This window comes from Dendrobates tinctorius, unplaced genomic scaffold, assembly GCF_039654945.1.
Source record: "Dendrobates tinctorius isolate UK_male_01 unplaced genomic scaffold, ASM3965494v1 ptg000139l, whole genome shotgun sequence".
NCBI lineage: Eukaryota > Metazoa > Chordata > Amphibia > Anura > Dendrobatidae > Dendrobates > Dendrobates tinctorius.
In genome coordinates this window covers 1,623,047-1,767,225 of record NW_027361807.1, presented here as the reverse complement: position 1 = coordinate 1,767,225, position 144,179 = coordinate 1,623,047, and the positions used below count along the sequence as shown (strand labels likewise).

The window sequence follows — 144,179 nt, the reverse complement described above, 5'->3', positions numbered from 1 at the left end:
AATCCGCCAGGTTTTGAAAAAAAACGGATCCTCAATTTTCTTTTGAGGATCCGTTTTTTTCCCCATTGACTTCCATTAATGGCGGATTGTGACGGATTGCCGTCCGTTGCATCCGTTTTTTTTGAGGATCCGCCAAAAGTTGCTGTCCGTCACCATCCTCAAAGATTTGAAAACGGAGCTTGCAACGTTTTTTTCTCTGGCGGATCCTCCAGACACTCATTTAACCCGCAATTCTTTCTGGGTGCCGGACAAAAAAAAAAATTCTCTCTCTCTCTCTCCTCTCCTCTTCTCTCTCTCTCCCCTTTTCCAGGCTGCGATTCCTTTAAAATTCTTCATTTTGCGGATCCGTCAAAAAAACGGACGGGTGACATCCGTTGTCATCAGTACTAAAACGGATCCGCCATCCGTCCTGTTGGCGGATTTTGACTGATGAAAAAAACTGAAGTGTGAAAGAGGCCTTAGATGGTGTAGTGTCAGGCGCGAGGGATGTAGCCGTGCTGGGCAGGTTCGTGGCGCAGGAATGAGTGGAGGACACCAGGGCATGTAGTTCCAAAGCTTTACTCACAGTCTGTTGTACAAACAGGTGCCTGCCTCCGTGCCGTGTCCTCCGGGTTGGGGACTCAGTCAACCTCCAGGCCAGATGGAGTACTCCTTTCCAACACTCCGCCAACATGTGCCGTTCTGAACGTCTCCTCTTATAGCGCCTTTAAATGAAGTACTTCTAGTACTGAGATACACTGGAATTCCTCCTGTCTGATGTTCTTATGAACTCTACTTGTACAGCAGGCAGCTGTAGCCTGCTTCGGGGACTCCTTGCTATTAAGTCCCGGCTCACTATCCAGTTGCTGTTGTGCCCCCAAGTCTTGTGTGGGAATAAAGCGGTCACTACTTCTATTCCTCCGGTGTCTGCTGCAGGACCATTAGTATCCATACAACTTCAGGGACCAGGCCCCGTCCTTGCGCTTAGAACTTCTAGGAAGGGTTTTCCTCTAACCCAAGTCCTCTGTTCTCTTTTACTCCTCACGTTCCGTACTAATCTTTCTTTCTATGGAAAATCAGGCTTTCAGTCTCTCTCTCTTTCTTTCCTGTGCCAGCAGACCCAGGTCACTGGGATCTGCTGCAGCACTTCCATCCATCTATCCCTCTCTCTGGGGATCTTCTCTCTCCAACGCAACAACTCTGACTCTCTACCTAAACTCTTCCCGCTCTCTTTAATGTAACTAAGCTCCACCCACCACCCAGCACATTTCGTGTTCCAAGCAGGGAGCCACCGAAGGTGCTTTGCTACACTACTTTGTGGTGTGGGTTGCAGGTGTTGGAGTGTGGTCAGGAGCCTCCACCTTCCTGGATAATGGGGCACCACACCACAGGAGGATGTGCAGTACCTCTGTGGTGACTGAGCCTCAGGGGCGCCACACTCTCACCTAGCCAAATCAGTTCTCATACTTTGCACTGACGAGAGCCAATAGCTCGAAACACCATGTCTGCAAATTGAGATTCTGATTTGGCTTTTATCCTAAGTCATATTACAAGACTCGTTAAAGGGTTGATGGTGACTTGTAGGATCGCTACTACCAACAGGTGGCGCTATACAGTTGAAGTCCTCTTTTTTTCTGAAGAGGCAATTTGCATACCATAAGGGTGTCATCCGTTTGCGTGTGCTTACCATCAGTGTATCCTCAGTGTTTTTCGCGGATGGATAAATGACAAAGCTTCTCCAATCCTTTGCCCTGTTAAATTCGGACAGCACATAGTCTGCACGCTGATGCTCTGCGTGTTCTTTACATGTTTTTCATGGTCCCATAGCCTTGTATTGACCCTTGAAATCTACAACACTGGTGTAAACCAGACGTGTGTGTGTGTATTTAGCATGGAGACAGGAACCATGAAACAACACATTCATGTGGATGAGGTCTACGTCTCGCACGTTTCCATCAGAGTTTGGTCAGCTTTCTCAAGCTATTCCAAGCAAAGAGTTTATGAAAAACAGGCAGCACATGGTCATGGATGCAGCTAGAATGTTGTCACAGTGCTGTCCAAGTTCTTCATGGACCCATAGTTCAGTGAGACACCCCACAGCACACTCAGAGGGAACTTAGGCTAGGTTCACATTAGCGTTTGACTCCGCAGTGTATCATCCGCATGCACAAACACATGCAAAACGCATGTTTACGCAGCGTTTTTTATCTGCATCATCTTACGCATGACGGCAAAAAAGCGCTGCATGTGTATGCAGTTGCATTGTTTCTGCGCATGTGGTCGATATTTCCAATGCTTTGCCAGTAGCTTTTCCTTGACATCAGACACCCAATGGGCATGTCTCATGGGATTTCTCTCTCTCTCTCTATATATATATATTAGACACACTGCACTGATGAAATTCTCGTCTTTTGCTGCTGTATCCAGCTTCAAGATGGATCTTAACGTGGAGAGCTTCCTTGGTCATCTTGATTTGTCATTGAAATTGGCTGTTGCCTTTGCTTTTGCTTGTGAAGAATAAAGAAGAGAAAGACGGAGATGTCGTCACTATTGGCAACACCCCATTGTTGAAATCCGATAGAGCCGTGGAGCCTACGGGTGTGTGCACACGTTGCAGATTCTGCTGCGGATCCGCAGCAGTTTCTGCTGCGTTGTACAGTACCCTTTCAGTCTATGTAAATTGAAAACCGCAGTGCAGACGGTGCGGGTTTTTCCGCACGGATTTGCTGCGGTTTGAAATCCACAGCATGTCTCTTTTTTGTGCGGATTCCGCAGCGGTTTGGCCCCTGCTCCATGACAGGTGTCAAACTGCAGAGGAAAACCGCAGGCTAATCGGCAGAAAATCCGCAGATAAACCGCAGGTCTTTTAACCTGCGGATTCAGACAAATCCGCGCAGAAAATTTCGCAGAAGAATCCGCAATGTGTGCACACACCATAAAAAATGGAGAACTTGAGGGCACTACAAATAATCTATAGGGGACTGCAGTCCACACACTTGGAAAAAGAGTACAATTGTGGGAAAAGAAGTGTGCAGAATGGACGCGATCAACCCAAAATAAACACAAGTTATTTACTATAATAGATTATCAATTTTTATTGTTAGCATGTGGAAGGAACACGCAAGTGACAAAAACACAATTAAAAACAATTAAAAAGGCCAAGAACAATTTGGCCATTAATGACACTCCAAGAAAACAGGTCTTTACGTAGGAACCTGATATATACCCCCTCCAATAAATTTGGGCAGAGACTTATGGAATTATTCTGCATACACGTGTGTGTACAAACATGAAATAGAAGCCTGAGTCAACCATATAATGATTATAATGAGAGACATGACTGGAAATGCAAATGAAAAACACCAATCGCATACAATATATGCCAAAGTGACCCTAATATCAGATAAGCAAAAAATCAAAAATGACCATAAATATAAGGGACCCTAATTGTTGAAAAGTAGCTAGAGATGTGAACCAAATAAATGGTTTGCAGTTCCCAAAAAAATTAGTCTAGAAAATGTTTGAGCCACATTTAAGACTCAGTTTGTGTAGCATGAGAATCAAATGGGTGACTTGGTAAATGAATAACCACAATTGACCATAAAATGTTATCGCTTAAAAGATGTACACACAATTCTTTGGTGGTCTATCTGCAAACATGTAGTGCAGGAAACACGATAAGTATATTGTAAGAAACAAACAAATAATAATCATGGATGACCATAAATCATGACCCCTGAAAAATGTAAACACAGTATATAAATAACACACCCTACCACTCCTTGTACACTGAGCTGCGTAAAAACCCAGAGAAGTTTTTTTGAGTACACGAGGATGTCAGAAGAGCTTCAATGACTTGCTGCTACGTATCTGAGGATCTATCACCAGGCAGGACACACAGCAAGGGCTGCTGGGCTGCCACTAGGAATTTCGGGGCCCCATACTGGCAAAGTTTTTGGGGCCCCCTTGAGACTCCACCCAGGCTCCACCCCAACCCCGCCTCCACCGCTCTCTTTTAGAAAAACTCTACTTCTCACCAATCACACATGAACAGTTCACATCTCCAGATCACACACATAGCCAGCAGCTCTTGTTTTGGCCAAAAGATTTTTTTAAATCTGTCACCACGACAAGGTAGACTCTTTTGGCCAGGCCCTCCTCTACTCTAACCTATTAAACATTTGTTAAAATAGCCAATACAATTTAGATATATATTTTATTTATTTTAAAATTTTTAAAATTACCAATAATATCACATACAAGGGACAAATACCATCGCACCATGACCAGACATCATATTACCACCACATGGTGACCAATAATACCACATACAAGGAATAAATACAGCCACACCATGACCAGACCACATATTACCACCACAGTGACAGAATAATATCACATACAAGGGACAAATATCACCATATCATGGCCAGACCACATATTACCACCACATGTTGACCAATAATACCACAGACAAGGAACAATTACAGCCACACCGTGCCCAGACCACATATTACGACCACAAGGTGACTGAATACAATACTGATTATTATAAAAGACATAATACTATCACCATAAGTGCCATTATACACAGGAGATCTGTATCTAGTATGCAGTGTCTGTGTACAGGTAATACAGTGATCACCAGTGACATTATACACAGGAGCTCTGTATATAATGTCAGTGTACAGGTAATACAGTGATCACTGACATTGTACACAGGAACTCTGTATATAGTGTAGAGTGTCAGTGTACAGGTAATACAGTGATCACCGTTGATATTATGTGCAGGACCTCTGTATATATTGCCAGTGTACAGGTAATATAGTGATCACTGGTGACATTATACAGAGTTCCTGTGTACATAGTGTATAGTGTCAGTGTACAGGTAATACAGTGATCACTGGTGACATTGTACACAGGCACTCTGTATATAGTGTATAGTGTCAGTGTACAGGTAAACCACTGACTCACCAGTGACGTCTCTATGTGAAGTCTTATAGCTTCGCTTTTCATTTTTCATCCAGCACAGACCTCCATCACTTGTTCCAGACAGGGCTCGTCTCTGCAGGAAATAACAGTTATCTAGAGCTCCACTTGCAGAACACATTAATTTTTTTCCCAACTTCTACACTACACCAGATGAAGAAAAAAAGGCGACAGTGTCGCTCTGCACAGTAACAGGACCTCCCCCATTTAAAACAGTATCCTCGAAAAATTAAAATAAATACGTAACGGCAGTAATATTCTCCCTTATTTAGCCCCTATGTGTCACGGTCCTGTCAGCGCCAGCGTGCAGCCACCGCGGAGCAAGGACTCACCCACACTGCAGAGGGGCCCGGGGTCAGACACGGCCGGATAGTTCAAGCAAACAGGACCTGGAGAACCTAAAGTCAGTGAGCAGTGAAGGACCTACGGTCACGTGACCGCAAGGGGATGGGACTTAGCGTCCTGCTGTCAGAGATAGGCAAAATACTATACAAGAATACTCAAAGTCAGACAAACCAGGTCATACACAGAGATAACAATAAAGTACCAGGGATGAGACAGAACAGATAGTCGGGGACAGGCAGTGGTCAAAGCCAAACAGACATAGAAGGTACCAAGCAGAATCCAACAAGCAGTATCCAGAGAACAGACCGAGTCGTACACAGAGTATCAGATAAACAAGAACACAGCACCAACACACTCAGGGGTCAGGACACAATGCCAATGGCGAAAGTTTAACTGACGGGGATGGGAGAGTCCACAATCATAAGCCTCAGGTGTGTAGGTAAACCTGCACTGGGATCATAACCTTTAACCCCAGAAATGCCAGTCATCAGCACTGGTTCCAGACATTAACCCCACATGTGCGAGTCAAACCCGCACTGAGATCATGACACTATGGTAATAATATCCCCCATCCTGGCCCACGGGTGTCTGATTCCTGGCTCCAGCCATGTTCTCTCATCCTGCCCCCATGAGTATCCATTCTGCCCCCATATTATCTCGCGATCCTGCCCCATCTGTCTACATCGCATCCATCTGACCCCATGATCCTGCGCCATGTGTCTCCCATCCTGCCCCATGTCTCGCATCCTGCCCCCTCCTGTCTCACATTCTGCCCCATGTCCATTCTGCCCCTCCTGTGTTACTGTTACATTCTGCCCCCTCCTGTCTCACTGTCACATTGTGCCCCGTGTCCATTCTGCCCTCTCCTGTGTCTCACATTCTGCCCAGTGTCCATTCTGCCGTGTCTCACATTCTGCCCCCGTGTTCACTCTGCCCCCTCCTGTGTCTCACTGTCACATTCTGCCGTGTCTCAAATTCTGCCCCGTGTCCATTTTGTACCCTCTTGTGTCTCACTGTCACATTCTGCCGTGTCTCACATTCTGCCATGTCCATTCTGCCCCCATGTCTCACATTCTGCCCTGTCCATTCTGCCCTGTGTCCATTCTGCCTCCGGCTTGCCGGCACCGCTTTCAATAAAGAAAAAAACACATTCTCCTTACCTTGCCGCGCTCCTGCGTTGAAGCTCCCTCCACGCAGCTGAAGCGCGCACTCGCTGGCGAATGACAGTGACGTCAGCGACATGTGCACTGCGGCTGACGTCAGCTGCCAGCCTCCGATTGGCTGGAGGCTGTTAACTATTGATGTGCGGGCCCGAGCCCGCACGTCAATAGATTTGAACTGCTGCTAGGGTACGGTTTAGCCTGCCAGTAGTGCCCGGTGAGCAGATGAGTCGGGGCCTGATACGGGCACCCTCTGCCCACCGGGCCCCATACACCAGTCAGGGCAGTAATGCCCCGTAGCGGCCCTGTATACAGCTACGTTGAGCAATTCCTGCTGAGGAACGTCTGTTGGTGACCCTGAGGCATGTAATTTTGAAAAACAAACAACTGTCATTAATATGATTGTTCTAAAAGCCATGTACAGTCATGGCCAAAAGTATTGACACCCCTGCAATTCTGTCAGATAATATTCAGTTTCTTCCTGAAAATGATTGCAAACACAAATTCTTTGGTATTATTATCTTCATTTAATTTGTCTTAAATGAAAAAACACAAAAGAGAATGAAGCAAAAAGCAAAACATTGATCATTTCACACAAAACTCCAAAAAATGGGCCGGACAAAAGTATTGGCACCCTTAGCCTAATACTTGGTTGCACAACCTTTAGCCAAAATAACTGCGACCAACCGCTTCCGGTAACCATCAATGAGTTTCTTACAATGCTCTGCTGGAATTTTAGACCATTCTTCTTTGGCAAACTGCTCCAGGTCCCTGATATTTGAAGGGTGCCTTCTCCAAACTGCCATTTTTAGATCTCTCCACAGGTGTTCTATGGGATTCAGGTCTGGACTCATTGCTGGCCACCTTAGAAGTCTCCAGTGCTTTCTCTCAAACCATTTTCTAGTGCTTTTTGAAGTGTGTTTTGGGTTATTGTCCTGCTGGAAGACCCATGACCTCTGAGGTAGACCCAGCTTTCTCACACTGGGCCCTAAATTATGCTGCAAAATTTGTTGGTTGTCCTCTGACTTCATAATGCCATGCACACGGTCAAGCAGTCCAGTGCCAGAGGCAGCAAAGCAACCCCAAAACATCAGGGAACCTCCGCCATGTTTGACTGTAGGGACCGTGTACTTTTCTTTGAATGCCTCTTTTTTCTCCTGTAAATTCTATGTTGATGCTTTTGCCCTAAAAGCTCTACTTTTGTCTCATCTGACCAGAGAACATTCTTCCAAAATGTTTTAGGCTTTTTCAGGTAAGTTTTGGCAAACTCCAGCCTGGCTTTTTTATGTCTCGGGGTAAGAAGTAGAGTCTTCCTGGGTCTCCTACCATACAGTCCCTTTTCATTCAGATGCCGACGGATAGTACGGATTGACACTGTTGTACCCTCGGACTGCAGGGCAGCTTGAACTTGTTTGGATGTTAGTGGAGGTTCTTTATCCAACATCCACACAATCTTGCGTTGATATCTCTTGTCAATTTTTCTTTTCCGGCCACATCTAGGGAGGCTAGCCACAGTGCCATGGGCTTTAAACTTCTCGATGACACTGCACACGGTAGACACAGGAACATTCAGATCTTTGGAGATGGACTTGTAGCCTTGAGATGGCTCATGCTTCCTCACAATTTGGTTTCTCAAGTCCTCAGACAGTTCTTTGGTCTTCTTTCTTTTCTCCGTGCTCAATCTGGTACACACAAGGACACAGGACAGAGGTTGAGTCAACTTTAATCCATGTCAACTGGCTGCAAGTGTGATTTAGTTATTGCCAACACCTGTTAGGTGCCACAGGTAAGTTATAGGTGCTGTTAATTACACAAATTAGAGAAGCATCAGATGATTTTTCGAACAGTGCCAATACTTTTGCCCACCCTCTTTGATATGTTTGGTGTGGAATTATATCCAATTTGGCTTTAGGGCAATTCTTTTTGTGTTTTTTCATTTAAGACAAATTAAATGAAGATAATAATACCAAAGAATTTATGTTTGCATTCATTTTCAGGAAGAAACTGAGTATTATCTGACAGAATTGCAGGGGTGTCAATACTTTTGGCCATGACTGTACTTAATTTTTTATTCCATTTTTTGCTCGACAAATTCCTGGCTACCGGAGAGACCTTATTATCTCAATTCCGGATTGGAGTGTGCACCCTTTCTGGGATTGTTGGAGACACCTGCCGTGCTTTATGTGACATTCTGCATGAAGAATTCCTCCCCCCAACCGACAACTGAACTCTGGCTGGAAAATGCTGCAAAATTCCAGGACATTTGTAATTTTCCTAACTGGGGGCTGTGGATGGCAAACACATTCAGATTAGGTAGCTTCTTTCCGCAGCACCTTGTTTGCAGGTTGCTGAGCAGGATTGTAGATGAATTGGATGGCTCATCAATCGCTAAAGCTTATGATACAGGGTGTTGGTAGTATGCTGTACGCAATCAGCATGGAGGTGACCAGGGTGAGTAATTCAACTGGTATGTGGTGTAGTAACCACTGTGTCTGCTAGGGGGCGCTGTGTGGATGTCCCAAGAGAGAGGAAGAGTGGCAGAATATGGAAGGACCGTTATGTATCTCGAGGTGGGTGGCCTTGAGATGGAGACTTAGGTGTGTGTTGATCAGCAATGATATTGCTGAGGTGTTGCTTCAATGTGTCAGGGAGAAGTCTCCAGGTAACTAGGGAGACGGGCAGACCTAGTTACCTACAAGCCCACCCAGGGGGTGTGTTTAAAGAACACTGTTGTAAAGAGTGTGAGTGGTTTAAGGACCTGTGATGAGGTCATAGTCATGTGACCCGGTGGGCATGGCTATGGACCATATAATGTGGCCAGGGTAGGTCACATGTGGTGAATGCTGGGCCTGGTTGGTCCAGTGTGGAAGGCCCTGTCTGAGAGAGAGATGGGGGCGTCTTCCTGACAGCAGGGAATGCTGTGTTGAATGGCTGCACGTGCCTGGGAATTTCCTGGAGGGAATGGACGTCTGCCGCATGGTGAAGGAACCGTGAGCTGACCTTGATGGGGTGAGATAACGCTGAGGCTGAAGAGCCTGTGTCATGGACATTTGCATAACCTGTGTGAGTACAGGATAACCAGAGTGAAGCTCGGTAATGGACGCTATGCTGTAATGTGAAGTTTATATTGCTGCTGTGGGTTTATGATGGAGGAATAAACCGCATGGACTGTTATGGTTTATGAAAACCCGGTGCCGGATGTGTTTTATTCGCTGCCTAGCGAGGATCCCCTAACTGAATGACAGCTCTACCTCACAGGTATTTAAACCTTCATGGGAGGGTTCTATACTCTTAATTCCCCCTGTGTAGAATTAGTAATATAATTTTGCCTTCATAAACTTAGAACTGAGGCCAATTGGTTTGTTTTTAACTGGAGAACTATAATTCCCAGCATGCCTTAACTGCCGTAAAAAAGACATGCTATTACTTGCAGTTATACAATACAAAGTAGAAAATTGTTAGCTACCCCCGACAGCCGAGACCCTGGAGAAATTCCAATTCGGGGTGCACTATACACTTATTCCTCATCACTGTTAAAAAGCAGCACTTTGGTTTAGGTACCCTTAACTGCCGCCATTAAAAGGCGCATCGGCGGATGTAAAAGGGTTAAGCCCACAAGGATTAAGATGAGGTCAAAGCACCACAAAGCCCCACCCACAGGCCTCCACAAAGCCCCACCTAAAGGCCGCCCCAGAGCACGAGAATGTCATTAATGGAAAATAAAGATTAAACAACAACCACAAGAAGGCGCCGACCTGACACTGTCTATAGATTACTGAGCACAATCCTGCTGACAGGTTTCCTTTAACTATATTCCATAGGTCAAACAATCGTAATGAATGATAGCAAATAACTTTTTTTATGGTGAAATATTTTTAACCCCTCTGTGCCATCCGACGTACTATTCCGTCCATGTGACCTGGGCCTGTCTGACCATGGACGGAATAGTGTTATGAATGAGTCACCGTAGGAGGCAAAAGCAGAAATACAAGCTAAGTCCAGAAAACCAGAGAAGTTGGCAACTATCAGATTGCAGACCCCTGAACCTATCAACGCAACTAGCAGTAGCCGTGGGGGGTTCCTACGAAGCCCTAGACCCCTCGATCACAGCCGGAGAGTTACATAGTCCTAAAGAAAGAAAGGGGAAATCTAAACTGCCCCAGAGCAGACCCCAAAGCAATAGGCAGCCCCCAACATATAATGACAGTGAAGCAAGATGAAAATACTAACACAGACAGAAAGATAGACTGAGCAAAGACGGGGCCCGCAACTATCTATATAGGAAAGGACAGGAAGGCTGCTGTCTGCAATCTGCCAAAACCCTATCAAAGACATAAGCCAACAAGCTGATATGAAAAAGGCCCTGAAGCAGCTAGGCTTCAAAAACTAAATCAGCACTCAGGTATTTTCAGAAGACAGAGCTAAATTAATTCAGCACACCCTAGCAGGGAATGGCAGAAATCCAGAAAAACAAAGCAAAACAAAGTCAGAGCACAAAAGCAAAAGGCCGAGCAGCAAACTTAGCTTTAGAGGAGCAGGAATTCAGACTGGTCTCCAAGGATCCCACAGAGAAATCACCCGCAGGGCAGAAGGGCGTCGGCAGCCTTATATCCAGTCCGTAACTCCACTCAGCCAGTCATCATCATCAGCCTCAGGTGTTTGATAATCAGGCTCACTACCTTTCTTTACCAGAAGCGGGAGTTCCTCTGGCCTCAGTAATGAATGGGAAAATGAACTCACAACAGTACCTCCCCCTTGAGGAGGGGTCACCGAACCCTCAACTACGCCACCAGGGTGATCAGGGTGAGCCCGATGAAAGGCACGCACCAATCTTTTGGCATGAATATCAGAGGCAGAGACCCAGGAATTATCCTCCTGACCATAACCCTTCCACTTAACCAAATACTGGAGTCTCCGTCTAGCCAGACGGGAATCCAGTACTTTCTCTACCTCATATTCCATGTTACCTTCAACCAATACAGGGTCTGGAGGTGCCACCCCCGGAACAACAGGTTCAACAAACCTCTTCAACAAAGATTTATGGAACACATTATGGATTTTAAATGTGACAGGAAGAGCCAAACGAAAAGAGACCGGATTAATAATCTCCACAATCTTGTAAGGTCCAATAAATCTAGGCTTAAACTTAGGAGAAGCCACCTTCATAGCAATATTTTTTGATGATAACCACACCATATCACCAACCTTAAACTGGGGACCAATGGTCCTATGTCGGTTGGAAAACCGCTGGGCCTTTTCCTGGGAGAGAGATAACTTATCCACCACTTGGTCCCAGATCTGGTGCATTCTCTCCACCACAGTGTCAATACCTGGGCAGGCAGAGGGCTCCACCTGCCCTGAAGAAAATCGAGGATGAAACCCAAAGTTGCAAAAAAAAGGTGACATCAAAGTGGCAGAACTAGCTCTATTATTTAAAGCAAATTCGGCCAAGGGCAAAAATGAAACCCAATCATCCTGATCAGCAGAAATAAAACATCTCAAATATGACTCCAAGGTCTGGTTTGTTCTCTCTGTCTGCCCATTGGTCTGAGGGTGAAAAGCAGAAGAGAAGGACAACTGAATTCCCAGCCTGGAACAGAAAGTTCTCCAAAATCTAGACACAAACTGGACTCCTCTGTCAGATACAATGTTCTCAGGAATCCCGTGCAAACGAACCACCTGTTGTAAAAACAGGGGCACCAACTCAGGAAGACGGCAACTTAGGGAGTGGTACAAGATGAACCATCTTAGAGAACCTATCACAAATCACCCAAATAACAGTCATCCTCTGAGAGACAGGCATATCAGAGATGAAATCCATTGAAATATGGGTCCATGGCCTCTTGGGGACAGGCAAAGGCATCAACAACCCACTAGAGCGAGAACACGATTTAGACCGGGAGCACGTCCCACAGGACTGCACAAAATTCCTGACATCACGAGACAAGGAGGGCCACCAAAAAAACCGACTCACCAGATCTCTAGTACCAAACATACCTGGATGACCAGCCAAAGCAGAGCAATGAACTTCAGACATCACTCTCTTCTTCCACTGGTCAGGAACATACAACTTTCCACTGGGACAACGCTCAGGTTTGTCCTCCTGGAACTCTTCCAGAGCACGTCTCAAATCGGGCGAGATGGCAGAAAGAACTACCCCTTCGCCTAAGATAGTAGCAGACTTGGTCACCACAGGAGAATCAGCAAAGAAGCTCCTAGAGAGGGCATCTGCCTTGACATTCTTTGTTCCAGGAAGAAAAGAAACCACAAAATCAAAACGTGTAAAAAACAAGGCCCACCTAGCCTGTCTAGGGTTCAAGCGCTTAGCCGACTCTAGGTAAATCAAATTCTTGTGGTCAGTGAGGACCACGACTTGATGCTTAGCTCCCTCCAACCAATGTCTCCACTCCTCAAATGCCCATTTCATGGCCAACAGTTCCCTATTCTCCACATCATAGTTACAGTACGTTCAGATGGAGAGAACTTTCGGGAAAAGAAAGCACAGGGATTCATTTTAGATGTTACAGGATCCTTTTGGGACAAAACAGCTCCTGCACCAATCTCAAAAGCATCCACCTCTACCTGGAATGGAAGTGAGACATCAGGTTGCCGCAAAACCGGGGCGGAGGTGAAACTTCGCTTCAGCTCCTGAAAGGAAGAAACAGCCTCCGGAGACCAATTTAACACATCAGCACCCTTTTTAGTCAAATCAGTCAATGGCTTGGCAATACAAGAAAATTTTGCTATAAATTTCCGATAAAAATTAGCAAAACCCAAAAACTTCAGGAGGGCCTTCAAAGAAGTGGGCTGAACCCAATCGTGAATGGCCTGTACCTTGGCCGGGTCCATTTCAATAGTTGACGGGGACAAAATAAATCCCAAAAAAGAAATCCTCTGTACTCCAAAAAGGCATTTAGATCCTTTGACATACAGGGAATTCTCCCTCAAGATCCGGAACACAGTCCGAATATGTTCCACATGAGAATCCCAATCCCTGGAGAAGATCAAAATATCATCCAGATAGATAATCAAAAATTTATCGACAAAATCTCGGAAAATATCATTCATGAAGCACTGGAAGACAGAAGGGGCATTAGTGAGCCCAAAAGGCATCACCAGGTACTCAAAATGTCCCTCCGGAGTATTAAACGCCGTCTTCCATTCATCCCCATGCTTAATGCGAATAAGATTATACGCCCCCCTGAGGTCAAACTTGGTAAACCAGCAAGCACCTTTAACTCTGGAGAATAGATCAGAAATCAGGGGTAACGGATACTGATATTTAACAGTAATTTTGTTGAGGGCACGATAATCAATACAAGGCCTTAATGATCCATCCTTTTTGGCTACAAAAAAAAACCCGGCACCTAAGGGTGACGAGGATGGTCTAATATGTCCCTTCTCCAACGCCTCCTTAATATAGGATCGCATAGCCTCGTGCTCGGGTACAGATAAATTGAAGAGCCGACCCTTGGGAAATTTACACCCCGGGCTCAGTTCAATTGCACAGTCATAACTCCTATGAGGAGGCAGAGACGCAGACTCATTCTCACTAAATACATCATAAAAGTCCGCCAAATAATCAGGAACATCATGCGACTGAGGAGAGGTGGAAAACACCGGAGCCTCACTAAAGGCACACCGACAACCCCAACTCACCAAAGACACAGATTTCCAATCCAAAACTGGATTATGAATCTGTAACCAGGGAAACCCCAGAACAATAGTATCATGCAGATTATGCAACACCAAAAATCTGCAATTTTCTTGATGGTCTGGGGCGACCCGCATTACCACCTGGGTCCAAAACTGGGGTTTATTTTTAGCCAAAGGAGTAGCATCAATCCCCCGCAAAGAGATAGGCGTCTGCAGAGGTGTCATCGGAAATCCACAACGTTTAGCAAAATCCAAGTCCATTAGGTTTAGGGCTGCTCCCGAATCCACAAAAGCCTTGGCGGAAAATGTGGACAGGGAGCAGATCAGAGTAATAGCCAGAAGAAACTTAGGTTGAACACCCCCAACAGAAAACGTGGGTGCAAAGCGTTTCTCTCGTTTAGGACAGACAGAAATAATATGCGAGGCATCTCCACAGAAAAAACACAACTTATTACGCCTTCTGAACTCCTGACGCTGCCCTCTGGAAAAAACTCTATCACATTGCATAGGTTCAGACATTTTTTCAACAGGTGGCAACACCTTTCGTGCAGCTTTGCGTTCGCGCAAACGCCGATCAACCTGAATGGCTAGTGACATAGAATCGTCAAGACCAGAGGGAACAGGAAATCCCACCATAGTATCTTTTACGGCTTCTGACATCCCCTTCCGAAAGAGAGCAGCCAAGGCATTATCATTCCAGGTAGTAAGTACTGCCCACTTTCGGAATTTTTGACAGTACAATTCAGCAGAATCACGACCCTGGCTCAATGCCAGCAGGGTCTTTTCAGCCTGATCAATGGCATTAGGTTTGTCATACAACAACCCCAAAGCTTGAAAGAATGCGTTCACATTAGTCAGAATAGGATCATCTGGTTTCAAAGAAAACGCCCAATCCTGGGGATCGCCACGCAGCAAAGAGATGACAATTTTAACCTGCTGCGCGGAGCTCCCTGACGAGTTAGGCTTCAAGGCAAAAAATAATTTACAATTATTTTTGAAATTCAAAAATTTAGACCGATCCCCAAAAAATACATCAGGTGTAGGAATCTTTGGTTCAGCAGCATGTGAATGAGCAAGGTAGGCGGAAATTCCCCGCACTTCCGCAGCGAGCTGCTCCACACGATCAGACAATTGCTTTATCTCCATTGAGAGAAAAAAAAATTCCCCCTACGGCCTCAGAGATATAGAGGAAAAAATATACACACTTTTTTTTTTTTCTTTCCTGCTATTGAGTACCCTAGAATCTGCGGTATGGCGGGTGATTCTGTTATGAATGAGTCACCGTAGGAGGCAAAAGCAGAAATACAAGCTAAGTCCAGAAAACCAGAGAAGTTGGCAACTATCAGATTGCAGACCCCTGAACCTATCAACACAACTAGCAGTAGCCGTGGGGGGTTCCTACGAAGCCCTAGACCCCTCGATCACAGCCGGAGAATTACATAGGCCTAAAGAAAGAAAGGGGAAATCTAAACTGCCCCAGAGCAGACCCCGAAGCAATAGGCAGCCCCCAACATATAATGACGGTGAAGCAAGATGAAAATACTAACACAGACAGAAAGATAGACTGAGCAAAGACGGGGCCCGCAACTATCTAGATAGGAAAGGACAGGAAGGCTGCTGTCTGCAATCTGCCAAAACCCTATCAAAGACATAAGCCAACAAGCTGATATGAAAAAGGCCCTGAAGCAGCTAGGCTTCAAAAACTAAATCAGCACTCAGGTATTTTCAGAAGACAGAGCTAAATTAATTCAGCACACCCCAGCAGGGAATGGCAGAAATCCAGAAAAACAAAGCAAAACAAAGTCAGAGCACAAAAGCAAAAGGCCGAGCAACAAACTTAGCTTTAGAGGAGCAGGAATTCAGACTGGTCTCCAAGGATCCCACAGAGAAATCACCCGCAGGGCAGAAGGGCGTCGGCAGCCTTATATCCAGTCCGTAACTCCACTCAGCCAGTCATCATCATCAGCCTCAGGTGTTTGATAATCAGGCTCACTACCTTTCTTTACCAGAAGAGGGAGTTCCTCGGGCCTCAGTAATGAAGGGGAAAATGAACTCACAACAGAATAGTATGTCATGTCCTTTAATGCGACACTGCGACTGAAGTCACTGTGATTGCATTAAAATTCCGGCGTCATCTTACCTCAGGGAAGATGGTGTCGGCATCCCAGGAGGTGTCCCCGCCCACCCACTATTACGATCGCTGTGATTGGCTGTTCAATTCTGAACAGCCAATTGCAGCCTCTCATCATTTCAGCCAATCAAATTTGCTGAAATAGTGATGTCCCAGCCTAGGATTGAGTACCAATGTAGTCGATCCTAGGCCGGTGCCTAGGGAAAGGCCTGCAGCTGCTGATTGGCGCGATCAATGTAATCGTCGATAGCGCCAATCACAGGGTACAGCTGCGGTGTGACCATGCTGTTCCCCGCTGGTGACCTCCCTAGGATCGGAGCTGTGAGCTCCGATCCTACGCCGGTGCCTAGCAACATCGGCGCCACCAGGGCCAGCTTCAATTGGTGGGATCGATGATCACATCGATCCCACCAGAACCGCACTGCAGGACCTCACACTAGCTGAGGAATCCTGCAGAGCGGTCACACAGCTAGATCTCCTGCTGTTGCTGGGACTTGTGGTGCCAGAGAAGTCTGTGACACCACAATCCCTGCTGAAGACAGAAGAAAGAAGAGAGACTACAACCGTAAGTGTTCTGATCCCTGATCGATCTCTCTTCATCCACCCCAATCCCTCCTCTTTTTACCCCCCTCCACCCCCCCTTTGCGCTGCCTCCGTGCACATTTAGCAGCCTCCGAGCGTTGATTGGTGACGCAGTTCACCTATCAGAGCTCGTTCCTGCCATTTAACATTTTTCTTTTTCACTCCCCCCTTGCGACACCCCCGTGCGCATATCCAGCAGCCACCGAAACAGTTCACTTATCAGAGCTCGTGCCTGCTGTTTTACACTTTTCTTTTCACAGACATTTTTTTCTCCCTGGTCCTTTTTCCTTTTAGCTTTTTCTTTTCAGACAAGCCTTCACCAAACACTATCCCCCCCTCCCACACACACACTCACAGTCAGTTAAAAATAAAGTACTTGACACAAGCACCATATTTCATTAAAAAAAAGTCCCGTCCATCATGCTCGTGCCAACAGCGCTATTCACTGGAGGAGGCATATACTTTCCTTGCCTCCGACACCGATAGCGAGGGAGAGGATCCCACATTTTTTTATTTCTCAGATTCTTCATCGTCATTCTCTTCTTAATCTTCCTCCTCGGGTCCACCGGAACCGCTACACAGACCTCACAGGACAGAAGATTAGGCAGCGCCCACCATTCTAGAAGATGAACCAACGCACCCCATTGCGGACCCCGTATGGACCTCACCCCCCCTGAAAATTACAAGCCACTGATCCCTGATTTTGTGGCAGAATCAGGAATCAAGTTTGACACCACCGGCCTCACAGAAATAGACTTTTTTAAACTCTTTTCCTCTGAGGATTTTGTTAACCTCATGTTGGGCAAAACTAATTTATATGCTCGTCAATTTTTGGAACAAAACCCTGGTTCATCATTTTATAACTGGTCTCCAGTAGACACAGTTGAAATGATGCAGTTTTGTGGCCTGATCCTTCACATGGGTATCCTGAAGAAGCCAGAAATTCAATATTGGAGTGTTGATTATTTTATACAACACTACTGTGTTCTGAAAGGTCATGGCCTGGACACGTTTTCAGGCTTTAACAGGATAATTTGCATATTCCAGGTGCCTTCTGAGAAGATCGTTGGGTACAGCTGAGACCAGCAGCTTGGAAAGCATCGCTACACCGTGCACCATAATTTTTGCCTTTAGGATATTATTGCAAGAAAGCTTGGCTGATTGATTACACAAGGAAAACACACACAGCAAATTACACAAGAAGGAAGACATACAGCAAATCAGCAGGATCTAGTCACAACATGGCTGATGTGACAACCTACATGGTGAGCTGCAACATGTGCTACATGTTCACAGATCGGCCAGAAGAAGAATCCAACGTCACCTGCTAGAAGTGCAGACGACTGGCCCTTTTAGAAGAAAAGGTGCGGGGTCTGGAAGAAAGAATTGCGAATTTGAAACTCAAAGAAAATGAAGACTTTCTAGACAGAACAGAAGCATCTCTACTGGTCACAGAAGGTGAAGAAAGTGTCAGAGAACCTCCAAAAAGCAGACGAGTGGAAGCATGTGACCAAAAGAAAGAAGACCATGGAAACATCACCAACCACACAACTGAGAAACCAATACCAAGACCATGTGGAGGACGAAGATGGCACACCTAAGGATGAGGCACTACCAGCAAGAAAAGAAGAAAAGGGCACATAGCAACACCCAGAAATGACAACAAAAAGTACAGCCAAGAAGCAAAGAAGAGTGTTAGTCTCACTACTGAGGCACAGAAGCAGCCATCTGCAGACCGGACATAACCGCAAGAGAAGTATGCTGCCTCCCAGGTGCAAAGATCAAGGATGTGACTGATAGGATACCAAAGCTCATCAGTTCCAAGGACATCCACCCATTTCTTCTGATACATGTTGGCACCAATGACAGGGCAAGGAAGGACCTACCGACAATCTGCAAGGACTTCGAAGCAGGGCTGTGGAGTCGGAGTCGGAGTCGTGGAGTCGGAGTCGGAGTCGGTGCTCATTTTGGTGGAGTCGGAGTCGGAGTTGGAGTCGGTATAAAATGGACCGACTCCGACTCCTAAAATATATAATAAATTGGGTACAGTAATTCAATGCAGAATATGCTGAATATTTTTTCATAGGAGTTTGGGAAAGTTATGAAATGTCCTATAAATGGCTGTTATATTCCTGATCTAAGGCTACATTCACACAGCATTTTTCCTGTGTTTTTTGAGGATACGTTTTTCAGCTGCAAAAGCTGATCATCTTTTTAAAAAACTGCATCACCTGAAAGGTTTTTGAGCTCATAGATAATGTTTTCAATAGCAAAAGCAGATTAGAAATCTGCTCTATCTATCCATTTATCCATATGTGTCTTTCCATATAGTATCTGTACCAAAAAGATTGAAAACCGGGTAGTACACCAATATATATTCTGTTCTATCTAAATATCTTGATTATTGGATCATAAAAATGATTAAATGTCTGAGGTTCACATTGTACTACAATAAATTTTTCACTTAAATATAAGCAATATGTGTGGGAGTCGGAGTCGGAGTCGTGGAGTCGGAGTCGGTGTAAGGGAAATTGAGGAGTCGGAGTCGGAGTTTGGCTTACCGACTCCACAGCCCTGCTTCGAAGAGTTGGGGAAGAAAGTAAAGGAACTGGATGCACAGGTATTTTTTTCTTCTATCCTTCCAGTAGACGGGCATGGCACTAGATGGAACAGGATCCTTGATGCGAACTGGCTAAGACGATGGTGCAGTCAACAAGGATTTGGATTCCTGGAATGTGAATTACCTGTACAACGGACTCCTGGCCAGAGATGGACTACACCTCAACAAACCTGGGAAACACATTCATCAGAAGACTCGCTACACTTATCAGGAGGGCGTTAAACTATAAGAAGAGGGGACGGGAAGAAAAATGTTAGACACGAACATGAAGCCAATAAACATACTGATGAAGGATATGAGGTGCAACAAAGAAGACCCAAGACAATATACTGGGAAGGGAGGGAAGAAAATGTCTAAAACAATCTACAGGGAGGAGATTGGAACAAAACAAAATTCTCTCAACTGTATGCTCGCAAACGTCAGAAGCCTGACAAACAAGATGGAAGAACTAGAAGCAGAAATATCTACAGGTAACTATGACATAGTGGGAATAACCGAGACATGGTTAGATGAAAGCTATGACTTGGCAGTTAACTTACAGGGTTACAGTTTATAAAGCATCGTGAAAATCGGAGAGAAGGAGGGGTTTGTCTATATGTAAAGTCTTGGCTAACGTCCATTTTAAAAGGGGGTATTAGCGAAAGCAATGAGGATGTCGAGATCATATGGGTCGAAATACATAGAGGGAAAAATAGTAACAAAATTCTCATTGGGGTCTGTTACAAACCCCCAAATATAACAGAAATCATGGAAAGTCTACTATTAAGGCAGATAGATGAAGCTGCAACCCATAATGAGGTCCTTGTTAGGCCTGTTTCACACATCAGTTTTTTTGGTCAGTCAAAATCTGCTAAAATGGCGGATAACGGATCCGTTCATGTACTGACCACAACGTTTGGCACCGGATCCGTCAAAGGAAGCATTTTAAAGGAACCGCTGCCGGGGGGGGGAGAGAGAGAGAGAAATTTTTCAGCCGCCAGAACAGAGTTTAGGGTTAAATTTGCGGCTGAGTGAAGTCTTTCGGGCATGCGCAGTGAGAAATGCGGATCCGGCCGCCCGAAAAACATTGCATGGTCCGTTCGGGCATGTCGGCGGACGTCAAAATTTTGGCGGATCCGCAAAAAAACGGATCCAACGGATGGCCATCCGTCAAGATCCGCCAGTAATGCAACTCAATGGGAAAAAAAACGGATCTGCCAAGAAAAATGGCGGATACGTTTTTTTTGCAAAACGGCGGATTTTGACTGATGGACACAAACGGATGTGTGAAACAGGCCTTATGGGGGACTTTAACTACCCGGATATTAAATGGGAAACAAGAGACCTGCGAAACCCATAAAAGGCAACAGGTTTCTGCTAATAACCAAGAAAAAAAAATTTCACAATGGGTGCAGAATCCAATCAGTGGAGCAACACTTTTGCACCCAATACTACAGTCATATGTTAAAGTTTGGGCACCCCTATTAATGTTAACCTTTTTTCTTCATAACAATTTTGGTTTTTGCAACAGCTATTTCAGTTTCATATATCTAATAACTGATGGACTCGGTTATATTTCTGCATTCAAATGAGGTTTACAGTACTAGCAGAAAATGTGCAATCTGCATTTAAACAAAATTTGACCGGTGCAAAAGTATGGGCTCCCTTATCATTTTCTTGATTTGAACACTCCTAACTACTTTTTACTGACTTCCTGAAGCACTAAATAGGTTTTGTAACCTCATTGAGCTTTGAACTTCATAGCCAGGTGTATCAAATCATGAGAAAAGGTATTTAAGGTGGCCACTTGCAAGTAGTTCTCCTATTTGATTCTCCTATGAAGAGTGGCATCATGGGCTCCTCAAAACAACTCTCAAATGATCTGAAAACAAAGATTGTTCAACATAGCTTTTCAGGGGAAGGATACAAAAAGTTGTCTCAGAGATTTAACCTGTCAGTTTCCACTGTGAGGAACATAGTAAGGAAATGGAAGAACACAGGTACAGTTCTTGTTAAGCCCAGAAGTGGCAGGCCAAGAAAAATATCAGAAAGGCAGAGAAGAAGAATGGTGAGAACAGTCAAGGACAATCCACAGACCACCTCCAAAGACCTGCAGCATCATCTTGCTGCAGATGGTGTCACTGTGCATCGGTCAACAATACAGCGCACTTTGCACAAGGAGAAGCTGTATGGGAGAGTGATGCGAAAGAAACCGTTTCTGCAAGCACGCCACAAAGAGTCGCCTGAGGTATGCAAAAGCACATTTGGACAAGCCAGTTACATTTTGGAAGAAGGTCCTGTGGACTGATGAAACAAAGATTGAGTTGTTTGGTCATACAAAAAGGCGTTATGCATGGAGGTTAAAAAAACACAGCATTCCAAGAAAAACACTTGCTACCCACAGTAAAATTTGGTGGAGGTTCCATCATGCTTTGGGGCTGTGTGGCCAATGCCGGCACCAGGAATCTTGTTAAAGTTGAGGGTCGCATGGTTCAACTAAGTATCAGCAGATTCTTGACAATAATGTGCAAGAATCAGTGACGAAGTTGAAGTTACGCAGGGGATGGATATTTCAGCAAGACAATGATCCGAAACACCGCTCTAAATCTACTCAGGCATTCATGCAGAGGAACAATTACAATGTTCTGGAATGGCCATCCCAATCCCCAGACCTGAACATCATTGAACATCTGTGGGATGATTTGAAGCGGGCTGTCCATGCTCGGCGACCATCAAACTTAACTGAACTGGAATTGTTTTGTAAACAGGAATGGTCACAAATACCTTCATCCAGGATCCAGGAACTCATTAATAGCTACAAGAAGCGACTAGAGGCTGTTATTTTTGCAAAAGGAGGATCTACGAAATATTAATGACACTTTTATGTTGAGGTGCCCATACTTGTGCACCGGTCAAATTTTGTTTAAATGCAGATTGCACATTTTCTGTTAGTACAATAAACCTCATTTGAATCCAGAAATATAACTGAGTCCATCAGTTATTAGATATATGAAACTGAAATAGCTGTTGCAAAAGAAAAAAGGTTATCATTAATAGGGGTGCCCAAACTTTAACATATGACTGTATCTAACAGACCTGACAGAATAACAAATCTGCAGGTCGTCGGGCATCTAGGAAATAGCGACCACATACAGTTTCACTTGTCTTTCGCTAGGGGTATTTGGCAGGGAGTCAAAAAAACACAACTTTAGAAGGGCAAAGTCTGACCAGCTTAGATAAGCCCTTAATCTGGCTGACTGGGACAATGTCCTCAGAAATAAGAATACAGAGAATAAATGGGAAATGTTTAAGAACATCCTAAATAGGCACTGTACGCGGTTTATATCTTGTGGGAATAAAAGGACATGAAATAGGAAAAACCCAATGTGGCTAAACAAAGAAGAGGGGAAATTAACAGTAAAAAGAAAGCATTTAAACTACCGCATATACTCATGTATAAGCAGACCCCCTAATTTTGTCACAAAAAACTGTGAAAACTTATTGACTCGCGTATAAGCCTAGGGTGCACAGTGAGTGGCCCCAGATAATGCTGCATATTGTGTGGCCCCAGATAATGCTGCACAGTGAGTGGCCCCAGTTATGCTGCACAGTGAGTGGTCCCAGACAATGCTGCACATTGTGTGGCCCCAGATAATGCTGCAAAGTGTGTGGCCCCAGATAATGCTACACAGTGTGTGGCCCCAGATAATGCTGCACAGTGTGTGGCCAAAGATAATGCTGCAGTGAGTGGCCCCAGATAATGCTGCAGTGTGTGGCCCCAGATAATGCTGCAGTGTGTGGCCCCAGATAATGCTGCAGTGTGTGGCCCCAGATAATGAGGACAGTGTGTGGCCCCAGATAATGCTGCACAGTGAGTGGCCCCAGATAATGAGGACAGTGTGTGGCCCCAGATAAGGCTGCACAGTGAGTGGCCCCAGATAATGAGGACAGTGAGTGGCCCCAGATAATGCGGACAGTGAGTGGCCCCGGATAATGCTGCACAGTGAGTGGCCCCAGATAATACTGCACAGTGAATGGCCCAAGATAATGCTGCACAGTGAGTGGCCCCAGTTATGCTGCACAGTGAGTGGTCCCAGATAATGCTGCAGTGTGTGGCCCCAGATAATGCTGCACAGTGTGTGGCCCAAAATAATGCTGCAGTGTGTGGCCAAAGATAATGCTGCACAGTGAGTGGCCCCAGATAATGCTGCAGTGTGTGGCCCCAGATAATGCTGCAGTGTGTGGCCCCAAATAATGCTGCACAGTGTGTGGCCCCAGATAATGCTGCAGTGTGTGGCCCCAGATAATGCTGCAGTGTGTGGCCCCAGATGAGGACAGAGTGTGGCCCCAGATAATGCTGCACAGTGAGTGGCCCCAGATAATGAGGACAGTGAGTGGCCCCAGATAATGCTGCACAGTGAGTGGCCCCAGATAATGCTGCACAGTGAGTGGCCCCAGATAATGCTACACAGTGTGTGGCCCCAGTTTTGCTGCACAGTGAGTGTCCCCAGATAATGAGGACAGTGAGTGGCCCCATCATGTTGCTGTTGCTGCTGCTGCCTCCATTACAAAAAAAACATACTGTGTACTCACCTCCATCGCTGCCCGCTGCTCATCAGCATTGCCAGCTCTGCACTCACCCCCTCCTGGCGCTCATCTCTGCAGCCCCCTTGCTTGTTCCATGTTCTCGGCGCCGCTGCTCTTCCTGCTTCAGCAGTCACGTGGTACCGCTCATTAAAGTCACGTATATGCGCATATTCATGACTTTAATGAGCGGTACCATGTGACCGCTGAAGCAGGAAGAGCAGGGGCACCGAGAACATGGAACAAGCAGGGGGGCTGCAGAGACGAGCCAGGAGGGGGTGAGTATGATCTGACACCCCAGCTCCCCCGCTGATCCCCCCCGGTATATGACTCGCGTATAAGCCGAGAGGGGGACTTTCAGCCCCAAAAAATGGGCTGAAAATCTCGGCTTATGCACGAGTATATACGGTACTAAAGCAGGATGGTACCATTGAAGCTCTAAAAAACTATAGGGAGAAAATCCATTTATCTGAAAAACTAAAGCTGCCAAAATGGAAATATAGAAGCACCTTGCTAAGGAGAGTAAAACTAATCCCAAACTGTTCTTCAGTATATCAATAGTGAAAGAATCATAGTGAAAGTGTAGGCCCCATAAAAATTGTGAGGAAAGAATGGTTGTAGATGACGAGGAAAAAGCTAATATATTAAACACCTTCTTCTCCATGGTATTCATGGTGGAAAATAAAATACTAGGGGAAATGCTGAGATACGAAGAAAACCATATATTAAGGATGACCAATCTAACCTAAGAAGAGGTGCGAAACTGGCTAAATAAGATTAAAATGGATAAATCTCCAGGTCCGGATGGCATACACCCACGAGTACTAAGAGAACTAAGTAATGTAATAGACAAACCATTATTTCTTATATTTAGGGACTCTATAGCGACGGGGTCTGTTCCACAGGACTGGTGCATAGCAAATGTGGTACCAATGTTCAAAAAGGGCTCTAAAAGTGAACCTGGAAATTATCGGCCAGTAAGGCTATCCTCTATTGTTGGTAAAATATTTGAAGGGTTTCTGAGGGATATTATTCTGGATTATCTCAATGAGAATAACTGTTTAACACCATATCAGCATGGGTTTATGAGGAATCGCTCCTGTCAAACCAATCTAATCAGCTTTTATGAAGAGCTAAGCTATAGACTGGACCAAGGTGAGTCATTGCATGTGGTATATCTTGATTTTTCCAAAGCGTTTGATACCGTGCCACACAAGAGGTTGGTACACAAAATGAGAATGCTGGGTCTGGGGAAAATGTGTGTACATGGGTAAGTAACTGGCTTAGTGATAGAAAGCAGAAGGTGCATATAAATGGTATGTTCTCTAACTGGGTCGCTGTGTCCAGTGGGATACCGCAGGGTCGGTGTTGGGACATATTCTCTTCAACATATTTATTAACAATCTGGTAGAAGGTTTACACAGCAAAATGTTGATATTTGCAGATGATACAAAACTATGTAATGCAGTGAATACAAGAGAAGATAGTATTCTGCTACAGATGGATCTAGATAAGTTAGAAACTTGGGACAAAAGGTGGCAGATGCGGTTTAACATTGATAAATGTAAGGTTATACACATGGAAAGACGGAATCAATATCACCATTACACACTGAACGGGAAACCACTGGGTAAATCTGACATGGAAAAGGACTTGGTGATCCTAGTTAATGATAAACTTACCTGGAGCAGCCAGTGCCAGGCAGCGGCTGTTAAGGCAAACAGGATCATGGGGTGCATTAAAAGAGGTCTGGATACACATGATGAGAGCGTTATACTGCCTCTGTACAAATCTCTGGTTAGACCGCACATGGAGTACTGTGTACAGTTTTGGGCACCGGTGCTCAGGAAGGATATACAGTGGGGCAAAAAAGTATTTAGTCAGCCAGCAATAGTGCAAGTTCCACCACTTAAAAAGATGAGAGGCGTCTGTAATTTACATCATAGGTAGACCTCAACTATGGGAGACAAACTGAGAAAAAAAAATCCAGAAAATCACATTGTCTGTTTTTTTTTCATTTTATTTGCATATTATGGTGGAAAATAAGTATTTGGTCAGAAACAAGCAATCAAGATTTCTGGCTCTCACAGACCTGTAACTTCTTCTTTAAGAATCTCCTCTTTGCTCCACTCATTACCTGTAGTAATGGCACCTGTTTAAACTTGTTATCAGTATAAAAAGACACCTGTGCACACCCTCAAACAGTCTGACTCCAAACTCCACTATGGTGAAGACCAAAGAGCTGTCAAAGGACACCAGAAACAAAATTGTAGCCCTGCACCAGGCTGGGAAGACTGAATCTGCAATAGCCAACCAGCTTGGAGTGAAGAAATCAACTGTGGGAGCAATAATTAGAAAATGGAAGACATACAAGACCACTGATAATCTCCCTCGATCTGGTGCTCCACGCAAAATCCCACCCCGTGGGGTCAGAATGATCACAAGAACGGTGAGCAAAAATCCCAGAACCACGCGGGGGGACCTAGTGAATGAACTGCAGAGAGCTGGGACCAATGTAACAAGGCCTACCATAAGTAACACACTACGCCACCATGGACTCAGATCCTGCAGTGCCAGACGTGTCCCACTGCTTAAGCCTGTACATGTCCGGGCCCGTCTGAAGTTTGCTAGAGAGCATTTGGATGATCCAGAGGAGTTTTGGGAGAATGTCCTATGGTCTGATGAAACCAAACTGGAACTGTTTGGTAGAAACACAACTTGTCATGTTTGGAGGAAAAAGAATACTGAGTTACATCCATCAAACACCATAGCTACTGTAAAGCATGGTGGTGGAAACATCATGCTTTGGGGCTGTTTCTCTGCAAAGGGGCCAGGACGACTGATCCGGGTACATGATAGAATGAATGGGGCCATGTATCGTGAGATTTTGAGTGAAAACCTCCTTCCATCAGCAAGGGCATTGAAGATGAAACGTGGCTGGGTCTTTCAACATGACAATGATCCAAAGCACACCGCCAGGGCAACGAAGGAGTGGCTTCGTAAGTAGCATTTCAAGGTCCTGGAGTGGCCTAGCCAGTCTCCAGATCTCAACCCTATAGAAAACCTTTGGAGGGAGTTGAAAGTCCGTGTTGCCAAGCAAAAAGCCAAAAACATCACTGCTCTAGAGGAGATCTGCATGGAGGAATGGGCCAACATACCAACAACAGTGTGTGGCAACCTTGTAAAGACTTACAGAAAACGTTTGACCTCTGTCATTGCCAACAAAGGATATATCACAAAGTATTGAGATGAAATTTTGTTTCTGACCAAATACTTATTTTCCACCATAATATGCAAATAAAATGAAAAAAAAACAGACAATGTGATTTTCTGGATTTTTTTACTCAGTTTGTCTCCCATAGTTGAGGTCTACCTATGATGTAAATTACAGACGCCTCTCATCTTTTTAAGTGGTGGAACTTGCACTATTGCTGACTGACTAAATACTTTTTTGCCCCACTGTAATGGAACTGGAGCAAGTACAAAGGAGGGCAACAAAATTAATAAAGGGAAAGGGGGAACTACAATACCCAGAGAGATTAGCAAAATTAGGATTATTTAGTCTAGAAAAAAGACAACTGAGGGGTGATCTAATAACCATGTATAAGTATATAAGGGGACAATACAAATATCTCTCTGAGGATCTCTTTATACCAAGGAATGTGACAGTCACAAGGGGGCATTCTCTGCATCTGGAGGAGAGGTTTTTCCACCAACATAGGATTCTTTACTGTTAGGGCAGTGAGAATCTGGAATTCCTTGCCTGAGGAGGTGATGATGGCGAACTCAGTCGAGGGGTTTAAGTGAGGCCTGGAAGTTTTCCTGGAGCGTAATAATATTGTATCTTACAGTAATTAGGTTCTTTAGAAGGATGCACATCATGGGATTTTTTCTGTCGGAATATAGGCTGAACTGGATGGACAAATGTCTTTATTCGGTCGTCCATGACAGCACCACCTGAGAGAGGGTTCCTCCAGGAACAGGAAATCCTACAGCTACATAAGGGCGACACCTCTCCCACGCATCAGTTGGTTTCCTGTTCCTGGAGGACAGGATTCCCTACAGATCATACCACCATGGATGAAGGAATCCCCAGGCTGGCTGTCCGACTCAGGTAGTGTGGGGGTCCCCTACCGCGGGCAGTGCGGAGTCCCCTGGAAGTGCCACAGTGGGCCCGGGTAGGGTTCCACGTCTGTGTGCGGAACAGGTGGGAGCGCGGTCCGGCGGATGCCAGTCTCCGGGGCCGGCGGGTAAGTATGGATCCCCCCGGTCCTGCAGGTGCGGTCTACCTTCAGTCCAGGTCGGGCGGCTGTGTCTCGGTGGCGTGCAGGGGGTGCTGTGTGGGATGGGGCGCGGCCATGGCGCTGGAGCCTGCGTGTCCCCGCGCGCTCACTCGCACCGGAAGTGACGCGGCCGGGGGCGGGGCCGGTAGCGCCGGGCCGGAAGTCAGATGCCAGCCGGCTTCTCTCCCAAGTGCGTCGCCGGGCGCCGACATAGCGGCCGGGGCGGGGGGCGAATTTGCCCCTGGCCATGACACCTGTGAACCCGGATTGCCGGGGGGGAAGATAAAAGGGCACAGAAGCACTGCAGAGCGGCTTCAGCTCAGGTGCAGAAATGGAGACGGAAACTCCCGTGGCCCAGCTGGACCAAGAGCAGGAGCGTACCTCAGAGAGGTCCCAAACCAGCTCCCAGCAAAAGAAAAAACGAACTGGACAATCCGTCCTTAGAAGTTCCTCTAGGCCGAAGGATCCAGCTCGCACCCCCGTGATCCGGTACCTATGCCTTCTGCTCAGGGTAAGAGATCTTCGTGAATGTGCCCTGATGCAGTGTTCCCCTTATGTTTTCCTCCTATAGGGGAAGAAATGCGCTGACAAGGCAAAAAAACAGGGAGTGCGCCCTACCCTAAAAGGCTGTGCCAGTCGTGTATACGGCAGACGGTAAAAAAAAAAAAAAAAAGGGGGAGTAGTCCCAAAAAATTACCATGCATACTTCCTTACCCTGTCCCCCCTCCTATAGGTGGCGGAAGGAACCCCTGACTTCGCTACAAGTCTAAGGGAAATTATCAGGAGGGAAGTTACAGCCCTAAAGTCCGTACCCCAGGGGAAGTCATCTAGGAAAAGAAAGAGAGCAAGTTTCTCAGGGTCAGGCTCTTCAGCTGACCCTAGAGGAAATGAAGACTCCTCAGAGCCCTCCAACTCCGCGTCTGCGTCCTCTTCAGAGGAAGACATCAGTCGTTTCTGCCTGGGTCTGGAACAAGTGGACAAACTAGTCAAGGCAGTCAGGGCTACCATGGGGGTAACAGACACAAAACCAGAACGGTCAGCGCAGGACCTAATGTTCGGGGGCTTAGACCCCAGGAAACGCAAGTCGTTCCCGTTAAATGACAAGGTCCAAAATTTGATCAATAGGGAATGGAGGAAACCAGAAAGGAAAGGCTCCCTACCACCAGATTTTAAATGGCGATATCCCTTTGAGGACCCCGTGGTGAACAAATCGGACAAAGCCCCAAAATTGGATGCAGCAGTGGCTAAGGCGTCCAAAAAATCCGCTATCCCCTTTGATGACATGGTCTCTTTAAAGGATCCACTAGATAAAAAGGCGGACTCCTACTTGAAAGGGACATGGGAAATGTCAGCTGGCGCCCTGAGACCGGCAGTAGCAGCTACCTGCACAGCCAGATCTATGATGGTCTGGCTGGACCAGCTGGAAATACAGTTAGAGGACAGAGCCTCGAGGGAGTCTATCTTGAAAACCCTACCTACCATCCAGGATGCGGCAGCCTTTTTAGCCGACGCCTCGGCAGATTCCGCAAGGATGGCGGCCAAAGCCGCAGGGCTATCAAATGCATCCCGATGGGCTATATATTGCTGAAATGCTGGCCCGGGGACATCCAGGCCAGATCCCGGCTTTGCTCCATCCCGTGTGAGGGAGAATATCTATTCGGACCAGTCCTAGATGAACTCCTGAAGAAAGCTGGCGACGATAAAAAGAAATTCCCTTCCCTGGCCACCCCTTCCTATAGGCGTCCCTTTGCTAGGAAGAGATTTTTCCATAGGAGATCATCCAGGGACCGCGGCAGATGGGAAGATAAAAAGAAAAGAGGTACCGGGTTTATGTTTGGAGGGGGACGCCAGGAAGTATCCCGTGAGACCATGAAACCTCCCCAATGACTAGAGGTCCCAGTGGGAGATAGACTATTGGCCTTCTACCAAGCCTGGTCGTAGATCTCAAACAGTGACTGGATCCGGGGGTTGGTAGCCTCAGGCCTAAGGCTAGAATTTGCCTGTGTCCCCGGAACAGTTTTAGGGTCACCCCGCTCAGGTCTTCCCTGGCAGAAGAGGCTGCCCTAGAGACTGAAATTCTTGACCTATGCCATAAGGGTGTACTGATAAAGGTACCAGAGGCGGAGAAGGGCGAAGGCTTTTACTCCCCCTATTTTTGGTCCGTAAACCGGACAATTCTTACAGGACCATAATCATCCTGATGGCACTCAACAGATACCTGGTCATTCGACCTTTCAAAATGGAAACAATCAATTCCACAATAAAATTACTGTTTGAGAATTGTTTTATGGTGGTGTTGGATTTAAAAGACGCTTATTACCATATACCCATATATGCGTCTCATCAGCGTTTCCTTAGAGTGGCGGTTCATTTAGAGGGGTCGTTACAGCACTTTCAATATGTCGCCCTTCCCTTTGGTATAGCAGTCGCCCGCCGGGTGTTCACTAAGGTTATAGCGGAAGTTATGGCCCATCTGCGTGAAGTAGACATCCTAGTAATCCCCTACCTGGATGACTTCCTTATTGTAGGCAAAACAGCATACCATTGTCTGGATCAATTGCAAAAAGCAAAATCAGCTCAGGAATGGTTAGGGTGGCTATTAAACATTAAGAAGTCCCGTCTACAGCCCATGAAAGTCCAGCAGTTCTTGGGCTTAACCCTAGATTCGCAGAATCAGGAGTATTGTCTTCCACCCGAAAAATTAGTTTGCCTACGTCAGCAGGTCCTGAATGCCTCCAATAGCCCTACCATGTCTCTTAGAAAGGCAATGTCCCTCCTGGGCTCTCTCATCCTCATCCTGCATCCCCGCGGTCCGGTGGGCCCAGTTCCATACAAGGGTGCTACAGGGCGAGGTTTTACGCCATCAAAAGATCCTGGGCGGTTATCTAGAAGGCCAGTTGACTCTGTCCCAACATACTTTGAAATCCCTGGAGTGGTGGCTAGACGAAAACAATCTAGCCAGAGGGGTGCCCTGGGAATATAACGTAACTCGGGTAGTCACCACAGACGCAAGTCCTACGGGTTGGGGGGCCCACATGGGGGAAATCTTGATCCAGGACCTGTGGGAATACCATCAGTTGGAAATGTCCTCCAATCAGAAAGAGCTAACAGCCGTAGAGCAGGCAGTCAAAAACCTTTTTGTGTATCTACAGGGTCACCATGTTCGAATATTCTCCGACAATCAGGTCACAGTGGCTTACATCAACCACCAAGGTGGGACTCGTTCCAGGCCCCTGATGGAGGTAGCAAAGCGGCTGTTCCAATGGGCAGAGCAACATCTCCTGTCTTTAACAGCTCTGCACATAAAAGGAAAAGAAAACACTGCGGCAGATTTCCTAAGCCGCAACATTCTAAAGCAAGGGGAATGGTCCTTAAAAACCTCCATCTTCGACCTGATCGTAAAAAAATGGGGGAAGCCAGAAGTGGACCTCTTCGCCACCAGAGAGAACAGGAAGGTGACTCAGTTCTGCTCTCTAAATCCCAGGGAGAACCCTCTGGCAGTAGATGTCCTTCTGACCAAATGGGACTTCAGGCTAGCATACGCCTTCCCTCCCCTGTCCCTTCTACCCTTGGTGATGAGGAAAATCAGGAAGAACAAGGTGAGGATTATAGTGATCGCCCCATTTTGGCCCAGGAGGGCATGGTTCTCATGCCTCAGGACCATGTCGGTGTCCGACCCTTGGGTCCTACCAAACATCCCAGACCTCCTATCCCTGGGCCCAGTTTACCATCCTCAGGTGGCTGGCCTACATCTGACGGCGTGGATTTTGAACGGGCACTACTAAAGATAGGTTTCTCCCCAGCCCTAATTAACACCCTGCTCAAAAGCAGAAAGCCAATTACAACTAAAATCTACATCAGGATTTGGAAAAGACTCCTTCAGGGATCAGGGGTAGTAGCTGGGCAGTCCACTCCCATAGCACAGATCTTAGAGTTCTTACAAAGAGGTCTGGACATGGGACTCTCCACCAGCACCCTTAAAGTACAGGTGCCGGCTCTAGGGGCACTTTTCAACTGCAACATCGCCAATAACTATTGGATCAATAGGTTTATTAAGGCAACAGGCAGGTCCAGACCAGTAGTAAAAAAAAAATTTATGCCGTGGGATCTAAACCTAGTCCTCACGGCCATGACGGAGGCCCCGTGTGAACCGATCTCATCAGCCTCCACAAAAAAACCTGTCTCTTAAAGTAGCTCTTCTGGTAGCGTTGACATCAGCCCGTAGAGTAAGTGACATCCAGGCGTTATCTAGACTTCCTCCCTACATACAATTCAGGGACGACAGGGTAATTCTTACACCTGATCCAGCATATCTGCCTAAAGTAGCCTCCAGTTTCCATAGAACTCAGGAGATAGTCCTTCCATCCTTCCTCCCTAATCCCACGAATGATGAGGAAAGGAAACTACACACTCTAGACATTAGATGTCTCCTAGAGTACCTGGCGGTTACCGACCCCTGGAAAAAGGCTAATGCCTTGTTTATCTCCTATCATGGCACCAGAAAGGGCCTTAGGGCTTTAAAAAGCTTGCTAGCGAGGTGGATTAGGGAGGCCATTTCATTAGCATACACCTCTAAGGGCAAACTGTCTCCTGGCAAGCTGAGGGCGCATTCCACCAGGGCCATAGCAACCTCGTGGGCAGAGAGATCGGAGGTCTCGATCGACCAAATATGTAAGGCAGCTACTTGGTCCTCTCCGAGCACCTTTTATAACCATTATAGACTAGACCTGGGTGCTTCCTCAGACCTCTCCTTTGGTGTCAGGGTTCAGCAGGCTGTAGTCCCTCCCTAAAGTAATTATTACTCTGTAATTCTCTCAGGTGGTGCTGTCATGGACGACCGAATAAAGTCGTAATTACTCACCGGTTAACGGTATTTTTTGGAGTCCATGACAGCACCCGGATATTCCCTCCCTTTAGTTTAATTTGGGTGTGCACTTCTTCCTCTTATATGTACACGGGTAATTAATAGGCGTGTAGAGTATTGTATATAAATTGTGCTATTAACTTCGGTGGTCCTCTTGTGCTTTGTAAACCAACTGATGCGTGGGAGAGGTGCTGCCTTTATGTATCTGTAGGATTTCCTGTTCCTGGAGGGCGGATCCCCTCGCTCAGGTGGTGCTGTCATGGACTCCGAAAAATACCGTTAACCGGTGAGTAACTACGACTTTTTTCTGCCTTGCTAACTATGTACATGCCCCAAAGGACATCGGCATGGATGAGTCCTTAGTTCATTTTAAGGGAAGGCACGGATATGGAATTATGTATGGAATTAAACTCTACAAACTGTGTGAGAGTAAGTCAGGGTACACACACAGGTTTAGAGTTTACGAAGGAAAGACACCAGGATTTAACTCCCTGAATGTCCTCCTGTCCTGGGAGTGAGTGGGAAAATTGTGTGGGATTTGGTACACCCACTGCTGGATAAAGGTCATCACCTCTACACCTATAACTTTTAGACCAGCATCCCACTCTTCAAATCCCTCTCTGCACGAGGTTCCGCAGCCTGCGGTAATGACCGCAAAAATCAGAGCGCTCCTGAAAACACTTGGGCAGAAGGGGTGACAGCAGAGCCCAATGTAGCGACCACCTGCTATTGGTCAAGTACAAGAGAGATGTCCTTCTCTTTACCACCATGCATGGTGATGGCAGCGCCCTCAGCACTGTACAAGGTACCTCTACACAGGTCTGCAAACGGAACATGACGCCCACAGACCACACCATCACAGTCTGCATTCCAAAGCGTCACTATTTCCCTTCCGTGCCCCGACGTGTGCCTAAACAGTAGTTTTCTCCCACATACAGTTGTGGCCAAAAGTATTGACACCCCTGCAATTCTGTCAGATAATACTCAGTTTCTTCCTGAAAATGATTGCAAACACAAATTCTTTGGTATTATTATCTTCATTTAACTTGTCGTAAATGAAAAGACACAAAAAGAATTGTCCTAAAGCCAAATTGGATATAATTCCACACCAAACATAAAAAAGAGGGTGGACAAAAGTATTGGCACTGTTCGAAAAATCATGTGATGCTTCTCTAATTTGTGTAATTAACAGCACCTGTAACTTACCTGTGGCACCTAACAGGTGTTGGCAATAACTAAATCACACTTGCAGCCAGTTGACATGGATTAAAGTTGACTCAACCTCTGTCCTGTGTCCTTGTGTGTACCACATTGAGCATGGAGAAAAGAAAGAAGACCAAAGAACTGTCTGAGGACTTGAGAAACCAAATTGTGAGGAAGCATGAGCAATCTCAAGGCTACAAGTCCATCTCCAAAGACCTGAATGTTCCTGTGTCTACCAGGGCTGTGGAGTCGGAGTCGTGGAGTCGGTGCTCATTTTGGTGGAGTTGGAGTCAGTATAAAATGGACCGACTCCGACTCCTAAAATATATAATAAATTGGGTACAGTAATTCAATGCAGGATGTGCTGAATATTTTTTCATAGGAGTTTGGGAAAGTTATGAAATGTCCTATAAATGGCTGTTCTATTCCTGATCTAAGGCTACATTCACACACAGCGTTTTTCCTGTGTTTTTTGAGGATACGTTTTTCAGCTGCAAAAGCTGATCATCTTTTTAAAAAACTGCATCACCTGAAAGGTTTTTGAGCTCATAGATAATGTTTTCAATAGCAAAAGCAGATTAGAAATCTGCTCTATCTATCCATATCTGTCTATCCATATCGTATCTGTACCAAAAAGAATGAAAACCGGGTAGTACACCAATATATATTCTGTTCTATCTAAATATCTTGATTATTGGATCATAAAAATGATTAAATGTCTGAGGTTCACATTGTACTATAAATTTTTCACTTAAATATAAGCAATATGTGTCGGAGTCGGAGTCGGTGTAAGGGAAATTGAGGAGTCGGAGTCGCAGGTTTGGCTTACCGACTCCACAGCCCTGGTGTCTACCGTGCGCAGTGTCATCAAGAAGTTTAAAGCCAATGGCACTGTGGCTAACCTCCCTAGATGTGGACGGAAAAGAAAAATTGACAAGAGATATCAACGCAAGATTGTTCGGATGTTGGATAAAGAACCTCGACTAACATCTAAACAAGTTCAAGCTGCCCTGCAGTCCGAGGGTACAACAGTGTCAACCCGTACTATCCGTCGGCGTCTGAATGAAAAGGGACTGTATGGTAAGAGACCCAGGAAGACCCCACTTCTTACCCCGAGACATAAAAAAGCCAGGCTGGAGTTTGCCAAAACCTGAAAAAGCCTAAAACGTTTTGGAAGTTCTCTGGTCAGATGAGACAAAAGTAGAGCTTTTTGGGCAAAGGCATCAACATAGAGTTTACCGGAGAAAAAAGTGGCATTCAAAGAAAAAAAACACGGTCCCTACAGTCAAACATGGCGGAGGTTCCCTGATATTTTGGGGTTGCTTTGCTGCCTCTGGCACTGGACTGCTTGACCGTGTGCATGGCATTATGAAGTCTGAAGACTACCAACAAATTTTGCAGCATAATGTAGGGCCCAGTGTGAGAAAGCTGGGTCTACCTCAGAGGTCATGGGTCTTCCAGCAGGACAATAACCCAAAACACACTTCAAAAAGCATTAGAAAATGGTTTGAGAGAAAGCACTGGAGACTTCTAAGGTGGCCAGCAATGAGTCCAGACCTGAAACCCATAGAACACCTGTGGAGAGATCTAAAAATGGCAGTTTGGAGAAGGCACCCTTCAAATATCAGGGACCTGGAGCAGTTTGCCAAAGAAGAATGGTCTAAAATTCCAGCAGATCATTGTAAGAAACTCATTGATGGTTACCGGAAGCGGTTGGTCGCAGTTATTCTGGCTAAAGGTTGTGCAACCAAGTGTTAGGCTGAGGGTGCCAATACTTTTGTCTGGCCCATTTTTGGAGTTTTGTGGGAAATGATCAATGTTTTGCTTCATTCTCTTTTGTGTTTTTTCATTTTCAGGAAGAAACTGAGTATTATCTGACAGAATTGCAGGGGTGTCAATACTTTTGGCCTCAACTGTATGGGGTATCCGCGTACTCAGGACAAATTGGACAACAACTTTTGAGGTCAAATTTCTCCTGTTACCCTTGGGAAAATTAAAAATTGGGGACTAAAAGATGTTTGTGGAAAAAATATGATTTTTTTATTTTCACACCCAGGCATTATAAACTTTAGTGAAACACTTGGGGGAGGGTCAAAGTGCTCATCACACATCTAGATAAGTTCTGGGGGGGGGGTCTAGTTTCCAAAATGGGGTCACTTGTGGGGAGTTTCTACTGTTTAGGCACATCATGGGCTCTCCAAATGCTTCATGGCGTCCAATCTCAATTCCAGCCAATTTTGGTTTGAAAAAGTCAAACGGCGCACTTCCCTTTCCGAGCCCTGCCGTGTGCCCAAACAGTGGTTCCCCCCCCAGATATGGGGTATCGGCGTACTCAGGAGAAATTGCACAACAACTTTATCTGTCCACTTTCTCCTTTTACCCTTGTTAAAATAAAAAATTTTGCTAAAATATCATTTATGTGACCGAAAAGTTAAATGTTCATTTTTTCCTTCCACGTTGCTTCTGCTCCTGTGAAGCACCTGAAGGGTTAATAAACTTCTTGAATGTGGTTTTGAGCACCTTGAGGGGTGCAGTTTTTAGAGTGGTGTCACTTTTGGGTATTTTCTGCCATGTAGACCCCTCAAAGTGACTTCAAATGTGAGGTGGTCCCTAAAAAAAAAATGGATTTGTAAATTTTGTTGTAAAAATGAGAAATCGCTGGTCAACTTTTAACCCTTCTAATTTCCTAACAAAAAAAAAAAAAAATTGTTTCCAAAATTGTGCTCATGCAAAGTAGACATGTGGGAAATGTTTATTAACTATTTTGTGTGACATATCTCTCTGTTTTAAGGCCATAAAAATTCAAAGTTTGAAAATTGCAAAATGTTCGCTATATTTCCGTTTTTTTCATAAATAAATGCAAGTCATATCAAAGATATTTTACCACTATCATGAAGTACAATATGTCACGAAAAAGCAGCTTCAGAATCGCCAAGATCCATTGAAGCATTCCAGATTTATTACCTCATAAAGGGACCGTGGTCAGAACTGTAAAAATTGGCCTGGTAATTAACGTGCAAATCACCCTTGGGGGTAAAGGGGTTAAACAATAAATTGAATGAACAAATGGTTGTTGCTTTTGCGAAACTTTATTTCATCTTATTACTCTTAGCCTCTAGAGGACTTAAAAGACATCCGTAACGAGGTTTTTGCCACCTAATTTGAGAATAGCATGATATAGGGGCAGAGACCCAGATTCCTGTAATGTTTCACTCAGTGGGCTGCTTGCTGTAGTTTTGATAAATCACTTATCAGCAGGTGATTATCATCAGAGGACTAGTATACTTGAAGCCAGGAAGACCTCTGTATTTATGATCTTTGCATAACCGCACCCCTACCACTAATTGAGTTTTCTGCCTACACACAGTGTACACAGAAACAGAAAGCTGCGATTCAGTGGTGGGGGAGCAGTTATACAGAGCTCCGCATTAGGAAAACAGGTACATCTGCAAAAGATAAAATAGTGAATGTATCAAAACTGCAGCAACCAGCACAGTAAGTGATATATTTCTGGAATCAGGGTCTCTGCTCCTACATCATGCTGCTCGCAGGGTAGCAAATACCAAGCAACAGATTATCTTTAAAGCAGCAGTCACTTGATCATGAACATAATGCTTTGGAACTCTTCGTTCAGCCAATTAGGGTATCACACTCTGACAGGTCAAGACGACCGCTGCCACGCAAGAACAAGTATGTACCTTTATGTCCTACGGTATGGGACTACAAGTAGAGTATATTAGTATATGCTTTCATTAAAAAGATGATGCATACTCTATTCAGAATTTGTCTACGCAACTTTTGGTCACAAATCCTACAACAGCAAAGCAACTCTATACTGTGACGATATATACACACGAAGACATCTGACACTCAGAGCACTCTTCTTAGCTTCACGTCACATTTCTGAAATCGTTTTCAGCCTACAAAAAAGGTAAAACAGCACATTATATGAATTCAAAGGACAAAACAAATCACGAGCAGAGAAGTCTGACATCGCAGCCTCTGGGACATGAGGTCATAACGGCCACCTCAGTGCAGAAAGCCATCCTGCCATCTTCTTTACAACATCACAATGCATGTCACTGTCATACAACACACCTTCCCCACATAGAGGAGGACCCACCTCTTCCTCACAGGGAGGAAAATAGAATTAGACTTACCGGTAATTCGGTTTCTAGGAACCTTCCACGACAGCCACCTTGGAGGTTGTCTCCCCGCCCTAATAGGGGACAGGAACACAAAGAGGTTAAATAACCCTCCCCTTCCTGCTACCTCAGTGTTTTTTCTGACACACTAGCATGAATAGTTACGGCCAGTAGAGCAGGAATCATCAGGCAAACATATAGTATAGGGAGGAAAATTAGTGCTGTCGTGGAAGGTTCCTAGAAGCCGAATTACCGGTAAGTCTAATTCTATTTTCTCTAGTCACCTTCCACGACAGCCACCTTGGAGTCATGCCAACGTTAATTTTTTAGGGAGGGACTACGGCTTGCAGGACGCATCTGCCGAATGTCAGATCGCTATTGAAATTCAGTCTATAGTGTTTGGTAAAGGTGTGTACAGAGGACCAGGTGGCAGCTCTGCATATCTGCTCCGAAGACGCGATTCCTCTTGCTGCCCAGGATGTAGCGACTGATGGGAGTGGAGTGGTCTTTTAGCGACTCGGGAGGAGAGAGATGTCTTGAGGAATATGCCAGGGAGATGGACTGCTTGATCCAACCTGCTATCGTGTTCTTTGCCGCTTTCTTCCCTTTATTCCTTCCTGAATATTGAAGGAACAGGTTCTGATCGATTCTCCAATCCCTGGTTGATTTGAGGTAATGGAGAACCACTCTGCGGACATCCAAGGTATGGAATTTTTCTTCCTTCGTATTAGAAGGATTTGGGCAACACGATATCCTGACTTCTATGAAAGTCTGACACCACTTTGGGCATAAAGGAGGGGTCTAGGCAGGGCTGTGGAGTCGGAGTCGTGGAGTCGGTGCTCATTTTGGTGGAGTCGGAGTCGGTATAAAATGGACCGACTCCTAAAATATATAATAAATTGGGTACAGTAATTCAATGCAGGATGTGCTGAATATTTTTCATAGGAATTTGGGAAAGTTATGAAATGTCCTATAAATGACTGTTCTATTCCTGATCTAAGGCTACATTCACACACAGTGTTTTTCCTGTGTTTTTTGAGGATACATTTTTCAGCTGCAAAAGCTGATCATCTTTTCAAAAAACTGCATCACCTGAAAGGTTTTTGAGCTCATAGATAATGTTTTCAATAGCAAAAGCAGATTAGAAATCTGCTCTATCCATTTATCCATATCTGTCTATCCATATCGTATCTGTACCAAAAAAGAATGAAAACCGGATAGTACACCAATATATATATTCTGTTCTATCTAAATATCTTGATTATTGGATCATAAAAATGATTAAATGTCTGAGGTTCACATTGTACTACAATAAATTTTTCACTTAAATATAAGCAATATGTGTGGGAGTCAGAGTCGTGGAGTCGGAGTTGGAGTCAGAGTCGGTGTAAGGGAAATTGAGGAGTCGGAGTCGCAGGTTTGGCTTACCGACTCCACAGCCCTGGGTCTAGGCGTAGCACTATACTGTCCGAGTTGAGCAGGAGGTATGGTTCCTGTACTGACAGGGCCTGTAGCTCCCCCATCCGCCTAGCCGATGTGATTGCCACAAGAAACACTGTTTTGAGTGTGAGAATTTTTAATGGAATTTCTGACAGGGGCTCAAACGGGGCCTGCGCTGGGCTATTGAGTACTAAATTAAGATCCCGGGGGGGAACCCGATTAGGGAGTGAAGGACGAATTCTGCCTGCCGCGGTCATGAATCGCTTTATCCAACGGTGTTTGGCTAGGTCTTGGTCAAAAAAGGAGCTAAGGGCAGATACCGGCACCCTGAATGTGCTTTGGGTGAGTCCTAGATCTAACCCTTTTTGTAGGAAATCTAGTACCTGGGCAATATTGGAATGGGCGGGGTCAGGGGCCCCCGGAAGGCACCAGGAGCAAAATTTTTTCCATATTTTGCCGTAAAAAGCGTTTGTTACCGGCTTTCTACTTTTTTGAAGGGTTCGGATTACTTCATCCGATAGCTCTTTGGCTTTTAGAATGTTGCCCTCAATAACCAAGCTGCTAGGCATAACTTGGCGGGGTTTGGGTGCAGTAAGGGACCCTGAAAAAGGAGGTCGGTCCTTTGGGGTAGGAGGATTGTAGGACCCTGTCTTCCCTGATCTTCTGTAACGTTCTTGCCAGCATAGGGATTGGGGGAAAGGCGTAGGCCAAACTGAAGACCCATGGATGGGCGAATGCATCCGTCCCCCGGGCTCCGTACGTGGGACTGAGGGAGAAATAGGTTGTCGCTTTTGTATTTTGCGCAATTGCAAATAGGTCGACCTCTGGGTTTCCCCATCTCGAGGCTAGAGCCTGGAAGACCTCCAGGTTCAGACACCATTCTCCCAGATGGACGTCCTTCCTGCTCAGGAAGTCCGCCTGGATGTTTTCTGACCCCTTCAGGTGCACCGCAGAAATAGATAACAGGTGTTTCTCCGCCCAGAGGAAGATTCTTGTTGCCACCCTCTTTAGACTGGCGCACTTCGTGCCCCCCTGGTGTCTGAGATACACCACCGTGGTCACGTTGTCGGAGTATATCCGAACGTGATGGTCCCTGATAAGGGCAGATGCGGCTTTCAGTGATTCTTCCACTGCCGACAATTCCCTTAGGTTTGAGGATCTGGATCTTATGTCCTGGGGCCACCGTCCCTGGAAGTATGAATCCTCGACCACGGCTCCCCAACCTCTCAGACTGGCATCGGTACATATCTTCAGAAGCAGCTGATCCCAGCTTACGCCTCGTCTCAAGTTCCGGTAGTTCAGCCACCACAAGAGGGCCGATTTTACGTGTCCTGGAAGTGGAACCTTTCTTGATTGTTTGGGTACTTCCTTGCATTTACCAGGACGTATGACTGGAAGACTTGCGTGTAAACTTGTGCCCAGGATACCGCCTGAATGCATGATGTCAGGGAACCCAGGATAGACATGGCGTCCCTCAGCGTCGGTGCTCTTTGGTCCCTTAACCGAATTATTCTCTGCCGAAGGTCTGCCTGACGATCCTCGGGAAGAAAGGACGTCCTCTTCTCCGAATCTAAGAGGATCCCCAGGAATTTTTTCCTCGGGGAAGGATAGAGGGCCGATTTCTGGAGATTCGGAATCCACCCTAGGGTCTCAAGTGTTATGATTGAGTCACCGTAGGAGGCAAAAACAGAAATGCTAGCTAAGTCCAGAAAACCAGAGAAGTTGGCAGCTATCGGATTGCAGACCCCTGAACCTATCAACACAACTAGCAGTAGCCGTGGGGGGTTGCTACGATGCCCTAGACCCCTCGATCACAGCCGGAGAATTAAATAGGCCTAAAGAAAGAAAGGGGAAATCTAAACTGCCCCAGAGCAGACCCCAAAGCAATAGGCAGCCCCCAACATATGACGGTGAAGCAAGATGAAAATACTAACACAGACAGAAAGATAGACTGAGCAAAGAGGGGCCCAAGCTAACTAGATAGAAAAGGACAGGAAGGCTGCTGTCTGCAATCCGTGAAAAACCCTATGAAAATAAAAGCCAACAGACTGACAGTGAAAAAGGCCCTGAAGACGCTAGGCTTCAAAAAAAGCTATGTCAGTACTCAGGAATATACTGAAGACAGAGCTACAGGCAAAAGGAGATTCAGCTCACCCCAGCAGGGAATGGCAGAATACTGAAAAGCAAGAAAAACAAAAACAAAAAGCTAACAGGCAAAACAGAAAACTTAGCTTTAGAGGAGCAGGAATCAGACTGGTGTCCTAGAAGTCCACAGAGAAATCACCCGCAGGGCAGAAGGGCGTCGGCAGCCTTATATCCAGTCCGTGACTCCACTCAGCCAGTCATCCTCATTAGACTCAGGTGCCTGATAATCAGGCTCATTACCTTCCTTTACCAGAATAGGGAGTTCACCAGACCCCAGTGACGGAGGGGAAAATGAACTCACAACACTCGAGTATCTGTAGGGCTTTCGATACATCCTGGTTCAGTCGGGTTACCGATGGAGTGACGATCAGCAGATCGTCTAGATATGGCACAATGCATATCCCTTGAAGACGAATGGAGATGATCGCTTCCCACATGATCTTCGTAAATACCCTTGGTGCCGGGGATACGCCAAAGGGCAGGGTATTGAACTGGAGATGGCTGATCCCTTGGTTGTGGGAGAGCGCGAACCTCAGGAACTTCAGGTGATCCGGATGAATGGGAACATGGTAATAAGCACTCCTGAGATCTATCGTAGCCATCTGCCAGCCCCATCCGATAAGCGGGATCGCCGATTTCACTGACTCCATCTTGAATCTTCGGTATTTGACGAAGCGGTCCAGGGGCTTGAGATTTATGATGAGTCTGTCTTTGAGGGTTTCCTTATCAGGAACAAGCGAGAGTAATGTCCTCTGCCAATCTCTTGTGGAGGTACATTCGAGACCACTCTTTCCCGTAACAGATCTTCTATCTGAAGCAACGGGAACTTTTGAAGATCTGGGGACTGTGCCGGGGTAATTCTCAGGGCATGTGGGGGGGGGGTGCTCGAACTCCAGCTTCAGCCCAAATTGTATAGTATGCAGGACCCACTGATTCGAGGTCACGGCCTGCCACTGGGCGAGAAACTGAGTGAGTCGACCCCCGACCCGGGAGTCACTGTTTCTCCGGGGGCTGTTGCTGCACAAGGATGTTTCTTCCTTTACCCCCTTTCGGGTAGCTCCATCGACCCGTCTTGCCTTTCCCTCTGAATGCCTTCTGAGAGGTCTGCTCTCTTGAAGGACAAAAAAAATCGTCTTTTGGTGGATTTCTGCTCCGGCAGTGATTTGTTTTTGTCTGAAGCCTTCTCAAGAATATCATCCAAGACAGGCCCGAACATGTGGCACCCTTGGAAGGGGATGGCACAGAGTTTTGTCTTGGAGGTGATGTCGCAACCCCATGACTTCAGCCACAAGGCTCTTCTAGCCGAGTTTGAGAGGACTAGGGACCTTGCTGCTACCCGTACCATTTCTCCTGATGCATTGGCTAAATAACCTGTTGCCTTTTGGAGGATTGACAGGGAGTCTAAGATTTCATCTCTGGGGGTAGCCCCTGATAGGTGGTCTTCCAACGTACGCAGCCAGAAGAACAAAGATCTGGCTACGCAGGTGGATGCAATATTTGCTTTGAGCAGGTTCGTAGAAGCTTCCCAGGACTTTTTGAGGTGACTTTCCATTTTGCGATCCATAGGATCCTTCAATTGGGAAGCATCTTCAAAGGGCAGGGACGTTTTCTTAATAACTTTAGAGACTTGAACGTCTATCTTAGGGATCTCCCACACGGAATTGTCACCTTCTAGGGGAAACCGATTTTTTAGCTCAGAGGGCACAGTGAGTGCCTTCTCGGGGGAGGACCACTCCTGAGCTATTAGGTCCTGTATAACTTCATGAACCGGGAAACCCTTTCTACCCCTGGGTTTCAACCCCCCAAACATCTCATCCTGGACTGAGAGCTTGACCTCCTCCTCCACCACTCCCATGGTATTTCTTACCATGGAGACCAACTCCTCCATATCCTCAGAGGAGAAATAGTATTTTTTCGCATCGTGTTTGGAGGTGGACGTGGAGCCCTCATTTTCCCAAATATCCTCCGATCCTGAGGAACGGACTTCTCCCGAACCTGAGTTGGCTTCCGTAGGTGCCCTTTTCCTCTTTTTTGGGGAGGGCCCTGAGCCACTGGGGTCTAGGCTGCCATGGAGGTCTGAACCTCCTGTCTAATGAGAGTCTTTATGCTGTCAGATAGGGAGGATTGCTCGGTACGCAGGATATTCTGCGCACAAGGTTGGCATAACTTCTCATAGTCAGAAGGAAACCTGGCACCACATATACCACATTTGCGACTGCCCGCCCCCTCAGATGCACGCGGCTTCCAATGCAGCGTGGGAGGAAGGAGGAAGCCAGGGAGCTGCTGCAAGACCCCGGCAGGCACCAAACCGCCCCGTTTTACCCCGGAGGGCGCGGGAGGGGCAGCCGACGTCCCGAGTCACACCAGCGGTGGAGAAGGGAGCAGCGCTTGGAAGAGGAGAGGCGGACCCCCCCGATCTCGACTGCCCAGCTGTGAGTACATAGGGACTCCGCTCACTGGCCACGGCAGCCCCTTGCAACCTCTTCATGCCCCGATAGGGGACAGGAAAAGCACTGAGGTAGCAGGAAGGGGAGGGTTATTTAACCGCTCTGTGTTCCTGTTCCCTATTAGGGCGGGGAGACAACCTCCAAGGTGGCTGTCGTGGAAGGTGACTAGAGAAACACTCCATGCCTGATACTGCTCCCTACAGTATACCCCTCCTTTCTTACACACTGCCCCCATGCATTCTCTCTCATAAACTGCTCCCTATAGCTCCTTCTCCTCATGCAGCTCCTCTCTCCCAGACAGCTCCCCATGTTGCTTCTCTAACCTAGTCCCTCCTCCTTTCTCCTAGACTGCTCACCATGTTCCTCCTCTCTCCCATACCCATTTCCTTTCTCCCACAGACTGCTCCTCATGTCTCTCCTCTCTCCCATCCCTTTCTGCCACAGACTGCTTTCCTGTCGCTCCATCTTCTTTCTCCCAGACTGTTCCCCATGTTCCGCCTCTCCCTTTCCTTTCTTCCAGACTGCTCCCTATGGCTCTCCCCTCCCCTTTACCTTTCTCCCACAGACTGCTCCCCATGTTCCTTCTCCTCCTATACCCTCCCTTCTCCCAGACTGCTCCCCATGTCTCTCCCATCCCCCTTTCCTTTCTCCCACAGACTGCTCCCCATGTTCCTTCTCCTCCTATTCCCTCCCTTCTCCCAGACTGCTCCCCATGTCTCTCCCATCCCCCTTTCCTTTCTCCCAGACTGCTCCCTATATTCCTCTTCTCTCCCATCCCCCTCCCACTAACTGCCCCCCATGTTCCTCTTCTCCCAGACTTCTCCCCATGTCGCTTCCACACCCTTTACCTTTCTCCCACAGACTTCTCTCCATGTCTCTCCCAGACTGCTCTCCACGTTCCTCCTCTCCCCCCCCATCCCCCTTGCCTTTCTCCCACAGGCCTGCTCTCCACGTTCCTCCTCTCCCCCCCCATCCCCTTTGCCTTTCTCGCACAGACCTGCCCTCCACGTTCCTCCTCTCCCCCCCCATCCCCCTTGCCTTTCTCGCACAGACCTGCTCTCCACGTTCCTCCTCTCCCCCCCCCATCCCCCTTGCCTTTCTCCCACAGACCTGCTCTCCATGTTCCTCCACTCCCCCCATCCCCCTTGCCTTTCTCCCACGGACCTGCTCTCCACGTTCCTCCTCTCCCCCCTGCCTTTCTCCCACAGACCTGCTCTCCACGTTCCTCCTCTCTCCCCCCCATCCCCCTTGCCTTTATCCCACAGACCTGCTCTCCACGTTCCTCCTCTCCCCCCCATTCCCCTTGCCTTTCTCCCACGGACCTGCTCTCCACGTTCCTCCTCTCCCCCCTGCCTTTCTCCCACAGACCTGCTCTCCACGTTCCTCCTCTCCCCCCTGCCTTTCTCCCACAGACCTGCTCTCCACGTTCCTCCCCCCCCCCCCATCCCCCTTGCCTTTCTCCCACGGACCTGCTCTCCACGTTCCTCCTCTCCCCCCCATCCCCCTTGCCTTTCTCCCACAGACCTGCTCTCCCCCCCATCCCCCTTGCCTTTCTTGCACAGACCTGCTCTCCACGTTCCTCCTCTCCCCCCCATCCCCCTTGCCTTTCTCCCACGGACCTGCTCTCCACGTTCCTCCTCCCCCCTGCCTTTCTCCCACAGACCTGCTCTCCACATTCCTCCTCTCCCCCCATCCCCCTTGCCTTTCTCGCACAGACCTGCTCTCCACGTTCCTCACCCCCCCCATCCCCCTTGCCTTTCTCCCACGGACCTGCTCTCCACGTTCCTCCCCCCCCCCCATCCCCCTTACCTTTCTCCCACGTACCTGCTCTCCACGTTCCTCCTCTCCCCCCCATCCCCCTTACCTTTCTCCCACAGACCTGCTCTCCACGTTCCTCCTCTCCCCCCCCCCATCCCCCTTACCTTTCTCCCACAGACCTGCTCTCCACGTTCCTCCTCTCCCCCCCATCCCCCTTACCTTTCTCCCACGGACCTGCTCTCCACGTTCCTCCTCTCCCCCCCATCCCCCTTACCTTTCTCCCACAGACCTGCTCTCCACGTTCTTCCTCTCCCCCCCATCCCCCTTACCTTTCTCCCACAGACCTGCTCTCCACGTTCTTCCTCTCCCCCCCATCCCCCTTACCTTTCTCCCACAGACCTGCTCTCCACGTTCTTCCTCTCCCCCCCATCCCCCTTACCTTTCTCCCACAGACCTGCTCTCCCCCCATCCCCCTTACCTTTCTCCCACGTACCTGCTCTCCACGTTCCTCCTCTCCCCCCCATCCCCCTTACCTTTCTCCCACAGACCTGCTCTCCACGTTCCTCCTCTCCCCCCCATCCCCCTTACCTTTCTCCCACGGACCTGCTCTCCACGTTCCTCCTCTCCCCCCCATCCCCCTTACCTTTCTCCCACAGACCTGCTCTCCACGTTCCTCCTCTCCCCCCCCCATCCCCCATCCCCCTTACCTTTCTCCCACAGACCTGCTCTCCACGTTCTTCCTCTCCCCCCCATCCCCCTTACCTTTCTCCCACAGACCTGCTCTCCACGTTCCTCCTCTCCCCCCCATCCCCCTTACCTTTCTCCCACAGACCTGCTCTCCACGTTCTTCCTCTCCCCCCCATCCCCCTTACCTTTCTCCCACAGACCTGCTCTCCACGTTCCTCCTCTCCCCCCCATCCCCCTTACCTTTCTCCCACAGACCTGCTCTCCACGTTCCTCCCCCCCCCCCATCCCCCTTACCTTTCTCCCACAGACCTGCTCTCCACGTTCCTCCTCTCCCCCCCATCCCCCTTACCTTTCTCCCACAGACCTGCTCTCCACGTTCCTCCCCCCCCCATCCCCCTTACCTTTCTCCCACAGACCTGCTCTCCACGTTCCTCCTCTCCCCCCCCCCATCCCCCATCCCCCTTACCTTTCTCCCACAGACCTGCTCTCCACGTTCCTCCCCCCCCCCCATCCCCCTTACCTTTCTCCCACAGACCTGCTCTCCACGTTCCTCCTCTCCCCCCCATCCCCCTTACCTTTCTCCCACAGACCTGCTCTCCACGTTCCTCCCCCCCCCATCCCCCTTACCTTTCTCCCACAGACCTGCTCTCCACGTTCCTCCTCTCCCCCCCATCCCCCTTACCTTTCTCCCACAGACCTGCTCTCCACGTTCTTCCTCTCCCCCCCATCCCCCTTACCTTTCTCCCACAGACCTGCTCTCCCCCCATCCCCCTTACCTTTCTCCCACGTACCTGCTCTCCACGTTCCTCCTCTCCCCCCCATCCCCCTTACCTTTCTCCCACAGACCTGCTCTCCACGTTCCTCCTCTCCCCCCCATCCCCCTTACCTTTCTCCCACGGACCTGCTCTCCACGTTCCTCCTCTCCCCCCCATCCCCCTTACCTTTCTCCCACAGACCTGCTCTCCACGTTCCTCCTCTCCCCCCCCCATCCCCCATCCCCCTTACCTTTCTCCCACAGACCTGCTCTCCACGTTCTTCCTCTCCCCCCCATCCCCCTTACCTTTCTCCCACAGACCTGCTCTCCACGTTCTTCCTCTCCCCCCCATCCCCCTTACCTTTCTCCCACAGACCTGCTCTCCACGTTCCTCCTCTCCCCCCCATCCCCCTTACCTTTCTCCCACAGACCTGCTCTCCACGTTCTTCCTCTCCCCCCCATCCCCCTTACCTTTCTCCCACAGACCTGCTCTCCACGTTCCTCCTCTCCCCCCCATCCCCCTTACCTTTCTCCCACAGACCTGCTCTCCACGTTCCTCCCCCCCCCCCATCCCCCTTACCTTTCTCCCACAGACCTGCTCTCCACGTTCCTCCTCTCCCCCCCATCCCCCTTACCTTTCTCCCACAGACCTGCTCTCCACGTTCCTCCCCCCCCCATCCCCCTTACCTTTCTCCCACAGACCTGCTCTCCACGTTCCTCCCCCCCCCCATCCCCCTTACCTTTCTCCCACAGACCTGCTCTCCACGTTCCTCCTCTCCCCCCCATCCCCCTTACCTTTCTCCCACAGACCTGCTCTCCACGTTCCTCCCCCCCCCATCCCCCTTACCTTTCTCCCACAGACCTGCTCTCCACGTTCCTCCTCTCCCCCCCATCCCCCTTACCTTTCTCCCACAGACCTGCTCTCCACGTTCCTCCTCTCCCCCCCCCCCCCCCATCCCCCCATCCCCCTTACCTTTCTCCCACAGACCTGCTCTCCACGTTCCTCCTCTCCCCCCCATCCCCCTTACCTTTCTCCCACCCCCCTATTTTCTCCCATAGACTGCTCCCCATGCATTTCCTCCCCCTCCTCTCACCCGTTGTTCTCCCAGTTGCCCCCCATGTCCCTCCTAGACTTCTTTTCGCCGCCCTCTCCGTCTCTGTCCCGTCAGTACCTCTCCCGTCACAGCTCGCCGCTGCCGCTGCAATCACTTCCTTTATGATTTTTCCTTCCCTCCATAGGGCCGCATCAGCAGTGCCCCCTCCCCTACTTCCCGGTCATGTGACCACCTCTGCTCCACTCTCCGCCAGCTCCTTCTTTATGGCCATGCCCATGTGGGTCGCGTCATCGTGGTATTTACTGTCTACGCGTGTATGTTAGGTTATGCACGGTAATCTCCCCCGCCCCATCTGTTCTGCACAGGGGAGGGGGGGTCCCGGTGTTTTTTCCCCGGTTCTCGGTGCTTAGGACACGGAATTGTATGACTGGGCCTCGGTGAGCGCCTTCTGTGGCGCGGATGGTGGGGCCTGCGGATCGGTCCATTATCGTGGAGGGAAGGGGGAGGCGGATGATGAGCGGCTGAAGCGGAGAGAAGAGGCGGCGGGGAGCAGGTACTGCGGACAGGTGAGCGCTGTGTGTCTGTCCCCCGGGCTGTGGGCTTTCCCGCCTCGCAGGCTGTGCTGGTCGTGTCCTGTGGGCCCAGTCATGGCCGGGTGACCGCTCGGGAGGGGACAGCAGCCTGTGCAGGGCGGGCTGGGCAGGCAGGAGCTGTCGCCGCTTCTGCTGATGTCACTCATGTCTGCCGGTGGTTCCTTTGTTGTGTGGAGCAGCACCGCCAGTGTGGGGGTGTCCTGGGGACCATGCTCCCTCACCTGAACATCCAGGTGTGCCTGTGGCCTTGGGGCATGGCGGAGTCTCCCTGAACCTGAGCTGTGGGACCCATAGCAATGGACAGCTGCTTTATTTCTGAAGGAAGGGACCTCACACGTGATCACTATGTCCTCAGTGACTAACAGCCCCCAGATCTCCGCTACCTGGACCCCTGAGACCTGGGATCATCCACATTTCATAGGAGTAAGGGTATGTGCACGCGGTCAGTAAATGCTGCGGATTGGACGCTGCATACAGCCGCAGCGGCCGGATATTACAGCATAGTGGAGGGGATTGTGTGAAATCCCATGTCCACTATGTGTGCACGGACGCCCGCGGCGGGTCTTTCTAGACCGCAGCTTGTCTACTTATCGTTCAGTGATGCTCAGTCTCTGCAAGATAGTCACCCGTACAATGTATAGGATGCAGCGATTCCGCACGGTTCAATGAACACACACGGAATCACCGACATTCAAAAGCCGGCAGCTTTGGTCGGAGCAGACATGTGCTGCATCCAAAGCGCTACCGGATATTGACCGTGGGAACGTACCCAAAGGCCAGGGTCAGACATGCGAGAAACTAGCACGAATCTCGCATGGCAGTGCCAGGTATTGACATGCAAGACTCGTACTCGCCTTAGGGCCTTCCGTACACCTGACGATGTTAGCAGGCCCGGATTACCCTGGGCTGAGGGGGGTGAGGATGTTATGTAAACCCCACTCTGAGCTGATAGTCCATGGTGGGTTGGGATCTAAACACTCATAGAAATGATGCCAGCCAATGTGGAATCCAATAGAAAACCGAATAAGGCTATTGGATCCCCACACACCCAATCCATTTACCATATTTTCATGGGAGATCAGCTGATGGTGTACCTCTCTCCTCATTCAGAACGCACGCATTCTTGGCGGAGCTGAGATTGGGATAGATGGCTGCCAGGGTCATGAGCATTTGTCCAACTACTTCCTACACTGTAAAGGCAGCTTCAAGCTCTGCAATTATAAATGTCTGAGAAGTATGGCTTTTATGTGTGATATACGCAGGCCCAGCTCTGGGACCCACACCTCGGCTACAGGGTTCTTCTACCACGTTCCAGTGGCTGCTGCTGATGTCCCTGCCCTTCTCCAAACTTCAACAAGATCAGCTGTGGCAAAGAATGCTTAGTACCACATGTGTAACCCTCAGGGGTTAAATGTCAATAGCTTGGAGGATTCCCATTCAAAATAAAACATCCATTAAAATCTAAGACATCACATAAACATATTAGTGCTCGTGCGTGTCAGTGCTCATTTAAAAGGTTCGGTCTCACCATTAATCCTGGACATAAGCGCCCCGGCGTATTTTTCAGAGGTCCCCTGCCGGGTATTCGGGTCCATACATATAGCAGCACAAGACAGTGTATGAAAAAGGAGGTTAATAGGGTTACAGGTATGCAGTTTTCCCTATCCTCCCTGTCGTGCCCAGGTATTACCCCTGCCCTTACAAGGACAGGCCCCAAATGGACCCTATAGTGTCGCCCCAGTCGTCAGAAGGGGTATTAGCTCCCTACGTGATTCCTCTCCAATAACGGGGATTCATCAGGGGAGTTATATAATTAGATATAAGGGGGTTTGAATATATTTGTCCATAAAGAAGGCCCCGCAATGGCTGGGTGCCTCAACCAGCAGAGTGACTGTCCATATCACTGCCAAAAAGTAAATCTAGTGCTGCTATATGGACCCGAATACCCTGCAGGGGACCTCTGAAAAATACGCCGGGGCGCTTATGTCCAGGATTAATGGTGAGACCGAACCATTTTTTTAAATGAGCACTGACCCGCACGAGCACTAATATATGTTTGTTTATGTGTTGTTTATGTGATGTCTTAGATTTTAATGGATTATTAAAGGTTATGTTTTATTTTGAATGGGAATCCTCCAAGCTATTGACACCTTCTCCAAACTTACATGGATACTTGTAGACCTCCCATAGAAGTGTGCTCCTCTGTTTTCAGATCTCCCATAGAAGTGACTGGCGTAGACACAAATGTGCTGTCACATCTCCATTCACAGTCACTGGGTTGGAGAACTACTGTTCCCAGAATGGATATGAGCCACATCTATCCGGGCGCTCACGCAATATCTTATCGATATGTAATGTCCCAGATGGGAATAACCCTTTAAGTCCTTGATAACATTAGACCAGGCATGTTTTAGGCCAGGTCCCCACTATGAGGTATTTGGTGCATTTTTAATTATGTAGAGTTAGGTAAGGTAACTTTTTTTTTTTCATGTGTTCTCTGCATATTTTTGTCTCTTGGTGTACCCACATTGCAGAAATGTCCGCAGCATTTCCACAACTCCCCACTGCAGGTAAAACGCGTGCGTAATTCACATGCGTGTTCCCACAAAACTCAAGCGTATTTAGCTTGCAGAATGCTTGCGCTGGGAAAAGTGATAGGTTGGTCACAACACTCGTCAAGCATAGTGCTTGACAAGTGTGACCAGCTTTTTACTATTGATGCTGCGGAATCCCATAGGATTGCATGGGAATTGTTTTTTTTAAGCGGTTCCGCAGCGGTGGAAATGCTAAAAAATGCAACGTGGGCACACAGCCTTAGGGTATGTGCACACGTTTAGCAATTGGCAGCACATGTCTGCTATTGAACGTAGGTGAGTCCGCATGTGGCCACTGAACCGTGTGGAATCACCGCGTCCAATACATTTTATGTGGGAAGAGACCCGTGTTTCTGCAAGATAAATAGACATTCTGCGGTCTGGAAAGATACGTCGCATGTCTGTCTCCTTGGGTGAGCCGCGGGTGTCTGTGCATGCATAGATTACATGGGATTTCTTGTAATCCCATCTACTATGCTGTAAGATCTGGATGCTGTGGATTGGACAAGTACGCAGCGTCCAACCCGCAGCATTTACTTATCTCGTCTGCACATACTTAGTGGGAACGTAACTGAGATTCAATATGTCTGACACGTCTTTCCCAATACGCCGAATGAACGACCCCAAACAACTAATATTAGGCTTAATCATTGGACCGACCTGCCGAAAATATGCATATTGGACAGCTCATATTTATGGCCATTTTAGTTATTTTCTACTACTACTAAGAGAGGTACTGGATGTGGCTAAATGTACTTCAGTATTTCGTGAGCTCTTGCTTTCCTTACATGTTTTGCCCTAAACTTTCTTGTAGGACCTATGTCCCGTCCATATTGCATGACATCTTAATTTATGGCCGGCTGAGATCTGTGACTATATGCTTTTCCTGACCTCCTAGGGTTTGTTTTGTACATAGGACAGCCTGGCGCTATGAATCTGTTATAACCAGGTACGTAGCTGCTGGAACTAACTGATCCTGAGCATATCGAGGGTGGTGAATAGCTGAGGACAGGACGACTTTATTATTGTTTTTGTTCTCAAAAGCAGAGCTGATCCAGAAGCGAGACTAGACCAGTGGTGGTTCTGAAAAGAGGAGGGAAGTGTTGCGTCCTCTGGTAAATCTTTTCATATTCTACCTACAATATAGGTTTTTGCAGGTTTTTCACCAGTCCTACAGTTGTAAGATTTTTGTCGGTCTCATAGTGTAAACTTCATTGTCCGCATTCGTCTTTATATACATAAAGTTGTGTTTTGTTTTTTTTTATCTGCCATACTGTTGCACAAATATGGATACTTTATATTTAGTGTTAACTTTTATGGTATTTACCAAGAGAGTATTGCTGACAGGGAAATAATAAAACAAAAATTGAGCAAGAGCATATGTTGTACAAGTGCAATGTATAGGAGTGCATTCACACTGTGGCCATTTAACAAGCAGAACCTAAGATGGAAACGAGATGAGTAAAGACCCTGTAGTAAGTAAATAGTTAGTAACAGTCCGTGTAAATAATATGAGGGACTTGGTGAACTTTGTTATGATCAAAAAACCTAAAAGCCATCCCACCGCGGCAAGGTGTACCCCAACCTGGGCTGTACCTACCATATTTTTCGATTATAAGACTTTTTTTTTCTCCAAATTTGGGAAGAAAAGGGGGATACGTTTTATAATCTGATGTGAGTTTACCAGGGGGCAGCGGCTGTTGAGCGGGGTCACAGGAGGCAGAGTCGCTGCTTCAGGAGGCTGGCAGTGGCAAGAGCGGGGCGATGCTGCAGTGCCTGGGATCTCGTCTCCCGAGATCTCAGTCAGCACATGAGCCGCCTCCGGTGGCCATTTTTAGAAAGCCTACCGCAGGGATATCATGGGGAAAATGGGCTCCACTTACCGGAGCCAACACCTTCTGAGCTTCCAGGCACCACAGCATCGCCCCACTCCTGCCACCGCCAGCCTCCTGAAGCAGCGACCCTGCCTTCTGTAATCCTGCACCACCACAGCCACCCCAGGTAAGCTACCGTTAAAAGGTAACTTAAGATGCACCACCATTTTATTAAAAGAAAAACACGTATTTTCCATCCCAAAATTTGGGGTTTGTTCTATGGTCCGCCCGCCTTATAATTTGCAAAATACAGTAACTCTTATAGTTTACCTCACTTTAGTCCTACTCTGCCCTTATCTATTTTTCCATGTGCTGACGCATAGTGTTCTGAACTACCAGAGTTAGGTACTGTCCCGATTGGGGTACACCTTGTGGTGGTTGGATGACTTTTAGTGTTTTTTATCAAAACATTAAATAAGTTCCCTAAGTTATTTACATGTGCTATTACTATTTATTTTCTTACTACAGGGAAAAGAGCAGCCTAAAAAATTACCCCCAGGAAACTCTGTGCCCAATGCCCTCTTGGTAAAGACCATATAAATTGGCCCTAAATAAAAAGTCCCATATCTGGAACCATATGGCAGATACAGCGGGAATAATCTAGGAAAAACTGGTCATTTTTAACCTGGTGACAGGTCCTTGTTTTTTTGTGGACATGTGACGGGAGCTTTATCAACTGTATAAATAATTGGTTTATATGAAAATATCTTGTATTGTGCCTGTACATAGCTTTGCCCATACGTATTCCTATAGCACCAGTTTTAGCGCTTTTAGTGGTCACTGTACAAACTGTTGTCCATGGAATGGATGGGCTGAGTCGCCAGTTAATGGAGGGACCTTGAAATGCATGGTTTACACTTACCACTGAACTCCCCATGAAACTTGGGTCTCCGTCTTAGGGTATGTGCACACGTAGTTTTTAGTCTCTGCGGATTTTGTAGAGAAAACCGCAGGAAATCCGCAGGACAAAGTGCTGCGGTTTATCTGCGGTTTATCTGCGGTTTTGCCCTGCGGTTTTACACCTCATAATGGATGAGGTGTAAAACCGCAGCGTTTCTGCACCAAACAATTGACATGCTGCGGATTGTAAACCGCAGCAAAACCGCGCAGAAAAAAACGCAGCATGTGCATAGCTTTTTTTTTTATTTCCATAGGAAATAAAGGTACTGTACAACGCAGCAAAATCTGCTGCGTTTCTGCAGAGCCAAAAACGCTGCGGAAACGCAGCAGAATCCGCAGCGTGTGCACATACCCTCAGGCCTCTTCCACTCTTCCGTTTTTGACCAGCAGTCAAAATCCGCCAGGTTTTGAAAAAAAACGGATCCGCCATTTTTTTTTTTGCGGATCCGTTTTTTTCCCCATTGAGTTGCATTACTGGCGGATCTTGACGGATGGCCATCCTTTGCATCCGTTTTTGTGAGGATCCGCCAAATTTTTTGCGTCCGCCGGCATGCCTGGACGGACCTTGCAACTTTTTTTTGTTGTTGGATCTGCATTTTCCAGTGCGCATGCCCGGAGAAAGGAAGTCAGGGAGAAAATTAACCCTGATGAAAAAAATTCTCCCTCTTCCTCTCCCTCTCTCTCTCAGCGGTTCCTTTAAAATTCTACGGATCCGTCGATCCTTCAAAAAACGGATCCTGTGGCATCCGTTCACATCAGTTAGGAACGGATCCGCTTTTCCGCCTTTTTGGCGACTTTTAACTGACACAAAAAACTGAAGTGTGAAAGAGGCCTTAAAAGTAGGATGAACTGTACACTGGTCTGTTCAGAGGAGGCAGCGAGATGCACACGTAGGGTGACTACGTATGGGGTGCATTCTCACTTTTCAGTCTAAGGTTGGGTTGTTTTTTTGTCATTCTTTATTAGAAATGCAACTAAGGATGTTCACAGCAGCGTTAATTCTGTAAGTAAAAAGTGCCGATCACCATCGTCATGGATCCCATTGACTACGAAGGGTTTCCGGCATGGAGCCCATTATTGTAGCTGACAAAGGAGTGCCTCATGCTGCCCTGTACTGTCCAGTAATTTCAGCCAGATCCGCAATAGATCTGTGTAACCCGGATGTGAACGGAACCTGACGCTATTTTTAAGTGACATAGTATCTGCCGTTACTAGTTCCATAAAGAATACTGACCAGTGCTGTGCTACCGGTTATAGATGTTTATACGGACAGCTCCCTGGCTGAAAGAGGCATAAAGCTGCATTTACACTGGACACTTGTAGAGAATGAGTGTTCCTAGATGCACTAGTCCTTTTACTCTGAAATGTTTCAGAGGAAACAATTTGAAAATGTGGCTGCAGTCCGCCGCGGACTGTAGGGAGAGACCTGAGCAGTCCACCGCGGCGAGACTTCTGACCTGACCAATGGACCAGAGTCCCGTGAATCAATGCACTCTACTCTAGTGTTATCAAATACAGTGATTGTAGCATGTGAACAATATCTGAAACACCACAAAATTGATTGAATTGTAGAGAATAAAAGGCTTTATTTTTTGCATCATCAAAGCACCAAACCCAGGGCATGAAACAAAAATAAGCCTCAAATTGTTGCATTACATACGGTAAATTATTTTATTACTTGAAATTTGGCCACTTTTGACCTGGTGACAAGGTTTACAAATGTCAAGAGTCCATCAGGTGAAAAAGATTTGATCTTGTTCTTGCAACCTGCTTGATCATGTATTACACCAGGTGCAAAGTTGCTGCCGGACACCCTTGGGTACATTCCCTTGTGGCATTCTGTAAGCACCACTGCACAAAGTGCAATATTGTTCCAAAGCGAACATCCATTGATCCATGTACAGTGCGGATATTTTTCCACAGCTGTGCAAGAGATAAAAGGATTGTCTAGGCATATAATATTGATAACCTCTCCTTAGGATAGATCAGGTAAATGGGGGTCCAACGTGTGGCTAGCTGCAAATGCTGAACCGTACAGCTCCATTCAATGTATAGCAAGATTTCACAATACAAACTGCATACATTATTAAATCTATTATGACTGATGATCTGAGTGTATATGCTTTGAAAATAAAAACATGTCAAAATGACTGCATAATCCTAATATTAAGAAGAGCGTTTTGTGTACGCTTGGACTTGTGAGCGACTCCAGCTTCCAGCCTGACTTGACACTTGCAGCTTGTACTGAGCTTTGAGAGATCTTAGCAGTGGGAGAGACTGTATGGAGCTGTCAATCGGGCTGGGATAAATACTTCATACAGCCATTCTGACATTGATTTTCACAGTAAATACAGTATCCTGATCAGCGGGGGTTGTCGGACTCCCGCTGATTTCCATATTGTTGTGCTATTCTAAGGAGAGGTCATTAATATGTGCCCAGACAACCCCTGTAAAGTCTTCTACATAGCACGACTACTGTTTTCATTACATGGGCGCTCACCCTAACACTACTCCAGCCTGAAACTAACGCGTATGCCCGCTGCTGCTTTCAACACTAACATCTTATCCATCATCCTAACAGACCTTTAGTATTTCTGATAAAACCTACATGGCAGCTGCTGGGTACCATGTTTGGGGTGGGAAGACCTTTTATAGTCACATATTTTGGACACTTCGGTGAATGTACACGTGTCATAGTCTCCATGTACCCCTTCCATTATAGTGTTTGGGTTAGTATATGACTGAATCTGTATATAACCCTAGTCGCCTGTCTCTTAGACAGAAGTGTGAAGCAGCTGCACTGTATAGTCTGTCCATGGTAAGGCATTGCAGAAATCTCTATATGAAAGTCATTTAAAGGTCAGCCAGCAGACAGATGTAAACAGCAAGTCCTTCCCCCGAGCCTGCAGTCTACCCATACAGTAAGGTGTCACACCGGACTAAATTTAGTTCCCAATCATGTAATGCATACTGTGCCGGTGGAAGGATCAGGCTTTTTCTACACATTTGGCCAAGACTAAAGAGAACATTGCCACGATCTGTAATGTCATTTCATGATGTGTGGCATTAAGCGAGAACAAGTTACAGGAAGAAAAGAAAATGCCTACGTACTCTGAAAGCTAGCACCAACTCTCCGTCTGGGCACCCGAACGCCCGCACTCAATCTGCAGAAAGAAAGGATTAGAAGGTGACGGCGTAGAGCTGCTTACGGAATATAGTGCCGTATCAGCAGGACTGTAGATCTGCCACCCTCGAATGAGATGACTCTGCTCAGGCTCTTCCCAGTCTATAGGGCAGAGCCACCTAGTGAGGAACAGGAAATCTAGGCCTATTTTAACTTCTGTATTAGAAAGTGGATACATAATTTTTCTGTTTATATAAGTAGTCAGCCATCACCAAACCTCTAACAATATTTAGCTGTTGTTGTCCGTAGATGTGTTCTCTTTTAGAAGAGGTTGGTTTCTGCCACAAGGAATGGCTTGTAATTCCTTTCCTCTGTCCAGAAAAGATACTGCACAGGGTGCATCATTACTTTCTCAGTAGACTTGTGGTCCCAGACCAGCCTTGTACATGCCATTCTCGAGAAGGCACGGTGGAGTCGGAGGTGGCTGACTCATTAAAGGGGTTTTCCCACAAAGTACGTTTTAATTAGATTTCAGAGACAAATAGTTTCCACATATGAACATATTAAAATAAAATGTTCCTGTGCTGAGATAATCTTATAACTGTGCCCCTGCTGTGTAATGGCTGTGTCTGACCGTACAGGAACATGATCTGATCATACCACAGCTCCTGGGCAGTGGAGGACATAAATCATGTTTTTAAACAGGCAGGGAAATGTTTTATCTCAGGGCTTGCTCACACAAACATATAAGTTGGACAAGTGCAATCCGACAAAAAAAAGGATGGCGCTCAACAGCCGGTGTTGTTCAGTGAGGCAGTGCAGATCTGCATATTTTTGTTTTTTCTCATATATATTTGGCATGAGAAAAAACTTGCAGCATGGATTTGATTCCAAAATCGATAGTGCAAGAAAAAAAATCAGATGTCATACGGACCATCGGTATAGTATCTGATTTTTACGGATACATTACAACTCTATAGCATAGGAAACTGCAAGGGTGTGCGCATACAGTGCGGATTGTCCTGCAGGTTTTTCTGCAAGGCTTTGGCTAAATCCGCAGGTAAAAAGGCTTGCGTTTTACCTGCAGATTTAGTGCGAATTACCGCTGCGTTTTGACACCTGTGGTTTTCTATAATGGTGCAGGTGACAAAACGCTGCAGATTCCGCACAAAGAATTGACATGCTGCAGATTTCAATCCGCGCAGAAAAATCTGCAGCTTGTGCACAGCGTTTTTCAAATTTCATTGACTTTAATGCAGAATCTGCTGTAGATCCGCAGAGCCAAATCCGCTGCAGATCCGCAACGTGTGCACAGACCCTAAATGGTCCTGTAGAAGATTAATAGCTGCTGAGAAAAAAAAACAGATGATGACAAGTGAGAAATAAAATCTTCCAATTTTTCTGGATGAAAATTGGATTGAATTTTTATACTATTATTTGCTCGCAGCCTTACAAAAACAATCAGCTGTGATCCCATGCTGTCCTGTCTGTATATTCTGTTTTGCTTCCTCCCCTGCCCAGGAGCTGTAGTATGATCAGACCATGTTCCTCTACGGCCAGACACAGCACACAGCAGGGACACATTTATAAGATTATCTTATTGCAGGGATATTTTATTAAATAATTTCCACAATTGAACTTTTAATTATTCCAAGATCTGTTAATTAAAATCTACTTTTTCATGGGGAAAACCCCTTTAAGAGGTGTGCGCCTTCCCACAAATCTCCAGCCTGTGATTGGAGTAAGACGTGTGGCATAAGGCACCTCGCAGCTTCTAATGAATCACATTAGTGGACGTCGCCTCGTCACTCCCCAGCTTTGTCCATTTTGGATGCGCTGTTGAGAAAGTGCCAAAAGTCTCAAAACTTTTGTGAGGTTGTGCTGCACAAAAACATTTGACTTTTCCACAAGTTTCATGCCAGACCTCTGCTGTAAGCACTTTGGTAAATCGGGATTTTTCTTGGAGCTTTACCTAAGGTACTTAAGTTGTCAGATCACGGATGCTTTTGTGTGTCTTGTCCTTTAGCGGGAAGCGGCCTCCTTGGGTGCGGGCTGTAATGGCTCCCGTCAGCCCTTGCCGATACTGCGCTTGGGAAGTCTGACACATGGGAAGAACAGGTCTATGATGGCTAATAAATGGCGGACCCCTGTAGAAATGAAAATTGGGCTTGAGAACAGCAGTGCTTTACTGGCAGAAACCAGTGGTCTCTCTGGTTAGGTTTCAACATACCTTAAATGAAGGGGTCTGACACCTGCGTCCCCCTATTGTGAAGCTTGTGTACTGTGGTTTAGCAGAGAAATGCTGTGTTTTTAGTTGTTTTTCATGTCGGTTTTGCGGCTTTTTCCACTTCAAAGTCCTGCACCAGATGTCTGCTGCTAGTCACTGGGAGAGATTACACACTGCTAACAGTGCATTTTGTGTGGCTGTCACTATCTGTGATGTGTTTTGGGGGTGTTAACAGGCCCCCCCTTTAGTCTTTTTTTTTTTTTTTTTTTTTCTCTCGCCCAACCCCCAAAAGCCCCTCTCTGTACTTGTCACTCTTGTAGACCTTTTCCAATTCTCTTTATAGAATGCTGTGATCGTTGCCCCCGTGCATTTGCACATAGGCTGTTATCAGTCTGTGTTCTGTCCAATGAGCACACAGACACTGACTGAAAGAACGCTCTTTCACACCAGTCTTTTGGGCTACATTCCCACGATGAGCATGTTGAAGATTTTCTGCACCTATTAGCCAGAAAAGTACCTTTATGTGCTGTTCTGAGAGCTGAAGCATAGCCTAGACTTAAGGCGTATTCCCATCTCCTGGATCTATGTAGTAGGTGTAATAAAAATTAATAATTTTAGCAAATGGCTCCAATTACAAATGTAGTCTAGTTCTTCTGATGCGCTATGTCTCTTTCCTCATGTGCAGGACCATGGGTATCCATGGTTACGACCACTAGCAACTAGCTGTCCCTAGATCAGTGGTCGTAACCATGGATACCCAAGATCCTGCACATGAGGAAAGACATAGCGCATCAGAAGAACTAGACTACATTTGTAATTGGAGGTATGTGCTAATGTTATTAATACACCTGCTACACGAATTTTTGTTTTTCCCACTCCTTTCAACCCTGGTGCAGATTCTAACAGGACTCCACATCAAAGAAGAGTTTTCTGTTTCTTCTTTCCTGGTGGTGCCGTATGAACAGTTACATATTTCCAAAGGCTTCAGTGAGAGAGGCAGATGTGAAGTGTTTGCGCGGGGATTGGCTGCCGGGATGCTGCTATTCCTAGGTCTGCCTATGGCGGCACCTTCCTGCTGTCGTGCACGTCTCCATGATTCCTAGGACGTGTGCGCGCTCGCCCCATAGCAACCAGTCAGGTCCTACGGCACAACTGAAAGGAGCGGCCTGTCTGGTTGCTACGGGCGACAGCGCTGGGAGAAGCCCCGCGTTACAGGCAGTAGCCGCTGTTGTGGGCGTGTCTGGTGACGTGGGGGCGGGGTTACGCCAGCATTCGTCACTACTTTGGCAGGGGGAGGGGCTGACGTCTGGTCGAGCGCGGTCACGTCACGTACTCGCCCCCAGTGCTGTGAATAAAGGAGCAGGACGTTGTGTCTTAAAGGGACAGAGCCCCGGGAGCGTGCTGCTGGTAGCCGTGCAGTGCGTGCCTCCAGTATCCGGGGCTGGGTGGCGAGCCGCCTGTGACCTCCCGTGAACCAGACGACGCTGAGGCACCGGGTACGTTACCGACATAGAGCAGCGCTTTGTATGTACATACGCGGAGCAGGCAGGATGTTGTGAGCGCCCGGCTCCTCCCCCTGCCATGTAAATACTGGTCACCGGGGTCACGTGTGGAGCGCGGCTGCTCCCGGTCACCGCCGGCGGGCGCACGTGCTGGGCAGTGTGCGCTTGTTATTGTTCCGCCCTTTGTGTCTCGGACGGGTGAGTGTGCCGCCGGAGGCCAGGCCTGAGCGGGGAGCTCCCGGCGGCTGCACGCCTTGCTTCCCTTTGTTGTTTCCTGCGGAGCACATGGTGAGGCTGGAGCTGCTCTTAAAGCCACAGCTTCTCCCGCAGCCCGGACCATGTGGTCACAGCACAGGGCTGGTATTGCAGTCACAGCCACGGTACGGTCATAGATTTACATGCCACTGTCTGTAGAACCGCAGCATGTGCACACGCTGCAGATTTTTTATCTGCGGAACCGCAGGTAAAATGACCTGCGGTTTTACCTGCGGACTGGCCTGCAGTTTATCACCTCTACAATGCAGGTGATGGTAAACTGCAGCAGAATCCGCAGAAAGAAATTCTTTCTGCAGATTCAAAACCGCTGCTTTTCCGCAGTTAAAAATCCGCAGTATGTGCACAACAGATTGTAGATCCCATAGGATAACATGCTACTGTACACTGTCTGCAGAACTGCTGCGGCCGGAACCGCAGCAAAAACCGCAGCGTGTGCACATAGCCTAATGCTACGTGTAGGAGCATGTGCCACCGACAGCCTCCATTAATTCTAACAGTATGGTCCTCCCCCTCCGCAGTTCTTTACTTCAACTATACTGGAAGACATCTGATCTGCAGCAGGGGTAGGGTGCTGGGATCTACATGAGGAATGGGTGTCTATACGTTGGGTTGGTAGTCATGCGGTGGTTGTGCGCTTGTCTGCGGTCGGGATCCGTGCGGCGGTTGTGTGCGCTTGTCTGCAGTCGGGATCCGTGCGGCGGTTGTGTGCGCTCGTCTGCGGTCGGGATCCGTGCGGCGGTTGTATGCGCTCGTCTGCGGTCGGGATCTGTGCGGCGGTTGTGTGCGCTCGTCTGCGGTCGGGATCCGTGCGGCGGTTGTATGCGCTCGTCTGCGGTCGGGATCCGTGCGGCGGTTGTATGCGCTCGTCTGCGGTCGGGATCCGTGCGGCGGTTGTGTGCGGTCGGGATCCGTGCGGCGGTTGTGTGCGCTCGTCTGCGGTCGGGATCCGTGCGGCGGTTGTGTGCGCTCGTCCGGTGTTGGGATCCGTGCGGCGGTTGGGTGCTTGTCAGCAGCTATGAGGCGGTTTGTGATCGTCCGGAGCATTGAACTTTTGTGTATGACTTTAATTACATGTTAGTATGCTGCCTGGATCCTGATAATAAAGGCTGCAAATTACATCACCAAAAAGCCACCAAAAATTTAGTTCCTATTACCTTTTGAGGATACGTTCCCACGGGCAGTAATCGGCAGCACATGTCCACTGAGTCCAAAGTGCTCCCGGCTATTGAACACCGGTGAATCCTCTGTTCATTGAACTGTGCGGAATCACTGCGTCCTATACATTGTATGGGTGAAATCTATCTTCCAGTGGATCACGTCTCCACAAGATAAATAGCCATTCGGAGGTCTGGAGAGTTGTGCCGTATGTCCTTCTCCACGGGTGATCCGCGGGCAGTGCATGCATGGTATCTCTTGAAATCCCATCCACTATGCTGTAACATCTGGACACTGTGGATGTACGCAGTGTCCATCCCGCAGCATTTACTGACCGTGGAAACATACCCTTATAGGTTTTGTTTTTCCTAGAGCTGGAAGGGCTCGAGCGTTCAACACACAGGCTGTATCTTTATGTATAACTAGCTGAAGCGCCCGGCGTTGCCCAGGCATAGTAACTAACTGTGCTTAGTTATAACAAATTGTGATTATCCTCCATCCTATAGTCCAATGACCATATACCCATCATACATATCCTCCATCCCATAGTCCTGTGCCCATATATATGTATGATAGGTATATGGGCATGGGACTATGGGATGGAGGATATGTATGATGGGTATATGGGCACAGGACTATGGGATTTTACCTCAGTGTTTGATCAGTATTTTACCTCAGTATATATTTTTTTTTTTTTTTTCTACACCAGTAACAATAGAGAGCGGCAGTAATGGAGGAGGGGATGATTCATTTGTCATGTGCTCTGTGCTCCTTTCTGGCGGGCAGACAATGGCTGGGAGCTTATGGTCCCAGGGATGCTAGACTTCTGCCACCCGATAAGTTTCTGCTGAGGTGTTGTGGAATGGGAAAACTGTTGCTTATAGGAAACAATCACAGCTCAGCTTCTTTTAAAGAGCTCTGGTGAAGTGAAAGATGCTTAGTGATTGGGTGGGGCTATGTGGAGTGGGCCGATACATACATGCATACATTCATTCATTTTTATATGTATACTAGCTGAAGAGCCCGGGCATAGTAACTAATTACGGTTAGTTATAACAAATTATGAAAATATATATAGCCCTGCCCACTCCGCATAGCCACATTCACTATAATATCCCGCATCATCCCGTCAGCCAGATCCACCGGACTACTACCCCTAATATCCCACATCATCCCGTCAGCCTGGGGTCAGAACCAGAACGCTGGGGGATTTGCCCTAACTTCCGTACAGGGGATCCCTTTAAGAGAGCCTGGGGTCAGTACCAGAGTATTTGAAGGCAATTGCCCTGACTTCCATACTGGGGATCCCTTTAAGAAAGGCCTGGGGTCAGTACCAAAACGCTGAGTGGATTTGCCCTAACTTGCATACCAATGATCCCTTTAAGAGACCCTGGGGTCAGAACCACAGCGCTAAGTGGAACGGTCCTAACTTCCATACCAGGGATCCCTTTAAGAGAGGCCTGGGGTCAGTACCAAAGTGCTGGATGGATTTGCCCTGACTTCTATACCGGAGATCCCTTTAAGAGGGAAGATGTGCCTATGGGATGGAGGATGTGTGATGGGTATATGGGCAGGGAGGGGGGGATTCATTTGTCATGTGCTCTGTGCGCCTTTCTGGGGGGCAAACAATGGCTAGGAGCTTATGTTCTTGGGGATGCTAAATTTCTCCCACCATGTCAGTGTCTGCTGAGGTGTTGTCAAGTGGGAAAACTTGCTCATAGCAACCAATCACAGCTCAGCTTCTTTTAATCAGCTCTGGTGACATGAGAGATGCTTAGTGATTGGTTGCAAGGAAAACTGTTGCTCATAGCAACCGATCACAGCTCAGCTTCTTTTGAACAGCTCTGGTGAAATGAAAGATGCTTCGTGATTGGTTGGTGATATACACACACACACATACATACATACATTCAGTTTTATATATAGCGATAGATGTATTATCTAATGCTGTGAGGATTATGGCTCATTAACCAAAGTGACAATATTAAGAAGACCAGTAGAAAAGCATTGCTTTTTGTCCTTAAAGGGAAGCTGTCAGCAGTTTTGTCCGATATAAGACACGGCCACCACCTTTCAGGGCTTATATACAACGTTCTATAATATACAGCATTCTATAATGCTGTAGATAAGCCCCCAACCTGGAAGATAAGAAAAATAAGTTTTATTATACTCCCCTGCGGGGCGGTCCTGTCCGATGGATATTGCTTGGTCTTGGTCCGGTGCCTCCCATGTTCTTATGATCGCTGCCCTCCTGCTTGTGGATGATGCAGGGTCTCGTCTTCCACAAGAAGCAAGCAGGAGGGCAGCGATCATAAGAAGATGGGAGGCATCGGACAGGACCGCCACACAGGTAAATGTAATGAAACTTATTTTTCTTATCTTCCAGGTCTGATTGGGGGGATTATCTACAGCATTATAGAATGCTGTATATTATAGAACGTTGTATATTAGCCCTGAAAGGTGGTGGCCGTGTCTTATATCGGACAAAACTGCTGACAGGTTCCCTTTAAGGGAATTGTCGCTTCTTATATTGGCCAAAACTGCTGACAGGTGCACTTAACCCCCTACAACAATTTAAAACTGCTTGGTGTACATACCAGTCAATTATGCAACAATTCTCATGTATTTTGCCAGGCTCTTTTAGTGGGCAGTTCGTCTTAGTCGGCATTCTGCCAGCACTCTAGGAGATGGAACTCCTTGTCCCCCATTTCCCATCATGGATCACACCTGCCATTGTCCAGTAGGTGACAAAGAATGCATCAGATTGTGAGTAATGCCCCCATCACACACAGCGAGATTGCTGGCTGCTAAGTCACAAGTTTTGTGACACAACAGCAAGATTGCTGTGTGACATCTATCAGCGACCGGCCCCCCTGCTGGGTATCGCTGATCGTTCTTGAAAGCTCTGGACTTTTTTGGGTCGTTGCTCTCCCGCCTGTCACACGCAGCGATGCGTGCTGGCCAGCGGGAGACCAACGACCAGCGAGCTCCCAGCTTGTATCCAAGGTAAACAGTGGGTTTCTAAGCGCCGCGCAGCGCTTAGACACCAACTGTGTACATTAGTTACCAGTGCGCTGATGCAGGGAACTGGTAACCAAGGTAAACAACGGGTTTCTAAGTGCCGCGCGGCGCTTAGAAACCAGCTGTTTACCTTAGTTACCAGTTCCCTGCACCAGTGCGCTGGTATCTAAGGTACACAGCGACGCCGTGTGCTCGTCGTTGCTGGTGCTGATCGCTGGTGAAGCTGTCTGACAGCTCACCAGCGGTCATGTAGCGACTCACCAGCGATCATGTAGCAACACACCAGCGATCCTGACAAGTTCATATCGTTGTCGGGATCGCTGGGTGAGTCGCTATGCGTGACGGGGCCCTAACAGGCTTAGTAGATGTAGTTAGTCTGATTCGTCACACTGATTTGCTTAATCTAAAGCAGGTAAGTGAGTTTTTCCCAGGTCTAATGCTTTTCCCATATTTGACACAGTTTCGTGCATCACACGTGGGTTTGTTTGTTTGTTTTTTCCCTCCTCAAAACAAACAACTTAGTGAGATGTGACAGCCTGCATTATAAGGTAATAGGTCTCCTCGGGCACCGTTGCGGTCTGTTACGTGACAGATCCTCATTCTAAACGCTAATCTGAAAAGATGCAGCAACAAGGTCAGTGGATGCTGGGACAGAGATTGCCGAAATCTCCAGCGTCTGCCATTTTCATTGGGAAAATATCGTGCCCCAAGTTTGACATAGTCCCATATTGGTCAGGTCGCTTCATTCACAGATCAGTAGTGTACAAGAAAAGTTGTTGATTCAGGTATAGTGTAGTAGAAGAATATTGGGGGTTATGTGGTCTGTTTGGGTAGTAAGCGGCACTGTTAAGGAACAGGAAGCCTAGAAATGAATAACCAGCAATATAGTCGCCCTCCCAGTTGTTAGCAGTACGTGTGGTGTCAGTTGTTTTCATGGATAACACACGCACTGATGGACAAACCCTTTCAACTCCCCTCACATTATTCTGTCTGAGCAGGAATACACATAGGGCTGTTCTTATTTTTCACTTGTATGTAAATCACTTGCCTAAATTATGAAGTTTCAGAAAGACTTTTTGCTACTTCCCTATGCAGTATTTTCTTGTGACCTGACTACACCTTCCATTCATTGCTAGTTTATGTCTACGAGCCGTGCCATGATGACTTACACAGAGTAAACCAGATTTCTGAGATCTGTCTGGATTAAAAGATGGCAGATTCTAACTGGTGATTCTAGTGATCATTGACGCTCCCTGTGATGCTGATACTGGGTTATAAGAGTTTACTCATAATTGTATTTTTTTACAGAAGGGAAAACTGCAGTGAGGTTACCTTTGTTGGAAAAGCCCTGCTTGCCACTTTGCCTTCCAGACATCACAAATGCGACCATGGGAGCTGGCAGTGAATAGGTGGCCTCCTTCAGCCCCCATTAACCAGCGGAGGTTCTTTGGATCCTGCAGCACCCCAGCACACCTCAGGCGAAGGTAGGAGCTGCGGGGCTCTGGAAAAGGTATCACCTTCTAACACCGTGCGCATCATAGGCTTTCTACCTCTGTCAGTTTCTTTTGGCTTCTGTAGCAAAATGCATAAAGCTTACAACCTTTACACCTATTATTTGTAGTAAATACATGAGGTGTAGCCTCAGCTTATATTTCGTGTTTTTTTTTTTTTTCACATCTGGCTATGGTTTGTGTAAGTCCAAGGCACAAATGACTATTATCGGTGTAGCCCTAGACACAGTCAGTGTAGGCACATGCAGTCAGTGTTTGCGCGAGACACAAGTAACTATTGTTGATGGAAATCCTATCAGATAAAGCACCATAAAGAGCCAAGTACTGAAAGTATGAAACTTTATTGAAAACAGCATTGTAAAACATATACCTTAGGATAAATGGGGATATGACAGTGGTGAGCCAAAAGAATGGAACCATAGTAAGGCTGTGTGCCCACGTTCAGGATTTTTTCACTTTTTTTTTTTTTTTTTTTTTTTTTTTTTTTAGCGTTTTCCCCCTGCAAAAACGCTTAAACGCATACATTAAGCATCCCATTATTAGAATGCATTCCGCAATTTTTGGGGGCCCATGCTGGTTTTTTTTTTTTTTTTTTTTCTCCACCAAAAAAATGCAGCATGTTCATTAATTTTGCAGAAAATCTGCAGATTAGCCACTATGTTCATTGTATTATGATGCTCCGGAAAAAAACGCTCAAAAAAAAAATGTGGATTTCCTGCGAAGGAGTCCAGTTTTGCTCAGGAAAATTCTGCTTACGTGGGCGCACAGCCTAAGTCGGGTAAACCAGCAGGCATGTAAATAAAATGCGAGAAACCGGATTTGCTCAGAAGTGCATGTGCAGTAAAATCTATATACAGTATTGGTGGAACATTGATCCTGTGCTAATTTTACCAGCTTTGATGGTTTCACTTCCTTCAGAAAAATATGAACTTTTTTTTTTTTTTTTTTTTTCCAGATATTAATGTTTCTTGGGCGTGTTTAACCATGTTACTTGTATTTTACATTTTATTTTATTTTTTTTATTTCTAGTCCTCCAACGAGGCGTCAGTGGGGCAGGAGGGACAGACCTCAACAGGGTATCCTCATTCAGGATGACCATTCTTTCCGGGCTACTTTCTTTCCTGTAGATGAACACAGAGTTTTTGCCCTCACCAGCACTCCTCCACGAATGCTCCACCCCGCTGCACACTCCACTCAGCAAACCCCATTCATGGTTGACCTTCATGAGCAGGTAATAGTTTCTGAATATATATACTAGCTGAAGAGCCCAGCGTTGCCTGGGCATAGTAACCAACTGTGGTTAGTTATAACAAATTATAATGATTATATTGCACATAAACATATCACATCATATATTCAACACTACAGATTTGCAACACAAATTAACTAAACGATTACCCAAGTATTGATAGTATTTTATTTTCAACTCATTCAAGATTTTTGGTTTTTCCTTTCGTTGCAAAGATGAACAGATTTTTGGCAGTTCCAACTCTTGAACAGACTTCGTAAAGTTGACCATGAGAAAAGCATGGAGATTGCAAATCAATCCCTACTACTTTCAAGGACTGTCCTTGAGCATTGTTAATGGACATTGCAAATAGCAGTTGAACTGGAAACTGGAGGCCTTTAAAATCAAAAAACAAATCAGATGGAATGAGTGGAATTCTTGGAATGACAATGTCCTCTCCTTTGGCACATCCTGTTTCTGAGCTGTGTATCTAACCCTATCCTGTGTGATGTCTGCTGAGCTGTGTACCTAATCCTCTCCTGTGTGATACACAGCTCAGCAGAAAGTATCTAATCCTATCGTGTGTTACTGACTGCTCAGTCGTGTATCTAATCCTATCCTGTGTGATACTGTCTGCTGAGCCGTGTATCTAATACTATTCTATGTGATGCTGTGTATCTAATCCTATCCTGTGTGATACTGGGCTCCCCCTGCAGTCTGTGTCAGAGGGTGGTCTGTGTTGGCACAGTAATAAATTGTTATTTCCAGCTTTACAGAAGGACGATAACACCATAGAAATGATAAGAATAATAGGCTAAATTGTTTGGTGAATTGGAATGCGCAGGGTTAAAATTTTGGCTCACAACATAGCCTATGACGCTCTCGGGGTCCAGACGTGTGACTGTGCAAAACTTTGTGGCTGTAGCTGCGACGGTGCAGATGCCTATCCCAGACATGCATACATACACTTTTTTTCCCCATTATGTACCTAGGTGCAAAATTGTTTGGTGAATTGGAACGTGCAGGGTTAAAATTTCACCTCACAACATAAGCCTATGACGCTCTCACGGTCCAGACGTGTGACTGCAAAATTTTGTGGCTGTAGCTGCGACGGTGCAGATGCCAATCCTGGACATATACATACATACATACATACATACATACATACATACATACATACGCACACACATTCAGCTTTATATGTTAGATAATAATATTAATGTGGTGGCAGGGTGATGTAGTGTATTTCACTGCAGGTTCCACTTACCAACTCAATGTTATCACCAGTGCTCATGTCTTTAGAAATAATTTTCTGTTTTTTTTTTTTTTTTTTTCTTCTTCTTTGTTTTGTTGTTTTTTAACCAGGTACACCAGGGACCTGTCCCTCTGTCATATACTGTTACAACCGTAACCCAAGGCTTCCCTTTGCATGCTGGGCAGCACATCCCAGGGTGCAGCACCCAGCAGTTGCCAGCATGTTCTGTCATGTTCAGCGGCCAACACTACCCCCTATGCTGCCTTCCTCCTCCGGTGAGTGCTATTAGCAAAAATTGCCTGTCAAGCATATATGAGGCTGTTGTGTTTTTGAGACTAGCGTCTGGTCCGGACATTGCAGTTCATACTTGGACCTTGAATGGCTGATGTGTGAAACCTTTCTTTATGAAGAAAAATGGTTCTGCCTCTTACAGAACAAAATAACCTATACTCTCAAATGCTTGGGTGTGGATTGTTAACCCCTTGTTGACCGCAGATGCGCCCTTTAACGGCGGCAGTTAAGAGTACTTATTCCTCAGTGCCGCTTTTTAACGGCACTGAGGAATAAGGGTATCGCGACCCACATTGTCAGTCAGTCTCTGGGGTATCAGCTTACTCACTGAATAACAGTGATCACAAAAAAAGTAAAATTAATTTCTCTCTCCTGACCTGATCTAACATGCATCAGAGAAGAGAGAAATGGGGTCCCCCAAAACCCTCCCCTGGGCCCTCCACATCATCTTCCTGGAAAAAAATTGCGGACACAGTGCGCTCCCGAATTTTTCCTATTGGCTCTGTTTGATTACTTTGATGGGGTCTATCGCAGTGATCAAGATAAATAGTAAATCAAATCCCCCTTAGTTAGATAAAAATTATAAAAAAATTAAATTCTCTTTTTTTTCCCATTCTTTGCAGGTTGGGTTAGGATTAGAATTGTTGTTTTTTTTTTCCCAAAAGTTAAAAACTAAAAATTAAGGCTATGATAGCTAGTGTTTGAGTGCAAGTGCTCGCTACTCTCTGGTATGCACATAGTATCGCAGTTCCCCCATGTGTGTGTGTTTTTGTTTTTTTTTTGTTTTTGTTTTTTTTTTGTGGTATTGAACAGCTGCAGTTAACTTGTTTTTTGCACTTTTTATTCAGGGTGCGGTTGGGCCCATTTGGTCTTGTAAACTGCGGTATCTGTTCACATGGCATGCATTTTGATAGCGCTGGGCAACCCGCCTGAGCTAATAGAAGGGTGTCACTACTAGGCTGGCCTGGATGCTGTGCATGGCCATAGTGTGAACAGCGCCACATACATTAACATACCAGGCAACTGCCCCCCTCCATGTTTTGGCTGGCTGTGAGCGGTTCTTTTATCGTATTCTTGCACCTGTGTTTCCATCTTAATTATATGGGTCCACTGCATCCTGATCGTGCATTTGTCTGGAGGCCTGGACGGGTAAGCCTTTTTGCTCTTTTGCGGGTGTCTAACAGCTGCAAAACATGCAGGGCAGGGACTTGAGCATGTCACTCGAACACCCTCAATATCTGTTACATACCTGAGCACCCGATGCAAACTGGAGTAGTGAGCGCTTGCGCTCAACACTAATGACTATGTATTCACTATGACAATCTAATGTTATCAAATTCTGTTTCGTAACTGGGTTTAAAAATGCTTGCTATACCCCTGGATAAAATCCTTGAGGAGTCACTTGTGAGGGGTTTCAACTGTTTAGGCACATCAGGTGCTCTCCAAATGTGACATGGCATCCGCTCTCGATTCCAGCCAATTATGTGTTCCAAAAGTCAAACTGGGCTCCTTCCCTTCCGAGCCCTGCCGTGCACCAAACAGTAGATTTCCCCTACAAATGGAGTATCGACGTATTCAGGAGAAATTGCACAACAAATTTTGTGGTCCATTTTCTCTTGTTACCCTTGTAAAAAAAAAAAAAAAAAAAAAATGTTTTAAAAAAAGTTGCGGTCTAAAGTACATTTTTCTTGTGGGGGAAGATAAATGTTCATTTTTTTTTTTTTCTCCTTCCACATTGCTTCAGCTCTCGTGAAGCAACTGAAGGATACATACAGACCCCTCAAAGTCACTTCAAATGTGACATGGTGCTAAAAAAGGGGGGAAAAATGAGAAATCACTGATCAACTTTTAACCCTTCTAACTTCCTAACAGAAAAAAAAAGTTTCCAAAATTGTGCTGTTGTAAAGTAGACATGTGGGAAATGTCGTTTTTTAACTACTTTGTGTGATATGACTCTCTGGTTTAAGGACACAAACATGTAGAGTCTGAAAATTGCAAAATCTTAAACGTTTTTGCTTAATTCCTGTGTTTTGTTTTTTTTGTAAATAATGCAAGTCATATTGAACAAATTTTACCACTATCATGACGTTCAATATGTCACTAAAAACAGAATCAGTTGGATCCGTTGAAGCGTTTCAGAATTATTACCACATAAAGTGACACTGGTCAGAATTGTAAAATGTGGCTTGGTCACTAAGGCGTTAAGTAGCATTCTCTACTTCAGTATACTGTATAAATGCTTGAACAAGAAAGTGGAGTATGGTGCCTTGCACCCAGCTGGAGGCATGCACTCCAGTTTATCCTTAGTAGCCATTGTCTGCCTGATCTCTTAACATACAGTTGTGTGAAAGTGTTGCCGCCTCCCTGATTTCCTATTCTTTTGCATGTTTGTCACACTTAAATGTTTCAGGTCAGGCAAACTTAACCCCTTCGTGACCAGAGGTATTTTCAGTTTTGCGTTTTGTTTTTTTCTCCCCTTCTCAGAGCCATGACTTTTTTTTTTTTTTTTTTTTTTTTTATCTTTCTGTCAATATGGCCATGTGAGGGCTTGTTTTTTGCGGGATCAGTTGTACTTTTGAACGACACCATTGGCTTTACCATGTCGTGTACTAGAAAACGGGGAAAAAAAATCCAAGTGCGGTGAAATTGCAAAAAAAAGTGCAATTCCACACTTGTTTTTTGTTTTGGCTTTTTTTTTTTTTTTTTTTTTTTTTTTTTACTAGGTTCACTAAATGCTAAAACTGACCTGCCATTATGATTCTCCAGGTCATTACTAGTGATGAGCAAGTATACTCTTTGCTCGGGTTTCCCAGAGCATGCTCGGGTGGTCTCCGAGTATTTTGTAGTGCTCAGAGATTGTTTTCATCTCTGCTGGACAGCCTGAATACATGTGAGGAATGCCTGTTTGTTAGGCAATCCCCTCACGTACTCGGCCTGTCTAGTAGCTGCAAATCATGCAGCTGCAGCGACGAAAACTAAGTCTCCGAGCACTATAAAATACTCTGCCAAGAATGGTTCTGTATTTGGCTCCATCCATCTTCCCAGTCCCTACTGAAGAAAAGCAGGCCCAAACCATGATGCTGCCACCACCATGTTTGACAGTGGGCATGGTGTGTTCAGGGTGATGAGCTGTGTTGCCTTTACGCCAAACATATCGTTTGGCATTGTTGCCAAAAAGTTCGTTTTTTTTTTTTTTTTTTTTGGTTTTTTTTTTGTTTTCCCATCTGACCAGAGCACCTTCTTCCACATGTTTTGTGTGTCTCCCAGGTGGCTTGTTGCCAACTTTAAACGAGACTTTTTATGGATATCTTTGAGCGATGGCTTTCTTCTTGTCACACTTCCATAAAGGCCAGATTAGTGGAGTGTACGACTGATTGTTGTCCTATGGACAGACTGTCCCACCTCAGGTGTAGAGCTCTGCAGTTCATCTAGAGTGATCATGGGCCTCTTGGCTGCATCTCTGATCAGTCTTCTCCTTGTTTGAGATGAAAGTTTAGAGGGACAGCCGGGTCTTGGTAGATTTGCAGTGGTATGATACTCCTTCCAATTTCAATATGATCGCTTGCTTGCACAGTGCTCCTTGGGATGTTTAAGGATTTGGAAATCATTTTGTATCCAAATCTGGCTTTAAACTTCTCCACAACAGTATTACGGACCTGCCTGTTGTGTTCCTTGGTCTTCATGAATGCTCTCTGTGCTTCAAACAGAACCCTGAGACTATCACAGAGCAGGTGCATTTATACAGATACTTGATTACACACAGGTGGATTATATTTATCATTAGTCATTTAGGACAACATTGGATCATTCAGAGATCTACAATGAACTTCTGGAGTGAGTTTGCTGCACTGAAAGTAAAGGGCCTGAATAATATTGCACGCCCCACTTCAGTTTTTGTATTTCATAACTTTCCAAAATTCTTATGAAAAAAATATTCCCCACAAACTGCATTGAACTACTGTACCCAATTTATTATATATTTTAGGAGTCGGTTCGATTTATACCGACTCTGACTCCACCAAAATGGCTCCCAATCCACAGCCGTATCAGTCTGGAAAAGTTTATAAAGCAGTTTCTAAAGCTTTTGGACTCCAGCGAACCACAGTGAAAGCTATTATCTACAAATGGTGAAAACATAGAACAGTGGTGAACCTTCCTAGGAGTGGCGGCCAACCAAAATTACTCCAAGAGCGCAGCGGCCACTCATCCGAGGATCACAAAAGACGAGAGTTGCAAGACGAAAACCACTGCTGAGCAATAAAAACATAAAAGCTCTCTTTTGCCAGAATAAATCTTGATAATACTCTGTGCACTGACAAGACAGAAGTTGACCTTTTTGGAAGGTGTATGTCTCATTACATCTGGTGTAGAGATATCACAGCACTTCAGAAAAGGAACATCATCCCAACAGTAAAATATGGTGGTGGTGATAGTGGGATGGTCTTGAGCTTCTCTGCTGCTTCTGGACCTGGAAGACTTGCTATGGTAAATGGAACCATGAACTCTGCCATCTACCAAAAAATCCTGAAGGAGAATGTCCGGCCATCTGTTTTGTGACCTCAAGCTGAAGCGCACTTGGGTTATGCAGCAGCATAATGATCCAAAACGCACAAGTAAGTTAACCTCAGAATGACTTAAAGGGAGTATGTCACCCCATTTTAGCCCTATCAGCTGCCAGCACCGCCATCAGGGGCTTATCTACAGCATTCTGTAATGCTGTAGATAAGCCTCTGGTGTAACCTGAAAGATAAGAAAAACAAGTTAGATTATACTCACCCTGGCGTTTGGTCTAGTCCGATGGGTGTCGCGGTCCGGTGCGGCACATCCCATCTTCATACGATGATGTCCTCCTCCTTGCTTCTCCCTCAGCTCCTGCGCAGGTGTACTTTATCTGCCCTGTTGAGGGCAGAGCAGAGTATTGCAGTGTGCAGGCGCCGGACCTCTCAAACCTTTGCCTGCGCGCTGCAGTACTTTACTCTGCCCTCAACAGGGCAGATAAAGTACACCTGCGCAGGAGTCGAAGGGCATATCTGTTGATAAGCCCCTGATGGCAGTGGCCGCAGCTTATAGGCCGAGAATGGGGTGACAGATTCCCTTTAAGTAAAACAAAACTTAGATTTTGAAGTGGCCTAGTCAAAGTTCTAACCTTAATCCGATTGAGATGCAGTGGCATTACCATTAAAAAGGCTGTTCATGCTTGGAAACCCTCCAATTTGGCTGAATTGCAACAATTCTGTAAAGATGAATGGGCCAAAATTCCTCCAGAGCGTTGACTCATTGACAGTTATCGCGAATGCTTGACTGCAGTTGTTGCTGCTAATTGTACCACAACCAGATATTAGTTTTAGGGGCAATCACTTTTTCACACAAAGCCCGGTAGGTTTGGATTTCTTTATCCCTTAATAATAAATATCTTAATTTTAAAAACTTTATTTAGTTGTAAATATTAGACAAAGATAACATATTTGTTTGATCTGAAACATTTAAGTGTGACAAACATGCAAAAGAATAGGCAATCAGGAAGGGGCAAACACCTTTTCACATAACTGTAGCCTGCAGAAAAGAATGCTTATTTGTTTTTAGTATTTTTTTTTTTCCTCAGTATTATCACCTTTTATAATTTTAAGCATAGTAGACCTTCTCTTTTTCTTTCAAGCTCATCCCTGGGTGCACCGTGCAGCAGCTTCCTGTCTCGTACCAGCCATTTCCTCTTCTTTCCAGCGATCATTACATCTTGCATCCTCATCCACCGCTGCCACCACACCAGCCACCTCATATGGCCTCTCTTACCCCATTTGTTACAGTGCAACCACAGAGAATGGTAAGTGCCGATATAAGAATGTGGTTCATATGTTTGTTTATACTTGTCCTGCATATTGGGGTTCCTGTGATTTGGTGCATCTGGTAAACAATAGAAGCTTACATAGGAAAATGTTCCTACAACTGTTTACTCTGAGCCCTGTATGCAGCATGTTTCTTTCCTTGTTCCTGTATGTGACTTTTATCTGGAGTCTTTTTGTAAATTATAAGGAAGTTCTCAAGTGATCTCCTTTTAAAATTACTTCCTCAAGCTATTAAGATGGTTAGTACAGCTTTTTATTTAGCCATTCTTTGACTCATTCTGACATAATTGGAGGTATAAATTGTATAGATTTACTTTATATAAGCCTAACTGTCCAGCAAGAAAAAAAACAATTGGAAATCATAACTGAAAGGCTGCTTCAAAAGCCCGTGTCTCTGGTACACGTGGCATCTGCTTTCACATGTACCAGAGACGTGTATCCACATGTACCCGTTATAGCCTAAGGAGCTGCGCGCATGTCCGTAAGACCCACAAGTAGACTTGTCCGTTTTTTTTCCCAGCAGCACGGATAACATGGGCCAGTACAAGTCACTGGACCCATTCAGATACGTACAGCACATGGTTGCCATCCATGTGTTGTCCCTGGTATGTACTGGAATAGAAATTACAGATTTTTTGTGTTTTTAAGATGTTCAAAGATAATAGATATGGAGTAAATGGATATCCATGAGATTTATAATTTGTACTTTGCTTGTGTAGCTTACTGAGCATATATATATTTTTTTAAATGTGTATTTAAGTGGCTTGTGGTTCCCCCTTCATTTTTATAGCCAGCAAAGGTAAAGCAGACAGTTGAGTGCGAATACTATTATAAGGCTCAGCAGGTCCATGGTTATTGACCCCTTCCCAGCCTAAAAATACCAGCCCGCAGCCTCCCAAGAAGTGACACAGCTCCAATTCTGGCGCTTTGGCTTGGCTCTCATGGTGCTTAGAGTTGATGTCAGTGTGTGTGTGTGTGTGTGTGTGTGTGTGGTTTTTTTTTTTTTTTTTTTTTTTTTCTTCAATTTGTGCCTTTTTATAGTGTGCACCTGGACTATAGTGAGTTGCACAGTCTGTCAGCACAGAATGCCTATACTTGATTTTAAGTCACTCGGTACACACTTAGCGTGGGCCATTATCTAAGTGCACCTTCCCACCTACTTGTTTTACATGTATTGCCACCTTTATCAGGTTCTATTAAGCCAAAGCTGTTCATTAACCCTTAACAACCGCCGATATGCCTTTTAACGGCGGTAGTTAAGGGTACTTAAACCACAGCGCTGTTAATTAACGGTGCTGTGGAAAAAGTGTATAGCGCCCCCCAGAGTCAGATTTTCTCTGGGATCTCGGCTGCCGAGGGTAGCTGAGACCCCAGAGAACATGATTCGGGTCTGTTTTTACCGACCCCCGCTTTTGCGATCGACGTTATATGGTTAATAACGGCGACTGCAAAAAAAAAAAAACGTGATTTTTGCATTTACTTTCTTTCTCCTCTGATGTGATCGCACATCAGAGGAGAGAGAAATAGGGTCCCCAATCCCCTCCCCTCGGACCCACCTGCATCCTCCGATGGGCGCAGCCATCATTTTCCTGCAAGAAAATGGCGCATGCGCAATGCCCCCGCCGAATCTGCCGGCAGATTCATTTCATTCCATTCATTGAATGTACATTTTGCTCACTGTAATAAACCCTATCACAGTGATCAAAAAAAAAAAAAAAAATAGTAATAGGGAAATATAATGAAATAAAGAAAATATATTTTCAGTTTTCTGTTAGGATTGGGGTTAGGGTTGGAGCTAGAATTGAGGGGTTTCCACTATTTAGGCACATCAGGGGGTCTCCAAACGCGACATGGAGCCACCATTGAATCCAGCCAATTTTGCGCTCAAAGTCAAACTGTGCTCCTTCCCTTCCGAGCCCAGACGTGTGCCCAAACAGTGGTTTACCCCAACATATGGGGGATCAGCATACTCAGGACAAATTGCACACCAACTTTGGAGATCTAATTTCTCCTGTTGCCCTTGGGAAAATAAAAGAAAAAATTGGGGGCTAAAAAAATCACTCTTGTGGGGGAGAAAAAAAAATACTTTTTATTTTCTCAACTCTGCGTTATAAACTTCTGTGAAGCACTTGGGGGTTTAAAGTGCTCACCACACATCTAGATAAGCTCCTTATGGGGTCTAGTTTCCAAAATGGGGTCGCTTGTGGGGGGTTTCTATTCTTTATGCAAATCAGGGGCTCTGCAAACACAAAATGATGCCCGCAGAACATTCCATCAAAGTCTGCATTCCAAAATGGCGCTCCTTCCCTTCCAAGCTCCCCCATGTACCCAAACAGTGGTTCCCCACACACACACACACTATAGAGCAGTGGTCCCCAACCTTTTTTGCACCAGGGACCGGTTTCAAGCAAGACCATTCTTCCATGGCCCGGCAGGGCGGGGATGGAGGTGGCAGGGGCGGGGCTTTGGTCATCAGGGGGCGGGGCTATGGACGCGGTTGTAGTGTAGCAGTGCATACTTATAATTAAATAACATTTATAATGTGACTCAACGCACCATAGGTTTTGAATGAGTGCTTCATCACCCCCATCCTTGCCTGCTCCATCACCCCATCACTCCCTTCTCCCCATCACTGCCGTCTCTCCATCATTGCCTTCACCCCATCACTGCCGTCTCTCCATCATTGCCTTCACCCCATCACTGCCGTCTCTCCATCATTGCCTTCACCCCATCACTGCCGTCTCTCCATCATTGCCTTCACCCCATCACTCCCTTCTCCCCATCACTGCCATCTCTCCATCATTGCCTTCACCCCATCACTGACTTCTCTCCATCACCCCCCTCATGGCCTTCTCCCATCACCCCAGGCATCATGGCCTTCTCTCCCCATCACAGTCTTCTCCTCATGTCCCCATCTCCTCCAGGGCCATGCTCCACCTACACAAACACAGACAAACACACACACACACATTATACATACACACACGCACACACCACCTCTCTCCTCTCACCTGTCGCAGCATCGCCCGCGCTTCCTCGCTCTGACACAGCAGCGGCCGCGCTCCTCTCTGTGTCAGTCAGAGACAGGAAGCTGGACGGGTCCTTGCAGCTCCGCTCCTGCTATTCCCTCTTGCAGGCAGCGGAGCTGCTTGGATCGCTCCCTGGCCGCCGCTACACATGAGGGCAGTGAATTGCTGCGCGCTGCCCCAGCCACCGCTACGCCACTGACCGCCCCTGGCTCCCCTTGTGTCCGCGGACCGGCAAGGGCACTGCAGCGGCCCGGTGCTGGGCCGCGGACCGACGGTTGGGGACCCCTGTTATAGAGTATCAGCGTACTCAGGACAAATTGCACAACAACTTTTGTGGTCCAATTTCTTCTGATACCCTTGTGAAAATAAAAAATAGTGGGCTAAAAAATCATTTTTGAGGAAAAAAAGCTTGTTTCAATTTTTTTTTTACTTTCCCTGTTCTGCATTATAAACTTCTGTGAAGCACTTGGGGGTTCAAAGTGCTCACCACACATCTAGGTAAGTTCCTTAGGGGGTCTAGTTTCCAAAATGGTGTCACTTGTGGAGGGTTTCCACTGTTTAGGCACATCAGGGGCTCTCCAAAGGCAACATGGTGTCCGATCTCAATTCCAGCCAATTCTGCATTGAGAAAGTCAAACTGTGCTCCTTCCCTTTGGACCTCTTCCGTTCGCCAATAACAGTGGTTTACCCCCACATATGGGGAATCGGCGTATTCAGGAGAAATTGCACAACAGATTTTGTGGTTCATTTTCTCTTTACACTTGTGTGAAAAAAAAAATTGGTTCTGAAGTAAAATGTTTGCTAAAAAAAAAAAAGTTTTTTTTTTTTTCCTTCCACATTGCTTCAGTTCCTGTGAAGCACGTAAAGGGTTAATAAACTTCTTGAATGTGGTTTTGAGCACCTTGAAGGGGGTGCAGTTTTTAGATTGGTGTCACTTTTGGGTATTTTCTGTCATATTCACCTTTCAAAGTGACTTTAAAATATGATGTGGTCCCTAAAAAGAAATGGTTTTGTAAATTTTGTTGTAAAAATGAGAAATCGCTGGTCAACTTTTAACCCTTATGACTTCCTAACAAAAAAAAAAAAAAAATTTGGTTCCAAAATTGTGCTGATGTAAAGCAGACGTGTGAAATGTTAAGTATTTTTTTGTGACCTGTTTCTCTGATTTAAGGGCATAAAAATTAAGTTTGAAAATTGAAAAATTTTAAACATTTTCGCATTATTTCCATCTTTCATAAATAAACGCTAGTCATTTCTAAGATATTTTACCACTAACGTGAAGTAAAATATGTAACGAAAAAGCAATCTCCTAATCAGTGGGATCCGTTAAAGCGTTCCAGAGTTATAACCTCATAAAGTCACAGTGGTCAGAATTGTAAAAATTGGCCTGGTCATTAAGCTGCAAATTGGCTCTGTCACTAACGGGTTAAGGAAGAGATCGGGTGGGGGAAGGTGCCGTTTAATTGATTGGCCCCCACCATGATTCACAGAGCAGGTTTCACTCCAGGTGTGATATAAAGCATAAGTGAGAATTAAAATAACTTTTAATGTAACTATTAAAATAACAAGGAATAGTGCCACCCTAGTGAGACACAATAAAGGCGATTGTATTTATATCTGAAACAGTCAAATATTATGTCAGACCAAAAACAACAAACACCTTAGGATAAAAATAGATTTATACTGCAGTGGCTAGAAAATCTATATAAAACAGAGCATAATATTGCAGTTATAGTTGACTTGTACACAGAAACGGAAATCCAGCCATGAATAGAGTAACATCATAACCCTGTTTGCACATATAAATGATATCTGTGGCAGAGAGTATCAACATATGATTATGAAAATAGAAAAATATGGATCAGTCTCCCCAATTCCATAAGCCATGTAGAAGGGGGGAGATGATCCTGAAGTGCAGACAATATATCAGGTGGAGGATGGGACTGACATTACCCTGTCAATCACCAAAACTCCCGCCCTAACAAGGGCAGTTCACAGCTATCCTTGTGCTAGACATGCCCTGCACTTTCCCTTAGATGTTGTCCCAACACTCCAGATGTGTGGATTTTTTATTTTGTTCTATTCATCCAGTCATTAGTATGTACAGTACAAGTCAAAAATTTATACACATCTTTTCAGTGTTTTTTTCTTATAATTGCTATGTGTGCATTGTAAATTAAGACCGAAAGCAACAAAAACACGAGAGCACATATGGAAACAAGTAAAGAAACTTATGTGAAACAAACGAGTATGTTTTAACCTTCGAATCCTCATTTACCTTTGATATGACAGCTTTATACACCATTGCCATTCTCTCAAGCAGCTTTATCAAGTATTACTTGGAATGGCTTCCAATAGTTTTGAAGTAGTTCCCATAGTTATTAAGCACTAGTCTGCTTTGCTTTCACTCTGCGGCCCAACTTATCCCAAACATCTCTGTTGGGCAGAGGTCGGTAGACTGTAAAGGCCATGTCATCTGACATAACACTCCATCCCTCTCCTCCTTGGTTAAATAGCCCTTGCATAACATGGAAGTGTGTTTTGAGTCATTGGCCTTTTGCCAAAGTAATGAGAGTCCCACTTAGTGCAAACCAGATGGGATGACCTATAGCAAATGACTGACTGGAACTTCCAAGCTAGTGTGAACTCTGGTGCATACACCTCCATGTACAGTATACAAAAGAAGTTGCATTCTGTTGTGCTAAAGCATGTAGACATGGATTATATGAATAGCAATACTGATCTGGATAATAAGAAAAAATTGAGACACTTGGCACATAATTTGTCAGGTAACATCAAGCCCCGAGGTTAGTAATGGAGAGGTGTCAATAAGACGCCCCCATTACTAACCCCATAGTCATATCGTATAAAAACGTACAAACTCTGAAAAAAAGGCCTTTAATTGAAAGAATGACAGACTCCTTTTAATAAATCTTAATTAAACCATACTTTCGACCTCGCCTATTCCACCAACGCCATTGTCTTCTGCAGAAGAGTTAAAAATTTCATCACCTTTCTGCAGAGGAGAAGATCCATTTGTCCCACTAAGGGTCTAGCTCTTCTACATCTAGATGGCAGGTTGCATGATGCGACCAAACAGCCCGTCATCCAGCAGACACTGAGCAACGTGTGCTCAGTGTCTTCCTGTGAACTCCTATTACGTGGGAATTGGCCAAATTATGTGCTAAGCAGCTCGGTTTTTTTCTTGTTCTCTGGAGCAGTATTGCTATTCCTATTTCTTATATTCCATGTCTACATGCTTTAGCACGACAGAGTGCAATTTCAAGTGTTACCAGCAAAGCACCATCACACCTCCCCCTTCATGCTCCACTGTGGATACCACATACGTAGAAACCATCCTCATTTTTTTTCTTCATTTCCCAAAGACATGACGTTTGATTCTAAAAATCTCAACTCCTTAGACAACACAGATTTCCCCTCCTGTCCAGTCCCTGTGTTGCTTGACCCAAACAAATCATCTTTTTTGGGGGGGTCTTGGTAGTTTCTTTGCGGTAATTGGACCATAAATGCCTCCTTCTCTGGCCTTCTGATTGAGATGTGTATACTTTGTTTGTGCATCATTTATATAATTTGAGGTTTGTTGTCTGAGGTGCTGTCATTTTGCGCATTCTTCTGCAGCAGAGGTAATTTTTGTTCTTTTGTGGGCTAGTCCTCATTAGTGCCAGTGTCCTCATAGCAATTGTTGGTTTTCATGACTGCACTTGAGGATGCCTTCAAGATTTTAGCAATTTTCTACATTCTCTGACCTTCATGCATTAAATGGATGATGGACCGTCATTTCTCTATATTCAGTTGAGTGCTTCTTGCCATATTACAGCTTGGAACAGTTGTGGAATAGGGCCCAGCACAGCTGTGTACAAAAGTCTCTGAAAAACACTCCTGATGGTCACAAACACTTTCTGAAGGCCTGAGCGTCCATAAATGAACTCTTGACGAGACCTATCTGTTTACTGGAAGTCATTCCCAGTGACTACCTGTTCTAGCTGCTTGAGGAAATGTAAGTGGGTTGTAAAGAAGTCATCGGAAAAAGGTCACATACAGTATTTGAGTATCTTACATCAGTATTTGTATGGGAAACCAGGAGTGGGTGATAAATCCAGAAGTGGTGATGTGTTTCTAGTATACTTTTCCTCTGATTGCTCCACTCCTGGTTTTAGCTTACAAATACTGAGGTGAAATACTGAACGTGGCATATTGAGGAATCAAAGCTTTAACACGCATTCTTGATTGTTTCACTGTTGCTTTACTCCTTTTTTCCATATGTGTGCCTTTGTGATTTTTCTGACTTCAGTTTAAATCCACAATGTGGACATTAAAATAATAGCGAGGGAATTAATTGGATGAAATGCTGTGTGCAAATCTCTGACTGGTACTGTGTGATGTTATAGAACACTATTGTGCACAAGGTTTAGGCAGTTATAACAAAAAGCGCGTAAGAATTCTTTAAAAAATAGCAAAGTTAATCACTTGGTCTTAGAAATTGGCAAAGAGAATGTACAAAAGAATAATCTAAACCAAACTGATAACTGTCGTGACCACCTTATCTTAAAAACCACATCAATACTTCTAAGGGTTTGTGCAGATGTACACGAAAATCGGAACACTGTCCGCTAATGTACGGACTGGCCACAGGTCTCCCAATCTGAGTGTGACAGTGTCATAGAAATGGGAGAGCTGCAGTCAGTCTGCGCATTGTGGTCTGAGATAGGACTGAAAACCATGGACATCTGCAGGAGTACCAAGTCTGTCCTATCAAGGTAAACTTATGTTCAGGTTTACGAGTAACCAATTCTACCAAACACAATGTGATGGTTTTCATATGTTAGCGGAAATAGTCATTAATAGAAACAGCTGTGTAACAGGTGTAAAACTTGGTGAAGAACAGCCAAACTCTGTTCCAAGGGTGAGGTTGTGGAAGACAGTTTCATGTCACAGGTGATACACTGGGCACCGCAGCAATGTCTCTCCCAGGCAAAGATTTCAAGCCAGACTAGTGCTTCATTACATGCTATGCCAGCTCTTTTGATGAATCCTCAAGAAATGGGCACTATTGAAAACCAAAGACACAGTTGTCGGCAGGGAAACTTAGTGCAGCAGTTAAAAGACAGATCTTGCTTGTCTTCCTTTTTAAATCTAATCTCTGGCAGTGCCCATAACTCAGAAAGACAGCAACCAATGGGACCCAGCTACACTCCATCTACTCTTGAATTGTGACCAGAAGTGGCCTCCATGGAATAATTTCACTACAAAACAAGGCCATGTGATGTAACGATGTCCAAAAACAAAGGAATTGTCATGCAGAAAAATAGCAGCAACTGTTCTGGACTGACTAGTCAAAATTTCAAATATTTGGCTCTAACAGAACAGTTTGTTCTCCAAAATTTTGCGACTTTTGGTGTTTTCATGCCAGTTTTGCCCAGCTCTGCCAAAATGGGAGGAGATGGAGTGGAATGGGTATGCAATTCCAAAGCTTGTCTAATTCATAATTGGCTATACGTTACCTTATGCCAGCAATGTTACTTTAGTCCCTGACTGGAGTAAGGGTATGTGCACACATTAAGTATTTGCTACAGACATTCCTGCTTCAAAAACGTGACTTTTGTTAGAAAAAAAACACTGCGTTAAAAAATGCACCTTTTTGAGTTTATCATATTATTATTTTTTTTTTTTTTTTTTTTTTTATGCTTTTTTTTCTTCATAGAATAGGTTAAAATGCTAAAATAACTGACATGCTGTTTAAAATCTGAAAGGGAAAAAATATAAGCAACGTGCATGATATTTCAGGCATCTCATTCAATTTGCTGGGAGAGTGGCAAAAATGTGATGTTAACCTACCCTAAGATTTCTGGTGAGATGCACACCAGTAGTCCGCTTGTTAATAAGGTTGAAACTTCTGACTCCAGCAGCCCCATCCCTCATTATGACCAGTCAGTAGGAACGCCAATTTTGATGACTCTGGGCCTATACAAAAGACAAGTGCAGCCATCAGGAGAAGAGCAGTACACTTAGAAGTCAGGCCCCTTTCACCTGTCCCTGTCTCCAGTACGTGTGGTGACAGTTTTCACATGTACTGGAGACACTTACACACATTGACCCGTAGATTTGATTGGGTCTGTGTCTCCATGGCTGTGTTTAGCCTTTGCTGGTTAGTAAAAAAAATAGGGGGGACCCATGTTGTGGGTTTTTTTTTTTTTAGTGGAGGGGGAGTTGGTGGGGGTCCCCCTTTCTGCTAACAAGAAAAGGCAAAGCTGTGAGCTGTTAATAGGCTGGGAACATTTTATGGCCAGTGGCCCCTTCACAGAAAAATACCAGCCCCAGCTGTCTGCTTTACTTAAGCTGGTTAGTAAAATTGTTTTACTTATATTACTGCTGTTCAGAGACTGCTATTCACAGACTACTGCCATCACTGATCACAGGGAGACCATGCGACGATGATGTGAGTTGGATTCAGCACCCGGTGCCTGGGAGCAGCACAAGCTGTACTGGTTTTCCCAGACACCAGTACGTTTCCCACTGAAGGTGCACACTGATGGCACGGGTACTGTTTTTTTCCAGTACCAGAAATGTCAGGATGCGTGCAACAGACCGAAGAGAGGTTCAGACCTTCAGGTGGGGGTACCGCTGACTTTATTTGAGGCCTGACAGAAACCGCTGACTGCTGTCTCCACCAGTCCTATAGAGTGCCAACACTCATGGTTGTTTGAACCCATATTCAGAACCTGGGTACAGCGATCAGACATTAATCACCTATTCTGTGGAGTGTGCCACCACTTTTTTAGTTTCCTTAGTGTGTTTTTTTTTTTTTTTTTTTTTTTTACACCTGTATAAACTTGTGTACACTTCTTCTTAGTGGGAGTTATAAGTTCATAAACTTCAATTGGAGAAATTATTGAAGACTGTGTACAAAGGGTCTTTTTCAGTACTAATCCCACCTCTTAAATGTAATACCAGCTGCTAAATAAGTTGGGATCTCTTCATTGACTTTCATTTTTATTTTAAACGTTTTATAGCCACTGCAAAGGATAGACAATGAGCTGGATCTTCGAGGGGAGCAACATCACATGGGCAACTTCCCATTCCACCACTCTCACCCTGTGCCTGCATTGCCCCATTCAGTGCCCATGCATTACCTCTCCCATGATGCACTGCACCAGGAGCTTTCCTTTCCAGTGGTAAGTTTGCCACACATGTACCAGGAGTCCCATTGAACTATTAGGTTGTTCTGCCTACCCTTTAATGTAATTTGAGAATTCCATTCCTCCTGTATCATGTATAAGCTAGGCTTGTGCTTCTTTGTGTGGTATGTCCATATTGCAGGTCTTTTGATAGGGGCTTTATGCGTCTCATTTACACCAGCTTTGTATAGTGATCTAAAACTAATGTCTACTGTCTGTAAGGTGCCAGCCTATCCTTAGGCTGTGTGCCCACGTTGCAGAAATGCTGCGGAATTGTCCACAGCATTTCCGCAACTCCCTGCTGCGGGTAAAATGAATGCGGAATTCGCATGCGTTTTCCCGCAAAACACAAGCGTTTTTAGCTTGCAGAACACTAGTGCTTTCCAAGTGATTTGAAGCATCGCTTGGAAAAGTGATTGACAGGTTGGTCACACTTGTCAAGCATAGTGCGTGACAAGTGTGACCAACTTTTTACTATTGATTCTGCCTATGCAGCATCAATAGTAAAAGAATGTTAAAAATAATAATAAAAAAAAAAAATATGGCTATACTCCCTTTCTGGCGGCCCCCGACCTCCTCAGCAGCGATCCCGGTCCTCATCGGCGCTGCCGGCAAGTTCCGTGCTTTGCGAGAATGACCTTTGTGATGTCGCGATCGCGTGACCGCTACGTCATCAGAGGTCATTCTTGCAAAGCACGCCTGGAAACGGAACTTGCCGGCAGCGGCGCTGAGGACTCCGGGGGCCGACAGAGGGTAAGGCCGGTTTCACATTTGCGCTTTATAGCGCAGCGACGGCCTGCGCACGGCCGCAGCTAAGCCCCTCCCCCTCCCGGCTCCCTGCCCACCCCATCCGGTCATCACCGCCTACTAGCGCACATGGACGCTTGCGATCTGCACACCCTATCTTTAGCATAGGGTGCGCAGATCATGCGCTGGCCGTGTGCTAGCAGGATTTTGCTGTGCGCTGCGCATTTTTGAAGGTGCGCCGAACGCAGCATGTTGCATTTCGGCGCGCACGGCGCACCTTCAAAAGTGCGCAGCGCACGGCAAAATCCTGCTAGCGCACGGCCTGCGCACCCTATGCTAAAGATAGGGTGCGCAGATCGCAAGCGTCCATTTGCGCTAGTAGGCGGCGATGACCGGATGGAGGGGGCGGGGCTTAGCGGCGGCCGTGCGCAGGCCGTCGCTGCGCTATAAAGCGCAAATGTGAAACCGGCCTAAGTATATCCCTATTTTTTATTTTAATTCTATTTTTTACAGGAATATGGTACCCAGGGCATGGAGGAGAGTCTCTTCTCCTCCAGACCCTGGGTACCATCCGCACATAAAGCGCTCACTTTGCGCATGGTGGGCCTAGCCACATGCGTAAATTGAGCGTTTCAATGCAATCCTATGGCGGCAGAATTACCGTGATTCCGCAAAATGAATGGACATGCTGCGGATTTTTCTGCTATGCGATTCCACAGCGGAAATATCCGCAGCATTGGCACAGCAATTGCGGAATCCCATAGGATTGTATGGGATGTGGAAACGCTTAAAAAAACGCAACGTGGGCACACAGCCTTGAGGTAGACTTGTTATTGCTAACTTTCATTTTCTCCCTGATTGTGTGTTTTCTCTCCTGTATTCTAGCCATATGCTCATCTGATGCCACGGCGACTAAATACCCAACGGTATCGCCTGCAGCAACCACTGCCACCTCCTGCACTGCCTCCTTCATATTATCCTAGTTTTCTGCCCTACTTCCTGTAAGTATTCTTACTACATATCTGAGTGGGTCGCTTCCCTTTGCCATGTCTTGTATCAGCAGGATGGCATGGGTTAACCTATATCTGCACTTATTGCCACCAGTTTTCTGAGTTCAAACGTCTTCTTCTTGCAGCTCCATGCTCCCTGTATCCCCCACTTCTGTGGGCCCATCTATCAGCCTGGATTTGGATGTGGATGACGTGGAAATGGAGAACTATGAGGTCAGTTTTGTCTAACATAAGATTTTATAATGTAGCTCTTTCTTTTTCTGCCTGTAATTTTTGACAATCACTGTGTTTTGTTTTTTTTTTCTTTTCCTTTTTTGCATTTTTTTTTCTAGGCACTGCTTAATTTAGCTGAACGCCTAGGAGAAGCAAAGCCACGTGGACTCACCAAAGCCAACATAGAGCAGCTTCCATCTTATCGCTTCAACCTTGAAAGCCACCAATCTGAGCAAACTCTGTGAGTAACCGTGCGTCATTTGTGTCACTAAAGATTCTCAGTATTTAGTAATATCATGCAATAATAACTATCAAGGGCATGGCACCTGTATAGATAATATCCAAATATGAGGGTAAGTTGCAATTTGGAGCACTTAACAGAGCAGTAGATCTGATCTAGCGGAAGGTGAAATTTGGATTACAATGCCCAGATCTGTTGATTAATTCTTCAGGATACATGGTTTTTATTTTTTGCTAGTAGAATACCCGCAGCTTCGCTCGCGGAAAATGTTAAATTGTTGGTTATGGTAGCTAAAGTAAAATTTTGTGTGACCCTGAAATTGAGATTTTCAGAGTGCTACAGTAAATTTTTTTTTTTTTTTTTTTTTTTTTTTTTTTTTCCTCTTTAAATTTTTATTATTTTGGCATTTTACTAATTTGTCGTAACTGATAACTTTTTTTTTTTAATTTCAACATTTTTATTGATTTTACATATTCAATACATATTATGTATAAACTATTACAACTATTTTTTAAACTATTTCTTAACAAAAATGACATTTTCTGCACCTTACACAAACCTATAAAACATTTACACCCAATTAACAACATAGTGCAACCCTTACCCCCCCCCCCCCCCTCCCACCAGAGTAATCTATAAGTAGTTCACGGACAAAAGAGTAAAATTGATTTACAGTTAAACAACTATCTATTGTAGTGCTTTTTGGTAAACAATGTTTCTGGTTTTACCTTCAGGTGCATGAAAAGATTTTTGGGGTTACCCACTCTAGAGCAAGCAGCGTACAACTGTCCATGTGATAAACATGGGCTCTCCAAATTAACGCTGGCTACTTTAAGTGATTGACGTGCGTGTGTGTATGTGGTATTTATGGGGTGGTGTTTGTGTTGTGTTTGTCTAGTGGGCTGGTGTTTGTGTGGTGTTGTTCTTCTGGGTTGGTGTATGTGTGCTGTCTGTGTGATTGTGTGTGGTGCGGCCCCTTTAGCAGCGACTCTTTGGCGCCGTCGCTATAATCCGTCCTTGTCAGTCACAACTGTTGTTTTCCCCTCAGCACTTTTACTTTCACATTTCTCCATTATATGCATAGGGCCTAACTTCGGGGGCCCCAATCTCATGACAGGGGGACGCTAGTGAGATGTAACGTGCACAGTATTCTGCTCCTGTGGGTGGAGAGGGGGCGTGCCAAATTTCACCCAAATCGGGCTAGTACTGTGGATTTGTATCGAGCGGGCTACTACAAATTTTGAGCTGTGTGTATGTGTATATATATATATATATATATATATATCATATCGTAGACCCTGTTCTAGGACCCTTGCAACAATCTAGTATCGTCCACCCCCTTTCTGCACAGATTTGCTTGATTTCTGTAAGTTTTTCCTGGTGACGTCCAGCTGTAAAGACCTCACTTTGGAAGGTTGTCCACTACTAGGACAACCCCCATCTGAAACTAAACGTTCAGCCCCAATAATATAATAAAGCCTATTCACTTCCCATGACGTCTACTTTCCAGCGGTCTCGAGGCTTTGATGTGATGGAATGACACGTGATGCCCAGCGCCCAACCAGTGCTGGCGTCGCTGCCTCCACCTTCGGACAAACTGAACATTAAGATGAAATCCGGGCTACAGCTGCAGCCCACTTTCTTTTCATGGGAAGGTGGAGGCAGTGATGCCAGTGCTGATTGGGCGCTGGGCATCACGTGTCATTCCATCACATCACAGCCTTGGGGAGAGCGAGTGGCAACACTGCGGGAATGGTGCCAAGCACAGGAGGGGGGTATAGACTGTTATTGGGGCTGAACATTTAGTTTAAGAAGGGGTTGTTCTAGTAGTGGACAACCCCTTTACGTTGCTTATTATAATGTATAAAGCTTTCTGTTTTTGTTTTTTTTTTATACTTTCAGGTGTGTGGTGTGTTTTAGTGACTTTGAAAGTCGGCAGCTCCTCAGAGTGTTACCTTGTAACCATGAGTTCCATGCAAAATGTGTTGATAAGTGGCTCAAGGTATGTTTCACAGCGTGTAAGACGAAAAAGTAGTCCATATTGTTGCAGTAAAGATTGTTAACACGTACTAAAAAAAAATGTGGATAAGACCGGCACTCCTGTAGTATTAACTTAATGTGAAGGTGTACATATGACATGGGCAATATGTGGACATATATACACTCACTGGCCACTTTATTAGGTACACCTGTCCAACTGTGTGTTAAGACTTAATTTCTAATCAGCCAATCACATGGCGGCAACTCAGTGCATTTAGGCATGTAGACATGGTCAAGACAATCTCCTGCAGTTCAAACCGAGCATCCGTATGGGGAAGAAAGGTGATTTGAGTGCCTTTGAACGTGGCATGATTGTTGGTGCCAGAAGGGCTGGTCTGAGTATTTCAGAAACTGCTGATCTACTGGGATTTTCACGCACAACCATCTCTAGGGTTTACAGAGAATGGTCCGAAAAAGAAAAAAAATCCAGTGAGCGGCAGTTCTGTGGCCGGAAATGCCTTGTTGAGGTCAGAGGAGAATGGGCAGACTGGTTCGAGCTGATAGAAAGGCAACAGTGACTCAAATTGCCACCCGTTACAACCAAGGTAGGCAGAAGAGCATCTCTGAACGCACAGTGCGTCGAACTTTGAGGCAGATGGGCTACAGCAGCAGAAGACCACACTGGGTACCACTCCTCTCAGCTAAGAACAGGAAACTGAGGCTACAATTTGCACAAGCTCATCGAAATTGGACAGTAGAAGATTGGAAAAACGTTGCCTGGTCTGATGAGTCTCGATTTCTGCTGCGACATTCGGATGGTAGGGTCAGAATTTGGCGTAAACAACATGAAAGCATGGATCCATCCTGCCTTGTATCAACGGTTCAGGCTGGTGGTGGTGGTGTCATGGTGTGGGGAATTTTTTCTTGGCACTCTTTGGGCCCCTTGGTACCAATTGAGCATCGTTGCAACGCCACAGCCTACCTGAGTATTGTTGCTGACCATGTCCATCCCTTTATGACCACAATGTACCCAACATCTGATGGCTACTTTCAGCAGGATAATGCGCCATGTCATAAAGCTCGAATCATCTCAGATTGGTTTCTTGAACATGACAATGAGTTCACTGTCCTCAAATGGCCTCCTCAGTCACCAGATCTCAATCCAATAGAGCATCTTTGGGATGTGGTGGAACGGGAGATTCGCATCAGGGATGTGCAGCCGACAAATCTGCGCCAACTGTGTGATGCCATCATGTCAATATGGTCCAAAATCTCTGAGGAATGCTTCCAGCACCTTGTTGAATCTCTGCCACGAAGAATTGAGGCAGTTCTGAAGGCAAAAGGGGGTCCAACCCCTTACTAGCATGGTGTACCTAATAAAGTGGCCAGTGAGTGTATATACATACAATATGCATCAGTACACTACAGTCAATGAGTACATGAATTCTACTACTGCTACATGTAAAAAATGTAGGACGTACTTCCTATAAATGTGTATGAGCCATCCACCAGTGACAACGTGAACTTGTAGTATACAGTCATGGCCAAAAGTTTAGAGAATGACACAAATATTAATTTTTACAAAGTCTACTGCTTCATTTTTTCTAATGGCAATTTGCATATACTCCAGAATGTTATAAAGAGTGATCAGCTTAACAGCAATTACTTGCAAAGTCAATATTTGCCTAGAAAATTAACTTTATCCCCCAAAACACATTTCAAAATCATTGCAGCCCTGCCTTAAAAGGACCAGCTAACATCGTTTCAGTGACTGCTCCATTAACACAGGTGTGGGTGTTGATGAGGATAGGGCTGGAGATCAATCTGTCATGATTAAGTAAGAATGACACCACTGGACACTTTAAAAGGAGGCTGGTGCTTGGCATCATTGTTTCTCTTCTGTTAACCATGGTTATCTCTAAAGAAACACGTGCAGTCATCACTGCACAAAAATGGCCTAACAGGGAAGAGTATCGCAGCTAGAAAGATTGCACCTCAGTCAACAATCTATCGCATCATCAAGAACTTCAAGGAGAGAGGTTCCCTTGTTGCCAAAAAAGGCTCCAGGGCGCCCAAGAAAGACCAGCAAGCGCCAGGACCGTCTCTTAAAAGTTTCAGCTGCGGGATCGGGCTACCAGCAGTGCAGAGCTTGCTCAGGAATGGCAGCAGGCAGGTGTGAGTGCATCTGCACGCACTGTGAGGCGGAGACTCTTGGAGCAAGGCCTGGTCTCAAGGAGGGCAGCAAAGAAGCCACTTCTCTCCAGAAAAAACATCTTGGACAGACTGATATTCTGCAAGAGGTACAGCAAGTGGACTGCTGAGGACTGGGGTAAAGTCATTTTCTATGATGAATCCCCTTTTCGATTGTTTGGGACATCTGGAAAACGGCATATTCGGAGAAGACCAGGTGAGCTCTACCACCAGTCTTGTCTCATGCACACTGTCAAGCATCGTGAAACTATTCATGTGTGGGGTTGCTTCTCAGCCAAGGGAATGGGCTCTCTCTGTCTTGCCTAAAAACACAGCCATGAATAAAGAATGGTACCAGAATGTCCTCCAAGAGCAACTTCTCCCAACCGTCCAAGAGCAGTTTGGCGATCAACAATGCCTTTTTCAACATGATATGGAGCACCTTGCCATAAAGCAAAGGTGATAACTAAATGGCTCAGGGAACAAAACAGAGAGATTTTGGGACCATGGCCTGGAAACTCCCCAGATCTTAATCCCATTGAGAACTTGTGGTCAATCATCAAGAGACGGGTGGACAAACAAAAACCTTCAAATTCAGACAAAATAAAAGCATTGATTTTGCAAGAATGGACTGCTGTCAGTCAGGATTTGATCCAGAAGTTGATTGAGAGCATGCCAGGGAGAATTGCTGAGGTCCTGAAGAAGAAGGGTCAACACTGCAAATATTGACTTGCTGCATTAACTCATTCTAACTGTCAATATAACCTTTTGTTACTCATAATGATTGCAATTATATTTCTGTATGTGATAAAAACATCTGACAAACACACATAAAAACCAGAGGGCAGCAGATCATGTGAAAATATAATATTTGTGTCATTCTCTAAACTTTTGGCCATGACTGTAGACCCTAAACTCTGAGTAACCTCAACATATATATCCAACCAGACCTCAAATGAACTGGGGAAGAGGGACTTTGGCTCAGCTATAATTGAAACCGGTCTAGGAAAGCTTGGTAAAAAATGGTGGTTTTGCCACACAATTCAAAAAACATGAGCAATAGCAGCATTCAAGTTATTAACCTAATGTGAAGGCACACAGAAGCTTTATCCAAAATTCAGACATGTATACATATACTATGCATCAGTGCACTGTCAATGAATAGATAAATTCCACTATTGCTATACATGTGGAAAACATGAAGTGTTTAGGTAACCTTTTTGTATAAAAAGAAATGCACTCTGATCCGTCCATCTTTCCCACACAGGTTTTATTTAGCGCAAAGTCAGATCTAATTTCTTTACCAAAATCATTTGAGGCTATTAGAATTGTTGGCATTTAGTGTCCATCCCATTAGTCAACCTGGTGAATAATAAAGTAACTTGGCACTCAACTGAATAATCCTTTGCAAATTAGATTTATTTTATAATTTATTGCAGTCCTGGGCCAGCTGACGAGCGGGGGAATACCGCGTCCCACCTGTGTATGCCACCTCGATATCTAAACAAGGCATTTAAATCAGTATATCCACTCTTATAATAGATACCATTTAGATCAACATGACATTCTGAAGTAGATCTCCATAGGAATCCTTACTTGGGTACCGGATTAGTATTTCGCGATAGTCGGCAGACTGAGGAAGGCCGATAATAGGCCAAAACGTTTCCAGGACTGCAATAAATTATAAAATAAATCTAATTTGCAAAGGATTATTCAGTTGAGTGCCAAGTTACTTTATTATTCACTTTGGTCTGGGTAACCTACTTGCGCACCCTGCGGTAGTGCCACGCTATATTTGACATTAGTCACCTGGTGGCTGGTAACGGTTTGTGGGTTTTTTTTTTTTATCCAAAAAATGGTTACTAAGTTCATGTTCTTATGTGTGTAGCAATAAAAACCATAATTTATTTTGTATGAGTAAAAAAATATTAACCCCTTTCTGCCATGAGACGTACTATCCTGTCCATGTGCCCTGGGACTTAATTCCCAGGGATGAGATAGCGATCAGCGGCGCTCATGTGGTGAGCGCCGCTGATCGCGGCCGGGTGTCAGCTGATTATCACAGCTGACACCCGGCACAATGTGACCGCCCCCAACACGTTAACCCCTTGTACACCGCGATCAAACACGATCGTGGTGTACCGGGGGTTAAAGGGATGCATTGGCAGGGAGGGGGCTCCCTCCGTGCTTCCCTGAGCCCCCCCACGGCAGCGCAATGTACAGCGCTGCTGCTGGGGGCTCTTTCCCTACAGGCCCCCGGATCCAAGATGGCGACGGGGACCTTCGGGGGCCTGTAGGGAGCTGACTTCCTCACTGCCTGCAAAGCACAGGCATGAGGAAGTCTGCAGCAGTGCCTGTGACAGATCGCTCATCTGTGACAGTGATCTGTGATGCGACAGATCAGCGATCTGTCACAGGACAGTGATGTCCCACCTGGGACAATGTAGTAAAGTTAAAAAAAAAAAAAAAAAAAAAAAAAGTGTAAAAATAATTTTTTAAAAATCGCTAAATAAATTAGTAAAAAATAAAAAATCCCCAATAAATTCATTTTTTTGAAAATAAAACAATAAAAGTACACATTTGGTATCGCCGCGTCCGTAGCGAACTCCTTTAAAAAAATAAAAAACGAAGCAAAAAATTTTTTTTATCATACCACCAAAAAAAAAGTGCAATAACGCGCGATCAAAAAGACGCATATAAATATCCATGGTGCCGCTGAAAACGTCAGCTTGTCCTGCAAAAAACAAGCCGCCAAACAGCATCATCTGCAAAAAAATAAAGTTATAGCTCGCAGAATAAAGCGATGCAAAAATAATTATTTTTTATATAAAATAGTTTTCATTGCATAAAACCACCAAAACATTAAAAAAAAAAACCTAAATGAGGTATCGCTGTAACCGTACTGACCCGAAGAATAAAACCGCTTTATCAATTTTACCGCACGGGGAACGGTGTAAACGCACTCCCCCAAAAGAAATTCATGAAACGCTGGTTTTTGTTCATTCTGCGTCCCAAAAATCGGAATAGAAAGCGATCAAAAAATGTCACGTGCCCGAAAATGGTACCAATAAAAACGTCAACTCGTCCCGCAAAGAATAAGACCTCACATGACTCGGTGGGTCAAAATACGGAAAAATTAAAGCTCTCAATATATGGTGATGCAAAAACTATTTTTACAATAAGAAGCGTCTTTTAGCGTGTGACAGCTGCCAAAAATAAAAACCCGCCATAAATAGTAAATCAAACCCCCCGTTATCACCCCCTTAGTTAGGGAAAAATAATAAAATGAAAAAAATGTATTTCCATTTTCCCATTAGGGTTAGGGCTGAGATTAGGGCTAGGGGTGTGTTGGGGTTCGGGTTGGAGTTAGAATTGGGGGTTTCCACTGTTTGGGCACATCAGGGGCTCTCCAAATGCAACATGGCGTCTGATCTCAATTCCAGCCAATTCTGCGTTGAAAAAGTCAAATGATGCTCCTTCCCTTCCAAGCTCTGCCATGCGCCCAACAGTGTTTTATCCTCACATATAGGGTATCCGCATACTCATGACAAATTGCAAAACAACTTTTGGGGTCCAATTTCTCCTGTTACCCTTAGGAAAATAAAAAATTGGGGGCAAAAATATCATTTTTGTGGAAAAAAATGTTTTGTTTTGTTTTTTCACGCCCAGGCGTTAGAAACTTCTTTGAAGCACTTGGGGGTTCAACGTGCTCACCACACATCTAGATAAGTTCTGTGGGGAGTCTAGTTTCCAAAATGGGGTCATTTGTGGGGGGGTTTCCACTGTTTAGGTATATTAGGGGCTCTCCAAAGGCAACATGACACCTGCAGACCATTCCATCAAAGTCTGCATTCCAAAACGTCACTACTTCCCTTCCGAGCCCCGACGTGTGCCCATACAGTAGTTTTCTCCCACATATGAGGTATCAGCATACTCAGGACAAATTGGACAACAACTTTTGGGGTCCAATTTCTCCTTGTACCCTTGGGAAAATAAAAAAATTGGTGACTAAAAGATCATGTTTGTGGAAAAAATAAGTTTGTTTTTTTTTTTTTTTACGCCCGGGCATTATAAACTTCTGTGAAGCACTGGGGGGTTCAAAGTGCTCACCACACATCTAGATAAGTTCCTTGGGGGGTCTAGTTTCCAAAATAGTGTCATTTGTGGGGGGTTTCTACTGTTTTGGTACATCAGGGGCTTTCCAAACGCGACATGGTGTCCGATCTCAATTCCAGCCAAAAACGTCAAATGGCACTGCTTCCCTTCCGAGCTCTGCCATGCGCCCAAATAGTGGTTTACCCCCACATTTGGGGTATCAGCGCACTCAGGACAAATTGCACAATATCTTTTAGGGTCCTGTTACCCTTGGAAAAATAAGAATTGAGGGTGAAAAGATCATTTTTGTGGAGAAAATATGATTTTTTTAATTGTACGGCTGTATGTTATAAACTTCTGTGAAGCCCTTGTGGGTTCAAAGTTCTCACCACATATCTAGATAAGTTCCTTGGGGGGGTCTAGTTTCCAAAATGGGGTCACTTGTGGGGGTTTTCCACTGTTTAGGTATATCAGGGGCTCTCCAAATGTGACATGGCGTCCGATCAGAATTCCAGCCAATTTTGCATTGAAAAAGTAAAACGGCGCTCCTTCCCTTCTGAGGTCTGCCATGCGCCGAAACAGTGGTTTCCCCCCCCCCACATATCGGGTATCAGCGTACTCAGGACAAATTGCACAATAACTTTTGCAGTCCAATTTCTCCTGTTACCCTTGGTAAATTTAAAAAAAAATTGAACCTGAAATGTTTTTTTTGTGAAACAAAATGTTCATTTTTTTTTTATTATTATTCAAAAAAATCCTGTGACGCACCTAAAGGGTTAATAAACTTCTTGAATGTGGTTTTGAGCACCTTAAGGGGTGCAGTTTTTAGAAAATACCCAAAAGTGACACCATTCTATCATATAGACCCCTCAAAGTGGCTTCAAATGTGATGTGGTCCGTAATTGCTGGTCAATTTTTAACCCTTATAACTTCCTTCCAAAGTTGTGCTGATGTAAAGTAAACATGTGGGAAATGTTATTTAAGTTTTTTGTGTGCCGTATCTCTGTGATTTAAGGGCATAAAATTCAAATTTGGAAAATTGCGAAATTTTCGCCAAATTTCCATTTTTTTTTTTCACAAATAAACGCAAATTATATGAATTAAATTTTACCACTAGCATGAAGTACAATGTCACGAGAAAACAATGTCAGAATCACCGGGATCGATGGAAGCGTTTCAGAGTTATAACCTCATAAAGGGACAGTGGTCAGAATTGTAAAAATTGGCCCGGTCATGAACGTGCAAACCACCCTTGGGGCTTAAGGGGTTAATATTTACAATTTTCTGTAATTAATACTCAATATCAAGGACCATAAATACTGGTTGTATGCCATATCATAAAACATATAGAAAAAGATGTGAAGTAACCATACACAATAAAAGTATTCATTTTAAAGTGGATAACTTTATTTAAATAGATTTTAAAAGTATATATACATCAAGTTAACCCAACATTGGCACCATTTACCAATAAGTAAGCATGAAAAACACTGTATAATATATTTGGTATAGATTATCCTACAAAAATCAGCAAGAGTATTTGCATAGTATATAGAATAATATTTATATAAATATTACTATAGTATACAATCAGTGTAACAACTCACTAGTTTACTTTCAGTCTTTTTATTGGAAACTTCTGATCATGAGTAATCGCCCTTGTACACATTAGATGAAAATTGTCCCACAAAAGACCATTCATTAATAGCCCCAAACATATCACATGCTGCCTTGACCATTATTGGAATTCCCATTGGATGAATTGTCGTACGAGCTGTGTGATCTGTTCACATTTGTGTTATGTCTTCTCTTTGCCACTGCGTTATGACGTTCATATAATCTGTAGTGCACTTGATGTCGTCATTTTACTGACCCCCAGTAATTCATGTTGGGGATTCCGTGTTTTGATAATGAAACATCACAGCAAGATTAATTGAAATGCACTGTATAATGCTTAGAGTGTAAATGTACTTAACCTTTATTGAGGGTTCACTGCAGGAATGACTGTTTTTTTCTCTTTCAGTCTAACCGCACATGTCCCATCTGCCGGGCTGATGCCTCTGAAGTTCACAGAGACGGGGATTGAGGACAGCAATTTTCCCTCTTGCCTCCTGCCGGTGCACAAACCCAGAGGGATCAATACAAAATAAACCAGCCTCCTTGCCTGACTCGGATGCTTCAGCTTCCCCCTCCACCTGCACTAGTCCTTGCGGCTAGGACACAGCAGCTTTGAATCTGGAGGTGGTGTCGAGTCACACATTCCACTGTCTCCATCCTAGTACCTCTCCACCCCAATACTTTCCAACAGTGCCCCTTCCTTATGTATTTCAGTTGTGGGCATTGGGAGGGATTTGAGGTGTGTGTGAGATGAATTGGGTTATAATGAGAGACCGTTTCTCTCATTTCCTTTCCTCTGACAGTATCTGAGGCTAACAGGAAAAGACTGGGTCATTGTGGCCAGTGCTAGCCCCCAAAAGGGGACCTTGAGGCATTACCAGGGGCTCCCTGTTTGCAAAAAATTTACTTCTGTTAGTCCCTAAGTTGAGGGAAGTGTCACAGCTGCTTATTTAAATGTTTGCACTGATGCCCTGACGGGCAATTTTATTTTCTTTTATTGCATTGGACCAGATTTTATGCTCCACATCTATCATTTGCTGCCATCAGACACATCTGCGGTCAGAGGTTATTGTGTATTTGGCTTTGATCTCTGGCTTTCTATTTCATTCTCTTTCCTTTAATGCTCCTCCACCTTCTCTCTGACCCGCCATCCATTTCAGTCCACCTGAAAGCAGTGTGCTGTGAAATGTCTTGGAAGGCAGAGTCCCAGTAAGAAGACCTTCAGCATCAGATTTGATTTTATTCTCTCCACCCAGTGATAACTCATAGCTTTTGCTCCCTGGAGGTATACCGGAGACCATGATGTGTTTATCACCAGCTTTTTTTCCTTTCATACCAGCCTGATGGCAATGTGCCACTTTACATGTATTTGAAGCTTCAGTTGCTGGAACTTCTCGATTCCTTTTTCTTTCTTGACCTGTTGAGCATATGTGATGTGTGGACCAGTCTGGAGGTGCAGGGCTCTTATTTTGCCCATGTTCTCCTCTTTCTTCTGGTGGTAGAAGCCCTGGTAATGCCTCCTCAGTGTATTTTGTTGGGCAGCAGGTCACACAATTGCAGGCTGGTGTGTGATTACAGGGTACACTCTGTTGCACGCCAAGCTGTGTTTTAGTGAGCGTGTTGCACTTGGCATCCGCAATTTTCCCCCCACCCCAGTCTCTGTGTTGACAGGGGCGCATGGGCGAGCGGCTGCCTTATTTTACTGATTTGTATCTGTTTTTGTTCAAGTTTGCATGATAGAACAGCAATGAATTCAACACGAGCCAGCCAACCATTTCTGATCTGTGTGCGCGTCTAAACGGTCAGGCAGAAAGAATCTGTCTTAATGTTTCACAATATGCATGTCTGAGCAGCTTGGAATATGGTATCTGCTAACCCTTGGCCGTCTGTGAAGTGACGTGAAGGGGGGTGGGGGGCTGGGACAAGCATTATATAGGGTTATGTATCATGCTGAGCTGATTCCTGCTGTGCACTTGTTCGCAAGCAGAAGGCAACCGAACTGTTTTTTGTTTTTTTTTTTTTGTTTTTTTTTGGGATTTGAATGTCTCGTTGCCTGCAAAGGTCACACTCGGGCAGGGATTGTGCGATGGGGTGTTCCTAGGCCAAAAGTTAATGAGTTTATAATACTGGCCCTCTAGTATATTACAGCGTAATAACGTGTGGAAATATATTACTATGTTAATGGCTAATTCTACATACAACTGGTTTCATTATGTTAGTGTAATCCACATCGCGGCTAGAAAGCGAGAACCTCGTGCAAATCACCACTGCTGTAACCTGTAGTAAATTGGGGTTGTAATTCTAGACGTATAGTTTCACAGGCTGTCGAATCAATAACTTATAAAGCAATGTTCTATTACCTGTCTGTGGAGTGGTGGCTTTGCAGTCCTCTTTATTTTGGGGCTAGTAACCAGTGTTTTTGGATTTTAGTTTAGACAGTACTACAATTTTTTTTTTTTTTTTTCTTCTGCCCTTCTTTCTGTGCATAGTAACTTAACCCTCTTCAGCCACTGTCTGGCTGTAGATGTCTTCCTCTCCACTGACCACTTCACTGTTCTCACTGTTGACAATTCTGGAAATAGACTTTAGCTGGATACATAAATAAATCTCTATATTTATTATAGTATTTCAATGGCTAGTGTGTTTCCAATCCATTGTGCTTGTCCTTTCATAGGTCACTACTAAATGTGGTTCATATATTTCCTGGTCCACTACATGGGACCTGGGGAACACTATGGGTGGTGGACACTTCTTGCCTTATATAACGGCAGCACATCAGGTTTCAAGCCATATGCTGGCAGTGAGAACAGTGGGAAATTCAACTGTTCATATGCTGGAGCATGATTGTATCTGCTATTTTCTTTCCACCCTCACAATAGATTAAAAAAAAAAAAAATCCCCGTTTTCTGAACTGCCACATTGAGGCTAGTGGAAGAAGGTAGTAGTGATAATAGCAGAGAAACTGGACTGAGCACTTGTTTTACAGCACACATTACCAAAGGTCTTACTGTATATAATAACACTTCAGACTTCTCAGCAGACTCGCCCCAGACAATAGCAGTAACTGCTCCTATCTCTCAGAACCCCCTTGCCTGGTGGAGATGTCTTCTGTCAAACCAGATGAGGCCCTCTCCAGCAGAAAAGGACTTGTCTCTTCATCCACCCTCTGCTGCACTGTATTACATACATACAGTTCTTCCACTAATCTCTGTAAAAACCCCACAACTATAGTATAAGTGCTGTGAAGCTCTAGAAAAGCACTTGGCACTTCATTATCAGTTGGCTTAAGTAATACCCATTGATTTAGGATGTCCGTGATTGCTGCATAGATGCCACTTTTTTTAATCTCTCTATATATGTTCTTTTAAACACCCCTATGGTGGGATATAGTGGATTGTTTACTGTATCATCCTAACCTCCTGGACCCCATACTCACACTGGGCTTGATTGATCTCAATTTTTCCCTCCCACTAACATTCCTGCCCCCCCAGAGATGTGGCTTCCCTTACTCAGGGTCCCGGAGGTGTCTTCTGTGTTAGATTTGTATATCTATATGTGTGCGTATACATATAGATATATCTATATATAAACTTTTTATTTTTGGCTTTTGGTACTTGCACATTTACTGGTTACCTCATTTCCCATGTATGTATTTGAAAAAAAATGCTAATATATAGAAATGGTTCTTGAAGCTATCAAAGTGTGTTTCTTTTCCTCCGTTCCATTGGAATAATATTGGTTTGTAGCATTTAACATTACCTAGTAATATTGTATTATATATATATGTGTATACTGATTGAAATTTTTAACAGATTTGTACTTTTTTTAAAATGAAAGTTGCTAGTTTTGCTTGACCTGGTAGTGCAATCATTTATTTTTTTTAATGTTGTGGCTGAATTGAGAGGGTTCACTAATAAATGTACAATGACAATACTGGAGTCTCTTGGTCCCTTTTTTAAGTTCATGTTTTGCTATATGTACTAATGCCTCAAAGAAAAAGCATTTATATTCCCATCTGTGAAAAAGAAAACAAAGCCCAAGTGGCATCACTGGATCGACATCTATCTCCCTATTTCTTCTTATGAACACATGCCAATTGAAGTCATTTGTTGCTGAAAATTGGCCAAGACTAGATGGGAGTATATATTCACTGATCAGATGAAACATTATGAATCCACATGAATAATACTGTGCACAAATGCTGACAAATTCGTAACCCATACAGGCATGGACTCTACCATGAAGTTTTCCAATGGTGTTCTGAATGTCTAATTGCTAGGAGCCCCCCCTGTTCCTGCTTACTGCACAACTGCCAAGATTAAAGCATCACACTGGCGTCTTTTGGTTTATTTTGCCACCAGAGTGGGATCAATATAGTGTAAGGTCCTTGGTAATCTACTTATCAGCTACCGTCTTCTGTTATCAGCACTGGTCTGGTCATCTTCTCTTAGTGTTTGCTGGGTGGTCCGGAAGTCCACTACTTGTAAATCTGTAAGAGCCAGGACAAAGTTCTCATACTGAGAGATTGTGACCTTTATCGATCTGACTTGTGGTCACTCAGAACCTGCAGTCACAAAATGGTGTATTAGCACCTGAGCAGCTTTTGGGAAAAGAAGTCAGCTAGGGGTAAGTATTTTACTAGATAAGTATTGTACTAGGGGCAGGGAGCATGCATTAGTGATACCACACCAGCACTGAAATAAAAAAATAAAAAAACCTGCTGTAGTGCCTTAATGACCAATGACTGGGGTAGCACCTTATGAGCAGGGGTAAGTTCTTGCATCATGACACGCTAAGCCTGTCGTGTATTTCACTATGTGAAAATGGTTACAGCTCCATGCCGACAGCTGACCGGCGCCACTAGAGATACAGGGACCAGTTGCAGCCGTCCCCACTCTCTGATCGTTGTGATCAGTCAATCAGACTAACCAATCAGTGGGAGATGCTAAAATATCAGCAGTTCCTCCCTCTATTACTGCTGAGAGCTCAGCTTAGCTGACAGATGATGTCTTGTGGAAGCAGCCAGGGCCCGTGCCCACTCCACCCCTGGCTGACTTAAGCTGGAGTCACACATAGCGACTTACCAGTGATACCGACACCGATTATCAAGGTGTCAGGATCGCTGGTAAGTCGCTATGTGATCGCTGGTGAGCTGTCACACAGACAGCGATCAGCACAGCGATGCCGAGCGCCCGGCATCGCTTGCCATCGCTGTAAAAAATAGAATTAAAATAAAAAATATATTCTCACCTTCCGACGTCCTGCGCAGCCATCCTCTCTCCACGCTCTGGTCCCAGTGCTCCTTGCGAGAATGACCGCGAGACGTCACTGTCTCGCGGGAGCGTGAAGTCTCGCGGTCATTCGTGCAAAGGATCACTGGGAACGGAGCGTGGAGAGAGGATGGCTGCGCAGGACGTCGGAAGGTGAGAATAACTAATTTTTTATTTTAGTTCTATTTTTTACAGCTGATCGCTGGTCTCCCGCCTGTCACACGCAGCGATGCGTGCTGACCAGCGACCAAAAATATGTCCAGAAGTTTCTTGCAGCGATCAGCGATACCGGCAGGGGGGCTGATCACTGTCACACACAGCGATCTCGCTGGTGAGATCGCTGTTATGTCACAAAAGTTGCGACTCAGCAGTGATCTCGCTAGCGAGATTGCTATGTGTGACTCCTGCTTAACCCTCCTGATGATGTGATCACAGCGTCTGGAAGGCTGTACGAGGGAGGGAACATCCTCTCGCCACCAATGGTACCCCTGCAACAAAACCGCAGGGAGCTAATGGTTGTCATGGCACCTGGAGGTCAAACAATGACCTGGTGTGCAAGTTATGGTGGCCTGTTAGACCAAGCCATATACAGGGTCTAACAGGTGATCTGCCAGTGTGACCAGTGTAATGCAATGCATGAGACCAGTGAACAGACAAAAGGTAAACTCAGCACAGGATGACTGTTGAAACTTCCAAGTCCTGCCATTTGGTGCTTGTCCACTCCATGAATCATTTAAATGCACATTGATACCTGCTTGTTTTCTCTCAATCTCCACCCCTATTTTGATTGACAGCTTTTGCTTCATAGAGCCAGAGAAGGGCGGTGATGGATGGAAACCAAGCAGGAGGGGAAGGTGTATTTAAAGCACCACATCAGCATTTTTTTTATTTCACCGCTGGAGTGATGCAGAGAATCCAAGTCCCCTGCCCGTATGATATTTGCCTTCCAGCTTTTTCATCTGTTTTTCGTCGCCGGTCCGTCTTCTGTAGTTTGTGACCTTCCGGCTGCTCCACTGTTTTATGGAGCGAACTGGAGGTCCGTAATCAATGTAAGTCGATGAGAGCCTCGTTCTGGTTCTCATAGACTTGCATTGAGAGCTTGTAGGTTGTTCCAGCCACTCAGAAGCTGAGCTCATGAGTTTGCCACAAGACCATAGGGTGCGTATATGACCAGAAACGGGGCATGTGTATTTAAAGCACCACTCTAGCAGTGAAGGAATAAACCCACTGGAGTGGTGCTTTAAATGATTGGCCCTGCTGTGAAGCACTGTGCACTTGTACTTGAATTAAACAGTCATTCGGTGCTGACAGACCCCTTTTAATTCACATAGATGGACAAAGTAGTAAAAGAAAATTACAAAAAAGATTTAAATTACACCAATAAATATGTATGTATGTACACACAACCTCCTGAGAATTATTTGGAGGCAAGATGAAAAAAATGCCAAAAAATTTTTTGTAAGATTAAAAAAATCTTTTCATTGAAATATAATGAAATGGTTAAAAAGGTTTTTTTACACATCAAGCTAACGGAACATGATGAACAGGACTGGGAAATGTAAGGTGAGTACCAAGAACACACACAAATTACTTTAAAAATCAATGCATAAAAAATACAAAAATGTATGTAAAAAATTAATGCAAAAGTGCATGTTGCACGTGAAAGTACAAAATCGGAATATCTCAGAAAAATTGGTATTAGAATTATATCGATGATAGATATGCCCACCACATGCTTATAATGAAAAAAATCATGCAAAAAAACACTGGCGCCCCCATAGAAGATGCACTCTGCGAAACGGCGCTGTTGGGGTTGGAGGACACTCACTGGGAGCCTGGCCACACATGCACTTTGAGGTATATCGTTGTATGTCATTTTCTTTCATGTTTTCCAATATGTGGATCATGGTAGCGCACTGAAGCTTTTTATATTTATGCGCTAGTCACTTTGGATTAATTTCTCTAAAGAAGTTTCATGGACATATGCTTTATACCTTTTAGTCTTCAGATCATTAGCACTGGAGCTCTGTATATTCATGCATGTTACTTTGAATTAACTTTACCGACATAAGCATGTGTCTAATTTAACTGTTTAATTGCATGCAGTTGTTGCATTTGTGCACTGAACACTCAAGATTTATTGTTACAACAAATTTATATTTAATTTTTAGGCTTTTTAGCCTCTAATTATCTGGATTGTAACATTATTTCACACCCCTTCCTTTTTTTGTGCAGCAGTTTGCATGCAGTTACACTTTGATGCATATCAATGAGTTTTTTTCAGTGTTTTTTTTTTTTTTTGCATGATTTTTTCATTATAAGCATGTGGTGGGCATATCTATCATCATTGATATTCTAATACCAATTTTTCTGAGATATTCAGACTTTGTACTTTCACATGCAACATGCACTTTTGCATTAATTAATTTTTTACATACATTTTTGTATTTTTCATGCATTGATTTTTAACCGCTTCCCGACCGCTCACTGTAGATAAACGTTGGCGCTTGCTGGGCTTTGTGCAGCGCCGACGTTTACTGTCGGCGGTTTTGTGCCCCCCGGGACCCCACATACCTTATAACGCGGGGATCCTGGTGCACAGTGCATGCTGGGACCCCCGACGTCATCGAGACCTGATTGGTTCAGGTCCTGATGACGTCAGCGTCAAAGCAGCCAATGGGAGCGATCGCTGGGAAAGCTGCTTGTTTCCCGGCGATCTCACTCATTGTAGCGCGACTTCTCTGATCTAACACTGACAGATGATCAGAGGTGAAGCAGCGTTACTGTGTGACTAGATCTCTGCCTGGCACAGCTGATCGCTGTGCCAGGCAGCGATCTTGTCACACAGTAACGCTGCTTCACCTCTGATCATCTGTCATTGTGAGATCAGAGGAGAAGTCGCGTTATGTGCCAGGTAGCGATCTTGTCACATAGTAATGCTGCTTCTCTGATCATCTGTCAGTGTGAGATCAGAGGAGAAGTGGCGTTACTATGAGTCAGATCGCAGGGCAGCGATCTTGTCACAAAAAGAAAAAAAGTAAAGAAAAAAAAAAAAGCAGGTACACAGGTTAGGGCTAGGGCTGGGATTAAGGTTATGGGTGTGTTGGTGTTAGGTTTGTGGTTAGGGTTATGGTTAGGGCTGAGATTAGGGTTAGGGGTGTGTTGAGGTTGGGGTTGGAATTAGAATTGGGGGTTTCCACTGTTTATGTACATCAGGGGGTCTCCAAATGCAACATGACACCCGCAGACCATTCCATCAAAGTCTGCATTTCAGAACGTCACTACTTCCCTTCCGAGCCCCGTTGTGTGCCCAGACAGTAGTTTTCTCCCACATATAGGGTACCAACGTACTCAGGACAAATTGGACAACAACTCTTAGGGTCCAATTTTTCCTGTTACCCTTAGGAAAATAAAAATTGGAGGCTAAAAGATCATTTTTGTGGAAAAAAATGATTTTTTTTTTTTTATTTTCACGGCTCTACATTATAAACTTTAGTGAAACACTTGGGGGTTCAAAGTGCTCACCACACATCTAGATAAGTCCCTTGGGGGGGTCTAATTTCCAAAATGGGGTCACTTGTGGGGAGTTTCCACTGTTTAGGTACATCAGGGGCTCTCCAAACGCGACATGACACCCCCAGACCATTCCATCAAAGTCTGCATTTCAGAACGTCACTACTTCCCTTCCGAGCCCCACCGTGTGCCCAAACAGTAGTTTTCTTCCACATATGGGGTACCAGTGTACTCAGAACAAATTGGACAACAACTTTTGGGGTCCAATTTCTCCTGTTACCCTTGTGAAAATAAGAAATTGGGGGCTAAAAGATCATTTTATGGAAAAAAAATGATTTTTTATTTTCATGGCTCTACATTATAAACTTCTGTGAAGCACTTGGGGGTTCAAAGTGTTCACGACACATCTAGATAAGTTCTTTAAGGGGTCTAGTTTCCAAAATGGGGTCACTTGTGGGGGTTTCCACTGTTTAGGTACATCAGGGGCTCTCCAAATGCGACATGGCATCCGATCTCAATTCCAGCCAATTCTGCATTGAAAAAGTCAAACGGCTCTCCTTCCGTTCTGAGCTCTGCCGTGTGCTCAAACAATGGTTTAGTCCCACATACGGGGTATTGGCGTATTCGGGAGAAATTGCATAAAAAATTTTGTGGTTCATTTTCTCTTTTTACACTTGTGAAAATTAAAAAAAAAAATGGTTTTGAAGCAAAATGTTTGTGAAAAAAAGTTAAATGTTTATTTTTTCCATCCATATTCCATTCATTCATGTGAAGCACCTGAAGGGTTAATAAACTTCTTGAACGTGGTTTTGAGTACATCGAGAGGTGCAGTTTTTAGAATGGTGTCACTTTTGGGTATTTTCTGTCATATTGACCCCCCAAACTCACTTCAAATGTGAGGTGGTCCCTAAAAAAAATGGTGTTGCAAATTTTGTTGTAAAAATGAGAAATCGCTGGTCAACTTTTAACCCTTATAACTTCCTAAAAAAAAATTACGTTTCCAAAATTGTGCTGATGTAATGTAGACATGTGGGAAATGTTATTTATTAACTATTTTGTGCGATATCACTCTGATTTAAGGATATAAAAATTAAAAGTTTGAAAATTGCAAAATTTTCGCCAAATTTTGATTTTTTTTTTTTATTTTTTTTTAACAAATAAGCGCAGATCATATCTAAAAAAATTTACCACCATCATGAAGTACAATATGTCATGAGAAAACAATATCAGAATCAGTAGGATCCGTTGAAGCGTTCTAGAGTTATGACCTCATAAAGTGACACTGGTCAGAATTGAAAAAATTGGCCCGGTCACGAAGGCAAAAACAGGCTCGGGTGCGAAGGGATTAAAGTAATTTGTGTGTGTTCTTGGTACTCACCTTACATTTCCCAGTGCTGTTCTTAATCATGTTCCATTAGCTTGATGTGTAAAAAAAAAAACTTTTTAACCATTTCATTATATTTCAATGAATAAAGATTTTTTTAATCTTACAAAAAAAATTTTACCATTTTTTTTTGTCTTGCCTCCAAATAATTCTCAGGAGGTTGTGTGTACACATATGCGAAATATTGACGTTTGTTTGCTTCATTTATTAGTTTTAAGACTGTGTTTATTAATCAATAAATATGTAAAAATAAAGTACACATATTTGGCAATGTCATGTCTGGAATAACCCAACTTATAAAACTGTTACACTATTAGCCCCTGCAGTGAACACTGTAGTAAAAAAAAAATAGTGCCAGAAAAAAGTGGAATAAAATGCGGTCAAAAAGATTAATGTAAATAAAAATGGTATCTGAAAATGTCATCTTGTTCTGCAAAAAAACAAGCCCCCATACAACTCACAGTGGAGAAATAAAAAAAAGCCAAAGCTCTAAGAATAGAGCAATGCAAAAACAATATTTTTTCTATAAAATTGTGTAGAAGCGACAAAACATAAAAAATTTTATATATATGATCTCTGTAATCGCAGGTGCCCAAAGAGTAAAGCTGTCCTATCTCTTTTACCACACTGTAAACCACAAAAAAAATCTGAATTGCTGTTTTTGTTCATTCTGCTTCAGAAAAAAACTGAAAGCGACCAAAAACTATTGTTCCCATAAAATGATACCAATAAAAACTTCCAACGCATCCTGAAAAAGAAAAATCCCTCACAGGACTGTCAGCAGACTTATAGAAAAATTATAGCTCTCAATGTATGGTGATGAAAAGTTTTTTTTGTTTGTTTTTTTTTGAGGGGGGGGGGGTAATAAAAAAAAAAAAAAAAAAATGCGATGATAGCTAAAGCTTAAAAATCTATATAAATCTGGTATAGCTGTAATTGCACCAGCCAAAATTATAGTCTAATCACTTATACCTCACATGTAGTGGTGTGAAGAAAGTAAAACAAATTGTTCACCTGCTGTTGATTTGTTTATTCTGCCTCCCAAAGATTGCAGTATGTCTTGGCTCACATTTATTCTGTGCTCTACACTGAGCAATTACACCAAGGTTTCCTTGTAAATCTCTGAAATACCAGTACGTGATTCAGATGGAACCTCCGGCTGAAGATTTCCCTATAATGTGGCAGATGGAGGACATGTGGAGGCTGTCTGGCCCATGATCTGCCATCCCTGTCTTTATAGGCGTGCAGTAAAGTGCGATCCGCCACAGTTTTGTGCTTTTCTTAAAGGAAACCTGTCACCTCTTTTTGCCGCTATAAGATGCAGCCACCGTCTTTCAGGGCTTATCTACAGCATTCTATAATGCTGCACAGGCGTACTTCTCTGCTCTGTTGCGGGCAGAGCAAAGTACTGAAGTACTCAGGCTCAGCCTCTCTGACCTTTCCCGGTGCATTATAGAATGCTGTAGATAAGCCCTGAAAGGCAGTGGACACATCTGCCAAAAGAGGTGACCGGTTCCCTTTCAAAATCAGATACTGCCAGACAGAAGCCGTACAGACTCCAGAGTAACTTGCCTCATTAGTGCCTCATAGGGGGGTTACATCCGAATCACGTATTTATTCGGTCGTCCATGACAGCACAACCTGAGAGAGGGGATCCGCCCTTCAGGAACAGGAAACCTACAGATACAAAAGGGCGGCACCTCTCCCACGCATCAGTTGGTTTCCTGTTCCTATAGGACGGGACTTCCTACAGATGGTCCATCATGGAGTCGTCGAGGGATTCCCAGGCCGGCTGACCGACCCAGGTAGCGGGGGGGGTCTCCTACCTCGGTCAAGCTCGGGTCCCTGGATGCACCACGGTGGGGCCAGGTAGGTCACCACGACAGTGGTTGGAGCAGGCGGAGCAGAGGGTCCGGTGGACAGCCGTCTCCATAGGGCCGGCACAAGGTATGTATGACCCCTGGAACCCCTCCTGTTGCATCCACCCGGTCTCCGCTTGCTCCTCTCTCTCTCTCTCCGGGGGCTGGCGGTCGCGCCTGTGCGGCGGGCGCAGGTCGGCGCATGTGGGGGCGGCAGGCATTCCGGAGCCGGGGGCGCCGTGCCGGCTCCTTTCCGCGCGCTCCCGCGGTCTTGATCGCGCGGCGGAAGTGACGCAGCGGAAGGGGCGGGGCCGGGAACGCCGAAACCGGAAGTCGGGTGCCGGCCGGCTTTCCGGGATGCGCCGCCGGTGCTCGGCGGTCTGGGGCGGCGCGCGGTACCCGGGGAGGGGGGGGGACGGAGCATGTAGGGGGGGGGAGTCGCGGGGGGGGGAGGACCGGGGGGGAGATGCCGCGCCAGAGCCCTGCTGACCCGGACACTGTGGGAGGCATTAAAAGACAGGAGGTGATGCTGCTGGGGTGCTTCTGAAGGCCCAGCAATGGATTCGACAGAAGCCCCCACAGAGCAGCAGGACGAGGCGCAGGAGCGCCCAGAGAAACAGGCCACAGTGAATTCACAGGCGAGTGGCCAGCAGAAGAAGAAACGGACGGGCGAACAAAGCCACAGTAGTTCCTCCAGGCTAAAGGACCCTCCTGCCTCCCTCCGTGACCCGGTACCTGCCTCATCTGCATGGGTAAGAGATCTCCGTGAATGTACCCTGATGCAGTGTTTTATTTTTGTTCTTTCGCAGGCAAGGAAAGCTACGGGGAAGCAGAAGCACAGGGAATGTGCCCTCTGTAATTGCCCTTTGCCAGACGGCCACCCTAAAAAGTTGTGTCAGCCATGCGTGCGACAAACGGTAGGGGTTGGATAGGGGTACCCTAGGGGTAGATTGACAGGCCCTTACACTCTTCCCCGTCCATACAGGTGGCGGAAGAAACACCGGACTTCACCACAAGCCTGAGGGAGATAATCAGGACAGAAATGAAGGCCCTATCTAAAAAAGACTCCTCTAAGGGAAGAGATGTTAACCTCTCTGGTTCAGAGTCCTCGGCCGCACCTGGAATCGATATCTCCTCAGATTCCCCGGCCTCCACTTCATCATCTTCAGAGGAAGACTCGAGCCGTTTCTGCTTTCCCTTAGACCAGATGGATAAGTTAGTTAAAGCAGTAAGGTCCACTATGGGGGTAGCAGACACAAAACCGGAACTTTCGGCACAGGACGTGATGTTCGGAGGCCTAGATCCCAGAAAGCGCAGATCCTTCCCGTTGAATGATAAAGTCCAGAACCTAATAAATAGAGAATGGAAAAAGCCTGAAAAAAGAGGTTCTTTGCCACCTGCCTTCAAACGAAGGTACCCGTTTGATGACCCAGTGGTAACCAAATGGGACAAGGCCCCTAAGCTGGACGCGGCAGTGGCCAAAGCCTCCAAAAAGTCCTCCATACCTTTCGATGACATGGCCTCCTTAAAAGACCCGCTAGATAAAAAAGCGGATTCTTTTCTGAAAGGAACATGGGAGATGTCAGCGGGTGCATTGAGACCAGCGGTAGCGGCCACATGTACGGCCAGATCCTTGATGGTCTGGCTGGATCAGCTGGATTCCCAATTGAAGGATGGAACCTCAAGAGCATACATTCGAAAAGCCTTACCAGTTATCCAAAGTGCTGCTGCTTTTCTGGCTGATGCGTCAGCAGATTCTGCGAGGATGGCGGCTAGGACCGCAGGTTTATCCAACGCAGCTCGAAGGGCTCTCTGGTTAAAATGCTGGCCAGGAGACATCCAGGCCAGATCTCGACTCTGTTCCATTCCTTGTGAGGGCGAATACCTGTTTGGGCCCGTCCTGGATGAACTTTTAGAGAAGGCCGGGGACGATAAAAAGAAGTTCCCCAGTCTGCCGAATCCCTCTTTTAGACGCCCCTTTACCAGGAAAGGATATTTCCGTAGGAGGCCGTCCAGGGATCAGGGCAGATGGGACGACAAAAGAAGGAGAGGTACTGGATTCATGTTCGGAGGAGGGGGGCGCCAGGAAGGTCCAGCACGGGACACTAAAAAGCCGCCCCAATGACTAGTTGCTCCGGTAGGGGGGAGACTAGCTGCCTTCTACCCGGCCTGGGCATTAATCTCTAATAGCAACTGGATACTGGGGGTGGTAACTGCGGGCCTACGACTAGAATTCTCCCGGGTTCCCCAAGATCGTTTTAAGGTCACTCCTCTTAGGTCATCCTCATCAGAACAGTCTGCCCTGGAAGCTGAAGTTCGGGATCTTTGCCATAAAAAGGTCCTAACTAAAGTTCCAGAGGAAGAAAGGGGGAAAGGTTTCTACTCCCCTTTGTTCCTGGTCCGCAAGCCAGACAGTTCCTTTAGGACCATAATAAATCTTAAATCCCTCAATGAATTCCTGGTCACACGTCCATTTAAGATGGAAACAATTAATTCAACAATAAAATTACTGTTTCAAAACTGCTTCATGGTGGTGTTAGATTTGAAAGATGCCTACTACCATATACCCATTCATGCAGATCATCAGAGTTTTCTCAGAGTGGCAGTGCAGTTAGATGGGTCAGTTCAACATTTCCAGTATGCGGCCCTCCCCTTTGGGGTAGCAGTCGCTCCCCGTGTGTTTACTAAAGTAGTAGCGGAAGTTATGGCCCATCTACATGAATCAGACATTTTAGTAGTTCCCTACTTAGATGACTTCTTGATTGTAGGGAAAACGGCTAACCATTGTTTGCAACAGCTACAAAGGGCAAGGTCTGCCCTAGAACGGTTAGAATGGCTGCTTAACATTAAAAAATCTCGGTTACAGCCGATGAGAATCCAACAATTCTTGGGCCTCATCCTAGATTCCGTAAAACAGGAATGCCGTCTGCCCCCGGAGAAGCTGGTTCGCCTACACTATCAGGTCCTGAACGCTTCCAATAACCCGACCATGTCCCTTAGGAAAGCCATGTCCCTTCTAGGTTCACTTTCCTCCTGTATCCCGGCGGTCCAGTGGGCCCAGTTTCATTCAAGAACTCTACAGGGCGAGGTCTTAAGGCATCAAAAAATGCTTGGGGGTTACTTAGAGGGCCAGCTAACCTTGTCCCGAAACACAAGGGAGTCCCTAGAATGGTGGCTAGATGAGAATAATTTATCCAGAGGGGCTCCCTGGGAATATGACATATCCCGCATAATCACCACGGATGCTAGCCCTTCCGGTTGGGGGGCTCATATGGGGGAAATTCTGGTCCAGGGCCTATGGGAGCATCATCAGATAGAGATGTCATCCAACTTGAAAGAATTGACAGCAGTAGAGCTGGCGGCTAAAGAACTGCTTGTGTATCTACAGGGCCATCATGTGCGAGTGTTCTCCGACAATCTGGTCACCGTAGCGTATATCAACCACCAAGGTGGGACCCGTTCCAAATCCCTGATGAATGTAGCAGAACGGCTGTTCCAGCTAGCAGAGCAGCATTTCCTATCATTAACAGCTCTACATATAAAGGGGAAAGAAAACACCACGGCAGATTTCCTGAGCCGCAATCTCTTAAGGCAAGGAGAATGGTCCCTAAAAAACTCTATCTTCGACCTGATTGTACAGAAGTGGGGACTGCCAGAGATAGATCTCTTCGCCACCAAAGAAAACAGGAAAGTAAGGCAGTTTTGCTCACTAAATCCCAGAGAAGACCCCCTGGCGGTAGACTCCTTGCTGATAAAGTGGGATTTCGGGCTATCCTATGCCTTCCCTCCCCTATCGCTATTACCTCTAGTGGTGAGGAAAATCAGGAGAGACAGAGCGAAAGTTATAGTGATCGCTCCGTTTTGGCCCAGGAGGGCTTGGTTCTCATGCCTCAGGACCATGTCAGTGTCCGATCCTTGGGTCCTGCCGGAGATCCCGGATCTCCTATCCCAGGGCCCAGTCTTTCATCCTCAGGTGGCTGGCCTACATCTGACGGCGTGGAGTTTGAACGGACACTGCTGAAAGATAAAGGCTTCTCCCCAGACCTGGTTGACACTCTACTTAAAAGTAGAAAGATCACTACTACCAAGATCTATGTCAGAATTTGGAAGAGATTCCTAAAGAACTCTAGAGTAGTCACTGGGGGTTCGGCTCCTATAAATCAAATCTTAGAATTTCTTCAGAAAGGTCTAGAAATGGGGCTCTCCACTAGTACCCTCAAAGTACAAGTTTCAGCCTTGGGGGCCCTCTTTAGCTGCAACATCGCGGGTAATTACTGGGTCAGTAGATTCATCAAGGCAGCAGGTAGATCCAGGCCAGTGGTGAAGGATAGATTCATGCCATGGGACTTGAACCTAGTCCTCACAGCCATGACAGAAGCTCCATTCGAACCCATCTCATCAGCCTCTATAAAAAACCTGTCCCTCAAGGTAGCCTTCCTGGTAGCTCTAACCTCAGCTCGTAGAGTAAGCGACATCCAGGCATTATCTAGGCGTCCTCCTTATTTACAGTTTAAGGACGATAGGGTAATACTCAGACCTGACCCGGCGTACTTACCGAAGGTAGTTTCTAGCTTTCATAGAACACAGGAAATAGTCCTTCCATCCTTCCTCCCTAATCCAGCTAATGAGAAGGAAGAGAAATTACACACCTTAGATGTTAGAGAATGCCTTAAAGAATATCTGGCGGTTACTGACCCCTGGAAAAAGGAGAATGCCCTATTTATCTCCCATCAAGGTCCCAGGAAAGGCTGTAGAGTGTCAAAAAATACACTAGCTAGGTGGATTAGAGAGGCTATTTCAATTGCATACACCTCAAAGGGCAGACCGGCACCTGCAAAACTGAGGGCGCATTCCACCAGAGCCATGGCATCCTCGTGGGCCGAGAGATCAGAAGTCTCCATTGACCAGATATGTAAGGCGGCTACTTGGTCCTCTCCGAGCACCTTTTATAATCATTATAGGCTAGACTTGGGTGCTTCCACAGACCTCTCTTTTGGTATAAGGGTACTGCAGGCTGTAGTCCCTCCCTAAAATAGTTATTACTCTCTGTAAATCTCTCAGGTGGTGCTGTCATGGACGACCGAATAAAGTCTTAGTTACTCACCGGTTAACGGTATTTTTCGGAGTCCATGACAGCACCCGTATATTCCCCCCCTTTTTTGTAGTTTAAATTTGGATATGCACTTCTTTCTCTTATATGTACACTAGTAAGGAATAGTTGTATAAAAAACACTGTGTATAAATTTTGCTATTAACCATTGTGGTCCTCTTGTGCTCTGTAATCCAACTGATGCGTGGGAGAGGTGCCGCCCTTTTGTATCTGTAGGTTTCCTGTTCCTGAAGGGCGGATCCCCTCTCTCAGGTGGTGCTGTCATGGACTCCGAAAAATACCGTTAACCGGTGAGTAACTAAGACTTTTGTAGATTTAGATGGAAACCCTTATGTAAGGCTATGTGCACACGCTGCAGATTCACCTGCGGGTTTTTTCCCGCGGAACCGCAGGTAAAGTGGCCTGCGGTTTCACACCTCTGCTATGTTAAAGGTGTGAAACCGCAGCGGAATCCGCAGAAACAATTGACATGCTGCGGGAAAAAAAAAATGCAGCAAAACCGTGTGAAAAAAACCGCAGCGTGAGCACAGCGGTTTTGAAAACCCATAGGCTAATATGGTAATGTACCATGTCTGCGGAACTGCTGCGGTTCCACAGGGCCAAAACCGCAGCGGAACCGCAGCGTGTGCACATAGCCTAAGGGCTCAGCGTAGCCCTCAGGATAAAAGTGAACTGATCCACAATGTTCTGCACTTGAAAATGCCATCAATAAAAACTTCTACTCAACCCACAAAAAAACAAGTCCCCACTCAGGTCTGTCATCTATTAACAGAAATATAGGAGCTTTCCATGTTACTGGTAATTGCATGGTTCACACCAAAAGAAATCCAGAGACCTCTGCACTCCCAAATCCAAATGCCCCATCCTCCTGTGACTCCTTCCTAAGCAAGAGTTGGGGTCCACATATTTGCCATTAGTGTTGGTCAATTTAGGGAGGTTTCTACTCTTCTAGCACTTGGGGGCTCTGTATATGGAGTCTGCACACTATTCTACAAAAATCTGGACACTAAAAGTTGAAAAGATCTTCCCTCCTGAGTACCCCAGTGTGGTCAAACAGTACTGAAAAGCCACATATGGAGTATTACCAGGTTCAGCAGAAATTGTGTATCAAATCATGGGGTCATTTTGACATATTGCCCTTTGTGAAAATTTGAAGTCCGGAATCGCACATGCGAGAAAAACGTCAGAGTCTCTCATGTTAATACCCTGCACTGGCGCCAGCACTCTGGAGCGGAGCGTGCGGCTGCAGGTATTGCTATATGGCCACACGCTCCGATCCAGGTGCCTGCGGCAGTGTCTGGTATTAACATGCGAGAGTCGGCCGTGTTTCTCGCATGTGTGATCCCGGCCTTAGTGGTAAAAATGTAATTCTTTTTTCTTCACCGCCCAATTGTATTAAAATTTTGTGAAACACAAGTGGTATCAAATTGCTCACTGCACCTCTAGATGATTTCATTGGGAAGTGTAGTTTCTAAAATGGGTTCATGTTAGGCAAAATCAAGAGTTAAGGCCCCATCACACATAGCAGCGATCTCGCTAGCAAGATTGCTGAGTCACAACTTTTGTGACACAACAGCAATCTCACCAGCGAGATTGCTGTGTGTCACAGCGATCAGCGAGCGGCCCCCCTGCCGGTATCGCTGATCGCTGCAAGAAACCTCTGGACATTTTTTTTGTCGCTGATCTCACACTGGCCAGCACGCATCACTGCGTGACAGGCAGGAGACCAGCGATCAGCTGTAAAATAAAAAAAAAATAAAATGTTTTATTCTCACCTTCCGACGTCCCGCGCAGTCTTCCCGCCTCTCTCCACGCTCTGGTCCCAGTAATCCTTTGCAAGAATGACCGCGAGAACGGACGTCATCGCAGTAATTCTCGCAAAGGATTACTGGGACCGGAGCGTGGAGAGAGGCGGGAATGCTGCGCGGGACGTCAGAAGGTGAGAATAACTATTTTTATATTTTAATTCTATTTTTGACATGGATCCATGGCATCAGCGCTAACGAACACAGCGATGCCGCGCGCTCGGCATCACTGTGCTAATCGCTGGTGAAGCTGTCTGTTTGATAGCTCACCAGCGATCACATAGCGACTTACCAGTGATCCTGACACGTTGATATCGCCGGGATCGCTGGTAAGTCGCTATGTGTGACTCCAGCTTTAAAGTTATAACAAAATGTATTTCGAACAGATGTTCTCATATCAGGGACAAAAGAATGTTTTGGGACCTTGTACAAGGCATGGGCTTATCTACACCTGTGAGATTGAGATAAAAATGTTGCCATGCCCTTGAGTTTTCACTGGTTTGTAACTACAACTATTCGATAAAGGTAGAATTATGCAGGGGGACATCTTCAATATGAGTAAGTCTTTGTTTATTAACACTAAAACTACCGGAGGGGTCATTTTTGACCCTTTTGCTATTTCTTTTTCCTATAATTTCTAAAACTTTAACAAATGAGTTCTGACTTTTTGTGACCTTTATTTATAAATGGTAGTGTATATTTTAGGACACAAAAATGAATTGTAACTTTTTCAGGGGCCTGGATTTTACAATTCATACCTATAAGTACTAAAGGGGTCAATTTGACCCCATACATAAAAGTAGTAGTAGGCAAGTCACCTAATATTACAGAGTACAGAAAATCATAGTGCTTCTCCCTAGTTGTAGAGTGTAATTGTATCTTTGCATATCAGGGATGATTCAGCATTTTGTTTTGTCTAAACTTGTCTGAACATGTTTGATCCATGTCTCTTGTAGCGATTTCTGTCTGCACTTCAGTAGCAAACATTATAGTTGAAGCTACAACTCTGCATGTTTGTACAGTGTCGTTTTATTACTTCTGCGATCTTACAAGTCCCTTTTTGCGACGTATATTTGAAGCATGAGTAAGCAGAGGGGTCTGACAAATGATGAAATTTTCAAATGTCTTCAGAATTTATCTGAAAATGAGTCAGAAGAAGTGGCCCATCATCCGCAATGTCTGAACCACAAACAAATGGACAAGAAATCCGCAGGCGTCGGAAATGTGGAGTTGGAAGATGCAACGAAAACAAAACAACTAAAACTTGCGCAAGCTGTAACAAACCAGTTTGTGGAAAATGCACTGGGAAAGTGGAAGAAAGTACTGTTTGTGTTAACTGTTGGACACAGCATGCTATGACCATGTAAAAGGAAAATGCGTGCTGTACTTGATCTTAACACTGTTCCTACTAAGTTAAAATAAATGTTCTTTAATTTGTTGGCAACAAAAAAGTTATTTTTACTCCAGAGTCAGTACTTTTGAATGGGGGTCAATGACCCCTAATGGTAGTTATAGGTATTATGAAACATGCGGTAGTTCTAGTATTCAGAGAACGTAGCTTACACATAAAGATTTTAGACCAATAAGGAATAGACAGGTATGTTTGAATTGTCCATTGTATTTTAAAGTCTGACCTATGACCATGCCTTGCCCTTCGCCGCAAGACGACAATAACAAAAACTGCCTTGTTCCGGATGACACTGTGCCTCGTGAGAGAATTTTTCTAACAGTTCACTGTCAAGGAAAATGCTGTCGCGAAACCTCAGGGGCTCTGTCAATATGACATGGTATCTGCAAACCATTCCAGGCAAAACTGCAATATAATTTGGTGCTGCTTTGCACTGAAATGTCTGAAAAGTAGTTCTTGACCACATATGAGGTATTGGCGTACTCAGAAGAGATTGCATAACAAAGTTTGTGGTCCATTTTCTCCCATTATTAGTCCTTTTGAAAATTAAGAACTTGGGCTAAAACAACATTCTATTAAACAAATGTAATTTTTCATTTTCACAGAACAATGTTATACAATTCTGTGAAATACCTGAGAGTTTAAAATGCTCACTCCACCCCTAAAGGAATTCTTTGAAATGTGTAGCTTCTAAAATGCGGCCATTTGTGGGGGGTTTCTACTGGTTTGGAACCTCAGAGGCTCTCCAAATGTGACATGGCATCCACAATCTTAAAATTATGCTGAATAAAGCTTGTAATGTGGGACAAATAGTTTCACCTAGCTTGTTTGATAGCTCTTCTTTATTTCGGTGCTGGAGTGGTGCCACTAATATGTTTCCTGACCCTAGTATTATACTCGCCAACTACCGGCTTCAGCCGTTCCAGTTCTGCTCTGCCATCTTGTGACCAAAACCTTTGACTGACCGGAAGTCAGAGGTAACAGTCACAAACTCTCAATGTAAGGCTATGAGAACCTTGTTATGGCTCTCGTATACTTAAATTGAGTAGTGACTTCCAGATTGCCTATCAAACAGTGGCATGATCTGGCAGGTCACAACCTGCAGAAGACTACCAGAGAAGCATGGATAACAGATAAAGACGATGGATGCTACGTATAATATTAGGGGCGAGGAACTTAGATTAGCGATACCATTCTATATTTAAAATTAAATTAAAAAAAGACTGGAGTGGTGCTTTAATTATAGTAGGCGAAAAAGTTTTAGATTACCCTGTCCCATCAGCCACAACAGTTGTCTGTGGCTGCTGGGCTAGAGCTCTGTGAATAGCCTCCTACTTGCTAGTATCTCTTCTGATTAGTAGGTCTAAAGCCCCCGTTACACACTGCGATATCGCTACCAATATCGCTGTAAAGTCACCGATTTTGTGACGTTGCAGCGATATTGCTAGCGATATCGCTGCATGTGATACTTACCTCCGACCGGCTCCCCCGCTGGTTATCGCTGATCGCGCGAGAAGCTCCTGGATCATTCCTCGTCGGTCACTTCCTGCGGCGCTTCCTGCTGTGACGACGAGCGACACTTGGAGCCGGGCGGGAGGACGCAGGATCACCGCGTCTGACAGGTAAGGCCGGTTTCACATTAGCGCTTTTTAAGCGCACGCACGGCCGGGGGTAGCTCCGCCCCCGAGCCGGCTCTCTGCCCGGCGTGCCCGCCCCTTGCTTGTAGCGCCGCCTCCTAGCGCACAGCGGCGCCTGCGATCGGCGCACCCTATCTTTAGCATAGGGTGCGCAGATCGTGCGCAGGCCGTGCGCTAGTTGCGCTTTGACCTGCGCTGCGCACTTTTGACGGTGCGCCGTGCGCGCCAAAATCAAACTTTTTGGATTTTGGCGCGCACGGCGCACCGTCAAAAGTGCGCAGCGCAGGTCAAAGCGCAACTAGCGCACGGCCTGCGCACGATCTGCGCACCCTATGCTAAAGATAGGGTGCGCCGATCGCAGGCGCCGCTGTGCGCTAGGAGGCGGCGCTACAAGCAAGGGGCGGGCACGCCGGGCAGAGAGCCGGCTCGGGGGCGGAGCTACCCCCGGCCGTGCGTGCGCTTAAAAAGCGCTAATGTGAAACCGGCCTAAGTAGCGATCCCCGTCCCCAGCGATGTCGCTGGTGAGATTTGCCTGTGTGGCAGCTCACTAGCGACCACCTAGCGATGCACCAGCGATCCTGACCGCGTCATATCGCTGGTCGGGATCGCTGGTGCATCGCTAGGTGTAACGGTACCCTAAGGCCAGAGTCAGACTAAACATATGAAAAATCAGTCCAAGTCTCCCAGCTGAGAGTCGCATGTGGGTAATGCGAGTACAATCCGATTTTTCACACCTAGCATCAGATTTACATCCGAATGCGGTGTGATTGCTATCCATCCAATTGCAATGCGATTTTAACATGAGCTTTTACATAGAGCAATTCTGTCATTTACACATCTTTTTCAAAGGAAATATTCGCGTACACACCCGTGTGTGTGTGTGTGTGTGTGTGTGTGTGTGTGTGTGTGTGTATATATATTTAGAATAAAAGCTGTCAATTCATCTGCAGCATACATTAAAATCAGAGTGACAGGTTAGAATAGATATATACACATAGGATACATAAATGTCACTGACACGTATATGCATATATATATTAGACGAAAAGCAGGAAATTCATAAGCCACGTGACTAAAATCACAGCAGGAGCCGATGGGATAGAAGAGATGGATTACACACAGTATATACATATAGAATAAGATATATATGTGTGTGTCACTGACATCTATATATGTATATATATTGGATAGAAGAAAAGCCGTCAATTCAGCAGCCGTGTAGTGTAAAATCACAGCAGGAGCCGGCAGCATAGAAGAGACGGATTACATACAATAAATACCAATAGAATAGGTAGATACACAGATGTCTGTGACAAATACGAGGGGCTACTGATAAGAAACGAGATAGGAAGATGAAACTTTACATTTATTTCACATACTCTCCACTGATGTCAACACACTTCTTACATCAATATTCCAAGTACTGTAAGCCTTGCAAAAAGGATTTTGGTTGTGCCTCAAACCAGGCATCCGTAATACCATGGCATCAGAAATGGTGTGACATTTGGTACCCTTGAGGTGTTCAGGTTTGGAAACAGATGATAGTCTAAGGGAGCTAGATCTGGTGAATAAGGTGGGTGGTCAACCAGCTGGAAGCCCAGCTCCGCCAGTTTTGCATTGGTCGCTTATCCAGTGTGAGCGGAGGCATTGTCTTGCAGGAGCAAGAATCCTTTGGACAGCTTTCCGCGCCTTTAAGCCTTCAGAGTTGCCTTCAATTGGTCCAAATGTTCAATGCAATACCTTGCATTGATGGTGGAACCCTTTTGAGGGTGTGAGCACACACTGCGGATTCTGCTGCGGTGTACAGTACCATAATATCCTACGGGAAATGGAAACCACAGTGCAGACGGTGCAGATTTTTCCGCTCGGATTTGCTGGGGTTTCTAATCCGCAGAAAGAAACTGACATGTCAATTTCTGCAGATTCCGCTGCGGTTTACCATCTTCTCCATTGTAGAGGTGATAAATCGCAGGGCAAAACCGCAGGCTAATCCGCAGATAAACCGCAGGTCTTTTGACCTACGGATTTTGCTAAATCCGCGCGGATCAATCCGCAGCAGAATCCGCAGCGTGTGCACGTACCCTGAAGGTAGTCCACTAGCAGCATGCCCTCCTTATCCCAGAACACAGACACCATCACCTTAGTGGCTGATTTTTGCACCCCGAACTTCTTTGGACGAGAAGAACCACTGTGCCTCCACTCTTGATTGCTCCTTAGTTTCAGGGTCATACAAATAAATCCAGGTCTCGTCCATAGTGACCAGTTGATCCAAGAAGTTCTTATCAGTCTGGAAATGCTGACAAATGGACCGGGGAGTCTTCACTCGCATGCTTTTCTGATCTGTTGTCAAACGTTTGGGGACCCACTTTGCAGATGGCTTCTTCATGTCCAAATGTTCATGGATAATTACACAAACACGTTCATGGGACATCCCCAGGATGTAATTCAGGGATAGTGTGCACAGTGATGTCCCAATAGAGGTATAATGTGCACAATACTGACATAGTACAGAGACAGTGTGCACAGTAATGTCACAATAGAGGTATAATGTACACAGTACTGCCATAGTACAGGGATAGTGTGCACAGTGACATCACAATAGAGGAATAATGTACACAGTACTGCCATAGTACAGGGATAGTGTGCACAGTGACATCACAATAGAGGAATAATGTACACAGTACTGCCATAGTACAGGGATAGTGTGCACAGTGACATCACAATAGAGGAATAATGTACACAGTACTGCCATAGTACAGGGATAGTGTGCACAGTGACATCACAATAGAGGAATAATGTACACAGTACTGCCATAGTACAGGGATAGTGTGCACAGTGACATCACAATAGAGGAATAATGTACACAGTACTGCCATAGTACAGGGATAGTGTGCACAGTGACATCACAATAGAGGAATAATGTACACAGTACTGCCATAGTACAGGGATAGTGTGCACAGGAATGTTACAATAGAGGTATAATGTGCACAGAACTGCCATAGCACAGTGATAGTATGCCCTGTGATGTCACAATAGAGGTATAATGTGCACAGTCCTGAATGCCATAGTACAGGGATAGTGTGCACAGTGTTGTCACAATCTATGTATATAAAATTGAATTTGTGTGTGTATCACCAACCTATCACAAAGCAGCTTTCATTTCACCAGAGCTGTTTAAAAGAAGCTGAGCTGTGATTGGTTGCTATGAGCAACAGTTTTCCTTGCAACCAATCACTAAGCATCTTTCATTTTACCAGAGCTGTTTAAAAGACGAGCTGTGATTGGTTGCTATGAGCAACAGTTTTTCCACTCGAAAACACCTCTGCAGACGGGGTGGAAGAAATCTAGCATCCCCGGAAACATAAGCTCCCAGCTATTGTCTGCCCCCCAGAAAGGAGCAGCGAGCACATGACAAAAATGAATCACCTCCTCCCGTGCCCATATACACATTACACAGCCTCCATCCCATAGGCACATCTTCCCTCTTAAAGGGATCATTGGTATGGAAGTCAGGGCAAATCCATCAAGCGCTTTGGTTTTGACCCCAGGGTCTCTTAAAGGGATCATTGGTATAGAAGTTAGGGCAATTCCACTATGCACTCTGGTTCTGACCCCAGACCCCTCTTAAAGGGATCCCCGGTACAGAAGAGAGGGCAAATCCACTCTGCGCTTTGGTACTGACCCCAGGCCTCTCTTAAAGGGATCTCTGGCATGGAAGTTAGGGCAAATCCCTCAGCACTCTGATTCTGACCCCAGGCTTCTATTAAAGGGATCATTGGTATGGAAGTCAGGGTGAATCCACTCAGCGCTCTGGTTCTGATGCCAGGCTCTCTTAAAGGGATCCCTGGTATGGAAGTTAGGGCAATTCCACTCAGTGCTCTGGTTCTGACCCCAGGCTTCTATTAAAGGGATCATTGGTATGCAAGTCAGGGCAAATCCACTCAGCGCTCTGGTTATGACACAAGGCCTCTCTGAAAGGGATCCCCAGTATGGAAGTTAGGGCCATTCCACTCAGCACTCTGACCCCAGGCTGACGGGATGATGTGGGATATTAGGGGTAGTAGTCCGGTGACTCTGGCTGATGGGATGATTTGGGATATTAGGGGGAGTAGTCCGGTGGCTCTGGCTGACGGGATGATGTGGGATATTAGGGGTAGTAGTCCGGCGGCTGTGACGGGGTGATGTGAGATATTAGTGGTAGTTGTCCGGTGGCTATGGCTGATGGGACGATGTGGGATATTAGGAGTAGTCCGGGAGCTTTGACGGGATGATGTGGGATATTAGTAGTCTGGTGGCTCTGGCTGACGGGACAATGTGGGATATTAGGGGTAGTAGTCCAGTAGCTCTGGCTGACGGGATGATGTGGGATATTATAGTGAATGTGGCTATGCGGAGTGGGTGGGGCTATACACTCAGCTTTATATATATATAGATGTAATCATTATAACTTGTTATAACTAACCGTAGTTAGTCACTATGCCTGGGCAGCGCCGGGCTCTTCAGCTAGTAGAGGTATAATGTGCACAGTAAGGCCATAGTGCAGGGATAGTGTGCACAGTGATGTCACAATAGAGGTATAATGTGCACAGTACTGCCTTAGTACAGGGATAGTGTGCACAGTGATGTCACAATAGTGGTATAATGTGCACAGTACTGCCATAGTACAGGGATAGTGTGCACAGTGATGTCACAATAGAGGTATGGTGCACAGTACTGCCATAGTACAGGGATAGTGTGCACAGTGATGACTTAATAGAGGTATACTGTACACAGTACTGCCATAGCACAGGGATAGTGTGCACGTACTGCCATAGTCTGCACAGTGATGTCACAATAGAGGTATAATGTGAACAGTACTGCCATAGTACAGGGATAGTGTGCACAGTGATGTCACAATAGAGGTATAATATGCACAGTACTGCCATAGTACAGGGATAGTGTGCACATTGATGTCAGCAGCACCTTGATCACTGGTTTCCACTGCAGCCTTGCAGCACTGGGGCCCTGGGTTCAAATCCCACTAAGGACATCATCAGCAAGGAGTTTGTATGTTCTCCTTGTGTTTGCGTGGGTTTCCTCCCACATTTCAAAGACATACTGATAGGAATTCTAGATTGTGAGCCCCATCGGGGACAGTGCCGATAATGTAAGCGTTGTGGAATTAATGGCGCTCTATAAATTAGTAAAATGAATACAAAATGCCTGCCATTGCTTTAGCTGAAATTCGCAGATTCTGCAGTATGAGGTTGCGCACAGCATCGATGATCTCCGGAACAACAACCACTCTGGGTCATCTAAGATGTTCCTCATCGCTGGTGCTGAAGTGGCCCATTTACAATTTGGGCATTGATCCCTCAATGTCTGCGACATATCACCATGAATATCCTTTGTGGACTTTCCTTGCAGAAGCAAGAATTTTATCACTCCTCTGCTCTCATTTGCTGTGAATATCCCATTAGACTCTGCCATTTTGTATCCCTCGTGCGTAGAACACTGTTGACATAAGATAAAAACACAAAATTTTGAAAACATATATTAGACACAAAAGACTTTCATGTGATGTAACATTCGTTACCATAGAAACAAATAAATCACAAAGCCAAAGACTTATCAGCAGCCCCTCGTACAATTAGTACAATGCCATAATGTGCACAGTGATGTCACAATAGAGGTATAATGTGAACAGTACTGCCATAGTACAGGGATAGTGTGTGCAGTGATGTCACAATAGAGGAATAATGTGCACTTATCAGCAGCCCCTCGTACAATTAGTACAATGTATGTGCAGCTTACTGTACATGTATTTAATTAATAAAAGATTATTTTTCCGAAAAAAATGGCATTGGCTTCTGCACAATTTTTGTAACTAGCAGAAGGAAAGCCGACGGCTGGGGGCTGATGTTTATAGCATGGGAAGGGGGTAATACCTGTGGAGCTTCCCAGGCTATTAATATCAGCTCACAGCTGTATAAAGGGCCTGTCACACTAAGTGATATCGCTAGCAATATCGCTATAGCATCACTGTTTTTTGTGACGTTATAGCGATATTGCTAGCGATATCGCTATGTCTGATACTTACCTCTGACCGCTCCCCCACTGGTTATCGCTGATCGCGCGAGAACGTCCTGGACTGTTTCTCGTCGTCAGCTTCCTGCTGGGGCTTCCTGCTGTGACGACGAGCGACGCGTGGACGCGGGTGGGAGGACGTCAGGATCGCCTCGTCTGACAGGTAAGTAGCGACCCCCGTCCCCTGCGATGTCGCTGGTGAGATCTGCCTGTGTGGCAGCTCACTAGCGACCACTTAGCGATGTACCAGCGATCCTGACCGCGTCATATCGCTGGTCGGGATCGCTGGTACATCGCTAAGTGTGACAGTACCTTAAGTAGCCTTTACTGGCTATTAAAATGGGGGATCACCTCCCACAAAAATGACATGCGGTCCCACTATCTACTATATAATTGTCTAATTCTGTCTGTCTGTAACAGAAATCCTGCCTCGCTGATTGGTCGCAGCTGTTAGGCCGCGACCAATCAGCGGCAGTCGCCTAGTCGTCGCAGCAACACGGCCGCATCGCTTATTGTACAGGCACATTACAGCCATTAAAGGCATCACTGCTGCGTCGCTCATTACACAGGCACAGTCCTGAACATATTCTAGAATACCCGATGCGTTAGAATCGGGCCACCATCTAGTAATTAATAACCAGCAAAGGCTATGCAGAAAGCTGAGGACTGATATTGATAGCCTAGGAAGGGGCTATAGATACTGCCCCCCCAAGCTAAAAACATCAGCTCTCAGCACCCCCAGAAAAGAAACATCTCTCAGATGCACCAATTCTGGCACTTTGCCTTGCTCTTCCCACTTGACTTGTAGAGGTGGCAAGTGGGGTGATAGTTGGGGGGTTGATGTCACCTTTGTCACCGCTTTGTTGGCATGATAACCAGAGGTCTCCTGGAGACCTCTTTGTTTGTCACTGCCGACTTGCTGTGAGCGCCACCAGGTTGTCGGTGCTCATAGCAAGTAAGTAATTCTACTACATAGAAGAGATATGATCATCGCCTGTATGTAGCAGAGCCGATCGTGTTATGGCAGCTTCTAGTCTCCCATAGAGACTATTGAAGTATGCCAGAAGTAAGAAAAAAGTGTTTTTAAAAATATATATATATAAAAAAAAAATACATATAAAAGTTCAAATCACCCCCCGTTCGCCCCATTCAAAATAAAATCAAACATACACATATTTGGTATCACGGAGTTCAGTAGGCATGACAACCAGAGGTCTCCTGGAGACCTCTGTTTGTCACTGCCGCCTTGCTGTGAGCGCCACCAGGTTGTCGGTGCTCATAGCAAGTGACTAAGTGAGTAATTCATTTTTTTTTATCCCCTTTCTGACAACATGCTGCGTTCGGCGCACCTTCAAAAGTGCGCAGCGCACGCTAAAATCCTACTAGCGCACGGCCAGCGCACGATCTGCGCACTCTATGCTAAAGATAGGGTGCACAGATCGCAAGCGTCCATGTGCGATAGTAGGCGCCGATGACCGGATGGGGCGGGCAGGGAGCCGGCAGGGGGCAGGGCTTAGCGGCGCCGTGCGCTGCAGGAAATAAACGCTAGTGTGAAACTAGCCTTAGACGTACTATACCGACAATGTGACCAGGCACAATTTGACCATGGACGGTATAGTACGTCATAGCGAGCAGGCGTACATACAGGTGGTATGCGGCTGATTCTCACAGCTGACACCCGGCACTAAGTGCCAGGAGCGGTCACAGACCACTCCCAGCACTTTAACCCCCGAAATGCTGCGATCGAACATGATCACAGCATTCCGGGAGCAGGCAGAGGGCTGACAGCCCCTCTGCCTTTGGATCGGAGACCCTGTGCCTTTGGATTAGTGACTCCCGATCGCTGCCATGGTAACCCGATGTCGTCATGATGACATCCGGGTTACCAGAGCTAAGTAACTTCCTATCATGCACAGTGCATGTCAGGAAGTCTCTCAGGTCAGTGTGCACTGAATGCAGCACTGATAGCTTCTATAGCATGCAGATGCTGCTTCATCTGCAAGCTATAGAAGGGATCAGCCTACAAAAAATGATTGTCCCATAGTGGGACAAAGTATAAAAGTCAGAATAAAGTTAAAAAAAAAAATTTAAATAATTGTAAAAATATAAAAAAATAATATTAAAAAATCAATATTCTATCACTAAATAAATATTTGAATGAAAGAAAAAAATCTAAACAATAAAAGTACACATATTTGGTATCGCCGCATCTGTAATTACCTGACCTATAAAACTGTCCCACTACTTAACCCCTTTAGTGAACAACTTAAAAAAACAGGGCAAAAAACAATGCTTTATCATCATATCACCGAACAAAAAGTGGAATAACACGCAATCAAAAGGAACGATATAAATAAACATAATACCGCTGAAAGCTTCATTTTGTCCCACAAAAAACAAGTCCCCATACAGCTCCATCACCTGAAAAATATAAAGTTATAGCTCTCAGAATAAAGCAATGCAAAAATAATTATTTTTCATATAAAATAGTTTTTATTGTATAAAAGCGCCAAAACATAAAAAAATTATATAAATGAGGTATTTCTGTAATCGTACTAACCCAAAGAATAAAATTGCCTTATCAATTTTACCACAACAGTGTAAACGCCCCCCCAAATAAATAAATTCATAAATTGCTTGTTTTTGCTCATTCTGCCTCCCAAAAATTCAGAAACAGCAATTAAAAAATGTCATGTGCGCGAAAATGGCGCCAATTAAAACATCAACACGTCCCTCAAAAAAATAAGACCTCACATGACTCTGTGGGCCAAAATGTGGGAAAATTATAGCTCTCAAAATATGGTGTTGCAAAAACTAATTTTTGCAATAGAAAGCGTCTTTTAGTGTGTGACAGCAGCCAAACAGAAAAACCCGCCATAACGCCTCTTTCACATGTCCTGATATTTCTGGTACGGACATCTCAGTGTCCGTGTGTGTAATACTTGCGGCACCCGTGTGGCATGAGTTTGCCGCATCAGTACCACAAGGACGGGGCCAGGGAAGAAGCATTAGAGTAAGTGCTGTTCCCCGGCGCCTGGTGCTGAACACGGCTCTCCTCATTCCCCCCTGCTGGCGATCGGCACAAGCAGGGGAGAATGATGAAAACCACGTTCAGCACCCGGAGCTGGGGAACAGTGCTTACTGTAACGCTTTTTCCCCAGCGCCGATGTGTCCCATGGATGACATCCATGTTTGTTATGTGTATGCACGTGTGCTGGATGTTTTGTGGCCCGTGCTGACATTAAAAAATGGACACACGGTCCTTGGAAACACAATGACATGAATAGGCAAATAGCACTCCGTTCCTCCTGAGTCCTTCCGCATGGCTGCCCAATGGTATAAAATTCTGTGACACACCCATGGTGTCAATATGATTTCTGCAACCCTAGATAAATTCATTGAGAGGTGTAGTTCATAAAATTGGGTCACTTATGGGGGGTTCTGCTGTTTTGGCACCTCATGGGCTCTCCCAGTGGGTCATGGCACCTGCTAACCATAATAGTAAAATCTGGTGCTCCTTCCCTTCCGAGCTCTGCCATGCGCCCAAACAGTGGTTTACCTCCACATATGGGGTATCAGCATACTCAGGACAAATTGCACAACACCTTTTGGGGTCCAATTTCTCCTATCACTCTTGGGAAAATAAAAAATTGGGGGTGAAAGTTTATTTTTGTGGGAAAAATATGATTTTTTTATTTTTACTGCTCTACGTTATAAACCTCTGTGAAGCACTTGGGGGTTCAAAGTGCTTACCACACATCTAGATAAGTTCCTTAGGGGGTCTAGTTTTCAAAATGGTGTCACTTGTGGGGTTTTTTCACTGTTTAGGCACATTAGGGGCTCTCCAAACGCGACATGGCGTTCGATCTCAATTCCAGCCAATTTTGCATTGAAAAGTCAAACGGCGCTTCTTCCCTTTCGAGCTCTGCCATGCGCCCAAACACTGGTTTACCTGCATATATGGGGTATCAGCTTACTAAGTTGAAATTGCACAACAACTTTAGGGGTCCAATTTCTCCTGTTACCATAGCTAAAATAAAAAAATGGATCTGAAGTAAATTTTTTGTGAAAAAAAGTTAAATGTTCATTTTTTTAAACAATCAAAAAATTCCTGTGAAGCACCTGAAGGGTTAATAAACTTCTTGAATATAGTTTTGAGCACCTTCAGGGGAGTAGTTTTTAGAATGGTGCCACTTTTTGGTAGACCTCTCAAAGCGACTTCAAATGTGATGTAGTCCCTAAAAAAAATGGTGTTGTAAAAATGAGAAATCACTGTTTAACTTTTAACCCTTATAACTTCCTAACAAAAAAATATTTTTTTCCAAAATTGTGCTGATGTAAAGTAAACATGTGGGAAATGTTACTTATTAAGTATTTTTGTGCCATATCTCTGTGATTTAAGGGCATAAAAATTCTAAGTTGGAAAATTCCAAAATTTTCATAATTTTTTGCCAAATTTCCATTTTTTTAACAAATAAACGCATGTAATATCAAATAAATTTTACCTATATCATGAAGTAAAATTTGTCACGAGAAAACAAAGTCAGAATCACCGGGATCCATGTACGCGCTATAGACTTATTACCTCATAAAGGGACAGTGGTCAGAATTGTAAAAATTGACCTGGTCATTAACATGCAAACCACCCTTGGGGGTAAAGGGGTGAAACTGTAAATTTTTAATAAGATTTTACAGATTTTAACATACACACGTGGTCAAAATTGTTGGTATCCCTCGTTTAATGATAGAAAAACCCACAATGGTCACAGAAATCACTTGAATCTGACAAAAGTAATAAATAAAAAAATCTATGAAAATGAACAAATGAACGTCAGACATTGCTTTTCAACCATGCTTCCACAGAATTTTTAAAAAATTGTCTCGTGTTTGAAGGTTGTCTTTTCCAGACGGCATGTTTCAGCTCTTTCCAAAGATGCTCAATAACATTTAGGTCAGGGCTCATATAAGGCCACTTCAGAATAGTCCAATGTTTTCCTTTTAGCCATTCTTGGGTGTTGTTAGCTTTGAGTTTTGTGTCATTGACCTGTTGCAAGACCCATAATAATAATAATAATAAATTTTATTTCTATAGCGCCGACATATTCCGCAGCACTTTACATTTCAGAGGGGACTTCTACAGACAAAAGACATTACAGCATAACAATAATCTAATAGATCATAACAGATACCAAGAGGAATGAGGGCCCTGCTCGCAAGCTTACAATCTATGAGACCCATGATCTGCGACTAAGACCAAGCTTTCTGACACTGGGCAGCACATTTCTCTCTAGAATCCCTTGATAGCCTTGAGATTTCATTGTACCATGCACAAATTCTAGACGCCCTGTGCCAGATGCAGCAAAGCAGCCCAAGAACATAATAGAGCCTCCTTCATATTTCACAGTAGGTGCAGTGTTCTTTTCTTGATATGCTTCATTTTTCCGTCTGTGAACACAGAGCTGATGTGCTTTGCCAAAAAGTATTAAGTTACGTACCGGTAACGGTATTTTTCGGAAGCCCATGACAGCACCACGAGAGAGGGGATCCGCCCTATAGGAACAGGAAACCTACAGATACAAAAGGGCGGCACCTCTCCCACGCATCAGTTGGATTACAGAGCTTGAGAGGCTACCATGGTTAGTACACAACATATGATATATACAACCTATCTACCCTATTTAACCGAATTATTTCATACCATCTCCCACCTATGGTGATTCTATAAACAATCTTCTAAAGGAGTGCACCTCTATACGTGAACAAGGGAGGGAACTAAGGGTGCTGTCATGGGCTTCCGAAAAATACCGTTACCGGTACGTAACTTAATACTTTATTCGGACTCCCATGACAGCACCACGAGAGAATTACAGAGATGTAAACTAACTTAGGGAGGGACTACAGCCTGCAGCACCCTTAGCCCGAAGGTGAGGTCTGAGGAGGCACCCATGTCTAACCGATAGTGGTTAAAAAAGGTGGAAGGAGATGACCAGGTGGCCGCCTTACATATTTGATCAATTGATACTCCAGATCTCTCCGCCCAGGATGATGCCATGGCCCGAGTGGAATGTGCCCTCAGGTTCTGTGGAGCCGGACCGCCACCTGCTGTGTAGGCAAGAGAGATAGCCTCCCTAATCCACCTTGCTAATGTGCGTTTTGATACTCTGTATCCTTTCCTGGAACCTTGGAAGGATAGGAATAATGCGTTCTCCTTCTTCCAAGGATCCGTGGCTGCTAAATATGTCAGTAAGCATCTTCTAATATCTAACGTCTGGAGTTTCTGCTCTTTAGGGTTGGTTGGGTTAGGGAGGAAGGAAGGCAGAACTATCTCCTGTGTCCTGTGGAATTGTGTTGCTACCTTGGGAAGGTATGCTGGATCTGGCCTTAGGATCACTCTATCCTGTAAGAACTCTGTGTAAGGAGGCAATCTGGAGAGTGCCTGTATGTCGCTCACCCTACGTGCGGATGTTATTGCTACCAGAAATGCTGTTTTAAGGGATATAATCTTTAGTGAGGCGGAATCTAAAGGTTCAAACGGACTTTCTGTCATGGCTGTAAGGACTAAGTTTAAGTCCCACGGTACGCATCTGTCTTTGTGTATAGGTCTCGATCTGGCCGCTGCTCTGATGAACCTTGCTACCCAATAATCTTTTGCAATATCAGCTGCAAACAGGGCCCCTAAGGCTGAAACTTGTACTTTTAGCGTGCTTGTGGAGAGACCCAATTCGAAACCTTTCTGGAGAAATTCCAGAATCTGTTTCGTGGGAATTCCATCTCTGATGTCAAAGTGAAAGGTGGACAGGAAGCGTTTCCAGGTCCTAGCATAGATATTAGTGGTGGTTAATTTTCTGCTTCTTAGGAGGGTGTCAATTAAGTTCTTGGAGAACCCTCTATTTTTTAACAGTGACCTTTCAAATACCACGCCGTCAAATGAAGTCCCGCTACTTGTGGGTGGCTGACTGGCCCCTGGTAGAGGAGATCCGGAAGGTTCGGCAATACCCAGGGATCGCCTATCGACATGGTCCTCAACCATGCGAACCAGGTCCTCCTGGGCCAAAAGGGGGCAATCAGTATGACTCTTGCCTGATCCTCTCTGATCTTCCTGACTACCAGAGGAAGAAGATTCAATGGTGGGAAGGCGTATGCCAGAGAAAAATCCCATCTTATCAGTAGGGCATCCACCGCCAGGGGATTTTCCCTGGGGTTCAGAGAGCAGAACAATCTTTCTTTTCTGTTTTTCCTGGTGGCAAAGAGGTCTACCTCTGGCTGGCCCCATCTGCGGACAATCTGGCGGTAAATATTTTTGTTCAAGGCCCATTCTCCTTGTCTTAGAGCCTTGCGGCTTAAAAAGTCTGCTCTTACATTGTCTTTTCCGCTGATGTGGAGCGCGGTCAAAGATAGACAATTTTCCTCTGCTATCTGGAGGAGCCGTTCTGTTATCTGCATCAGAGCGCTGGAGCGGGTTCCACCTTGGTGGTTGACATATGCTACCGCTACCTGGTTGTCCGAGTGTATCCTCACATGATGGCCCTGCAGGTAGATAATGAGTTTCTTGACTGCCCGCTCTATCGCCAATAGTTCTCTCTGGTTGGATGAGATTTCAGAATTAGAATCCCACTGGCCCTGTACCACTATGTCCCCCATATGGGCTCCCCAACCGAAGGAACTTGCGTCTGTGGTTATAATACGGGTTATCTGTGTTATCCAGGGCACCCCTGACGCTAGGTTCTCGCTCTCAAGCCACCATCTCAGTGATGTAACAGTTGAGGGGCTTAGACACATCCGACCTTGTAAGGAGCCTCCAAGGGCCCTGCTATTAAACAAGACGTCGTTTTGAAGGGTTCTGGTATGGAACTGTGCCCACCTTACTGCTGGGATGCATGAAGTTAGAGAACCTAACAGGGACATGGCCTGTCTGAGGGTCATAGATGGATTATCCATTGCCCGAAGGACCTGCTCCTGTATCTTTTGTATTTTATCTAGTGGTAGCAGGCACCGCTGAGTGTCTGAATTTAGTATCAACCCTAAAAATTTCTGTATCTTTAAGGGTTGGAGTCGGGATTTTTCGTAGTTTAAAATCCATCCCAGGTTTTCTAACCTGGATTTAGCTTTTTCTATCTGGGATTTACAATGACCCACCGATTTTCCTACAATCAAGAAATCGTCTAAATATGGAATGATTAAGACGTCCACCTCCCGTAAGTGAGCCATAACTTCGGCCACTAACTTTGTAAAAACCCTGGGTGCTGCTGAGAGACCAAAGGGAAGGGCTCTATACTGAAAATGACGTACTGTGCCCTCTACTGACACTGCCACCCTCAGGAACTGCTGGAAGTCTGTATGGATAGGTACATGATAGTACGCGTCTTTCAAATCTATGACTGCCATAAAACAACCTTTAAACAATATTTTTATTGTTGTATTAATGGACTCCATTTTGAATTTATGATTAATCAAAAACTCGTTAAGGGAACGAAGGTTTATAATCGTTCTGAATGTGTTATCAGGCTTCTGGATTAGAAACAGGGGAGAGTAAAACCCTCTTCCTCTTTCAGCCTCTGGAACCTCTACCAGAACATTTTTCTGACATAGGCTCAAGACTTCCGCTTCTAAAGCCGCTTGTTCGAGATGAGAAGATCTTAAGGGGGTCAGTTTAAAGGTGTTCCGCGGGATCTGGGTAAACTCCAACCTAAGCCCGGTGGATATTACCTTACGCGCCCAGTCACTATTCGTAATCTGTGACCATGCCGGGAAGAAGGATGACAGTCTACCCCCTACGGGAACCGCTAGTCATTGGTTTGGTTTCTTTTGATCTCTCGACGAGCGTGTAAACATATAGCCCGTACCTCGTCTCCTTCTGTCTTCCCATCTGGGTCGATCTCTAACAGGCGAAGAGTTGCGCCTTCTCCCCTGGCCAAATCTCCTTCTACCAAATGGGCGACGGTAGGACGCTGATGAAAGGTTTGGAAACTTTTTCTTGTCGTCCCCCGCCTTTTCAAGCAGCTCGTCTAGGACAGTCCCAAACAAATATTCGCCCTCACATGGAATCGCACAGAGCTTTGCTCTGGACTGGATGTCTCCCTGCCAGCACTTTAGCCACAGGGCTCTGCGAGCTGCGTTAGAAAGACCTGCTGCTCTGGCGGCCATTTTCACTGCATCCGCTGAGGCGTCTGCCAGGAAGGCTGCTCCCTCTTGGATGGTCGGTAGGGCCCCAAGAATTGTCTGTCTTGATGTACCCTGCTTTAGTTGTGACTCCAACTGGTCCAACCAGACCATCATGGACCTGGCCGTGCACGTTGAAGCCACTGCTGGTCTTAAGGACCCGACCGCCATCTCCCAGGTGTTTTTTAGGAAAGTATCAGCTTTCCTATCTAAGGGATCTTTAAGGGCTCCCATGTCCTCAAATGGGAGCGAGGATTTTTTTGATGCCTTCGCAATGGCAGCGTCTAATTTGGGGGCTCTGTCCCAAGAACTTACTGCCGGATCGTCGAAGGGGTATCTCCTTTTGAGGGCGGGTGGTAGCGACCCTCTTTTGTCCGGTTTTTTCCACTCTCTGTGGATCAGATCCTGTATTTTTTGATTCAACGGAAAGACTCTCCGCTTCCTCTGTTCCAGCCCACCGAACATGACATCCTGCATGGATAAATGGGGCTTAGGCTCCTCTACCTCCATTGTCCCTCTGACTGCTTTGACCAGCTTATCTACCCGGTCAAGAGGCAGACAAAATCGCCCCGAGTCCTCTTCTCCTGAGGAGGACGAGGGAGATGAAGCCTGGGAGTCTCTGCTTTTTCTCCACTCTATCGAGGAATCAGATTCCGCCGGGACCTCGCCCCTTAGACTTTGCGGCTGAGACAAGGACTTTAGGGTTTCCCTCATTTCTACCCTGACAATGTCTCTCAAACTCGCCGCTACTGCAGGCGACTCATCTGCCACCGTCTGCTGAATACAAGGGGGGCACAATCTTTTGAGGCATGCATCCGGTAATGGGCATGCACAGAGTGCGCATTCCCTATGCTTATTTTTAGTTGTAGCTTTCTTTCCCTAGAAAAGAAAAAACACAGAAGGGGGGTCCCGTCACTGAGTGAACTTTCACGAAGATCACTTACCAGTGCCACAATCAAGTACCGGAGAACGAGGGGGATTTCTTTCGGTCGATGCTCCTGTCTGCCTGGAGGAGCTCTTACGAGTGGACTGGTCACTTCGTCCCGCATTACTGTCACGGGACCCTTTCTTTTTCTGTTTGACCTGCCGAAGGTCATCCAGGGGCGGCAGTGATGTTTGCCGCTGCTGCCCTTGCTTCTGCCGCTGCTGCTGCTGCTCTCGATCGCTTTCCATTACCACTGCTGCTGCTGCACACTGCTGCATGTAGTAATGTGGCCAAGGCAAGGAACCCTGCCCGGGTCCCGCCTAAATACCCCCTCCTCCGGTCAGCAGTATCCATGCCGCGCCCCTCCCCCCCCTTAATGGAGCTCCCTACCCCAGCTGGCGCCCGAACTCGCGCCATCGGTGTTTCCGATGGGCGCCGCCATCTTGGAATTGCCGCGCATGCGCAGTGGCGCGCTGACCCGGAAGCGCCTCCTCCGCCCGCCCCCTGACGTCACCGCTACCCCGGAAACGCCGGAAGCCCCGCGGGACGCCCGGGAGCTTCGGAGCAGCGCCGGTCGCAGCCCCCTGCACAGCGCTGCCACCCATGTGCGCCGCCGGAGCCGGAAATCCCCGGGGGGGGTATACTTACCGGCGGCGGCTAAATTCCTGGAGACGGCCATCCTCCGGACGCCGCTCCCTGCTGTCCACGCCACCGCCGTGACACCCATCCTGGGCCACCGTGGCGTCTTCCAGGAAATCCGAACCAGGCCGGGGTAGGAGACCCCCTCGCTACCGGTGTCGGCTGGCCGGCCTGGGATCCAAATCTTCTGTAGGATCCCGTCCCCTCAGGAACAGGAAACCAACTGATGCGTGGGAGAGGTGCCGCCCTTTTGTATCTGTAGGTTTCCTGTTCCTATAGGGCGGATCCCCTCTCTCGTGGTGCTGTCATGGGAGTCCGAATAAAGTTCCATTTCTGTCTCATCTGTCCATAGCACATTCTCCTAGAAGCTTAGTGGCTTGTCAACATGTAGTTTGGCAAATTCCAGTCTGGCTTTTTTATGATTTTTTTTCCAACAATGGTGTCCTCCTTGGACATCTCCCATGAAGTCCACTTTGGCTCATACAGGTGTAAGAAGATGAACCGAGACAGAGTCAGCGGTTTCCGGTGCCCTTTAGGACCGGAACTATCGGGACTGTCACCACTGTTGCCGGGGGAGGCTTCTTCTGGGAGGGAAGGACCTTCATGCTGGACAGAAGGGGGTGCGGGGAAAATAAAGAGGACTGAGCACAGGAACGGATCAGACTTGGTGGGAAAGCCACAGGAGAAGGTTGACTCCCTCTCCGCTGCTCCGGCTGACAACTCCATGCCATTCATCCCTCAGCGTACTGACTCTAAGATTGACTGTGACACTACAGAGTTATCGCCCTGACCCTGCTTTTTTGGACAGTTCTGTTCTGTGATTGAAGGGTTCAATCTGTGGAGAAGGTCAGGAGTATGATACCAGAACATTAGAATTTTATAGATTTTCCTTGTAAAGTGTGCAGATAGAGGACTTGGCCACTTTATCCCAAATAATATTCCAGCTTTGAGGTGATAGTCTCATTCCCAGAATAGACTCCCATTTGCACATGTAAGAATGTTTCAATGGTTGCCCACTCTGGGGAGAACTCAATATTTTATATATGTCCAATATCAATCCTTTAGTCAACAACCCTCTCCTACAAATCCTCTCAAACACCATCGGCAGAGAGACCCCAGTGGATCAATAAAGCGAAAATGCAAAGTGTTTGATCTGTAGGTTTTGATAAAACTCTTTATTAGTAATAGCATACCTGTACTTGATTTCTTCAAATGTCAGGAGCTCCAGCGTGTCCCCGTCTATAATGTCCGCAAACCTAAATAAGCCTGCAGAGGACCAGGAGTGGGCCATCACATGATCCAAACTGTTCGGCAACAAGGGTTGAAATATGAATGAAATCATTGGCGAGTTAGGGGAAGCCAAATTAAACCTCCTCATACAAGAAATCCAGATCTCCCTCGTAAACTGCATAGGACCCAATTGACACTTCAGGGTTCTAATGGACTTATGTAGCCATAATAGTGAGTTCGGGTGAGTTGGAGCCAACTACAGTTTTTCTATTTCAGTCCACTTGTGTGCCCATAACAAGGCCCATGAGGCAATTCTACGGAGGTGAGTGGCCCAGCAGTAATTAATAATGTCAGGAACCAATAAACCCCCTTGCGTTTTAAGGGAGGCGAGGACACACTTGGATGTCCTATGACGCTTGTCATTCCAAATAAACTTCAGCATAGCTGCTTGGAGGGATTTAAGTTCGCTCATGGAGATTCTAAGTGGTAAAGTCTCAAAAAAATAAAGCAATTTAGGAAGGAGGGACATCTTAGCTGTAGCAATACCGACAATCAGTGAAAGCGAGAGTGGTTTCTACCCATCCATTAGTCTCCTTAAGTCTCTCAAAAGAGGTGGGACGTTAGTGGCATATAGGTTTCCATAAGAGGAAGACAGGTTAACTCCCAGGTATTTAATTACCTCCAACTTCCTTCTGAATTTAAAATTTCGTTTTAAGTGAGATCTAGTACATCAGGAGGGACATTCAGTGGGAGGGCTTCTGTTTTTGAGGTATTTATTTTATATCCCAATAGTTCCCAATATTTTTTAACCCCTTTCTGAACTTAGACGTACTATTCCGTCCATGTGCCCTGGGACTTAATGCCCTTGGACGGAATAGTACATCATCATCGATCCGCGGCAATCACGCGGGGAGCGCGGCTGATCAAACATGATCGCAGTGTTCAGGTGGCATAGGGAAGCATTGGGCAGGGAGGGGGCTCCCTGCGAGCTTCCCTGAGACCCTCAGAACCACGCTATGTGACTGCGTTGAGTCCCCGGATCCAAGATGGCTGCGGGGTCCTACCGTGTACTTCAGGGAGGTGGTTTCTCAGTGGCTGCTGACAGCAGGCGCTGAGAAGCCTCTATCAATGCCTGTCAGATCTGACACAGTGCTCTGAAAAGTGTCAGATCAGCGATCTCACTTCTCAAAGTAATGTCCCACCCTGGGACAATGTATAAAATTTAAAAAAGAAATATAACATGTGTAAAAATAATTAAAAAATTCCTACATATAGAGAAAAAAATATTCCCTGATAAATTCATTAATTTAAAAAAAAAAAAAAAAGTAAAAGTACACATATTTAGTATCGCCGCATGATCCACCCTATAAAACTGTCCCACTAGTTAACCCCTATAGTGAACCCCTTAAAGAAAAGCAATGCAATGAACAATGCTTTATCATTATACCGCCGAACAAAAAGTGCAACAACACGCGATCAAAAAGACGGATATAAAAAAACATGGTACCGCTGAAAACATCATCTTGTCCCGCAAAAAAATGAGCTGCCATACAGCATTATCAGTGAAAAAATAAAAAAGTTATAGCTCGCAGAATAAAGCGATGCAAAAAAATATTTTTTATATTAAAGTTTTTACTGTACAAAAGCGCCAAAACATAAAAAAATGATATAAATGAGGTATTGCTGTCATCGTACTAACCCGAAGAATAAAACTGCTTTATCAATTTTATCACACGCAGAATGGTATCAACGCCCCCCCCCCCCAAAGTAATTCATGAATTGTTGGTTTTTGTTCATTCTGCCTCCCAAAAATTGGACTAAAAAGCGATCAAAAATGTCATGTGCCTGAAAAAGGTACCAATAAAAACATCAACTCATCCCGCAAAAAAACAACCTCACATGACTTTGTGGGCCAAAATTTGGAAAAATTATAGCTCTCAAAATGTGGTGATGCAAAATCTATTTTTTGCAATAAAAAGCATCTTTTAGTGTGTGACAGCTGCCAAACATAAAAACCCGCTAAAAATAGTAAATCAAACCCCCCTTTCTCATCCCCTTAGTTAAGGAAAAATAGTAAAATAAAAAAATTATTTATTTTTATTTTCCCATTAGGGTTAGGGTTGGGGTTGGGTCTAAAGTTAGGGTTAGGATTGGGGCTAAAGTTAGGGTTAGGGTTGAGGCTAAAGTTAGGGTTGGGGCTAAACTTAGGGTTAGGGTAGGGATTAGGGGTGTGGTTAGGGTTATGGTTAGGGTTGGGATTAGGGTTAGGGGTGTGTTGGGGTTAGGGTTGGAGTTAGAATTGGGGGGCTTTCCACTGTTTAGGCACATTAGGGGCTTTCCACACTTGGCGTTTGATCTCAATTCCAGCCAATTCTGTGTTGAAAAAGTTAAACGGTGCTCCTTCCCTTCCAAGCTCTGCCATAGAATCATAGAATCATAGAATCATAGAATCGTAGAGTTGGAAGGGACCTCCTGGGCCATCTGGTCCAACCCCCTGCTCAAAGCAGGATTCGCTAAATCATCCCAGTCAGATGTCTGTCCAGCCTCTGTTTGAAGACTTCCATTGAAGGAGAACTCACCACTTCTCGTGGCAGCCTGTTCCACTCATTGATCACTCTAACTGTCAAAAAGTTTTTTCTAATATCTAATCTGTGTCTCCTCCCATTCAGTTTCATCCCATTGCTTCTAGTCTTTCCTTGTGCAAATGAGAATAAAGTTGATCCTTCTACAATGTGACAGCCCTTTAGATATTTGTAGACAGCTATTAAGTCTCCTCTCAGTCTTCTCTTTTGCAAACTAAACATTCCCAAATCCTGCAACCTTTCCTCATAAGACAGGGTTTGCAGACCGGTCACCATTCTGGTCGCTCTTTTCTGAACTTGCTCCAGTTTGTTGATGTCTTTTTTAAAATGTGGTGCCCAAAACTGGACACAATATTCCAGATGAGGTCTGACCAAAAAGGAGTAGAGGGAAATAATGACTTCACGTGATCTAGACTGTATGCTTCTGTTAATACATCCTAGAATTGCATTTGCCTTTTTTGCTGCTGCATCACACTGTTGACTCATATTCAGTCTGTGATCTATTAGTATACCCAAGTCTTTTTCACATGTGCTGTCACTTAGCCCTATTCCTCCCATTCTATATATGCTTTTTTCATTTTTATTGCCCAGATGTAGTACTTTGCATTTCTCCCTGTTAAAAACCATTCTGTTAGTTGCTGCCCACTTTATTTAAATCTTTTTGAATCCTCTCTCTCTCTTCTCTAGTATTAGCTATCCCTCCTAGCTTTGTGTCATCAGCAAATTTAATCAGTTTACCCTCAATTCCTTCATCTAAATCGTTGATAAAGATGTTGAACAATACAGGGCCCAGGACAGAGCCCTGTGGTACCCCACTTGAGACATTCTTCCAACTGGATGTGCAGCCATTTACGACCACTCTTTGGGTCTGATCACTAAGCCAGTTATGAATCCACCTAACAGTTGCCTTGTCCATTCCATACTTAGTCATTTTTTCAATAAGGATTGTATGAGAGACTTTGTCAAATGCTTTGCTGAAGTCAAGATATACTATATCTACAGCATTTCCTTGATCCACCCAATCAGTGATACCGTCATAGAAGGAAATTAAGTTAGTCTGACATGACTTATTAGTTACAAACCCATGCTGACTCTGTTTAATCACTTCATTCTTATCCAGGTATTGACATACATGTTGTTTAATAATTTGTTCAAAGATCTTTCCTGGTATAGAAGTCAGACTCACCGGCCTATAGTTGCCTGGGTCCACCTTCTTCCCCTTTTTGAAGATAGGAACAACATTTGCTCTTCTCCAGTCTTCTGGCACTTCTCCTGTTCTCCAAGAATTTTCAAAGATTATGGAGAGGGGTTCAAAAATTTCTTCTGCTATCTCCTTCAGTACTCTGGGGTGTAATTCATCTGGACCTGGAGACTTGAATTCATTTAGGTTAGCTAAGTGTTTCCTCACTATCTTTCTGTTTATAGATATCCTGGATTCTTCTATTCCCTTAATAGGACAGTGAATAACAGTTGATGTTGCATTTCCTTTCTGAGAGAAAACAGATGCAAAATAGGAATTTAAAAGTTCAGCCTTCTCAACATCCTGTCTTACCATTTCATCATTTTCATCCTGTAAAAATCCTATAGCATCTTTGACTTTTCTTTTACTTTTGACATATCCCCAAAATCCTTTATTATTGCTTTTGACATCTCTTGCAAGCCTCAGTTCATTTTCAGCTTTAGATAATCTGATTTGTGCCCTGCAGGTTCTGCAGACAGCATTATATTCTTCTTTAGATATGCCTCCCTCTTTCCATTTTATAAACATTTTTTTCTTCCTTTTTAGCATGTGCTTAAGTTCTGTGTTCATCCATCCTGGTTTCCTTAAATGCTTCCTATTCTTCCCTCTTTTCGGAATTGTTAACAACTGTGCTTTGAGAATTTCATTTTTCAAGATTTCCCATCCTTCCTGGACATTTTTGTCTTTAAGGATATCCAGCCATTGGATCCCTCCAATTCTCTTTCTGAATCCCTTAAAATCTGCCTTTCTGAAATCTAACCATGTACCTAAACAGTGGTTTACCCCAACATATGGGGTGCCAGCCTACTCAGGACAAAATGAACAACAACTTTTGGGGTCCAATTTCTCCTGTTACCCTTGGGAAAATAAAAAATTGGGGGCGAAAATATTTTTCTGGAAAAATTATTTTTTTATTTTTATAGCTCTACGTTATAAACTTCTGTGAAGCACTTGGGGGTTCAAAGTTCTCACTACATATCTAGATAAGTTCCTTAGGGGGTCTAGTTTTCAAAATGGGATCATGTGTGGGGGTTTCCACTGTTTAGGCACTGTTCCCAGGGGCTCTCCAAACGCGACATAACGCCCGCCGACCATTCCATCAAAGTCTGCCATCCAAAACGTCACTACTTCCCTTCCGAGCCCTGACATGTGCCCATACAGTAGTTTTTTTTCCCACATATAGGATATCAGTGTACTCAAGACAAATTGGACAACTTTTGGGGTCCAATTTCTCCTGTTACCCTTGGGAAAATATAAAATTGGGGACAAAAAGATTTTTGTGGAAAAAATGATATTTTTATTTTTACGCCCGGGCGTTATAAACTTCTGTGAAGCACTTGGGGGTTCAAAGTGCTCACCAAACATCTAGATAAGTTCCTTGGGGGGTCTAGTTTCCAAAATGAGGTCACGTGTGGGAGGTTTCCACTGTTCAGGCACATCAAGGGCTCTCCAAACGTAACATGGCGTCCAATCTTAATTCCAGCCAATTTTGCGTTGAAAAAGTCAAACTGCGCTCCTTCCCTTCTGAACTCTGCCATGCGCCCAATCAGTGGTTTACCCCTACATATGGGGTATCAGGGAACTCAGGAGAAATTGCACAATAACTTTTGAGGCCCTGTTTCACTTTGGAAAATAAAAATTGGGGGTGAAAAGATCTTTTTTGTGGAAAAAAAATATTTTTTTATTTTACAGCTGTACATTATATACTTCTCTGAAGCCCTTGGGGGTTCAAAGTTGTCACCACACATCTAGATTATTTCCTTGAGGGGTCTAGTTTCAAAAATGGTGTCATTTGTGGGTGGTTTCCACTGTTTAGGCACATCAGGGGCTCTCC

General features: G+C 45.4%; 1 protein-coding gene and 1 long non-coding RNA gene across 6 annotated transcripts; one reads left to right on the top strand and one right to left on the bottom strand.

The window, feature by feature from the left end:
- Positions 1-36,991: 36,991 nt before the first annotated feature.
- Positions 36,992-49,001, bottom strand: LOC141048986 (uncharacterized). The gene is made up of 3 exons (XR_012220225.1): positions 48,924-49,001; positions 38,536-38,594; positions 36,992-38,295 (listed from the first exon to the last, which is right to left on the bottom strand). It is a non-coding gene; the product is annotated as an uncharacterized lncRNA (long non-coding RNA).
- Positions 49,002-49,142: 141 nt separating this feature from the next.
- RNF44 (ring finger protein 44) lies at positions 49,143-102,451 on the top strand. 5 transcript variants are annotated; one of them, XM_073545072.1, is made up of 11 exons: positions 49,143-49,372; positions 67,381-67,556; positions 68,613-68,814; positions 70,186-70,341; positions 76,014-76,178; positions 86,261-86,422; positions 88,058-88,173; positions 88,308-88,395; positions 88,515-88,636; positions 90,539-90,638; positions 98,925-102,451. In XM_073545072.1, the coding sequence occupies exons 2-11, from the start codon at positions 67,453-67,455 to the stop codon at positions 98,985-98,987; spliced, it is 1,278 nt and encodes a 425-aa protein (XP_073401173.1). In that variant the 5' UTR covers positions 49,143-49,372; positions 67,381-67,452; the 3' UTR covers positions 98,988-102,451. The 5 variants fall into 5 exon arrangements, with proteins under 5 accessions (XP_073401173.1, XP_073401169.1, XP_073401170.1 ...); XM_073545068.1 differs by having other exon boundaries at positions 70,177-70,341; XM_073545069.1 differs by lacking the exon at positions 49,143-49,372 and adding an exon at positions 61,456-61,614 and having other exon boundaries at positions 70,177-70,341.
- The last annotated feature ends 41,728 nt before the right edge of the window (positions 102,452-144,179 follow it).

What these genes read in the sequence shown, in the direction of transcription:
- RNF44 (XM_073545068.1), top strand. Translation starts at nt 67,453, where the DNA reads ATGCGACCATGGGAGCTGGCAGTGAATAGGTGGCCTCCTTCAGCCCCC. An exon ending in TGGTTGACCTTCATGAGCAG is followed by an intron (nt 68,815 to 70,176) that starts GTAATAGTTTCT and finishes TTTTTTAACCAG; the next exon opens with GTACACCAGGGACCTGTCCC. An exon ending in TATGCTGCCTTCCTCCTCCG is followed by an intron (nt 70,342 to 76,013) that starts GTGAGTGCTATT and finishes TTTTCTTTCAAG; the next exon opens with CTCATCCCTGGGTGCACCGT.